The 142,065-nt window shown below is 44.9% G+C and overlaps 4 protein-coding genes across 12 annotated transcripts; 2 read left to right on the top strand and 2 right to left on the bottom strand.

The window, feature by feature from the left end:
* Positions 1–23,512: 23,512 nt before the first annotated feature.
* On the top strand, positions 23,513–43,584 carry LOC127000373 (nascent polypeptide-associated complex subunit alpha, muscle-specific form-like). The gene is made up of 3 exons (XM_050864039.1): positions 23,513–27,203; positions 40,061–40,174; positions 41,158–43,584. The coding sequence occupies exons 1-3, from the start codon at positions 24,241–24,243 to the stop codon at positions 41,219–41,221; spliced, it is 3,141 nt and encodes a 1,046-aa protein (XP_050719996.1). The 5' UTR covers positions 23,513–24,240; the 3' UTR covers positions 41,222–43,584.
* Positions 43,585–43,808: 224 nt separating this feature from the next.
* On the bottom strand, positions 43,809–53,371 carry LOC127000374 (protein Star-like). The gene is made up of 6 exons (XM_050864040.1): positions 53,214–53,371; positions 50,707–50,852; positions 49,429–49,643; positions 48,805–49,010; positions 48,110–48,272; positions 43,809–44,229 (listed from the first exon to the last, which is right to left on the bottom strand). Exons 2-6 carry the CDS (start codon positions 50,834–50,836, stop codon positions 44,038–44,040), a joined length of 906 nt encoding a protein of 301 aa, XP_050719997.1. The 5' UTR covers positions 50,837–50,852; positions 53,214–53,371; the 3' UTR covers positions 43,809–44,037.
* Positions 53,372–63,162: 9,791 nt separating this feature from the next.
* LOC127000371 (segment polarity protein dishevelled homolog DVL-3-like) lies at positions 63,163–82,392 on the top strand. 8 transcript variants are annotated; one of them, XM_050864032.1, is made up of 16 exons: positions 63,163–63,425; positions 66,477–66,546; positions 67,368–67,450; positions 68,621–68,694; positions 69,678–69,743; positions 72,244–72,387; positions 73,155–73,395; positions 74,066–74,194; positions 74,834–74,970; positions 75,339–75,422; positions 75,511–75,546; positions 75,718–75,852; positions 76,285–76,452; positions 77,058–77,282; positions 77,425–78,186; positions 79,266–82,392. In XM_050864032.1, the coding sequence occupies exons 1-15, from the start codon at positions 63,265–63,267 to the stop codon at positions 78,168–78,170; spliced, it is 2,499 nt and encodes an 832-aa protein (XP_050719989.1). In that variant the 5' UTR covers positions 63,163–63,264; the 3' UTR covers positions 78,171–78,186; positions 79,266–82,392. The 8 variants fall into 8 exon arrangements, with proteins under 8 accessions (XP_050719989.1, XP_050719994.1, XP_050719991.1 ...); XM_050864034.1 differs by lacking the exon at positions 69,678–69,743 and adding an exon at positions 70,546–70,563 and having other exon boundaries at positions 63,164–63,425; positions 77,043–77,282; XM_050864031.1 differs by having other exon boundaries at positions 63,164–63,425; positions 77,043–77,282.
* A 432-nt stretch (positions 82,393–82,824) lies between these two features.
* Positions 82,825–126,765, bottom strand: LOC127000370 (uncharacterized). 2 transcript variants are annotated; one of them, XM_050864029.1, is made up of 9 exons: positions 125,961–126,765; positions 122,870–123,045; positions 121,058–121,163; positions 114,831–115,096; positions 112,653–113,429; positions 105,186–105,323; positions 104,869–105,073; positions 87,205–87,368; positions 82,825–86,929 (listed from the first exon to the last, which is right to left on the bottom strand). In XM_050864029.1, the coding sequence occupies exons 1-9, from the start codon at positions 126,751–126,753 to the stop codon at positions 84,455–84,457; spliced, it is 5,100 nt and encodes a 1,699-aa protein (XP_050719986.1). In that variant the 5' UTR covers positions 126,754–126,765; the 3' UTR covers positions 82,825–84,454. The 2 variants fall into 2 exon arrangements, with proteins under 2 accessions (XP_050719986.1, XP_050719987.1); XM_050864030.1 differs by having other exon boundaries at positions 104,869–105,070.
* Between the last annotated feature and the right edge of the window lie 15,300 nt (positions 126,766–142,065).

The following is a 142,065-nucleotide window of genomic DNA, read 5'->3' as shown; positions in this document are numbered from 1 at the left end:
GCATCGAAGAACATTTAATTTCAGATCATGGTGTAGAAAGTAAACAATCTCTCTCTCTCTCTCTCTCTCTCTCTCTCTCTCTCTCTCTCTCTCTCTCTCTCTCTCTCTCTCTCTCTCTCTCTCTCTCTCTCTTTACCTGGTTATGTTATGTGTGCACAGGTGTCTCGCTCGTTTTTCTACCTCGTTTCCCCGCCCGGCCTCTCGTTACACTCTACTTAACGTTATTTACAGCAACAAACCAACGCCTACCAAACGATCTAACGAGACGAGGCCAAACACTGAGGGAGGAAGGAAGCAAATGATTACGTCAAGATGAAGAAGAGGAAGAGGAAGAGGAAAATAAGGTGCTGGGGGTGGTGATTGTGGTGATGGTGATGGTGATGATGGTGGTGGTTGTGGGTGAGCATTTTATTTCCAAGCTCCAGGTGAGGAGTTTGAAGTCACCAACCCGCACGGTATGAAAATTGGGCTTTGGAGGTCACCAGTCACGCGCTTAAAGTCATTCCTCGGTTATTCCTGTTATTCCGCAGTCACTCGGTCAATAAGCCATTCAGTAAGTCATCTACAAAGTTAATCATTTCTTCGTCATTTCTTGGTCATGCTATAGAGTATAGACATTCCTCGGTTTTTCTTCAGTCATTCCTGCCTGTTATTTCTGTTACTTGGTCAGTCAGGCAGTCCGTCAGTCAGTCACAAAATCAGTCACTCATTCATTCAGTCAGTCAGTCAGTGTTACTTGTTTAGTCAGTCAGTCAGTAAATTAGTAGGTAGTCACACGGTCAGTCAACCAATAACTCAGTCAACCAGTCAGTCATACCTGTTATTTCTCAGTCAGTCAGTCAGTCAGTTACTCTGTCAGTCAGTCAGTCGTTCAGTTGGTCAGTCAGTAAGTTAGTTTATTACTCAACTAGTCAGTCAATTAGTCTTTCAGATAGTCACTATGTCAATCAGCTACTCTGTCAGTCACATGGTCAGTCAGCAAATAAGTCAGTCAATCAGTCACTCGGTCAGTAAAAAAGTTGGTCAATCAGTCAGCCATTCTTTCAGTTAATCAGTTGGTTAATCAGCCAGTCACTCGGTCAGTCAGTCACTCAGTTAGTCAGTCAACCTGTCAACCAGTCAACCAGTCAGTAAGTCAACCAGTCACTCGGTCAGTCAGTCAACCAGTCAACCAGTCACTCGGTTAGTCAGTCAACCAGTCGGCCAGTCACTCAGTCAGTAAGTCAACCAGTCAGCCAGTCACTCGGTCAGTCAGTCAGTCAGTCAACCAGTCACTCACTCACTCGGTCAGTCAGTCAACCAGTTAACCAGTCAGTCAGTCGGCCAGTCACTCCCTCACTCGGTCAGTCAGTCAGTCGTAATTTTCTCTCTTTTTATGGCTGTGTTTTGAGTCTCGCATTAGAAAGTCAGAAATGTAGCGTATTATCGTCGAGAGAGAGAGAGAGAGAGAGAGAGAGAGAGAGAGAGAGAGAGAGAGAGAGAGAGAGAGAGAGAGAGAGAGAGAGAGTAAACTACGGTAACTGAGTCGTATCCAATCATAACGCAATTACTCCAGATTTCCTTGACGCTCATTCTTCTACAGACAATCAATAACCGTTTTCTTTCTTATAATAGTGTTGTTTTCTTTAATGTCTCTCCGTGTTGTTTGGTATTATTTTCTCTCCTTTCTCTTATGCTTCACTGCCTTTTTAGCACCTTATGTTAATGCTGTCCAACTCCCTTATGCAGGAGTTAACCGGTACCTTCATTCTTTCATCCCTCTCCCTGGTAAACTCAATGGTAGCCTCCCTTGTTTCCATTTTTTTTAAGTCGTCCTTCCTATGACTTAAACGTTTTCAAGAGGGATGGATCAGACACATCTCCAAGCGAGCTTCCTTATGATTTTGAAGTTCTTTTGTCGCCTTTGTTTTTCTCGTGGGAGCATTGTGCTGAGGTGTTTATCTTCTCTATTTTGTTTTCCTCCCTAATGTGTATATGTATATGTAGCACAAATCAGGTGCCTATCTCACCCCATCTCCAGTGAATAGAGGAGAGAGAACATTTTGTTCATGGTCTTATGTATCGTTGAATTGTAACGTGTAGTCAATAAACCCATGTATCTGTCTCTGTCTATCGGTCAATCTATCTATCTGCCTCTGTCTATCTATCAATCCAAGGGTGGTGAGAGTCTGTATGTGCGTTTGTTTGTATGTATGGCAACAACACCCCTTTCTCCTCACATCCCCCCCCCCAGCTTCTCACCCCCCCTCCCAATCCCCACTGCTTCCCATCTCCCCCTCATTCCCTTTGTTATTACACCTCCCTGCTCTTCCTCCCCCCCCCCCCCACCCCACGAACACTTTCTGATACACACCTGCAAATCAATCACCACAGGTACTTTCCCACCCTCCTGCCTCCCTCTTCCTTTCTCTTCATCGTCATCAGCCTCTCCCTTCTATCCCCTCCTCCTCCTCCTCCTCCTCCAAGTATACCTTCTCGTTTTCCTCTTCGAGTGCTCCTCTTCCGTGTTTCTACTCCTCTTCTTTACCTCTTCCTCTTCTTTGTCTCCACTTCCTCTTTCATCTTCTTTATCATCTTCACTTGCCGTCCCGTCCTCCTCCCGTACCTCCTCCTCCTCCTCCTCCTTCTCCTCTTCAGTTCTTACACGTCCATATTCAGCCAAGTGTGTGTGTGTGTGTGTGTGTGTGCGCGCGGAGACACTCACTCGGAGGCAGTTTCTCCTCGGCTTTCATTCCTCCGTGCAGCGTTTATACAGTCACAGGTTTAGTTTTCTCTTTTCTCACTCCTCGAGGCGCTGTACTTGATACTAACGACCCTACAGGCGGCTCCCTCCCGTCCCCCTCCACGCCTCCTCCTCCAGCCAACCACACAATGCCTACCTGATTCCCTGCGTCTTGTTTGTTTGGGTTTTGGTTCACTTGCGGACAGTTAATCGACCTCATTAAGTCATCTATAGACGTCCTGGTTTCCTATTTGATGTTAGTGTAGAACTTCATGCGTACACAGTCATTTGTTCGAACTTTTGAAAGATCTATAGACGACCTGATCACCTGTTTGTTGTTAGCATTGAAATTCATGGCTGTTCAATCATCTTTTCGATCTCATTTACGTAGTTTCTATAGTCAGTCTAATTATATGTGACTGTTGGTGTTGATCCTGATACTCTTGCAGTCATCTAGTCGTCCTCTTTGAGTCATATACAGACGACCCGCTGACTTATTCATTGTTAGTGTTGAGTTTCATGCGTGTAGTAATCTAGTCCATCTCGTTTAGTCTATTTTCAGTTAAATCATAATGTGACGGTGTTTGTTCATCATGGCATTATTAAAGTCATCTATTCAACCTCATTTAATCATCTCGTCCCTTTCTAATTGTACCTGGAAGTGAGTGTTGCATCTTCTCTTTTACATTCTTCTGTTCGACCCCAATCAGACATCCATAGCCAGGGTAATTATGTTCAAATGTCTTGTGTTGGTGTTTGTTTTCATATGTGTAGTTTTTTGCTCCAGTGAGTTAAATGAATACAGTGTGTTTACCTGTGTGAAAATTAGTAAAGCAGGTGTGTGTTAATTAAGTATCCCAGTATGTCGGCTGTAAAAGTCATTGTAATCAGTCTTAATTACATTGTATTTTCCGTCATATTCCACATGCTTTTTTTTATGTTATGTCCTTGTTTTATTCCTAGATAGTTATACTTTAGACTGTAATACCCACGCCACCACCACCACCACTAACACCACCACCACCCTCACCACCAACACCTATACATCACCACTAAGTGACACCACCACCACCTCAAACCAACACCACCACCAACAACAACTACAATAACAACAACCACAATCACTTCAATCACTCACGTTGGCAATCATTAGTCAGTCAGTGATCCTAAACGTGTCACCTTCACCTTCAGCAGTCACCTTCACCGTAACCAACCACCTTCATTCTCCTTAACAGTCACCTTGCGTCACTTTCGTCCGTCACCTTCAGTCACCTTAAACGATCACCTTCAGTCACTCTCAGCAACCACCGTGCTTTCGACCCTCACGTTCACCTCACCCTCGGCTCACCTTGATCATGACCGTGAGCCGCCCAGGTGAACGGCGCCTCACCCTCTTTTTCTCCTCCACACCTTGACACCGGCAATGAAAGCCGCCGATAATGACACGGCTTCATTTTCTCCACACTTTCTGCATCACCTACCGCATTCATGTTAATTGTAGTAGTAGAAGTAGTAGTAGTAGTAGTAGTAGTAGTGGTAGTAGAAGTAGTAGTAGTAGTAGTAGTAGTAGAAGTAGTAGTAGCAGTAGTGGTAGTAGTAGTAGTGGTAGTAGTAGTAATAGTAGAAGTAATACGCTGATAGTGACGGTGACCCATTCTGATAGTGACCCCGAAGCCCCGTTACAATGATCGAATTTCTTTTTTTCAATAAGTAATGCCCCCCCCCCCCCCTTTACCTACCCAACCCTCATCCCTGCTCTGAAAGAAAACTCGTCTGAAGTGATAAAAAATCCAATGAAATAAAACATCGTGCGTGGTGAAGTGCAATCGTGCTATGACTTCGCAGTGACAATATACCGTGCCGGAAATGATCGTGACAAGACACATCCAAAAATAATAGTTTAATAATAGTCGACAGCAATGAGAAAAAATAATGATATCACCAAACACACTTCCTCCCTCACCATCATCACCACCACTATCACCACCACCACAACCACACTACCATTATAACACCACTACCACATTACCTCCCTCTATACCCCTTGTTTTATTCCTACAGTTATACTTAAGACTGTAATACCCCACACCACCACCACCACCACTAACACCACCACCACCCTCACCACCAACACCCATACGTCACCCCTAAACGACACCACCACCACCTCAAACCAACACCACCAGCAACACCACCAACAACAACAACCACAACCGCCCCCCAATACTCAGCCCCCCTCCCTCCCTACCCCCCCTCCCCCTCCCCTCCTCCGCAGCTCCCCCTTATTAATCCGGCCGTCGCTTTCACCGGCTTTCTCAAAGGAGGTGGAAAGTTGCTGTTTACAGGCCCCCAGGCACGTGTGGAGGAGACGTGAGGGAGATGAAGCCCCGGGGTGGAGGAAAGGAGGACGAGGAGGAGGAGGATAAGGGGCAGGAGGAGATAAAGAAGGATGAATAGTTAGAAGAGAAACAGGTAAAGAGTTGTGGGATGATGTCAGTAAAGAGAAAGTGGATCATTGTAGGAAGTGGAGACGAGGAATGAAAAGAGAAAGAATAGAGGAAGAGAGAATAGGAGAAGGAGGAAATAGATAAGAGTTAGTTGAAGACGCCAATGGAAAGAGAAGATGAAGAAGAACGTAAAGATGAGGGATGATATCAAAGTAGAAAGGAAAGGAGAAGAAGGAAAAGACGAGGAAGAAGAAGGAAGGATGGAGAAGAAGGAGAAGGAGAAGGAAAAATAAATAAAAGAGAATCAAATAAGAGTTAGTGGAAGATGCAAGTAAAGAGAGTGGATAAAGTAGGAAGTGGAGACGAGAAATAAAAATAAAAACAGGGAGAGAAGGAAAAGAAGAAGAAGGAAGAATAGATAAAAGAGAAATAGGTAAGAGGAAGTGAAAGACATCAGTAAAGAGGAAATTGCTAACGTAGAAAGTAAAGAAGAATAAGAGAAAAGAGAACAGGAAGAAGAGGATGAGAGGGAGAAGATAGAAGAGAAAGTGGAGGAGAGGGTAAAATACGAGACAAAGGAGGAGGAGGAAGAAGAGAGGGCGATTGGAATAAATGAAGGAGACTGGTTTAGAGAGAGTGGATAGGGGTAGAAAGTGGAGAGGAGGAGGAGAAGGAGGAGGGGCGGAACAGGTAGAAAAGAAGATCAGAGTAGATGGAGGATGCTGATGAAGAGAGAGTACCTAAGGGAAGATAATGGAGAAGAGGGAACAATAAAAAAAGAAGAGAAGGAGGAGGAGGCGGAGGAAGAACAGGAGGAGCGGTAGAAAAAGGAGGATTAGGAGGAGGAGGAGAGGAGGAGAAGGAGAAGGAGAACAAAGACAAAAGGAGACAAAGGAAGAGAAACAGAGAGGGAAAGGGAAGGAAAATATTGAAGAAGAAAACATGAAAGAGAAAGCAGAAAAAAAAATCACGAAGGAAAGAAAAATCGTACGAGAGATTGAATAAGTGAAAAAAAGTGAGTATTAAGTGAATGAGGGAAGGGAGGGAAAGGTAAAGGGATGGAAGGGGATGGAAGGGGATGGGAAGGGGAGGGAGGGGGAGGGAAGGGGATGGAAGGGGGAGGGAAGGGGATGGAAGGGGATGAAAGGGGAGGGAAGGGGAGGTGGAGGGAAGAATGGAGGGGTTGATGGGGAGTGACGAAGGGGCGAAAGAGAAATTGAAGGGGTCAAGACACTGCTGGAGGAAATAGAGAAAGTTGACATCTGGTTTACGGGAGAGGTGAAAGAGGAGGAGGAGGAGGAGGAGGAGGAGGAGGAGGAGGAGGGGGAAGTAATAATGGTGGTGGAGGTGAAGGTTGTAGTACTAGTGAGGAAGGACGAGGTCCAGGAGGAGGAGGAGGAGGAGGAGGAGGAGGAAAAGGAAATGAGACGAGAGGAAAATTTAGTTTGAAAAATAGGACTAATCGAGAGAGAGAGAGAGAGAGAGAGAGAGAGAGAGAGAGAGAGAAAACCCTGATAAGAATAATATAATGCGTTCAATAATAATTAAGATCTCTCTCTCTCTCTCTCTCTCTCTCTCTCTCTGTATATATCTATCTATTTATCTATCCATCTATCTATCTATCTATCTATCTATTATGCCATCTATGTCAGCCAGTCATCCGCGCATCCACTCAGTAAGCCACTCAGTCAGCCAGTCAGCTACTCCCTCTGCCCCTCCCCCTCCCCTCCCCCCTCCCCCCCTCCCCCCCTCCCTTAACACACATATACAGGTCAAAGAAACACACAGCAAAGGGAATCATAAGTGGATTGTACCGTGGGGTGTGTGTTATTCTCTCTCTCTCTCTCTCTCTCTCTCTCTCTCTCTCTCTCTCTCTCTCTCTCTCTCTCTCTCTCTCTCTCTCTCTCTCTCTCTCTCTCTCTCTCTCTCTCTCTCTCTCTCTCTCTCTCTCTCTCTCTCTCTCTCTCTCTCTCTTCTTCTCCTCCTCTTCCTCTTTCTTCCCTTCCTTTTTTGTTGTTTTCATGTCTTGTCTTTTCTCTTCTCTTCTCTTCTCTTCCCCTCTTCTCTGTTCCCTTTTCTCTTCTAGGTCACTCTTCCTCTCCTCTCCCGTGTTCATTTACTCCTCTGTCTTTTCCTTTCCTCCTCCTCCTCTTCTCTCCTCTTCCTCCTCCTCCTACTTGCTTTTCTCCACCAACAACCTTTTCTCTTTCTGTTTATCCATTCTCTAATTTGTGTTTCTTTTCCCTGTTTTGTCTTTACACTTTCTTTCTCTTCCTTGTCTTCGCCTTTCTTTAATTTCAACGTTTTCTTCTGTGTCTTTTTCCTCTTTACATAGATTCTCTCTCTTCTTTGTCTTCTCTATTCTCTAATTTCTATGTATTTTTGCGTCTGAGTTACATTTCCCGTGAGTACGAAAGTGGAAAAAGATGAGGAAAGGTTTGAAGGTGGAGTAAAGGTGAGGAGGAGGAGTAGAGGTGGAGGGAAGTATGTGGAGTGAATGTGTGTGGAGGAGGAGGTAAAGAGGTGAGGGAGGTGGAATGACTGTGATAAAAGAGAAAGAAGAGAGGAAGTGGAGAGAAAAACCGAAGGAAAGGAAAGAAAGGAGAGGAAGTGGAAGTGAACTGGGAGGTGGAGGAGGTAGAGGAAAGTATGTGGAGTGAATGTATGAGGTGAGGGAGGTGGAATGACTGTGATAAGAGAGAGAAGAGAGGAAGTGGAGAGGAAAAAAAAACGACGGTGGAGGTGAATTGGGTGGTTAGGAAGAGGAAAAAAACAGTAGACAAAAAGAACGAAGGAAAGGAGAAGAGGAAAATAAAATGGTGGAGAGGGAATGAAAAGTAATAAAGGAGATGAGAAAGACAGTGAAGGAAAAGAAAGAAGAAAAGAAAAGAAAAGAAAGAAGGCAGGGGGGGGGGGGTTAGAATGAGACATAGTAAAAGGAAGAAGAGAAAGAAGTGGAGAAAGACAACGAAAGAGAGGAAAAGGAGGAAAGAGGAGGTAAAGGAGGAAATGGAAGGGGAACGAGAGAGAGAGAGAGAGAGAGAGAGAGAGAGAGAGAGAGAGAGAGAGAGAGAGAGAGAGAGAGAGAGAGAGAGAGAGAGAGAGAGAGAGAGAGAGAGAGAGAGAGAGAGAGAGAGAGAGAGAGAGAGAGAGAGAGAGAGAGAGAGAGAGAATGTGTGAGGAGAAAGACTAAGGAATGAAGGCGATGAAGATGAAGAACGCTCTGGTAAGGTCAGGGAAATTAAGAGAAGGAGAGAGGGAAAGAGAGAGAGAGACCAAGAGAAGGAGACGGAAGGAGACAAACAAAGCGGGGAAAGAAAAAAGTGCAGGAAATAACGCACATTCGGGGCTCACCTATACGCCGGGAATTCATAACTAGTAACTGTACCGTACTATACCTCGCGCCATTGTCTCGTCTGCTTGGCTAACGGGGAGCGAAGGGAGGGATCGTGTTACAAGGGGCAGGAATAAATAAGGAGAGTAACGGGACAGCTAAGAGTAACAGGCACCATAAATAGATCACCTTGTTACAGATATAAGAACATAAGAACATAAGAACGTAAGGAGTCTGCAAAAGGCCGGCATAGATAGATAGATAGATAGATAGATAGATGGATAGATCGAGAGAGAGAGAGAGAGAGAGAGAGAGAGAACAATGATAATAATAGCTTTTGTTCATTAATTTAAGATATCTACAGGAAAAGCTAAAAGAATATTGCATATGGAACGCCTTATCTTATACATCGTGAAAGCTAAAAGGAATATAGTGTTACAAAGTGTTAGTTACAGGAAAAGCTAAACGATAAATAACATGAACACTTTAGCTTGGACATCGTGAAGGCTAAGAGGCATATAATGTTACAGAGAGCGAGTTACAGGAAAAGCTAAAATATGTATTGCATGAACACGTGAAAGCTAAGAGGTATAAAATGTTACAGAGAGCGAGTTACAGGAAAAGCTAAACGATATATAACATGAACACTTTAGCTTGGACATCGTGAAGGCTAAGAGGCATATAATGTTACTATTGCATGAACACGTGAAAGCTAAGAGGTATAAAATGTTACAGAGAGCGAGTTACAGGAAAAGCTAAAATATGTATTGCATGAACACGTGAAAGCTAAGAGGTATAAAAATATATAATGTTACGTAGAGGAAATTACAGGAAAAGATAAAAGATAAATTCCGTAAACACCTTAGCTTGGGTATCGTCAAAGCTCTATGAGGCATATAATGTTACAAAATGCATTAACAAATTAGCTTTTAAGGCGGGAAAGATTAAAACGTGATAAATTAGCTTGGGTGACGAAAAGACTAAGAAATATAAAAAGCGTGAAAGAAAATAAGAACAGTTTGGCTTGGGAGGCAGAGGAGCTAAAACATTTCTGGTGGAACAGTTTAGCTTTGATAATGGAAAAGCCAAAAGCGTGATAAATTAGCTTCGATGACAAAAAGGTCGAGTTATATATAGCGTGATAGAAAGAACGAACAGATTAGCTTGAAAGACAAGGGAACTAAAATATTTGCAGTGTGACAGTTTTGCCTCGGTGGTGGAAAAGCTAAGGGCGTGATAGATTAGCTTGGGTGACGAGGAGGCTAAAACAAAAATATCGTGACAGAATAGATGGATAGATTAGCTTGGAAGGTAGAAGAAAAGATTGATTTTGTAGCGTGACAGTTTGGCTTCGGTGATGGAAAAGTTAATAGCGTAACAGGTTAGCTTGGCGAGTGTTCTGCAGGCACAGCGTCAGGAGCGGCGTTCCCTCAGCGTTGGCCTGGATCCTGGGCGTCAGGGCACGAAGGGGAGGGCAGGGAAGGCAGGGAGAGCAGGAAGGGCGGAGAGAGAGCGCCAAAACCCGTTTATTATAATGGGCGCTACACGCAAGGGGCGGAGGAGAAGGCGAAGGAGGAGGAGGAGTCTTTGGAGATAGAGGAGGGGCATAGAGCACGGTCGTGAGGTGAAGAAGACTTGCTCCGCGGCCTCGTCACCCCCAACGAAGGGCAAAAACAAGGAAAGTGCCCCGCGTGGCGTTCCAAAGGGTGTTTTTCTCTCTTTATTGCTCCTTGTGTTTCGGAGAAGCGTCCCCACAAAAATCAATGGTATTCTCGCCTGCTTTTAAGTACTAAGTTCAGCACAGTTTTGGTTTAACCGAAGTTTTACTTGAGCTGATTCTAGGTTTAGCCCGGGTTTAGTCTCACAGCGCGGGTCATTCCTCTGTGGCAGCGTCAGTAGGTTGCATGGTCCGTAATGCCGTCTTCGCCTCGTGTCAGGAGAGTCGTACACGCCAGCCTCCTGGTGGGCGGGAGGCCTGTGCGGCAGCCAAGGTTAAGAAGCACCGGCCTCGCATCTTGCCTGCCCCCGCGTGACCCTCAGCATGTGTTCAGCGGTCCGGTGGTCGGTGGTTCTGCTCACGACTCTCATTTCCGGCCTTGACCCTGTTGACGCACACCTGCGAGACACACAAAGGCGACGCGGCTCCCCAGGCGGCTTTCCCTCCTCGCGGCTGCCCGCCGGGGCCGGGAAGGACTGTTCGTTTTTTTACTTATCGTCCAAACGTGGGGGTAACGACCGAGACTTCTCGTAACCGGCGAGGGCCAGGAGGGTGGCGGCCTCGGCAACACCCGGAGAGGGCGGCGGGCCGCGGGGAGGGCCAGGGAGAGCCGCGGTGAAGGGGGCGCGGCCTGCCGAGGTGTTACTGGGACTCTGTATATAACCAGGCGCGGCACCGCGCTGCGCTCAGTGTGTCGCGTCATCTCACCGTGCTGCGACCCCCAACACCTGCCCACGCCGCCGCCAAGAGAAGCCGCGCCGCACACATACAAATACACACCATGGAGACGAGCGCGTACAAAGAGCTGTCTTACCGCATGCAGGGCTTCCGGGCGGTGACGGTGCTGGTGGCGGTGGTGACGGTCGTCCTGTGCCTGGTGGTGGGCATCGGCTGTTGGGTACTGGTGACCGGCGTCAGGGAAGACGAGAATATCCACGACATCAAGACCAGTGAGAAAATCGAGGTGGAAATTGTGGAGGGCGAGGTGCACGAGCCCCTGCGCCTGAAGGAGGCCAAGGCACCCGCCAACAAGGCCGGCCGCGTCGTCCAGCACATCGCCGAGATCGACTTCCAGCATGGTAGTCACGAAGCCGCCGAGGCCCAGGAGCCCCGCGCCGCCCCCGCCGCCCCCGAGGCCCAGGAGCCCCGCGCCACCCCCGCCGCCCCCGAGGCCCGCCAATACCAGGTGCCACAGATGATCGACGGCGTGATGGGCGTCAGGATCCAGCCGCCGCAGGTGAACGAGGCCCACACCAATTATATGCGTCGCGTGGAGGTCCCCGAGGCCCGCTACATGAGGAACGAGCTGTCGGCCGCCCAGCCCGCCGTGGTGGTGGTGCAGCCACAGTCCCAGGTGGCGCCCAACAGCCTCATCGAACACCTGTACAACTTCACCCAGGACATCGCCTCTGACATCGAGGAAAGGGGTCTTTTTGAAGCACTGGCGAACCGCGCCTCTGAGCAGTACATGCGGAACACCATGCAGTGGCTGGGAGACTACACCACCCACCTGATGAGCAACGAGGACCTCGCCGCCCACGTCCGCTCCCGCCGCTCCATCCTGGTGCCCCTCGCCACCCAGGCCCTCATCTACACCAACTACGCCACCTTTGGCAATTTCATGTTCAAAGAATTGAACGCCATCGCCGAGTACAACCTGCAGGGCCGCAAGCTGTCCGGTGACCCCGCCGCCGAGTTCCTAGACTCCACCTTCTGGTCCTCCGACTCGCACAAGGACACCGACAGGAAAGAGGTGCTGACGGCCGCCACTGACGACTGGGAGCCACAGGTTAACAAGGTGTCCATCGAGTTCATCGGCGAGATCCTGAACACGCTGCTCAACATGATGCGCGAGTACCTGATGAAGGACCACGTGATGGAGTGCCTCTGGTACATGTTCTGCGAGGACCTCAACCACCAGGCCAAGTACGCTGACATCTACGGCTTCCTGGCGCGCGTCAACAGGTGAGTCCCGGGGCCACGCCCTCCTTCCTCACCTTCTCTCTCCATGCCTCTTGTCTCTCACACCCTCAGGAGCGAGTTACTTCAAGATTCTTTGAAGTTTCGCGACCAGTTTTCTACCTCAACACCGCCCCCATTGCCCCCTCAGTGCTCGGAATCCTTTGGGGTCAGGTCGTGGGAGTCGTATCTCATTCCCACACTGTGATTATCACGGGAGGTCGGGCGGGGCCGCCATCAGAACAGGGAATCCCTTTGTTTTGCTCCCCAGTAACTATTACCCATCTTGGCCCTGCAGCCTCGCCTCGCGCCTCCCCTTCACTCGTCTTGATTCCTTTGTGAGGCGGTGGTGGAGGTGGTCTTCATAACAAATGGAAACATTCTGGATCATAAGTTTTAAATACACACACAACACATAAATAACAGGTTAGCTGTTTACGCATTCACGTACCGGGAAACAATTTTATTCATATCTTGAGAATAAAAGTAGCTCCGTCCTTTAACTCTACTCCCATTGCATTTGCAGCTGACCAAACACCCTCTACCCTTTCTATTCCTCCTTCGTCTTTACCCTCTCCTTTCAAACACCGCTGTGCCCTTCCCTCCCCTCCCTTCCTCCTCCACTTGCCTTCTCACGTGCGCAGGGTTACCGAGCTCCTGCCTGTGCCACTGACCCTCCCGCCGCCGCATCCTCACTTTCTAATGAGGAGCGAGTGAGCCGCGCGATGTGGGTCAAGTTGACTCTCGCGGCGGCGTCAGGCACAGGCAGCGAGAGACCCCGATACTGCGAGAGAAAGTCAGCCAGCCGCGTCGCCCGCTGCCTTCCGTCCCCGTTGACACCGTGCCTCGTTTTCTCCTGCCTGACTTATTGTTATTTTAGCTGGTCGCCGCCGCAAGGAAGGGTGGGAGGGTCCTCTTTCTCTTCCTTTGTCCGTTTCGCCTCCGTCCTCACCGCGTCCTCTCCTTCCTGCTATACTTTCTTTGTTTGGTGACTGACTTTCGATCTTTCTTTTCGCTTTATCTTTGTTTTTCTTCCTCTTTGACCTTTTTTTCATATTTATTGCGTCTTCCATCTTCTCTCTCTCTCTCTCTCTCTCTCTCTCTCTCTCTCTCTCTCTCTCTCTCTCTCTCTCTCTCTCTCTCTCTCTCTCTCTCTCTCTCTCTCTCTCTCTCTCTCTCTCTCTCTCTCTCTCTCATGCTTTCTTTTGTTGACATTTCTTTGTCTTCCTTATCTCAGCTTTATCTGTGGCTTCCTCTCTTTCGTCTACCATACCTATTGCTTTTCTATCTTTGCTTTTACACTTTTTTTTCCTCTCATCTTTCACTCAATTTCCTTCGTTTTGTCCATTCTCCAAATTTATCCAGTCGTTCCTACCACTTTTTCGTTTTTTATACCTATCTTTTCTTCCCGTTTTTTTCCAGTTCTGCTTTTTGTCCCATTTTGTACAGTCCAATTTTCTCGTTTTATCTCCTCAACAGTTCATTTTACTCCTATTCATTCATACATTTATTTATTTTTATCTAATTGCAAAGAATGAAGCAACGCAACGAAACATTTATGACAGTCTTCGATAATATGAAACATCCGCGTACGTAAACAACTGTCACACTCGCACGCACTCACAAGAACACGAACAGACATCAACAGAGTATAAAAACCATACTAGCCAATCAAACAAGATCTAACGGAAACACAAACAAATGAGGAATAAGAAATACAAAGAAAATGAGAATGAGTAAGTTAGGTTAGGTTAACGTAATTAGATAACATAAACAAGATCTAGCAAGAGATGAAAAAAAAACAGATGAATTTGATAGAAAGAAAATAATGATGAGTAATAGTAATCTGATATCAATAAACATACCAGAGCATAAACAGAGACGCAGAGACGAGATAGACACACACACAGAAAAAAAAAAAAGTAAAAATAGGAATGCGATAGAAAGAAAATAATAATGAGTAGACAAACAGACATGGAATAAGATAGAAAATTAACGAACATGATTAGGCATAACATAACCCAGAGAGTGTCATTGATGATTAGATGACACAAACAAGACACAACCGAGGGATGAATATTAACACTAGAAAGAGTCGGAGATACTAGAGAAAAAAAAAAGATAAGTAGACGTCATTAACCCCAGAGAGAGTTAATAGTAATCTGATATCAATAAACAGGCTCTCATAAATCCTGGGGTGTCAATGCTCGGCTAAAGAGAGAAAGCAACCCATCCAACAGGTATTTATGGGGCAGCCGTGAAGGGGAATAGAAAGGGGGGCGAGGGGGGGGATGGGGGCCTGCAGGTGACTGAGTAATTGGGGAGGGGGAAGAAGTGAAGGGGGGCATAGCAAGAGGGTTTAGAGAAAGGGGGACTGAGTGGGCAAGGATGTGGGTTACGGGGGCAGCGGAAAAGAAGGATAAGGAATAGAAAGGGGCGAGAGGTGAGGAATGGAATGCCGAGGTGGAGAAAACGCGACAGTGGATGAAAGAGAAGAAAGAGATGGAGCGTTCAAATGAAGTAATGAAGAAAGAAAGAAGGTAAATCAGAAATGGAACAAAGGGAAGAGAAATTAACCGATAAGAAGAGGAATTGATGATCATAAAGAGCGAGGAATGTCTGGCTAGTAAGAAAAAGTAAAGAGTAAGAGCAGAAAAATAAATAGGAAAAGATGAAATGAAAAGAAAAAGGGAATTAGAAGAATGGGAACTCATGTGAAGGGAGGGAAGAGAAAATGGGAGAGAGAATAATCGTAAGACCTGAAGGAAGAATGACCTAAGAATATAAGGAAATGAAGAAAAGGGGAGCTAATCAGACATTGGAATAAATGGGGAGAAGTCGAGAGAAAATGATTGAGTGAATGACCGTTAAGGAAAACTCGAAGAAAGATGGAGATAAGAATAAACGGAAATTAAGAAAAGGAGAGATAGAGATAAGATAGAAGAATGAATGGGGAAAATTAAGTGAGGCGGAACTGTTGCCGACGCTCGCGTGACCAAGACAGGAATGCGAAACGAATGGGTCTCATCAAAACGGGCGGAACGTGACGCGACAAACGGAATCCGAGACGCGACCACCATCACTGCCGACACCGCAGGGTACATAAAAGAAAATCGTCTCGCGCAAGGTACGGTTTTTGAGACTGGGGACGTTAAGCAATTGTTGTTATTATTGTTATTATTATTCTTATTCTTATTATTATTACTATTGCTGATGTAGTAGTAGTAATAGTAGTAGTAGTTGTAGGAGGAGGAGGAGGAGGAGGAGGTGTTGTTGTTTTTGCTCCAAAATTAAAAATAGATAAATAACCATAAGTGGGCCACCTGTAACTTCGGGCATAGCTCTTCCCTCCTCCCTCCCTCCCTCCTTCTCTCCTTCCCTCCCTCCTTCTCTCCTTCCCTCAGGTGCAACGAAAGCATTCTCACGACAATTATCGCTTGCTTTCCAATGCTCCTACCACGAGAGAGAGAGAGAGAGAGAGAGAGAGAGAGAGGGGGGAGGGGAGGGAGGAGAAAGACTGATAGGTTTACGTAGTTACACACACACACACACACGCACAAACAGGCAATGAAGGTCATCCACACAAACACAACAACACAAACTGACCCACTAACCCAGCGCAGGTCAGGTCACACGTATTAAAGAACACAACTCATATGCTAACCTCAAAACGATTCTAACCCACAAACACATACCCACGCCCCTTCATCCTCCTTAATAGCACATAATAGGCCGAGAAGCGGGTGTTTGGGGGCAGGAAGAGCGGGACGGAGTGCTATTACGAGTATTATGGGTGTTATGACATGATTGGTAGCCGGATGTTGTCGACAGGTGAGGCGGGACGAGGAAAGGTAAGGGGTGGGTGGGGTCAGGTCGTCACCCACTTTTCTTTTGTTATATACTTGAGAAAATGCTTGAGTTCTGGGATTTTCTTTCCATAAGGTTCAACTGACTACAATGATAAAAATAAATAGAAATATGAATAATGAAAAGGGAGAAAGGAATGTTGTGACTCGGGTATCTGTTATACATTTCCCGGTTATATTCTAGTTCTTTTGCTGTATTTTGCTTAACTTATTGTAGAATCTGTTGTAATTAGACGTGTTCATTCATATCTATTCGTACTCCTTGCTCATGAAGATTTATTGTCAACCACCTTGGCCGTAATTTCTGGGGGGCAAGGGGGTATGATTTCTATAGCGGCCTCAAAATGCCCCTAAAAGTGCTTATTTATTATTTTTTACAACAAAGGAGAGGCTCAAGCGCAACAAAATAAGTGTAGTAAAAAAAAAGCCCGCTACTCACCGCATCCATATTAGACAAAAGGAAAGAGAAGCCAAAAGAGAGATCAATTTCGGGTAGAGAGGCGTCTTGATACAATCTTCTACATAAATAAAAAAAAACTCCATCTGCGCATGTTCGCTTAGCTCGCCCCCCTTCCCCCTCCCTTTTTATGAACCTCTGATGCTCTCTAGCCCCCCAAAAGATCTGCCAAAATAACGAGCCTGACCACACTTCGTAACCAATATCTCGAGACCTCAGGCAATGTCACTGATTCATATATTTCGTGTTTATTCATCTTGCAGTTAATTATACCATCCTATATATGTTATTAATCCACTTAGAGTAACATGAACAAAATACAAATATCACATGCAGCGCTTCAATGGCTATGCGAACAATAAATATAAAGAAAATAACATCGAGACTCAGGACGCATCGCCGCCGTCACGTGTTTACATTGTTTACATTGTGAGTGTCGGGCGGGAGGAGGAAGGAGGAATACATCTCTTAATATATCGTCCGTTCCGCCTCTCTTTTCCTCTATTTAGAGACACACACATAAAAATAAGGTTAGTGGAATATTTTATTGGGTTAAGAGGAAGACTGCAGGCACGTATTAAGCAGCTGGGAGGGATTTGTTATGCATACAGACCACTATCTAGGTATATTTCACCCGTTCCGCCTCCCCTTTTATATTATACGAACACGGAGATAAAAATAAGGTTAGTAGAATATTATATTGGGTTAATAGGAACACTAGAGGCACGTAGTAAACAACTGGGAAAGATTTGTTATGCATGGTTAGGGCGCGTTGTCATTCCTCTCGCGTCCCTCCTCCAATGCTCTCCGCTTCCCTAATCAAAGACGGAAAGAAGAGGAACAAGGAACAGTTTAGACTAGGTTAGGTTTAGTTTAGTTTCGTCAGGTCAGCAAATAATACTACGTTAAGTATAGTTCAGTTAGGTCAGGTCAGGTTAGCTTACGTTAGATGTACTTTAGTTAGATTTAATTGTTTACGATAAATACGTGATAGGCTATGCGCTGCGCCGTTAATTGGTTATGGCCAGTGGTGGTCGGCGGTCGGTGGGTGTAATGCTGGAATTTTGCCGTTGTGGTTTCTCGTTCACTATGTACTGCCTCCTTCACATCTCTCCTCTCCCGATCTTTAAGTCACAAAGACAGAAAACGAGTAATATCCGTTTATCATCATGTTAGGTAAATAGAAAGACAAATATTGCAGTGCGGGGGTAACAACAACAAGAAGAAAAAAATACTAGCGATATGCGCTTAAAACGGATAGCAGTTTCATTCAAAACACGTCAAAACGTACGAGATATAAATCGCCTCGTCTTTAATTAAACCGGAGGATGCTGTTAACCGAAAGTATGCTGATGAGAAGGACGAGTTTATTAGTATGCGTTCAAGTACTAGAGTCATGCATGAGGTGTTTGGTAAATAGTAAGACAGAATTAATGCAGAAGAAAGATAAGAAGGGCGAGCTTGTTATGCCTTCAGGACTGGTGCTCAGGTTATGTATGAGGCTCCTGTGATTGGCTGAGGTGCTTCCCAGTGCCCCGCCGACCCACCGCCCCACTCATCCTGCAGTCGGGGTCGCCGGGGACGGGGAGTCATTGTGTCATCTGCAACTGGTACTCTGGAAGATGTTGCTCGCTCGGCCTGCTTTCTTTGGCGGATCGTTGTTGCTTGTATGATGGTTGGTGGTCTCGGGGCGTGTGCTGTGGTGGTGGTGGTGGTCTCTCTCTCTCTCTCTCCTCTCTCTCTCTCTCTCTCTCTCTCAGCCTCGTAACCTCTATACGTACACAATTTTCACCTACAAGATATCTTCGTTTCCTTTCACGGTTACCAGAATCTGACTACTACTACTACTACTTCCATTATTATTTATATTATTATTATTATTTTCTAACTGCTTTCTCTTCCCCTTATTCACTTGACGCTTTCTCTCGTTCAGTTTGATCTAATTTTAACTGGTTCGAGGTGGTATAATAGGCTATTCATCCGGCAGAGAGAGAGAGAGAGAGAGAGAGAGGGGGGGGGAGGAGGGGGGGTCGTCAGAGGAGTGCCCCCGCGTCCCAGATCTTCACTTAGCATCGTTAGTACCCATTCACCTCACGGAAGCACCAAAGCAGAACAGACCTCTCGGCAACGGGTGGACTTTGCATATCCGGGTGTGTGCATGCTTGAAGAGACAAAGATGGTATTGTGGTAGAGAAAGAGAGCAAAGATATGTAGAGTAAATGGTTGGTAAGGAGCTAGGTTTGTCGGTAGGTAAGTGAATTAGAGATTGATATATAGATAGATAGATAGACAGATTGGAAGAGGTAAAGAGGGATGGATAGATAGATAGACAGCCAGATTGGTAGCTAGGTAAGAAGATAGCTAAACAGATAGATAAGTAGATACATGTACGTACACTGCTATCTACCTTCCTACCTTCCTTCCTTCCTTCCTTCCTTCTTTCCTTCCTTCTCACTCCCTAACTACCTACTAATCTACCCTCATACCTTTCTACCAACATACATACATACATACATACACTGGTACATACACAAACAGATTAGACAAACACAAGAATAAATACCTAGATAAGTAGACAAATAAAATAGATAGCATAGTAGTCTGATAGATAAACACCCTTAAAATCAACCCCCCAACCCCCCCCGCCGCACCCTCCGAGATACCTCTTCATGTGACCTCCCTATTCTCACACTCGTATGACCTCCCTCCCACGTTTTTATTTTGACCTTCCCCCCTCCCCCTACCCGCGCGTGAGGTTTCTACATGTCGTGACCCGGGAAGAATCAAGTTGAGGCGGAAGAAAAAGTTGTTAAACCACATTATAAAAACGGAACATCTTCACGGTGGGAGAGAGAGAGAGAGAGAGAAACGACTGTAGGGGAAGGAAGAGGAGGAGGAGGAAGAAGAGGAGGAGGAGGAGAAGGAAGAGGAACGATGAGAATACATTTTCGTTACCTTTTTTATCATAACGCGACGAGAATAAGAGAATGAAGAAGAAAAAAAGAATGATTTGTTAGTTTCTGTCGTGTTTTATGAGAGAGAGAGAGAGAGAGAGAGAGAGAGAGAGAGAGAGAGAGAGACCTGTATAAGTCAATCTCATCAGACAAACAAGTCTTATTTACGACATTACACACCACACAACACGCGCCACATAAGGCAATCAGCGGCGTACCCCGAGGCGCGGCACTGGAGCCTTCGTGAAAGTGGGTTACAGGCGAGCACTGCATTGTATCTTGATCAGCCTAACCTCATTTTTTTCACCTCGTGTGGCCGGCAGATCAGAGCTTGTTCCCGTACCTGTTTGGCGTCTATTAATAGTAACGAAAGCAAAGGATTATGTGAAATTTGCCATGGCGCCTCTGTATGGTTTTAAAAGGAATCTTAACCATGCAAAGAGACTTGTAACAGATGGTCAAAGTAAGGAGTTGAGTAGCGGGCTTTTTTTTTTTTTTTTTTGAGTAGCGGGCTTTTTTTCATTATTGTTTCCTTTTTTTTTTTTGCCCTTGAACTGTTTACTGTAAAAAAAAAAAAAAACAGCGGCAATCCAGGATATTAAAAGACAGGGCAGACAGAGAATGGGAATGTTAAGATATTAGGCAATCAAGGGCACAGAGTATCGGTTGGTGTGTTATCAGATTGCTTATAACCTTCCCCGGAACACACTAACATCAGGAAGAGAGGTGCGGATAACATCGTGAAAGGTCTTCATCCTCCAGTGAACTATAATGGCTAATGATGATAATGAGGCTGGAAGAAGTGATGTGTGAGTAATAGATTCGTTAGATGTTTGGAAGTAGATGTATTGATTGATTGTGTAAAACCGTGCATTACATCTGAATACATGAAATGGGAACGATATAACAACTCTACGGGAGGGTAAAGATACTAACAGTTTTTTTTGTGTGTGTTTAAAGATTATTGAATTGAGTGACTGCTGAAAACTTGTCTTGGCATATCAGTAAACATAAGGTATTTTGGGGGTAACTAGTAAAGTATTTCGGTCATGTGAAATGTCTCGATATATTAATATTGGTAAGGTGCGAGGGAGACAGCTGTGAGTGACGAGGAAAATCTGATTGCGGAAGTTTAATAATTTCACAAAAGGATGACAAAATAGATTTACGTATGAAAAGCTCGGTGGATTTCACGAGTAAAGACATTCTAAAATACTTCCCCTGGCAGTTAAATAAAAGAGTATGTTTGCTACATTAATATTTTTGGGGATTTAGAGGCTGTCCGTTGTTTCTCTTATTAGTGTTTAAATGTCATGCTTTTGACTTTTTGCATCACGTTAATAATGATTCATAATGTTCCTAAGTTAATGTGTCGTCTGAAGTTGTGAGAATTAAAGTCTGGGGAGAGAGAAATTTGATGTAGGCTACTAATACACAGTCGGGTTACTTGGGGCGGCCGATATTGTTGAGTGTACCATGATACTCTTCAGTTTTCTCTCCGTTCTGTACGTTCTCTCTTCAACACCGCGGCCCCCGCCCCCCAGCGATCCCCCCCCCCTCTCTCTCTCTCTCTCTCTCTCTCTCTCTCTCTCTCTCTCTCTCTCTCTCTTTCATTATCTATTTATCTACCTATTAATTTACAACTCATCACTATTTATCTATCTCTGTCCATGTCATTTTCTCTTTCTTTTTCTTTCTCTTCATTTTTTTTTCTTCTACATCATCTTTATTTTCTTCTATTTCTTTTTCTACTTGTTCTTCATATCTATTCCTGCATGTCATCTTCTAAATCTCTCTCTCTCTCTCTCTCTCTCTCTCTCTCTCTCTCTCTCTCTCGAACGCCTCTTGAACCTTGGCCCTCCCGTTATACACACCTGCGGGTCACGGACTGTATGACGCGTGCCTGGCATTCATTACCTTGACCTATTTCTTGCGCCCAGGCTCTGAGGGTACGCCGGGGAGGCACTTGCTACCAGGGCACTGTGTATGTCCATTGACCCCGAGGTGTGTGTGTGTGTGTGTGTGTGTGTGTGTGTGTGTGTGTGTGTGTGTGTGTGTGTGTGTGTGTGTTATTCAGCGCCCTACTCTTGTTTTTGTCGCTGCTGCTGTTGATGTTGATGTTGTTTTTTTATTTTTATCGGTACGTTGTTGCTGTTGTTCCTGTGTGTTTTTTGTGTTAGTTGATGATTTCCTGTTGTCTTTTTACTGTTGGTGCTGTTGTTTCTGCTGATGCTGCTGTTGTTGTTACTGTCGTTGTTGCTGTTTGTGTAGGAGATAAGTAGACAATATTAACCCCAGAGACTATTAGTGAAGATCTGATGACAATGAACATAACAGAGGGTAAACATACATGACATTTAGATGAGTTAAAGACAGGAGGATTAAGTGAAAGAAGATTATCCGCTGCTTATAAATCCTACAGTGTCATTGCTTGGCTAAGAGAGAAAGCAGCCCTTTATTAGTGTGTTAGGCGGTGCTATCTTGCTGTTGCTATTCGTGTGACAGACAACAGAGGAGAAAGAGCTGATCGATTTCTGTTAAAGACGATGTATGTAAAAAATATATAGGTTGATATGGTGTTCCTTTTCTTTCACTTGTTTTCTTTTTTTTATTTCTTTTTTCAGTCTTTGTTTTTACTTCGACAGTCCTTTTTACTTTTTACCTGTGGCTCCTTTTTTTGTGATACTCTCTTTTATGACCGTTCTTACTCACTTTTTCTTTTCCTTTTTTATCATTCAGGAGGTTTTGTATATTATTTGTGTATACCTGTACGTCCGTGATGACCTGGATTTTTTTTTTTTTTATATAGCGAACACACACACACACACACACACACACACACACACACACACACACACACAAAGAGAGAGAGAGAGAGAGAGAGAGAGAGAGAGAGAGAAAAATGAACCGCACCAGTGGCAAAACCAGCGGAGGGAAATGAGAAGGGTGAAGAAAAGACTTCACCGGAAAATTAAATAATAGAAAAAACACCATTGAGAAGTAGACCGAAGCTTATGATTTGGTAAAAGTAAAAAAAAAAAAAAGAAAAGAATGCAACGGGAAGGCAAACTTGATCATGGCGTCCAAACAGTTATTGAATCCTGTGGTTCCCGCTTCAAGGAGGATCAAGACCGTGTTTTCCCAGTGTCAGAATTTCGATCAGTGAATCCCGTTTAGCGAAGTTCCCAAGGTCTCTCTCTCTCTCTCTCTCTCTCTCTCTCTCTCTCTCTCTCTCTCTCTCTCTCTCTCTCTCTCTCTCTCTCTCTCGCTGGTGCCGCTGCTAAATAAACACGTCTTATAGTCTGTCTCACGCACAGTTTCTCTGCTCTCCATTTTCTTTCTCTCCCATTCTCTCTCTCTCTCTCTCTCTCTCTCTCTCTCTCTCTCTCTCTCTCTCTCTCTCTCTCTCTCTCTCTCTCTCTCATTCCTGGCTTTCTTCTCCCACGGGCGGATCATTATCAACTAAAACAGGAAAAACAACAACAACAAAACAATTACCTGGTTATCTCTATGTATGGTTTTGTGTATCTGATCTCGAGGGTGCCGCAGGGGAGGTGTTAGGCCGCCGGTGTTTGGGGTTGTCGCTCCTCGCTCTCCCCACCTGCCGCCTCGCTGCGGTGTGGGGGAGGGCGGGCGCTGGCATGGAACACTGATTGCATGTGACCGACTTCCCTGTGAAACCGCTGCGTGATGTTTCCGATTAACACTTTATATTGGTTCTCTATACTGCCTCCTATTCTGTCAGTTTACGATCTCGATTTTGTTGTGTTTCGTTTTGTTTTCTTTTCGACGTATTCCCCTTCTCCTCCGCATCTCTTCCGTTATCCTTTCCTATGATCATGTGTCTGGGTTTTTTTTCTGCCTCCCGAAATATCACGGTTTGCAGCTTCGTGCACGGAAGAACATTGCAAATCATTCTTTCGTTCAGTAACCTGTCAATGTCTAGTGGTCGGTCGGTATATCATTTCATCCGCCGTAGCTTCCAGGCACCTTCTTTTTACTTCTCTCCGGCGAAGCAGTGATTTATGGCCGCGCAGTACCTTGTAAAAAATTGTATCGCCGTCTGGTTGCAAGTTCACTCCCGCGCGCCGCTATGTTTCCAGCGGCCGCCGCCAGGAGACGGTCAGCCTTGTCTTGCGCTGCGGTAGGAGTCCTGACTCGTCTTGGCTTCCTCATCTCACCGAGCTCAGTCGTGCGCCAGACATCATGGAGGAAGGATGTCGTACCTTTGTGTTTGCGGAATGACCGACACGACTTGCCGCGTGAACAAAACTACAAGAAAACTTTTTGTCAAGGACGTTTTACTAGACTGAAGGACCGGACGTGTACACTCCTTAGATGTAGTGGACGAGGCTACGTGGGTGTTGACGGGCATTACTATAACGACTGTGATATACTTTAAAAGTCATTAGTTACTCTAGATTCATCTTTAAGCTTGACAATACTACATGAGTGACATTCACGGTGCAATACCCAATCGCTGTGACAAGTTGAGCTTACTGCCGACTAACTGACGAAACGCTGACGAAGGCAAGCTGTCTTATTCCTGACGACACGCCTGACGGTGACACGAGACACGCACGTGGTAGCGCGTTAATCATCTGTAGTAACTTGGCAGGTGCCCCTGATACCCCAAGGAGAGGAGGGACGCCGGGCCGTCTCACAGGTATCATCAGCAGCGTTCCGTCCAGCGGTGTCTCGAGGCCATGCAGGCGTGACGCGGGGTGCGTGCCTGAGGGCGAGGTGCTGTAAGATTAAGCATAAGTGAAGCGAGGGACGCAGCCATGATTGAAAAGACTGAAAAAAGTGACTCTGACTCGAGCAGCAGCAGTGGCAGCGGCAGCCACAGCCGCAGCCGCAGCCGCGGTGGCATGAGGGTGAACGTGATGTACCGTGGCAAGCTGTACCGCGTGCGGGGCGTCAAGGTGCTCGTGTCCGTCGTTACCGCCGTCATCCTCCTCCTTGTTGCCATCGTCAGCCTCGGCGTCTGGATGTTGGTCAGTGCCTACGCCGAGGAAAAGACCACGGCCTCCCTTGGCGACGCCAACGCCACGGCGCCATCGCCCGGCACAACCGCCGCCCACCACGAGTCCTCCACTCCCTTCACGATAGATTTCAATGCCCCGAGTGCCACCCTGGACGAGGCCTCCTTCCCGACGCTGGTCGTCAACACCCACGCCAGCGAGCGCACGCCCGCTGGCACACAGCTGCCCAGCAGTGAGACGCCGCCCGTCAGCGAGAGTCTTCCTAACGACGCCGTCGAAGTGAGTGAGGCCGTCGGCCACTTTCAGGGTTTGACGCCGCAGAAAAATATCACATCAACGTCCTCCCGCTCTCCTGGGCCTGACCCAATCTTGGGTATCTTCAACGGCGTGCCGGACTTGGCCGAGGAGGGCACGTCGTCTGTCGAGGCTCCGGTACCCCCGGTGGAGGACAGCTTCATCGAGTTCTCAGAGAACAGACCCGTCATCGCCCTCCCGCCGCCCCCAGACAGCGTCGACCCCGGCGGCGTCCCGGCGGCCTATGAGGTGAACACCTACCCGTGGGTGGAGCAAGGTCAGCCTGACGCCCCCCCGCGCTACCCTCTGCAGGGAGGCCTACCGGACAACATCCCAAGGGACATTGACCCCGTGCTGCTGGACATGGGGCTGCCCTTCCCCTACCCGCCATCCTTGGCCACCAGGGCACCCCTCCCTTACGCCACCTCGCCCCTCCCCAGGCGTCCCAGCCGCCCCCGTTACCGCGTGCCGGCGGCCACGCGTCGAGGACAACAGGTTTCTGAGCCCCACGAGGAGCACCACAACCCCGAGGCCCCGCCCCGCGGCGAGGAGCGCCAGGGTCACGAGGCAAACCGCCCTGCGTATACGGCAGCGCCCCGCTCCCCTGACGTGCCCTCCAGCCCCAGCAGGACACAGCCAGACACCTTCCCGCGGCCAGGCGGCCATAACTACCCTGACCTCGAAAAGTTTATCCACAGCGAAGGGAGTCACGTGCCCGCCGGCTTCACGCTGCCACCGGGAATGACTCTCCCTCCCGGATTGTCGATGCCAGTAGACGTTGCCTCAGCCGGAGATTTGATTGACCTAAGGGAGGCTGCTGAGGAACAGCTGAGATTCAGGGCCACGGGTCCTGGCAGCCTGAGGGAGGCTGCCGAGGAACACCTGAAGGTCATACCCATGGGTCCCAGCAGCTACCTGGAGGACATGATGTACTACTACAACAAACACGAAAGAAAGAGACCGCCTACACCTGCCCCTGCCCCCCCGCCGCCCACGAGAAGCAACACTCGCTACAGCCAGAGGAAGGGCCTGACGGCGGAGGAGACTGCTCAGGAATACTTGGGGCCTCCGGTTGTCGGCTACGGCGACAGTCCTTACAGGAAGCATCTCGGAGGCCGCCGCCCCACTGACCCCGCCTTCCAGTACTTCTGGGACATGTATGGCCACGACGGGTCACCCCCCGCCGAGCACGAAGACCGCGGCCCCGTGCCCGAGGAGACTGGCCGCGTGCCGGGGCGGGGCGCGCCGCCTCCAGGAAGCCGATCTCCTATGGGTGAGTATCGGCCACCGCCTCATGAACAACGCCAGCCACATACACCCGAGACTCGTTTTGGCCCTTCTCCTCCTGGGGCTCCCGCCCCTCAGCACCCCCAGCCCATGGTGCGGGGCGGACAGCCGCACCCCGTCAGGCCAGACGCCCAGAGACCCCCTGTCTCGCAGCCCGCTGAGCACCGCCCAACCCAACACCCCACCAAGCACCAGCACCATATTCATCGCCGCCCCATCCAGCACCACGTTCAGCACCACTCCCAGCACCCTCTCCAACACTCTCCTGACCGTCGGCTGTGGGTGGGTCCCGGTCCCCGCCAGTCAGAAGTGCCCAGCTCTAGTTTGTCGGGGGGCCCCAGCCCACGCCCGGGGCCCTCACCGCCGCCCAACCATCGGCCCTTCCTGGGTCCACTGTACGACATGTACGAGTATTCCAAGAAGTTGGCGACCACGCTGCTCAGCTTCCCGTCTGGCGGCGGCCGCCACAACAGCTCGAGGGAGGAGTATATGATGAACGAGAAGGAGATACTCGAAGACTACAACCGCGTCTTCCAAAACCCTAACACCACCAGCGCCGACGTGCTGCCCGACATGTTTGACGACAGGCCAAGCAGGAACGAGCGGGTCATGCTGCTCGACTCCAGCAAGCTGAACTCCCTCAGCCCCTTCGAGATGTCCCTCGTCACCTGGACCTTCCTCGACTTCTGGGAATTCCTCATCGAGCAGGTGGGCACGCTCTCGGAGGGGGACCTGGAGCTGCTGGAGCAAAAGCTAGATCGTCTGCGGGTCAAGAAGGACAGAGTCATGACCAGAAGCTTCATGACCGCTACCGTCAATCACCAAGTGGCTCAGGAGTCAGGCAGAAGCCTCAAAGACTCGGCTAGAACCATCGCCTTGGCGGAGGAGCTGCTCAAGTCAGTGGAGAAGGAGGAGGAGGAAAAGGAGGAAAAGAGGGAGAAGGAGGAGGAAAAATCAGTGGAGGGAGAGGAGACGGGACGCATGTGGGACCCGCTTGGGGTGTTCGAGTCCAACCAGAAGGTCAAGTTCATGGAGTTTGCCATCAAAGTGTTGTTCAGGTTCGGGCGTGTGTACCTGAAGAAGGCCTACGCGCTGGACTGCATGATGCTGCTCTTCTGCAAGGACCTCAACGCGGACTCCAAGAGGGCGGGGATGGACGGCACGGCGGCCAAGATAAAGAGGTGAACCAATGAACCTGTACAGCTCCTCCCTCCCTCACACACACACACACACACACACACACACACACACACACACACACACACACACACACACACACACACACGCAGACACACGACGCACAAACATAAACACTCGCCACACAGTACACCACACACACACGACCACGCTTCCCAAACACCAGGCGATGCTTGCAAATAGCTTTATCACGCACCATCGAGGTCACGTCTGCGCCTCGTATTGTCGCCCTCACGCGCCGCCCATCCCGAGGCAGCTGCTGAGGGCGGGGTGACCACTGACGTTGACTGAGCGCTACCCGGCGTGTCGCGAGTCGGTTCTGAGAGAGTTTACTTCGTGATGCTGCAGTGAAGGAGACGTTAGCTAAGAGAAGGAAAAAGAGGAGTGAGGGGTTAAGGCGGTAGGAGAGATATGGTGTTTGTTTAGCTTTACAATCTCTTTATTTATATCACTGTTTCATTCTCTTTCTCCTCATTTCTCCCTCGTTTCACACACAGTCGCTCATGAGGGAGTAAGAAAGAATGTGCTGTTGAAACTTTACTATCTCTCTCTCTTCATGTCAATATCTCTCTCTCATTCATTACACCTCTTGTTCCTCCTCTCATCCTCTGTCCTCTGCAAGTTCTCCCTCATCGCACACAGTCACCCATCACACTTAGTCACCGCCTCTTCACACGCAGCCACCCGTGTCATCACTCCAGCGTGCGTCGTTGCCTCAGTACTTATCCGTCATCGTTTTTACATTACTGTCGGCTTAGGTTGTAATGCTATTGTGCTTGAACCTTGTGTGTATGTACCTGAATGAGTGTTTGTGTATACCTGTTTGAGTGTGTGTGGGTGGGTGGGTGCGTGGGGGGGAAGGGATGGTAAGGTGTTTTTTTTTTTTTTTTTGTTTTTGTTTCAATAAGACCAGTGACCGCGAGAAATGATACACAAAAAAGTTTCCTCCGAAGTACTTCTCCCATAAAAATAATTGAAACCCCAACAGTCTCAATTGAACGTCACGTGTGTTGTGCAGGTTATAAGTATGATATCATATGTGTGTGCAAGTTTATTTTGTAGTGTGTGTATGTGTATGTGGGTGAGCACTTGTGGGTTACATTAGGCTTATAATGAGTGGGTATCGAAGTGAGTGGGTGGATGGGTACAATAAACGTAGGTGTCAGCCGTGGGTATCTTCGGTGTGTGGGTATGTGGTGGGTGGGGTATGAGGTTGAGTGGGTGGGTGGGTACTGTAGGCGTGGGTGTATGGGTATGTGGGTGGGTACTGGTTGGTTACTGTAGGTTCACAAAGGGTGGGTATGAGATTGAGTGGTTGGGTGGGTACTATAGGCGGGGCATCGACCATTCCTTGAGGTGGTGGGTTAAGGGGAGTCTACCTAAGCGGCAAGTCATCACCCGGGGGACACGTTCGCACCTGCCCCTCCCTTACCTGTTTGGCCTTACACCTGACCGTTAGCCCAGCACACAACATCCTCCTCCTCCTCCTCATCATCATCTTTTTTTTTTTTTTTTACCACAAAGGAGACGGCTCAAGGGCAACAAAAAGAGTGTAGAAAAAGAAAACGCTTCTCACCGCTCCTTTTCTTTGTCCCTTCCATTTTCTATATTTTTTTTCGCTAATTCATATGCTGCCTATCAACTTTATAAACATCTTTCGTTAATTAATACCCCCTCTGTGCCTTATCTTTTGGTTGGTGATTTAGGTTATTTCTTTCAGTGTTTAGCGTTTATTTCGTCTCTTCGCATCGTTGTTTTTCTTCTCTTTCGTCATTCGCTACAAGCCTTTGATCTCATTGTCAGAATCTTCACTTTTAATTTAAGACAGATTTTTTTTTTACAAACGAGACAACTCAAGGGCAAAAAAAAGGAAACAATAATAAAAAAAAGCCCGCTACTCGCTGCTCCTAAAAAAGAATCAAAAGAGGTGGCCGAAAGAGAGGTCAATTTCGTTTTGTCTCTTCCTACTTATCATCGTTTATCATTAGAGCTATTTCGGTTATTTCTTTTATTCCTTATTTCTTTTACTCACCGCTATATCTTCCTTCTACCTGAACTAAACGCTACCGCCTCATCAGTGTTCATTTTCTGTTACCTGCATTGTTCTTTGTATGGTTTTCCTTTTCCTTTTATCACGTCGTATCATAAATCTGACTCTCTTTCCTTTTCCTCGTCCCTTTATTTGTGTTCTTCGTGTTTTTCCTTTTTCTTGTCGCGTCATAAATCGTCCTCGTCCCTTTACTTGTGTTCTTCGTATTTTTATTTTTTTCGTATTATCTTCTTTCTCCCTACCGTTGACTCCCTCCCCCCTTCCTCGTCTCTCTACTTGTGTTCTTTGTGGTTCTTTTTTCCGTTTTCCGTTTTGTCACGTCTCACCATACCTTCGACTTCCTTCTTCTTTGCCCCTTTACTAATGTTCTTTGTACTTTTTATTTTTTTCGTATCATTTTCTTTCTCCCTACCGTTGACTCCCTCCTCCCTTCCTCGTCTCTCTACTTGTGTTCTTTGTGGTTCTTTTTTCCGTTTTCCGTTTTGTCACGTCTCACCATACCTTCGACTTCCTTCTTCTTTGCCCCTTTACTAATGTTCTTTGTACTTTTTCCATTTTCCGTTCATCACGTCGCACCATCATAACGTTGACTTCCTCCTCCCTTCCTGGTCCTCTGCCATGCCATCACGCACCCTCCGTCTCATCGTTGTGACCATCGCCCTCCAAGACAAATGCCTCCATCGTCTTTTGCTAATCATCGTCGGCCATTACACGGCAACTCCAGTCATACTTTTTTCATTTATTTTAATCTTTTTTTCTCTCTGAAACTGTCTTCGTATACCGTTAACGTTAATAGTCAGAATCACTTCCCTCTGATTTTTTTTTTTTTTTATACGTATGTAGGTACGAGATTATTTTTTTTTTCTCTCTCTCAACTTACTCTGCCTTTTCCTTCTCTTCTTTTCCTTATACCTTTTGAATCTTTCCTTCCTTCTCTATTTCAATCTCTGCATTCCTCCCCTCCCTCTTCCTTCCCTCCCTTGCCTTCCCTATCCTTCTCATCTCTTCTCTTTCCTTCCCTTCCATTTCTTTCCCATCCCTTCCTTTCCTTTCCTTCCTTTCCCTCCCCTTTCCTTCTCTTCCCTTCATTTCGTCCCTTCCCTTCTATTCCATTCAATTATATTCCATTCCGTTCCCCTCCCTTCACTTCCCTTCCTTTCCCTTCTTTTCCCCTCCCTTCATGTCCCGTCCCTTCCACTCCATTCCCATCACTTCCTTTCCTTTTCTTCCCTTCCCTTTCCTTTCCTTCTTTTCTCTTCTCTTCCCTCCCTTCCATTCCCTTCTATTCCATTCCATTCTATTGAATCTATTCCATTCAATTCCCCTCCCTTTCCTTCCCTGCCTTTCCCTTCCCTTTCCTTCTCTTCCCTTCCCTTCCCTTCCCTTCCCTTCCCCATTTTACCTCCTTCTTCCCTTCCCTCACCGCCCACCTCCCCCTACCGATCCTTATCAGCCCTACCTCCCCATGCTTCCCCCTCTCCTTCGCTGTACGCCCTCCTCCCATCCTCCCCTCTCACCCCTGCCTCCCTCCCCCTCACCTCCCCTGGCCGCCCGCCGTCGCCCTACATACTCAGGCTAGCGAAGGGCCTGAAGGAGTAAGCAGCGGTTTACCGACGAAGCGGAACAGTTACCCGTTACTGTCTGTGGCGGCGGAGGCGGCGAGGGAGGTGGGGGCGGCCGGAGTGGTGGTGGTGGTGGGGTGGTGATGGTGGTGAACGTATGGTGGTGGTGGTGGTGGTGGTAGTAATGGGGAAAGTATGTAATGGTCGTGGTGGTGGTGGTGGTGGTGGTGAAAAGGTATTACAAACATTCGATATTTGTACAATGACTTAAGAAGATGCAATCAACACGGAGGTTTATTGTTAGAAAGGACTCTCTCTCTCTCTCTCTCTCTCTCTCTCTCTCTCTCTCTCTCTCTCTCTCTCTCTCTCTCTCTCTCTCTCTCTCTCTCTCTCTCTCTCTCTCTCTCTCTCTCTCTCTCTCTCTCTCTCTCTCTCTCTCTCTCTCTCTCTCTCTCTCTCTCTTCTCTCTCTCTCTCTCTCTCTCTCTCTCTATTTTTCCTTTTCCTCTCGTCTCTCTGCTTTCTCTCCCTTACTCCTCTTTCTCTACAATCCTTCCCTCCGCCTTTACCTTCCATTTCACCCTCTCGTCTCTATAATCTCTTCTTTCCCTTCGCCTATCTTATCTTCCATCCTTCTCGTCTCTATCTTACATGCTACTACGTCTCTCTCACTCCCTCTCCCTATACTTCCTTCCCTCAGCCTCTCCTTCCTCTCCTTTCGTCTTTATCATTACCCTCTCCTCTCCCGTTCATCTCTCCATCATCTCCCCTCCCTCCTTCTCGCCTCTCTCATCTCCTTCCTTTTCGTCTTTCATTTCCTCCCCCCTTTTTTCTCTCTCCTCTCCCTCCCGTCACCAGTCCGTCACTTTCTCATGGTGGCGAAGCGGTAGATTGAGTCGCTGGGAACCCTTTGATGGCCTCACGTTCCTCCAAATGGCTCGGGAAAGGTGGTATCAGTTGCAATCATGACTGGGGAGATAGCAGGGTTTTTTGTACCTTATTCCTCTTCTTCTTCTTCTTCTTCTTCTTCTTCTTCTTCTTCTGTTTTCATCATCCTGGGATTTAAATTGTCTGTATTCTACTTTCTACTCTGATATTTCTCTCAAGTCTAAAAAGTAGTATCAAATCATTTACATCTATATAGAAACACTTAATACACACACTTCTACCTATTCCCTCACAAAATCTTAGCATTGCACGAGAGATAACATGAACGAGAAGCTTTTAAGAACCACAAAGTAAACCATGTAAGAGATATCAATACATTCAAGTCCTATCAAGTGAAGGGAAGGAGGATTTATAAGAGCAATGAGGCAGATCAGTCCTACCTTAAAATACGAACCTTTAGTCAGAATGGCGCTAAGTTCTGTAGACATAGCGGTTTGGAGGCAGATGGCATACGCGAGCGTGTTATTATCTTTTTTTACGTTTGTTTACCCTTCCTACCTTCTGTCTGTCATGCTGTGGGTTCATGCTGATTATATTTCGGCCTCTTCTTTTTGCTGTGTTTTTGCTATGTGTGTGTTTTTCCCCTCTGCGCCTCCTGCCGTTGTGTAGTGGAGTGTCGTGCGCGGCCAAGATGTTCAGTTAGAGTGGCGTTCGTCTTTCCTGCTGCCTTCCTTTGCTGTTTGATTTAGTTGTTGTTGTTTTTCTTTCGTCTTGATTATATGCCATTCTCTGTCTCCTTGATTCTTTGTTCCCGCTGTTCGCCTTTCCTGCCTTCTCTCACGTTGTGGTTTCATGTTTTGTTTCATCTTTTCTCGCTTTATTTTTCTCTTTCTTGTTTGCTGTATGTCTTTCTCTGTCTCCTTCCTTCTTTTCGTCATGTACTCGTGTTATTCTCTGTCTCCTTGATTCTTTGTTCCCGCTGTTCGCCTTTCCTGCCTTCTCTCACGTTGTGGTTTCATGTTTTGTTTCATCTTTTCTCGCTTTATTTTTCTCTTTCTTGTTTGCTGTAGGTCTTTCTCTGTCTCCTTCCTTCTTTTCGTCATGTACTCGTGTTTTTTTTTTCTTTATCCTCTCTCATCTTCATCTATTCATCTTTTTTTCTTAATTAACTCACTAAAGTTCTCTGCCTCCTTCCTCCGATGATGTCTTGGTGTTGGTTCATTATATTTGCTTGCATTATTTTATTTACCTTCATGCTCCCTTAATTTTCCCAAGGCATTCTTTCCTCTGTTTACCTTGTTTTTCCGCGTTTATCTCCGCGAAATTCTCCCGCGTTGAGACACCTGCATTTATATTCCTTTCATACCTTCCTATTTTGCTACGTGCCTTTTTTTTTTATTCTTCCTATTTATTTTCCCATCAAACTCTCTTCATCCTCTCGTGCTGGTAAACTGACACCTGCATCTACATTCCTTTCATACCTTCCTGTTTTGCTACGTGACTTTTGTTGTTTTTTCCTATTTATTTTCCCACCAAACTCTCTTCATCCTCTCGTTCTGGTAAACTGATCTCTTTATTTGCATTTCTTTGACTTCCTTCTTGCCTTTTATCACACGTACTCAATATTATCTATCTAGTCTCGTGTTCATCTATTTCTTTCTCCTTTTGGTTCCATGACTCGTTATTTTCATCTGTATTTGCTTAGTTTATTCCTTCCTTTTTGTTTTCATAAGGATTTTTTCTCTGTGGTTTACGTCCTAATCAAACAGTTCTTTCTTTTCTTCCTTTCGTCTTCCTGAGTCTATTTTCAGCGGCCCTTTTATCACACTGACTCTCTTTCTCTCCAGACTCATTCAATTATATGTATTTCTTGTTTCCTCGGCATTATCAGACTGACTATTCTTAACTCTTTCATACTCCTTTTCATTTCCAGCGAGTCTTGTTCTCTCTGTCTTGTTTCCTATTCAGCCATTCCTTTCTTCCGGTTCAGCTTTCTACTCAACTGTTTCCTCCACTTCCGCTGCGTCGCACACTTGTAAAGATCGCTCAAGGTCGTCAGTGAGGTTCCATTACACAGCCGAGGGGGAGAGAGGCAGGCAGGAAGGGAGGGAGGGAGGGAGGCAGCACGCGCCCTCAGCTCTCCCTCCTTCGGCAGGTGGCTAGCGGGTGTGGCGGCGGAGGTGGCGGGGGTGGAGGGAGGAAGTGGGAGGCGGTCTAGAGGATTATTACCTCCACTCGTCTGGCCAATACTAGATCGACCTGTAGGCAACGTAAAGCTACCTGTGGGAAATATCAGGTAGCACTGTGCCTATATCTATTAATAAACACGTAAAATTGGCAGGCAGTTAAAAAAATACCCGTTAGATGATAGTTAGGTAATAGAATAGATTAAGTGTTTTGAAGCTGGTAAAAGTAAAATGAATACAGATAGATAGATAAAGATAAAAAAAAGGAAAAAGGAGAGAAAAAGAAATAGCAAGAGAGTAAAGAAAATATGAAGGGCCAAAACATATTGATTGAGAGAGCTTAACAAAACAAAATGTGGTTATATCAGAAGAATAGCAATCATCGTAGACGAAAATTAAGGTATAAAAGAAAATTACAAGACAGAGCGTTGTCCAAACTAATGGAAACTGAAGTCTGGACATAACAGAAAACGAGGTGGTGCTGAAATAAGACGAAATGTTGCAGGGCTAACCACAGAAATTATCACGGAAAATATAATGTTCAGAAAATAGCTTGATATCACAAAATAGTAAGAAGAAAAGAAAGAAAACGCGGAGAGCACAACAATATGAATTCACTGCATCAGTCTTTTCGTACTTTGCAAATGACAACGAAAAGAATAACAAAATACCATGAACACAGTAAACGGAATGATCACTAAATACGGCAAAGCATGAAATCACAAAATAATAAAAAATGAAACGTATTTACAAAGTGAGAGAAGAAGTATAACAAAGAACTCGCTGCATCCAAGAACCCTTCCATACACTGCAAAACATAACGAGAAAAAAAAAAAAACATATCGAATCATTCACTTGCAATTCCCAGACGAAGCAAGAAGCGCCAATAAGTAAATCAAATGTTACTGCAAACTATGAAGCGTTGCAGCGTATCATTAGAAGCATTGCAGGGAGGAAGAGAAGGGAAAGAATGAGGAAACAGGAATGATAAACAAGGAGGAAAGTAGGAAGGAAAACAGGAAATAATTGACCCCTCTGCCTTACAGTTAGGAGAGTGTTACGGTGTGAATTATAAAACAACATTAGAGACAGGAACAGCAAGCAAACCGGGAGGGAAGGAAGGAAGTAGAAGTAACATATGCAGGGAGGAAGGGAGGAAGTAAACAAATTTGCAACCTTTGCCGTGCAGTTACAAAAGGATTATGGAGTGAATCATAACCATTACAAACACCATTACCAGAAGGACCAGACGGCAGAGGGACGAAGAGGAGAGGAGTAAAAACAACATATACTAGAGTGAGGAAAGGGAGAAAGAAGGAAGGAAGCAGGTTAGCCTCCTTTATCTTACTGTTATATGACCTGAAAGAGAAAAAACATGCAAAGGAAGGATGTGGAAAGGAAAGAAGTAAGAAAATCATATACTAGAAGAAAGAAAGGAGGAAAATTGGCCCACTTTACTTGACAGTTAGAAAAGGACTAGAAAAAAATGGGAAGCGAGGAGGGAGAGAGGAAGGAAAGGTGTAAGAACAACATATATAATTCTAGAAGGAAGGAAGGAAGGAAGGAAGGAAAAGAATTAGCCCCAATTACCTTACTGTTATATTACTAAAAGGAGGAAAATGCAAAGGAGGGAGGGAGAAAGGAAGATATAGCTACTAGAAGGGAAGAAGAAAGAGAGGAAGGAAGGAATGAAGGAAAAGAATTAGCCTCATATCCCTTACTGTTCTATTACTAAAGGGAGAAAAATGCAAGAGAGGGAGGGAGAAAGGAACACATAGCTACTAGAAGGGAAGAAGGAAGAGAGGTAGGAAGGAAGGAAGGAAAGGAAATAGCCCCAATTACCTTACTGTTATATTACTAAAGGGAGAAAAATGCAAGGGAGGGCGGGAGAAAGGAACACATAGCTACTTGAAGGGAAGAAGGAAGAGAGGAAGGAAGGAATGAAGGAAAAGAATTAGCCTCATATCCCTTACTGTTCTATTACTAAAGGGAGAAAAATGCAAAGGAGGGAGGGAGAAAGGAACACATAGCTACTTGAAGGGAAGAAGGAAGAGAGGAAGGAAGGAAGGAAGTAGGGAAGGAAGGAAAAGAAACAGCCTCATTTACCTTACTGATAATCCCTATCCCGTAAGTCCTTCCGTCACCTGCTACCGCCGCCGCCACCACCTGTCCGCTTACCTGTCTGCCCCTTCACTTAAGGATCCAAAGCCAGACTCTTGGGTTTCCACTTCCGTTACCGTGGAATGAGGAAGAATTTAAAGCACGCGCACATGTGTTTTTTTTTTTATTCTTTTTGGTTACTTTTTTATGTGTGTGTGTGACTGTGTGTGTTGTTAAGTATTGTCAAAGGGAATGAGAGAACAAGGAAAAATGATAAAAGGAGGAGGAAGAGGAAGAGAAAGAGGAGGAGGAGGAATAGTGGGAGGGGCAAACGGAGGAAAGACAGTCATGAGAAGTAGAGGAAATAAACGAGTAGAAGGAAGAGGAAGGAAATGACAAAAAGGAGGAGGAGGAGGAGGAGAAGGAAATGGCTATGCAAAAGGAGATAAAATAGAAACAGAAGAGGAGGTGGAGGAGAAGGTGAAATCAGAAGAAAAAGGCAAAAGAAACAAAAGAAAAAGGAGGTATAGAGGAAATGGCAAAGCAAAACAGAATAACATAGAACCAGTAGGAAGAGGAGGAGGAAAAAGCAGTTGAAGAAAAGAAAGCAGAAGGAGACGGAGGAAGGAGGAGGAGGAGGAGGAGGAAAAAGAAGTAGAAGAAAAGAAAGCAGAAGGAGATGGAGGAAGGAGGAGGAGGAGGAGGAAAAAGAAGTAAAAGAAAAGAAAGCAGAAGGAGATGGAGGAAGGAGGAGGAGGAGGAGGAGCAGATGATGATACAGAGCAGACAATTCCGCGTTATTTGGCAAGCATTGGGGCGTGTAATGAGCTCCCCGTCTCCGCTTCGTCCCGGCCGAGGCATTACCCCGAGCCTCCGCCGCGTGGGGAGGGATTAGCTTCCGACATTCCTCCATTCATTCATTCCTCCAGCCAAGGCCGTGTGTGTGTGTGTGTGTGTGTGTGTGTAAAATTTGACTTGTTAACGAGTGTGCAGTAAACATATATATTCTTTTACCTTTAACCCAACATAATCATTACTAGAAAAGGTTTAATACGTAAATAATGATAAATAAACAAATAAATAAATAGAAAATCAAATACCTAACGTACAAACGCACTAACTAAGCTGACTAACCAACCAAGTAACTAACCGAAGAAAGAAAGAAAGAAGGAAAGAAAAGAAAGAGATAAACAAAGAATAGTAACAGTACAAAGTCCCCCAAAGCATCAAGAGGCCATTCACTTGAACACAAAAATAAGACCTCACCTGTAATTAGTTTCTTATGTAGCGAATCAACTTCAAGTGCAACAGGTAAAGTGACCCACCTTGTAGGCATCGCTTCAGGAGGGATACCGTTGCTCTTCCTCCTCCTCCTCCTCCTCCTCCTCCTCCTTCTCCGCCCCCTCCTCCTCCTCTTCCCTCGGGTGAAGGTTACGGTCAACGGTTTTCTTACCTACGGGGAAGGGTAAGAGAAGGGTAACCTAGTGTGTGAGGGAGGGAGGGAGGAAGGAAGGAAAGGAGGGAGGGAGGAAAGGAAGGAGGGAGCGAGTGATATTAGGGAAGACAAGTGGAAAGAAGGTATATGTATGGACGGAAGAAGAAAATGTGAATGGAATATATTAGGAAGGAATGGGAGGAGAGAAGAGACGAGAAGGGAGATGAAGAAGGAAGATAAGGAAGAAAGGAATGTGGAGAGAAGAGAAGAGAAGGGAGAGTATAAAGAGGGAGATAAGAAAGGAAGGAAGGAATATGAAGGAAAGAGAAGAGAAGGGGAATTGAGAAGATCTGAGAAAAGGGAGATACGGAAGAAATGAGAGAGAAAGAGAACAATATGAGACACAGAGAACGATTGAGAGGAGGAAAACATTGAAAAGAAGAGATAAGAGAATAGAATAGAAAGATTTAAAGACGGAGAGAGAAAAAAGAAAAGAGAGCATTGTAGAGGACATAATACCAACAACAAGGTACCGTACGGAAATCCAGACGCAAGCAACAAAAACAAAGGAAGAACAGTTCGTAGCCCAAGATCGTCCCTGCTCACCTAGTCCACCAGCTGCCTCCCTTGTTAGCCTGTCTCTTCTTCCGTCTGGTTTTTGTTCCATATCCTCCCTTCCTTTCTTGTTTTCTCCTTTCTGTTCTCCATCTGTCTCTCTCTTCCTCTTCCTTTTACAGTTACCGTCCTCCACTTTTTGTTTCTCATCTTTCTTACTCGTTTCCATGTTTGTCTCTTCCTCATTCATTCCCTTTCTCTTTCTCTCTCTTCTCATATCATCCCATTCTTTCTTCCTCTTTCTGATATCCTTCGTTTCCTCCCTCTTCTCTTCTTCATTTATCCCTTCTTCTCTTTCTAAATCTTGCTCTTCTTAACCTATCATTCTCCTTTTGTCCTGTTTTCTTCTTCCCTATATTTATTCTTACTTCCTATGTTCTCTTATTCATTCTTCTTAGTTCATTGTGTTCTTCCTTCCTTCCTTCCTTCTTTCATTCCTCCTGCATTTTTCTTACCTTATTCTCCTTTCGTCTCTCACCCCTTTCCTTTGTTACTCCATTTATACCTTAACTCCCTCCTTCCCTCCTCCTCCCTTCTTCTCCTTCCTCTTCCCTCCCTCCCTCCCTCCCTCACCTCCCCGCGGTCATAACTGTAACAATCGTCTTCTACTTGTCCCAGGGCTCCGACACACACACACACACACACACACACACACACACACACACACACACACACACACACACACACACACACACACACACACACACACACACAAAACACACGCACACGTAACCGATACATTTAATTGATTGGAACGTTTAATGAGCTTGAACGTTCACACACACACACACACACACACGCCTATTACGGTACCGCCCTCATTATGGTCATACTAATTATCTTGTTTGTTTCCTCGTTAGCGTTTACTGATCATTAAACTACCACCACCACCACCACCGCAACCACAACCTTTTCTCCTCCCCCTTCCTCTCTTCCACCTTTCTTATATACTCCTTCCTCTCCCTCAATCTCCTCCCTTTACTCTTCTTTCTTCCTTCCATTCCTCCTTTCTTTCCTCCTTTCTTTCCTCTTCCTCCCCCCCCCCCCCATTTTTCGCATATCCCTCCTCTTTCTTCCTATTCCTTCTTCCATCACTTTTTACTCTTATCTTCCTATCTTCCTCCCATTTCTTTCCTTCTCTCCTTCCCATATCCACCATTCCGTCCACTACCATTTCCTCTTCCTGTCACTCCTTCCCTTCTCTCTCTTTCTCTCTTTTCCATACTCACCGTATCATCCATTCTCTTCTTCCTTCTTCCTCCGACTCCTTTTTTCTCTTATCTCTCTCCAATATTCACCATTCCATCTGCTCTCATCTTTTTTCCCTCCTCCTTCCTCTCCTTCCTTTCTCTTCTCTCCTTCCTTCTCCTTCCCTCACTAACCGTTCCGTTTACTCTCATCTTCCTTCCCTCTTCCTTTCCTTCTCTTCTCCCCTTCTCACAGTCACCCTTCCGTCCTTTCCTCGCCTCCCATTAGCGGCGAGAGTCACTTAACTGTTAATTTTGGGGCGAGTAAAACTGAGTGAGACAGATGCGCGAGCACACCTGAGCCGGAAACAGGTATGAAGGGGATACGCCTTGGCCGGGCCCTTACTTCGTGCTAGTGTTTTTTTTTATATTTTTATCAAGGACCACGTACTGCCTAAACCTGTACCTATTAGTAGTTGTATTAGAGGTTGTAATGAGAGGTGTGGGTGAGGGAGTGCATAGGGGGGGGGGGGGGAGGTTGAGGGAAAGGGTGATGGCTGATGGTGATTGTGATAGGGTTTTGTTTTATTGTTGTGGTTGTATTCTTTATTATATATATTTTTTTAAGTTCCTCTGCAATTTTCGTTTTCATCTTCTTCTGGATTTTATTCTCTTTATTTTAATGGCTACGTATATTCGAGTTATTCATATGTTATCTACTTGTTATTTACTTGTTATTTACTAGTTATTTAGTCCTGACATTTACTTTAGTGTTTACGTTACTATTGGCAATACTGACTCCTCCCTTCTTCCTTGCAGCGTGGGCCTGAAGGTGCTGACGGAGAAGGACGCCCGCCAGATGGACACCATGGGAGAGATCTGGCGCGCCCTCACAAACTGGCAGACCCTTCAGTGCGAGATCATGTTCCCCAGGTGAGTGTTGGGGGGGAGGGGGACGCTGGGGTAGGGGGAGGGTGAAGGGGGAGTCAGGGGAAGGGAGAGGGTGAAGGGGGAGGCAAGGGTAGTGGGAGGAAGAAGTGGGAGGCTGGGGTAGAAGGGAGGATGGAGGGGGAGGCTGGGGTACTAGTGGGGTAGGGGGAGGCAGGGGAAGGGAGAGGATGAAGGGGGAGGCTGGGATAGGGGGGAGGGGGAAGAGGGACACAGGGGTAGGGTGTGAGTGTTCTTCTACCTCGCTGTTTGTTTTAATGGTGTAAGTTAGTAGGTTCTTGTAGATAAGTTAATTTAATGCTATTCTTGAGTTCTTAATGCAGCTTCCTTGTGTTATTGTGTTCTGAAGGTCTTAGCTCCTAATGATTTTTTTTTTTTTTTTATGTTCCTAAGACCTCAATGCATGCAGACTCCTCATGTTCATAGTCCTTTAAAGTCAGAATTCCTAATGTTCGTATGTTCACCTTTATGTAGAATTCTCATGTTCATTGGTCTTCAAGGTCTTAATTCCTAATATTATGTTTTTTAGATCTCAGTGCACACATACTCCTTTTGTTCATATATCCTAAGGTTTTTATTGCTAATGTTCATATGTTCTTTAAAAATCTCAAAACAGCCTCCTTGTAACCATATATTCCCTAGGTCTAACTTCTAATGCTCATATGCCCTTAAAATCTCATGTTCATAGGTCCTTTATAAGTCTTGACTCCTAATGCTCATATGCTCTTAGATCTCAATGTATACTCCTTTGGTTCATAGGTCCTAAGATTTCCATTTCGTTACTTTTGTCAACGGTGGATTCAGAACAGACCAAATAATGGGAAAAACAAACCCCACTTAAAATCAGAATTCCTTGTCCAAAAATGAGCAACCCTACTCCCTATGTTCTGTTGGTCCCTATGTTCTTGATATGGTTGTGGTTATCAGGTGTCTGTGTCTTCCTATCCTAACACCTCTCCTCCCCGCAGGTGTGACGGCCCCAGGGCTCTGGAGATTGTCAACGACGTGGCTGTGGGCGCCCGCCGCAAGTAGACCCCCTCAAGGTTACTTCGCCCTGTGTTGTAGTACCTTTGTATCCTCCTTCGCCCCCCCTCCCCCTCCCCCCTCCCCCCTCCTCCTCCACAACATCGCTAGGAGAAACTCAGCAGGAAGCCCCGTCAGAAAGCCCCTCCCTCCTCCTCCTCCTGAACATGTGCACTCTTCCTCCTTTTCCTCCTGCGAGCACACATACTCCTTCCTCCTACTCCTTCTTCTCTGCACCGTCAGGAGGAACATTGCTAAAAAAAACACAAGAACCCCTCCCTCTCCTCCCTCCCTCCCTCCCGAAGACTTGACCAGACGGAGAGGCTGAAGAAGGAAAAAAATATCAGAAGCTACACACCAAGGCAGATTACGCTATTCCCCGACCCTCCCGCCCTCTTGATCGCATTCCCTACGATAGACTAAAAAAAAAAATAGTTTTATATAGTTTGTTTTCACTTAACTTCGCATGACTCAAAGGGGCGATGTAAGCCTGAAAACCACGTACTAGGCAATACTCTTCTTCTTATCGTTGCCGTTACGTGAATATCGAGAGTTTAGTAAGTGTCTGTATGTTCTTATTAGTATTCTCTTGTTGTTTATACGATTCATGGCGGGTTAGGCGGCTGTAGTAATCCTCTAATTCATTAACACTTATCTCCCTACTACGGAATCCTCTTACGTGAACTGCTACTCTTGAGATGAGGTATAGTTAGGTCACTCCCTCATTAGTATGTATATTCGTAAGTCTTTCTTTAGTCGGAGCAGCGGCGGGGAGCACTTCTTTGGCGGCACCCACACGCTAACACTCACCCAAGGAACTGAGTAAATAATAACACTAACAAGATTAATAACGGTAATAATGTGCATCGCTTCGGGATTCACCTTTATTTACACTCAAACTCATATTCCCCAAGTAAACAAAAGCATAACGGTCACAAGACTTCAACAAACGCCTCTATCACCATTCGTCTCTGGCTTTGTGATCCCGTTGCAAAGCCTTCACTAACGCTTCAGTCACTCACAAGACGAGCTCTGAACCCATGCAGCGAGAAACCCAAAGAGGTAATCAAGGCGGGTCACTGCTCACTACCACTACTGCCTCTGTTCTTGCTTCTTCTGCTGCTGCTGCTACCTAGAACCAGTGACAAGTTTAACACATATATTAAACATTGTCCTGAGGAAGCAGTTAGCGGCATATTCTTAGCCTCAATGGAGCGTCGTTCTCGGTATTGATATCACGGGGAGGCGATGTTAGTAATCTCATTGTTAAAGTTGAGTTATATGCGTGATAACCGTGACTCCTGTTCTCCAAGTTGCTCCGTTTATACTCTACGGAGCGGCGTTTCCAGTTTTCATATCCTGGAGACGACAAACGTGTTATCAGCTAACTCAATCCTACAGTCGGTGAGCTAAACGTGACTAATCTGAGTCAGCGTTTAATTCTTGAGGTGAATCGAACTTCAGCAAGTCAGGAAGTCAGACAAGAACATCGTGAGTCAGTCAAGCATGTTAAGAGTCAAACGTTATTATCATGAGGCAAGAAAAGGAGATGAAGAGTCCAAAGGTATTTTCGTATTCTCTCCCCAAGTCGTAAAAAGAAGCGTTGTGATCGTGATTCATGTCCCGTTTTAACACCCCTGCGTCTTCAGTCTTGGGCACCGTTGCCAGATTATCGTACTCAGAGCATAGTATTTACCGGTTTCTGACGCCTAACTATTGCCAAGAAACATCAGGAATTAACTATTTGAACGATAATTATAAGTGAATCTCCTTATTGGGGTCCACGAGACAGTTTTTGGGTCAGAAGTCGGTAAATATAAGAGGCTGAGTAAGATAATCTGGCCACGTTGGTCTTGGGCCGAATCTATCTTGGTGTGAGTCAGTCTTTGGTGAGTCAGTCTTGGTGTGGGTCTAGCTTCGTGTGGGCCGCCTTCAGTAGTGTCCCTCGCCGCCTCCTGCTGCCGGTGCGCCTCGACGGTCATCCCGCCACAAAACCTTTACTCAACTCTGTACAAATGGCCGAATGTGAGACTTAGACGGCGCTGGAGACTTCGAGGCCAGCCAGGGGCGAGGACCAGACCTTTGAGACCACTCCTGTGACCACTGTAGAAATGTGAACACCTCCCTCCACCCCTCCAATCCTTCCTCCCTCCATCCCCCCATCCCCTGCCATCCCCTTCCCCCAGACGCCTCACTGCGGACACGGACGAGTGTGTGTTGTCGCCAGCCAACAGTTTATTTATTTCTCTGGAAAGTATTTATTTGACCGTAGATGAACTGTAGATTGTTGTAGTTGTTGTTGTTGTTGTTATTGTCATAGTTGTCCCTTGTTGTTAACTGTATTGTTGATAATAAAAATGTTTTCTATGGAACTTGGATTGCTCACCTAATGATTTGTGTATGTGGGAGTAGTAGTAGTAGTAGTAGTAGTAATAGTAGTAGTAGTAGTAGTAGTATCAAAGTGCAGTATTCTTGGGCTCTGCTACATTCTCCACTATTGAAGGTAAGATTCATTTAATCCTTACAGAATCTCGCGCCACCTGTGTTACCACGATGTCCTTATCTTAATTGCCGAAGGTATAACTGAAAAAAGACGAATCATAACAATAACTTTAATACTACCAATATTCAATAACTTTTAATCAACTTACTAACGAAAACGAGAAAGAAAAAAAAAAGAAACACGGCCGCGTCCCCTAAAAAGAGAACAGAACAGGCGAAACACAAGAACAATACAGGTAAACAAAAACAAACAAACAAAAAAGAGTGGGCGTGAGAAAGATAACACTCGGTCGGAAACACACACACACACACACACACGCCCGTCACAAGCCGTCAGCGGGGTCGTGCGTCAGGTCCCGCCGCACGAAGATGTAGTCGTCGCCGAGGGTGGAGTGTAGCAGGTAGCCGCGCCCCTCCAGGTACTCCCGCAGGGCCTGGCTCCCCTCAGGTACATGCCGGTGCTCCACACAAACCACGTCCACCTGCACCATCTCCCACGGCACCGTCTGCAGCACCTGGGAGGGGAAGGGAGAGGGATGTCGTAAGAACGTAAGGAGTCTTCAAGAGGCCGGCTAGCCTAAACAAGGTAGCTCCTGTAAACCTAACCCCACCTTCCCTCACTATCCATGAATTTATCCAACCTCTTGAATGTATCTATGGTGTTGGCACTCACAACATGACTGCAAAGCCTGTTCCACCCATCCACGACGCCATTGGTAAGCCAGTTCTTGCCTATATCTTTGTATGTTGGTATGGTGGGTCTTTTATGGGGAGAAGGAGACTCATGCGTTCCAACATACAATACCAAGAAAAGGCGATACAGAAACACCAACAAAAGGACAACAAAGAAAAGAACACCAGAAAAAGGATAATGCAGAGAAGGAATACCAGAAAAAAAGATAAGATAGAAACACGACATCAAGAATAGGGAAAAAAAAATCATTCACCTTTCGGCCCAAACTAACATCATCAAAATTATGGGTGCGTCTCTTCTGAGAGGAAAGAGGCTCGGCCAGACCAACGAACATCAAAAAGGATGACACAGAAAGAAAAATTACATCCTCAAAAAAAGAAAAAGAAAAACAGTATCGAGAAAAGAAAAAGAAAAGAACATCGAGAAAAGAAAAAGAAAACATCGAGAAAATAAAATAAAAATACAACATCGCAGAAAATAAATAAATAATCATCCACCTTTCGGCCCCTAGGGCCTTAGGATGGATGATTGGTGAGTCTCTTCTGGGGAGAAGGAGGCTCATCCAGACCATCAAGAAAGGATAAAGAAAAAAATAAAACATCGAAAAAAGAAAAGAAATATCGAGAAAAAAATGAAACTAATACATTGAGGAAATAAATTTAAAAAATCATCCACCTTTCGGCCCTTAGGGCCGCAGGGTGGATGATGGGTGAGTCTCCTCTTGGGAGACAGAGGCTCAGCCAGACCCAACAACATCAAAAGAAAGAAAAGAAAAGAAAACATCAAAATAAAACAAAAGAAAGGAAAAACAAAACAAAATAAAACAAAATGAAGTAAAATAACAAAATTAAAATATAAATAAATATATAACCATATAACTAACAATCTAAGCATCTCTTTAACTAATTATCTGTTGGACTAACAAAAGGAAAGAGAGCAGAACCCAGACCCACAGACTCGTAGCCAGGGACGCCAACCACTGCAACGCGATAACTTCTATTTATGTGTAACTCTCCACATCTCTCCCTCTTTTCCCTTAACCTTGACTCTCTAACTTATCGTGCAGGAACTAAACGGAAAATAATAATAAAACAAAGAGTAATAAACCACTGGCAGCGGAGGGCGCGGGAAGGGATCGAAGACGGGGCCGCAGAGCATAATCACGGCTCCCCCTCGTTTACCTGCGTCCCCCACCCCCCTCTCCTCCCTCCCTGATCCTACGCGCTAGAGAAAACGAAATAGACGAGGAAAGGAAAGTCATGAATACCAGTAATGAGGGAAGGGGGAAGGGATCGAACCGGGGTCACAAAACATAATTATAATCACGTGTTCCTCGCCATTCAGCCGTTCCCCTTCCCCCTCGAGGGCACCGTGTCTTCGGAAATAACTAAATGATAAGGAAAGTGATGAAAATGCCGGTCTTGTTACCTCCCTCATGGAAAAATAGTCGTGGGATGATGGGAGATATTTTGACCGTATTTTCCGTTCCTCGTATTTCACTCCTGCGCCTTTGAGGAGGAAAGAAAAGGAGATAAAGAAAGAATAAGTCAAGAGGTATTTTCGTATCCTCCCTAAAAAGTGTAAGTCGTAAAAGTGAGTTATTGTGATCATGTATCCTGTCCCTCTCTAACAACCCTGCGCCTTCAGAGCGGAAAAAGGAAGATACAAAATATGAAAACCCTAAATTTAAGTCTGCCATGATACTGTCCCCACCAGGCAGGCCAAAGAAGACATGGAAGCAGTGAGGTGAAGAGGATTTTGCAGCACTGGTCACACTGGAGAGGCTCAGGCCATGGACAGGAATATTTGGAAGCGTACATTGACCGTTTAACCTCGGAAGAATTTATGGGAAAGCCTGACGTTAAACAGATGATGATGAAAAATACCCCAACCAGGCAGGCCGAAGAAGACATGGAGGCAGTGGGTTGAAGAGGATTTTGCAGCACTGGTCACATCGGGGAGGCTGAAGCAATGGACAGAAATACTTGGAAGCGTAACATTGACCGTCTAACCTCAGAGGAAACAATGAGCAAACCTGATGGTGATGATGATGAATATCCCTTCTTGGTATAAACAAAGAAAGTTCACCATAGAAATCCATAGCGAGCGTGTTATCTGTTCCCTTATCTTGACAGCCCAAAAGGAAATGATTAAACCAGAAATTCTTAACTCAGGTCCATAAGTCTTGCTACGCACACTCCTGAAAACTCTTAAATCAGAAAAATCGATTATAGCCCCTTTTCCGTGCCCTGTAATTTAATCCTTCACCTTCAAAGAGGAAGAAAGAAGACTACCCCCGACAACAATATATATGGAACTCCAAACATAGGACCGCCGGTGTCTTGTTCCTCGTCCTCTTGAAAACGTTTAAGACACAGGAAGGCGGATACAGTATGGGAGAGTCTGTTGGAGATGCAGACCCTCATTTTTTTAATGTTTTTTTCAGAGTTGCCAGATTCTCGTCCTCATTTACCGATTTCCGACCCAAACATTGTCTCCTCCACTTCAATAGCTTGATTCATTAATAGTTACCGTCGAAATGGTTAATAACTGGTGTGTTTCCATTTTCTCGCATTAATTGTGGGACCCGAAACTGAAAAATATGATGCTTGGAGTATGTTAATCTAGCAACGCTGTTTTTTTTTGTGTGTTTTTTTTTTTACAGTAAAGGAAACAGCTCAATGGCAAAAAACAAAGGAAAACAAAAAAAGCCCGCTAAGCACTTCTCCTGCAAAAGCAAATGAGTTGAAGGCCAAAATAAAGGTCAGTTTCGGATAAAGGTACACTGATACTTCCCTCTTGAAAGATACATTAGCTACACCATTACCGCTTAACACCCCCAACCCCATATATGACCAGGGAGGGAAAGTTCAGGTGGGTTGGGCTAAAGAACGAGAGGGAGAGAGTAACATAAAAAAAAATAACTGGTTTCTGGTTTCGATCCCTTGCTACGACAATGCTCCCCCTACAGCTTACCGCCCTCTATATCCAGGGAGGGAAAGTTGAGGTGGGTTGTGTTAAGGGCGAGAAGGAGAGAGTAGAGGGGAGAAAAATCTTGACTTTGCTGTCGATCCATAGCTACATCAATGTCCCATCAACCCCCTCTATCACCTTACCTGCATCTCACCTCTATGTCCACGGGAGAGAAAGTTAAGGTGGGTTGTGTTAAGGGCGAAAAGGAGAGAGTAGAGGAGGAAAAAACGACTTTGCTGCCGATCCATACCTAAATCAATGCCCCATCAGCCCCCTCCATCACCCTACCTGCAGCTTACCTCTATGCCCACGGGAGAGAAAGTTAAGGTGGGCTATGTTAAGGGCGAAAAGGAGAGAGTAGAGGAGGGAAAAAAATTGACTTTGCTGTCGATTCCTAGCTACATCAATGCCCCATCAGCCCCCTCCACCACCCTACCTGCAGTTCAGCGCCCTCTATGTCCAGGGGGAGAAAGTTAAGGTGTGCTGAGGACCGAGAAAGAGAAAGTAGAGGAAGAAAAACCTGACTCGCGTTCAGCCCTACTTACGTCACTGTCCGGGTCTGTCCTTCAACTCTCTCCATCCCCTTACTTGTCAGCGCTCTCTATCTCCAGGGGAAGGAAGAGAAGAAGAGGAGGAGAAGGAGGAGAGGAAGAGGTAAAAGAGAGAAGTACGTAGTGTAAGATCTGGTGAACATCGCTAGCTACATCACTGACCCTCAAACATCTTACCTGCAACTCAGCGCCCTCTATGTCCAGGGAGAGGAAGTTGAGGTGCGTTGTGTTGAGGGCGAGGAGGAGGGAGAAGAGGGGGAAGCACTTGACCCTGGTGTAGATCCCTCTCTGGCTGCCCTCCTCCCCCATGCTTGCTATCCTGCCCATGGTGTCACTCTGCCTGTGGGTGGGAAGATGGGAAAATGGGTGGAGTGGGTGGGGGGAAGGGTGGAAACATGGAAACGTAGGGGAGGGGTGGTATGGCCGTCATGTGGAAAATAATGGTTAAAAGTTAATGGTTTCTAAATATTTATCTGGGTAGTGTGTAGTGTACTCCCTCGAGGCTCATTTGTTTTCTTCCTCGCGCTCCTCCCTTTGTGGTAATGGTCCTCTCTCTCTCTCTCTCTCTCTCTCTCTCTCTCTCTCTCTCTCTCTCTCTCTCTCTCTCTCTCAAAAATGGCGTTTTCTCTCATTTTCTCTTTTTTTCCTTTCGTTTTTACTGTTTTGTGAATAACTTTTTAAACGAAGCAAAAATCTACGGAGGAAATATGACCACGTGGTAACTCTTCCCTCTAACTATCTATCTATCCATCTATCTATTTGTCTATATCTATCTATGTAACTAACCATCTATCTATCTATCTATCCATCTATCTATCTGTCTATATCTATCTATCTAACTAACTATCAATCTATCTGTCTGTCTAACTCACCTGAACGTCACTTCTTTCGGGAAGGGGTTAGGGGAGAGACAGGCCTGGATCGCGTGTGCTTTCCTTCCCCTCTTACGCAGCGCCCAGAAGTTCCACGGGTCGGGCTCCACCAGCAACCCGCGCCACCCGAGCTCCCTCTCCAGGTACAGGGTGTTGCTCAGGGCCTCCCCGTCATAAGCCCCAGCCTCCAGGAAGACCCCGCCGCGCTGTTGGAAGAGAGATAGAGGTAGATGAATACAGAGATGAAGAGATAGAGAGTGTAAGGGTGGGTGGGAGGAAGATAAGATTCTGTCCGTTCATGTTTTGTGTTTTTTTTCTTGTCCTGGTTCTTTTAATCTACCCCTCCTCTTCTTCATCTTCCCCCTCCTCCTCCTCCTTCCACTACAGGTTTCAGTCCTTGCCTTTCCGTTCAGTAAATTTTCAAACCTCCTCCTCCTCCTCCTCCTCTTTTCTAAATCCCATTGTTGTTGTTTTTCTCACCAAGATACTCGTAAATGTGCACGTCTCTTCCACTTCCCCCACTCCTCCTGATCCTCCTCCTCTTTCCACAATCCCATAGATCTTACTTTCCCACATATGTACTCCTCTTCCACCTTTCCCACCCCTCCGCCTCCTCCTCCTTACCTTCCCACCCAGTATGCTCGCTACTCGTCTGCTCTGGCCGTTCTGCGAGAAGTCCGAGGCGTTGGGCTGCTGGAGCTGGTAGGGCCCCGGGGCTGGCGGCAGGAGGTGCAGCTGCCTGATGTAGGTGATAAGCTCCGGGTGGTGCTGCGGCGCGCCCTCCATGTCGTGGTCCTCGAGGTCAAGGAGATGGCGCGGCGACGGGTGGCGGTTGAGTGCTGGCGAGAGGGAAGGTGCGGTAATAGGGTGTTTAGACAGGTAATCAGATGTCTAGACAGGTACGATGCGGTAACTAATAGTAGTATTCTTAGACGCGTCCGCCTCTTACATCAACTATTTCCAAGGGCCCAAAAGGAGATTAATCGGGTTCTATTGAGTGTTTCTATTGTTTCGTGGTACAGAAGAAGGGTCAAACTACCACCAGGGTCATAAAACTACCCTTGGAAATGCCCCAAACTCCCACGAAAGCTTTGTCATATGTGTGGGCTTGGGCGACGATATGTTTAATTAAGAACATGGCCCTAAGTGCATAGACTGGGAAAGGTATGGTAATTAGATGCCTAGATGAAAGAAAGTACGGTAATATAGTTTTTAGAAAAGATAATGTGCCTCAATATGGTGTCTAGATAGGGGAATGTACTGTACTATAGAGACGGGTGGGGGTTCGGTGCTGAGAAAAGGGATTGCAGGATAATAGAATGCTGAGTTGATTGGGGAAAAGATAGAAAGTGCTGAGAAGAGGGAAAGGATTATACTGAGTCCTGACCCCTAGCCTTTGTACCCTGTCCTGCCCATTCTGCCTCAACGGTGCTGTCCTGACCTGCACTACCCTCCGATTGCCCTGTACCAGCCTGCCTCACGTCTCCGAATAGAAAGACAAGAATACGCGAAAGAAAATAAGAAAGAAAAAGCTAAAAACACGTGTTCCCTCCGTCTTTTCCGCTGCTAAGGTGATAAATAATGTCCGGAGGTCGAGATGGCCCGTGGGTGGGAGGGCGCGCGAGCCGGGTATGTACTTTTGTTCTCAAGCGAAGGCGCCTAATGTTTGTAGCTTTTGTTCGGCGTGTTATTGTGCTCCACGCTTTGTTTCCTCCTTTTTGTAGCTCCTGAAGGCCCGAGTTGAAGGCTGGCGGAGGTCTTAACATGCACTGCTTACCCCATTGTTCTGCGGGGAAGGCGTACTATGCGTGGAGCTTAGAGGCGCAAAACTTACTGACTGGCGTGTGTGTGTGTGTGTGTGTGTGTGTGTGTGTGTGTGTGTGTGTTGACGGCCGTACTCACCTTTGGCATTGAGGAAGAAGAGGAGGGAGATGAGGGTGAGGACGGTGGCGAGGAGGATGGAGAGGGGGGCGGCGCGGGGCAGACGACCCGGCCTGGCGCACCACCACCACCACTCCGCCCACACGCCCATCCTGTCCCGCGCCCGCCTGCAAGAGGAACAAGTCTTTCAGTACATCCTTAGATTCTACACCCAAGCGATTTACAGCACTTACTATGCTACTTAAACTATTAGTAATGCAACCCTCACTTTCATTCTGTCCCACGCCCGCCTGCAAGAGGAACAAGTCTTTCAGTACATCCTTACATTCTACACCCAAGCGATTTACAGCACTTGCTATACTACTTAAACTATCATTAATGCAACCCTCACTTTCATTCTGTCTCGCGCCCGCCTGCAAGAGGAACAAGTCTTTCAGTACATCCTTACATTCCACACCCAAGCGATTTACAGCACTTACTATACTACTTAAACTATCATTACTACAGCCAACACTTTCATTCTGTCCCACGCCCGTCTGCGAAAGGAACAAGTCTTTCATCGTAACCTTAGACCCTGCATACAAGCGATTTACAGCACTTCCTAAACTATCAAAACTCTTTAAGAACACAATCCGTACTTTCATCCTATCCGACGCCCACCTGCAAGAGGAAAAGTCTCTCATGGGAAAATTTAAACCCTGCATGTTATTGAAAACCATATCCGTACCGTAGTAAGTTATCCAAATCCATGTGGGACATCACGTCTTTAAAATTTCCATATGATAATAATTTTCTTACAACAAAGGAAGCTGCTAAAGGGCGCCACTATAAAAACTGCCTGCGCCATGACGGGCTTGGGCCCCTGAAGAAAGCCTACCGGCGCTATAGGCGAACATCAATAAAAAAAAATAAAAAAAAAATAATAATAATAATAATAATAATAATAATAATAATAATAATAATAATAATAATAACAGAAAAGCCCGCCAAGCGCCGCCCCTGCAAAAGAAAACAGAGTAGCCAGAAGAGAGGATCGATATCGGGAGGAGAAGTGGTTTTTTTTTTTTTTGTTTTTTGTTTTTACAACAAAGGAGGCAGCTCAAGGGCAACAAAATAAGAAAACAATAATAAAATAAAAAAAAGCCCGCTACTCGCTGCGATGTTTAAGTGTACAATAATGCAATAGAAAGCTGTCCCGCATATCTGCATGGATCGAATATCACAAGAGCTCAGGGTAGAATATTATAGTTCACGGTAGAATCATGCACTGTAGTCATGCGGTGCCTCATGGATATTCACCCGCGCAGGCACACGTCAGCCGCTCAACGCCCGGAGCATCCTAATCTGAAGGACACGCCGACGAGGCACCACAAGGAGCTTTCTGAGTCTGGCGGTTGTGTTGCATTCCTGCCACGGCGTTGCCACCCCAGACAACCCCAATAAATAGACAGATTGATATAGAAATAGATAGATAGGTAGATGGATATATGGGTTCATTGACAGCACATTACAATAATCAACTTTTTTTTTTTACATCAGAGGACACGGCAATAAAAAGAGTACAAAAAAAGCCCGCTACTCGCCGCTCCTATAAAAGATAAAAGTAAAGAGTAGCCAATACATGTTAGTAATTGGTATCTTCATTATTTTCTTTTTTTATCGATAAACTTTAAATAGCCTTCCTTCTTTTGTATTTCCTCCTCTCAAGATGCAACTATAAATGTTAGTTATTATTATATAGTATCTCCATTATTTCATTTTTTTCATTGATCAACTCTTAAACACCCTTCCTTCTTTTTGTATTTCCTCCTCTCTATAACTTAATTATTTTCAGAGAGTAGCATCAAAACACATTTGGAACTTAATCTGATCATGTCTGTTCTTTTTCCTCTGCCGCCTTTTATGTCTGGAACAGGGTGTCGCTTTTTATTTTGCTCTGTCCTTAGACTCTCCGATGTACCATAAAACGAAATATGCATAAAAACAAGAATAAATCAGAGGTAAAGTAGACAGTCTGGCGAAGGTATTAGCGGTTATGGGCCATTCAGGCAACACACGCATTAGAATCCTCTGTTGCTATTGCGGCGTCCGTGATTCCAAGGGTGAGAGACGGAACCCTCGCCCCCAGACAACTTCCTGGGCCCCTCCTCGTCGTGAGCTCCCCCCACGCCCCACCCCGGCGCGGCCCTGTCACCACCGCCTCCTCCGTGACCCCGAGACCCGCCGTGGCTTGGCGAGGCGCCGGAGCTTCTAATCGTTGTTGCATCACCTTCGCCGCCTTCCTCGCCTTTCTTTTCCACCCTCCTTGCCCTCCCCTTCCCCGTCAGCCTCCGTCACATGCACCTCAAGACACTCAACCTCACAAGTACTTGGTAACACTGGCAACTTTGTATCAGGGTATTGTAGGCACCTCTGTCACGCTTACAGCTGTCTTATACTTCAAGGAGGAGTAGGAGAAGGAGAAATTGAGTGTTCGTTCTATATCTATGGATGTTTTTTAGTGTTAGTGCCCTCAGCCAAGTACTCACCGAGACTTTCTCCGTGACGGGCCGGCGTTACATGGCTGGGCTGCGCGGCAATCCACCAATCAGGCTGGAAAACACGTGAGCGTCCCGGCGAACACCTCCCCGCCCGTGTCTTCCAGCGCACTCCAGCTTTCATTTCTTGTTTACCTGTGGCTCACCTGGGGACGGGAAGGATGACCCGCCGAAGCCCATGACGTGCAGGTGAGAGTGATCCGTAACTTAGCGGGACTTTCGACCTTGCTGAGCGGCCAGGTAAAGGTGAGCGGCGACAGGGTGTGTGTGCCTGGAGGCGTGGCGCTCACAGAAAATGATCAGCGGCGGGGCAGACTAAAGTGGTGGAATATTCAGCGTGTTCCCGTGGTTGTGGCGGCGGCCCTCCTCGTTTCCTCCACTTCACACGGCGGGTCAGGCTGAATTATTAATGGTTTCTTTGCCGTGATGACCGCGCGCCCGTGTGAAGTGGGCCAGCACTCCACCTGTGTCAAATTAGTGAGCTGTTTTATATTGAGCCGCCCTTTGTTACGTGGATAGAGCATATTTGCGAAGGAAACTCCACGAAGGCATTAATTATGTGTATTAATTTATTTAAGCATACACTCAGGGGTTGTGGCACTGTGACGGTTAGAACGAACGCTTTGTAGACGGTGCGAAGGGGATGAGCGAAGGTGTAAGAGCCTAATAAAAGTTCTTACCTGCCTATCATCACGTGGGAAAGATAATAATTTTACACCTTGATGATTATTAGCAGCGGGCATCATTCTTTGCTTTTTTTCACACCTTTTTTTGTTGCCCTTGAGCTGTTTCTTTAGCTGTAAAAAAATAAAAAAAATCTAACCTCCCTGACGAAAAGAAGCACCAGCGACTAAGCGTGATCGAATTCAAACAGTTTTCGCTATTATTTATTTATTTGCAGCGGACATCATTCTTTGCCTTTTTTTTACATCGTTTCTTGTTGCCCTTGAGCTGTTTCTTTTGCTGTAAAAAAACAAAAATCTAACCGCCCTGACGAAAAGAAGCACCAGCGACTAAGTGTGAACGAATTCAAACGGTTTTCGCTATTATCGTGTACAGTCTACGGGCATACTTGTGTCGGTGAGGCATACGGCAGGTAATACTGTACACCTAAAAGAATAAAACTAGTAATAACTAATAATGATAAATGATAATAAATAAAAATAATAAAAATAATAAATCTTTCGGCATCTTGTATATTTTCTTTTTGTTTTGTTTTGTGTGTGGGAGAGTAGCGTATTCCCTTATTATTAATTTTATAACATATTATTTGTATCGCCATTAGTGTCCTTTCTTAACAGCAGAAAACTATATAACTCATCATTATCCTTCCGGCATTTGTGGGTTTTTTTTCTTTTTTTTGTGAGTTTTATGCTCCGTGGTTATTATTATTATCAAGTTTATAGGATACGGGAATCATTCTTTCTCATTTGCTAACCTCACAAGCACCATCGAGAAAGCGTGGATGAGTTTCAGCCACCTATTATTGCTCTCTACAGGTATACTCGTGTCGGTGCGGCAGGTAATACTGTACACCTGTATGTTTATAGGATACGGGAATCATTCTTTCTCATTAGCTAACCTCACAAGCACCATCGAGAAAGCCTGGATGAGTTTCAGCCACCTATAATTGCTCTCTACAGGTATACTCGTGTCGGTGCGGGAGGTAATACTGTACACCTGTATGTTTATAGGATACGTGAATCATTCTTTCTCATTAGCTAACCTCACAAGCACCATCGAGAAAGCCTGGATGAGTTTCAGCCACCTATCATTGCTGTCTACAGGTGTACTCGTGTCGGTGCGGCAGGTAATACTGTACACCTGGATCCACACAATTGACTATAGCGGGTTGCGTTCCGAGGTAAAAACCGCATCATTCCCACACCCCTTCCCGTCCCTTCCTTTGGCCGGCCCCATCCTCACCGACGTGGGAAGAGGGGCAGAACCATGAACCACCGCCTCCTCCTCCTCCTTCTGCTGTCCTCCCTCCCTCTCCTCCCCTCACCGGCCACTGATAGAGACGTCCAGTCCTGAAGTGTGCGACCGACAACACCTGAGGAGGGAAGGAATGCCGTGGAGGAAATGCTTTGGAGGAGGAAGAGGAGGAAGAGGAGGAGGAGGAGAGGTTGTGAAAGATGAGATGAAGAAGAACAAGAACAAAAACAATCAGGAGAACACGTGCAGGAAGTAAAAAAGATGAGGAGCAACAAAGGGGAGAGGAGGAAGAGGAAGGGGAGAGGCTGTGAAAGGTAAGGAAGAAGAACAAGATCAAGAACAAGAACGAGAGGGAAAACAAGAGCGAGACGAAAAAAAAGATGGAGGTACACAGAGGGAGGAAAACAAGGGGAAGGCGGAGCATGCAGGAGGAACAGGAAGAAGAGGTGAAGAAGAGGAGCAAGAACAAGAACATGAACGAGAACAAAAGCAAGAAGGAAAAATAGATGAGGAACAAAGGGAAGATGAAGGGGAAGGAGGAGCAGGAAGGAAGAAGAACAGGTAGAGATATGAAGGAGGGGAAAGGAGGAGCAGGAAGAAGGAGAGGAAGAATCAGCAAAGAGAAAAAGAAGAGGAGAAGAAGGAACAGGAGTGAGGAGAATCGAGGAGGAAGGGGATAAAGAAGGGAGGGAGGAGGAGGAGAAAAAGGAGAGAAAAGGATTAGCAGGAGAGGAATGGCAAAGTTGGCAAAAGTGTTCCTCGCGCAGTGCTGGGAAAAAAGGGCACGAATGTCTGAATAAGTGAAGATAAGTGACTTTATTTTAGTTTAGAAAATTACGTAACACTGAAAAGGAAAGTGTGTAAATTAAGAAGAAGGGAGGAACGAGAGGAGGAGGACCTAAGAAGCGATACAAAGCGTTACAGGTCAGAAGAAGAAGAAGAGGGAGGAGAGGGAGGATGATAAGGCCGGGGTATCCTTTAAGCTAATCAAGGGTCCTACAGGTGTGCGCCGTATCCCTGACAGGTGGACGCATTCACCTTATTACGTAATTGAGGAGATAATTAATTGCCCGGTTAAGTCACAGGTCTGGTCATCTAAAATACTAGAATAAAACTAATAACTAATAATGATAAATAATAATATATAAGAATAATAAAACTAATAAATATTTCTGCATCTTGTGATTTTTTTTTTTTTTTTTGTGTGTGTGTGTGGGAGAGTAGCGTATTCCCTTATTATTAATTTTATAACATATTATTTGTATCGCCATTAGTGTCCTTTCTTAATTAACAGAAGAAAACTATAAAATTGATCATTAAACTTTCGGCATTTGTGATTTTTTCTTTTTTTTGTGAGTTTCATGTTCAGTGGTTATTATTATTATCATTATTATTATCTTATTATCATTTCTTTATTATGTATATTTTGGTCTCGCCTTTAGTTTGCATTCTTAACCAACTAAACCTGATTTTTTTCTGAATTTTTAAACTATTTATTGTGGAGGAAGCGTGTTCAGTGTACTTGCTTTATATACTTACTCTGTTTCGCCCTCAGTTTTCCTTCACTGATAACAAATGCGTTGATACATATAATATAATGGTCTGCGTGAGTGATGATTTTTTCTCATAAATTCGCTTAGAGGGGCCTTTAAGAAACATGATCCCCGCAGTTACATGGTTAAAGACGTAGGCAAACTAAAACGGGACATTCTTTTTTCGGCATCTTAAGAACTGTTTTTTGTGTGTGGGATTAGCATAGTTCTCCTCCTTCTTCGCTGTAAAAAAAAAATCTGAATGGGTGTATCTGCAGGCGGCGCGGCGTCCTCGTCTCGCCCGGCTAAATTAATATCATCTAATTAAAAAAGGGAAGGGCAAGAGTAATCCCGGCGGCCTGGTGCTCGCCGGCCGGGATGAACGCGGCGAATTAATTCCGGGAAATAAAAAAAGAAGGTAAAGGGAAGAAAGAGAAATACGCAGTAAGGATTTGTTTTATTTTCGGCGAGGCAGAGAGAGAGAGAGAGAGAGAGAGAGAGAGAGAGAGAGAGAGAGAGAGAGAGAACAAGAAGAACAAGAACAAGAACAAGAAGAACAAGAAGAACAAGAACAAGAACAAGAAGAAAAAGAAGAAGAAATTAAAGATATAACATTTTAAAGTATATACGTAACATAACAATATTTTACTCACAATCAATTACTGTTTAAAGAGAAATATAGAGATAGAATGATATAGATAGATAGATAGATAGATAGGCAGCAGAGAGACAGACAGAGTAAACACATAAGAAAACAAAATCTCCAACCTACAAGTACATGAGTCTCCGTCTATTAATTTTGTCAGGCAGCTTTTGTGTTCCGTGCGTTCCTCTTCTCCTCTCACTCTGTCACCTTCCTTCTGTTCCCCTCATCGCGACCCTTAACATGCATGAACTTATACGAACTGTGAGCCATAATCCCAAACGATCCCAAGTACACATATCCAAGGGTTTCATAGGAGTTGTGAGCCCTTCCATGGGTAGTTTCATGACCCTGGTGGTAGTCTGACAAAGCTTCTGTAACATGAACGTGAAAAAACACTGCTGGGAACCCATTTAGTCTCTTCTTCGGCCTGTAGAAGTAGATGATGTCGGAAGTGTCTATACCTACCTGAGGCTTACCAGAATGCGTCCTTGCCTGCTGGGAGACGCCACAAGCACTAGATCCCCTTATGCATCTCCCCTTATGTGCTTCCCCTTAGCATGCGCCCTTTAGAGCTCATCCTTCTTCTCCTCTTATATACCACACTTTAACCCTCCCCTTCTCTCCTTTCTCCCCTTTAAACTCCCTCACATACAAGCATTAGACCCCTTGGCTTATCCCTCCCCTACTATATACCACTCTTTAACCCTCCCCTTCTCCCCTTTCTCCCCTTTAAACTCCCTCACATACAAGCATTAGACCCCTTGGCTTATCCCTCCCCTCCTATATACCTCTCATTAACCCTCCCCTTCTCCCCTGCAGCCCCTTTAAACTCCCTCACATACAAGCATTAGACCCCTTAAGAAGCTCCCCTTAGCCTCCTCCCCTTAGCTTATCCCTCCCCTCCTATATATCGCTTCTCACCCCTCCCCTACTCCCCTCCAGCCCCTTCAAACTCCCCCCCCCACCACCACAAGCACTACACCCCTTAAGCACCTCCCCTTACCCTCCTCCCCTTACCTCATCCTCCCTCCATCCTCAATCCTTCTTTCCCTCATCCAGCCTCCCTCCTCCTAACCCCCCCCCCCCCCCTTGTCTTCATGAGCACTGTTCCTCCTCCACCCGGGAGCACAGGTAAGCACGTAGTCAGTGTTTACATTTTACTGTTTGTAAATAGAAGCCACCAAGATGGTTTAGGAAGCGCCCTCTTACTTCCGCCAGGCTCTGAAGGGGGGTGGAGGGGGTACAGGTGTTTGCCCAGGTAGGTATTCTTTAATGTACACTTGGAGGAGCTGGAGGTGGAGGAGGAGGAGGAGGAGGAGGAAAAAGAGCAGGATGAACTAAAATAAGGATTGAAGCAAGAACCAGACAAAGAATAGGATATGATGGTATAGGATAGGATACGATGGGATAGGAAAGGATACGATAAGATAGGATAATGTAGCACAGGATAAGACAGGATGGGATAGGATAGGAAGGGAAAGGAGCAAGAAAAAGGAAAAGAGAAGAAGTAGAAGAAGAAGAAGAAGAAGAAGAAGAAGAAGAAGAAGAAGAAGAAGAAGAAGAAGAAGAAGAAGAAGAAGAAGAAAACAGCAAGGTCAAGCAGAAAAGGACAATGAGGAGGAGGAGAAAGAAGAAGAAGAAAAAGAAAGCGGAAGGAGAGAGAGGAGTAGGAGGGATAAGGAAGAGTTAGCAAGGGTTTCAACTTCAACTGATTCCTTCAACTATTCACTATTTCACCTTTAAGTTCTTCCTTGCATTATTCACGACTCCATCAAACCAAAGAAAAATAAAACTATGAAGGCTGCTAATATACTTCTCTCCATGATGATCTTGTGAAAGGCGAAAGGGTACACAGACAAACACACAGACAGACAGACAGACAGACAGACAGACAGCGGCAATAAGCAAAGAGATGACCGAATGAAACACCAGAATTAGAACAGGATAACCTTAATAGACACATCCTCTGAAACACACCTTGATTAAGAGAGAGAGAGAGAGAGAGAGAGAGAGAGAGAGAGAGAGAGAGAGAGAGAGAGAGAGAGAGAGATGATTAAGATAAGGCATATTTATAAAGAAATGATAACTATACCTAATTATATGACCAACGAGAGAGAGAGAGAGAGAGAGAGAGAGAGAGAGAGAGAGAGAGAGAGAGAGAGAGAGAGAGAGAGTTATACGATAGTTTAGATAAGGCGTATTTAAAAGGAAAACAAGAAAAAAATGATTATATGACCAACGAAGCAGCAATCAAAAGAGAGAGAGAGAGAGAGAGAGAGAGAGAGAGAGAGAGAGAGAGAGAGAGAGAGAGAGGCACGGGGATAAGAGAACAAGGCACCTCTTAAACACATCCTCAGTGGCCCTCTGTCCCACGCGGCGTCTGGCATCTGTTGGCCAAGATTACGACACCTCGACCTGCCGGAGTCCTAATGTGAGTGATGGACGAGTGTCACTCTTACTTGAGGCGCGGTGGCCGAGGAAGAGGGAGAGAGAGAGAGAGGGAGAGGGAGGCAGGTTGGTGGGTGACAAAGAAGAGAGGGAGAGGGAGAGGGACAAGTTTGGTGGGTGACAGATGAGGGAGAGAGGATGAGGAGGGTAGGTTGGTGGGTGACAAAGAAGAGAGGCAGTGGGAGAGGGACAAGTTTGGTGGGTGACAGAAGAGGGAGAGAGGATGAGGAGGGTAATGTTGGTGGGTGACAAGATCAGGGAGAGAGGGAGAGGTAGGTACATATTGGTGGATGACAAAGAAGAGAGTTGGTGGATGACAGAAAACGGAGAGAAGAAGAAAGGGACAGGTTGGTGGATGACAGAGAAGAAGGAGAGTAACAAAGGATGGGGAGCAGAGAGTAGACAGTAGAAAAGGAGAGAAGGAGAGTACAAGAAGATGCGGTAGACTAAAGAGTGACAGAAAAGAGAGGGAGAGTAATAGAGATTGAGGGGCAGGTTGGTGGGTGACAAAGCTGATCGAGGGAGAAAGGGAGCGCAAAAGAGGATTATAGACAGATTGGTGGGTAACAGAATAAAGGGAGATTGGGAAAGTAAAAGAAGACGAGTATGTCGATGAAGAGACTGCAGGGAGAGGGACAGGTAGAGAAGGAGAGGGAGGGAAGGAAAGGAGGGTAAGAAACAGAACAGAGAGAGGGAAACAGGTTGAGGAGAGAGAGAGAGAGAGAGAGAGAGAGAGAGAGAGAGAGAGAGAGAGAGAAGGGGAGGTAGCGAGTGAAGGAGGGTGAGACAGAATAGGAAATGGCGACCTTGCATCAGAAGTAAGAAGAAAAACCGAGTCCAAGAGGAAGAAAAGAGAAGAACGGAGAGCTAAGGGAAGACAATCATCATCATCATCACCATCATCACCATCATCAGGAACAGCAAGACCAGGGCATGTCCGGGAGTCTGGCTCAAGAAAAATAAAGTGCCCGGCTCTAACATAAACACCAGAATCTAAAAACACACTCAGAGGACACTAAACTTCCCGTGTGTGTGTGTGTGTGTGTGTGTGTGTGTGTCGCCAGATGGTCATTGGTGCCTTACTGGGACTGACCACACACTCTCTCTCTCTCTCTCTCTCTCTCTCTCTCTCTTACACAGAGGGCACATGTTTCAGTGAATGCCAAACAAACGTGTGTGTGTGTGTGTGTGTGTGTGTGAACAGCCCTTTACTGTTGATTATCATAGTTCACGCTCTGTTTCCCATCCCCTTCCTCACCATGTTTTTTTTTTTTTTTATCCAATGCTTCCTTGATCCATTTTAGGCTGTTATTATATATCTCTTTGTTTGTGTATATGTCACAATTACCAAAACAACATTAAGTGGTTGAAAAAGCTTACACATGCTCCACTTAATCGCTTTTAATAGGAAAGGTAAAGTACAGTAATAACCAGGTATGAAGTGTATAATGAAAGGATTAGGAAGAGTTAAGTACACAAAACAGGACAAAGAAAAAATAAAGAGCGTCAGGGGGTGATTATGAATAGCTTAGTACATCCTGAAGGCGTTGCTGGGTGCTTATGTATCTTATATTTCACATCATTAACAGTGTGTCGCTAATGAACAACACCCAATAAGGCTTTCGTTAGGTTGGTATATCAAATGACAGACTGATTACTCAAGTCTCACATAGGTTGAAAGTCACGTGAAACAACAAGTCTTATTCTCCGTATGTTTCACTTCTCTATCTGTTTATCGCTCCATAACAAACGTCAAAGTTAATCTCCCACACAGGACCATAAACACGCGGAGCAGAACCATGTGCCACTGTTAGTATACAAAAGGAACTGATGTTAAATACTTCGTGAGAAAGAGCGCTTATTAACCTGTATTCAATTTCTCTATCAAATTCTCGCTCCATAACAACCACCAAACAAGGCTGATCTCTCTCCTTGGACCATAAACACGCGGAACAGAACCCATATGGTGCTGTTAGTATACAAAAGGAACTGATGTTAAATACTTCGTGAGAAAGAGCGCTTATTCCCCTGTATTTAATTTCTCTATCAGTTTCTCAATCCATAACAACCACCAAACAAGGCTGATCTCTCTCCTTGGACCATAAACACGCGGAACAGAACCCATATGGTGCTGTTAGTATACAAAAGGAACTGATGTTAAATACTTCGTGAGAAAGAGCGCTTATTCCCCTGTATTCAATTTCTCTATCAGTTTTTCGATCCATAACAACCACCAAACAATGCTAATCTCTCTCTTTGGACCATAAACACGCGGAGCAGAACCCATATGCCGCTGTTAGTATACAAAAGGAACTGATGTTAAATACTTCGTGAGAAAGAGCGCTTATTCCCTTGTATTCAATTTCTCTATCAGTTTCTCGATCCATAACAACCACCAAACAATGCTAATCTCTCTCCTTGGAGCTTAAACACGTGGAACAAGACCCATATGGCACAATTACTATATAGCACGACTTATGTTCTGAAATACCCGTAGAAAAGTTACTATCCACCCTTTATTTCCATTCTCTAATAGTTTCTCGCTCCATAACAACCACCAAATAAGACTAACATCTCTCCCAGGAGCTTAAACACGTAGAACAAGACCCATATGGCACTTCGTACTAAAATGACATGCTCTGAAATATGTCAAAGAGAGCTCGCATTTCCCCTATATTTCCCTTCTCTAACAGTATATCGCTCCATAACAACCACCAAATAAGGCTAATCTCTCTCCCAGGAGCCTAAACACGCGGAACAAGACCCATATGGCACAAGTATGCGGGCCTCCACTTGCTGGATGGAAAAAAAAGAAGCAAAAAAGACATGATTGATATCCTCCTCAAGCGGATCTCTCTTATAGGCGAGGAGCCACCCGACCCTCGCCCCTCCACACCGCGCCATAAGGGTCATATGTCAAGTAGCCTTTATAAGCTTGTTTTCTCGGATTTAGTATTATATTAAGAAATTTTGGGTTCGAATTAAGGTTCTTCGGCCGTCAAGTTACCATATGAGGGCTTTAATAGGGCACAAAGACTCGATAAATATAATTGATTGGAAACCTTTTGTCAGTCCCTGAATTTGCGGAGGGGTCGGTGCGGTCTTTTAAATAAAAAATAAACTGGAGTATGGGACTTTATCTGTACTAATAAAACATAAATATATCCCATACACTTATTTTAATAGCATAATTTTACAAAGAAATTGTTAAAAGGGTAAGTGGGAACAATAACACCCGGTATTTCATGTTCCAGAAATAACACTCTATAGCTTTCTGTAATATGCAAAAGCTGAACATAAGGGTCTGTAAATATTCAAGCAACACTATTATGCAGGAAAAGTGTTAATATGGTGCTCGTCGCCCCGCCCCCCCCCGGCGCGGCATTGTTGGAACGGGGCAGCAAAACACCACAGCAGGCGGCGGCCATATTACGGTCCCCTCGCCGCCCCTCTCCCGCCCGCCCCGCACACGGCCGCCATGGAGGAGACCAAGATCATTTACCACATAGACGACGAGGAGACGCCCTACCTGGTCAAGATACCCAAGGCGCCGGACAAAGTCACGCTGGCGGACTTCAAGAATGTCCTCAACAGACCCAGCTACAAGTTTTTTTTCAAGTCCATGGACGACGATTTCGGGTGAGGCGGGGCGGCACGGGGCCGGGGGCGGGGCGGGGCGGTCACGGGGCAGCGCCTGCACGGGGCGGGGCGGGGCGTGTCTGGCCCTGCGTGGCGCCGTGCCCAGTGTGGACAATACCCAGGGGCGGGGGGCGGGGCCCCCTAGTGAGTGGGGGCAGGGTGCTGGCACAGGGTCGGGGCAGGCAAAGCCCCCTACAGGGTAAGGGGTCAGGCTGCCCTTTGGGGGTGAGGGGGGTGCAGCCCCCTGCAGGGACCAGGGGCAGGTCACTCCGGGGTGTTGAGGGGGGCGGGGCCTGCCACGGGGAGGTCAGGTCAGGTGCAGTCAGGTGGGTGGGGCAAGGGAGCTAATGTGACACATACCTAGTTATAATTTGCTGACTGGCCGTGCTGCGCCCCAGTGTGCTGCCCCCCTGCAGGCACGGCGCAGCACAGGCGTCCACTACCTACAGGTCATACTTCTCAGTATTCAAGACATTGAATATTTATGTCTGAGTAAAATAACAGTTATTTGTAGTTCCTTGTAATTCATAGTGTAATATTTTTAATGAGGGGCATCCAAGTTCTTTGTTGTATTCATATACATTTTGTCATCGTTTGTGTGTGTGTAATTCGCCTCTTGGTCTGCTGCGGGTCTCTCTCAAGACAGCCAGCCGTTCCCCTATGGAAGAGCACTTAGCTCGTGTGTGTGTGTGTGTGTGTGTGTGTGTGTGTGTGTGTGTGTGTGTGTGTGTGTGTTTTACTACAGCCTGACCACAAGCTGGACTCATCACTGCCAGCAAATATCCTCCTTATTAGAGAATGCTCATTATAGTTGATCTCTGGGCACTGCCGTGACCTTCACACACCACACACCCCATTCCCCTTCCTCAAGTAAATACTCATTGTCAATGGAAAATTCTCAGCTTGTGTGTGTGTGTGTGTGTGTGTGTGTGTGTGTGTGTGTGTGTGTGTGTTTCACCACAGCCTGATCATGAGTAGGACCCTCAATCATCAGCAAGTACCCTCCCAATTCGAGCAACTGTAAGGTTCATTAGTTGATCTTTGGGTACTGCCAGGACCTCACACACCACACACCCCATTCCCCTTGTGCAAAGGGGACAGTAACCACTCCTTAGTCAACAGAAATATCCTGGCCTGAGTGGGGCTTGAACCGCAACCTGTCAGGCCATGAAGCCTGGCAGTTCAGCGCTTTACCGATTGAGCTATCAGAGAGTGTGTGTGTGTGTATTTAATATTTACCTATCATTTTCCAGGCCATTCCAGACCTCCACAACTCTTTGTGGAAACCTGTTCTTATTATCTCTTCTACAGGCATCCTTCTTCATCTTGCTTCCATGACCCATTGAGTATCTTGTATCCCATGTTATTAGATCTTCCTCGTAGGCGCTCTCCATCACATTCAGCACCCCATACACCACAATCAAATCTCCTCTCTCCTTCTTCTGTTCCAATGGTGGTAAATTCAATTGCTTAAATCTCTCTTTGTATGTTAAGTTTCTTAGTCCTGGAACCAACTTTGTGTGTGTAATTCACCTCTTGGTCTCCTGCGGGTCTCTCTCGAGACAGCCAGCCGTTCCCCTACGGAAGAGCACAGAGCTCGTAGTACCGATCTTTGGGTAGGACTGAGACCACTCACACACAACACACCGCGACAACGAGGTCACAACTCCTTGCCTGACGTCGCGTACCTACTCACTGCTAGGTGAACAGGGGCTACACATGAAAGAAGATAAACCCAACTTATCTTCACCCGGCCTGGGAATCAAACCCTGGTCCTTCTGGTTGTGAGCCAGACGCTCTACCCCTTAGTTACCGGGCCATGTGTGTGTGTGTGTGTGTATTTACCTAGTTGTATATACCTAGTTGTGACATATGGGAAAAGAGCTACGCTCGCGCTGTCCCGTCTCCATATCCTCTCTTATCCAACTTTTCCTTAAAATCATGAATGTTTCTTGCATAAACCACCTCCTCCTCCAGTCTATTCCATAGCTCAATGCTTCTGTTTGGGAAGCTAAACTTTTTCACATCTCGCCTACACGTGGTCGCCCTCAACTTCTTTCCATGTCCTCTCATTTCTCTCGCTCCACACACACAGGTCCTCTCTGTCCAGATTCTCCACCCCGCTCGCTACCCTGTACACTGCTATCAGGTCTCCTCTTTCTCTTCTTCTCTCCAGGGTTGTGAGCCCCATGTTATTGAGTCTCTCCTCGTAAGTCCGATCCCTATGTTCCGGTACCATCTTAGTTGCCACTCTGTACTATTTCCAGCTTTTTTATGTTCTTCTTTTCGTGAGTAAACCAGACCACTGCTGCATACTCCAACCTTGGCCTTATCATCGTAACTATTATTTTCTTCATCATCTCTTCATCCAAATACGCAAATGCCATCCTTCTGTTCCTCAGCAAATTCATAGTGTGTGTGTGTGTGTGTGTGTGTGTTTTAACCTAGTCATAGTACAGGATTGGAGTCATGCTCATATTGTCCTGCTTTCACATTATAGTTATCCAGATTATCTTGAACTTTATGAATGCTCCTCACTTGTGCCACTCCTTGTTGTAGACAATTCCATCTTTCAATAGCGCTGTATGGGAAGCTGAATGTGTGTGTGGTATGTGTGTGGTATGTGTGTGTGTGTGTGTGCGACTGGATACACCATTCCCATACATCCTCATATGGTATCATTATCATAATAATGACTCGTATAATTAGCTCAGAGAAATGTGCTTCCAATTAAGTCAGATGGCAGGTAACTAATGAGTGTTTGCTTTATAGTGTATTTAATACTTAGTCTATGATGATTTACTCAGCAATTAATATTAAGAGCTGTACAGTGTTCTTCCAAGATGGTGTCTATGCTAAAATGTTGATGTAATTCAGTAATGCATAGTAAGTACAATGATATACCAGTTTAATCTTTATAATCATGATAGGCCTATATGTATTACAACAGTTAGTTATTACAATTGCTTAGCACTGTAGTATTCTTTTTTGTATACCCTTTGTGACTGCAGTGATGCCAATCTAACATGCATTTCTCTTCCCCCACTGCAGGGTTGTCAAGGAGGAAATAATAGACGATGACGCGCCGCTGCCTTGTTTCAACGGTCGGGTTGTGTCCTGGGTGAGTCTTCCACTTCCTACCACCATGAAGTGCTTGTTGTCGTACACTTTCTTCACTATTACCACCTCTACCAACATAACCATTCCTCCATGCACCTGTCACACAACACCTGTTATATCAGTTATGCTTTATATCATTCCACTCATAGAGACCAAAATTATGACCATAATTGTCTTTGAATTGAGTAGTTTGTTACTGGCATATATTTCTTCCTTTTTCTCAACTAGAATTTTTACTGTCTTCTTCCCTTGAGAAAGGAATATATGATGCACAACTAAACATTACCAGAAGATACAATTTAGCCCCAAAATGGTTTTGTTTATACCTGTATTAGGAAGCTTATGTCACCTGTTTGATTCAATTCAACCTGTCATCATAGGAGGAGGAAGGATTGTCACCTGTATTACCAATTACCATGAGGCTTTATCGCTCTGCTTGGGGAAGACATTGCACCATTGTTGAAACTCTCGTTCAGCCAATATCCCAGAACATGTCACCTTAAAGTAATGTTGTATTGTATGTGAGGCATTATGGTGTTTTGTTGGGAAGATGGTGCAGCATTATTTGTGCCCTTGAAGCACGGTATTGCCCCTCTTTGAGATATGTCAGCTAATAGTGGTGTTGCGTTGTGTGTGAGGTATTGCTGTGTTGTGCTAGGAAGATGGTGCAGCTTATTTGTACCCTTGAAACACTGTATTGTCCCTATTCCAGATCATAACACCTTATAGGAGTGTTGCATTGTGTGTGAGACATTATGGTGTGTTGAGAATATGGTGCATCATTATTTGTACCCTCAAATCACTGTATTGCTCCTATTTCAGATTGTGTCAGCAGACAGTAGTGTTGTATCAGACAATGTGTCACAGTGTGCAGAGGTGGAGGGAGGACGGCCGCCCCCTTATCAGTGAGTATCGTATTATCTTTGTTTTTTCTTTTGAGCCTTGATCAAACACACTTTCTGGGCTTTACTTGAGTGAGATCACAGACAGCTGCAGGTGGCTGAGGTATTGGTTAAGTTTCATAATGCATGAGTCACCTAAGTATTATTTTATCTTTGTTTTTTCTCCTGAGCTCGGATCAAGTACATTCTGTCAGGGCTTTACTTGACTGAGGCCACACAGACTGAATGGACTGAAGTGCAAGTAACAGCCTCAGAATACACAGATTACTTCCAGAGCACAATTCATTATTATTATTTATTTTGCCTCTGATATAACACTTTTTGGAGGACACTTGTGGACACCTACTTTCCCTACTTTCCTTACGTTTTGGCTTCCTCCTGTCTCCTTTTATAATGAGTGGCATGTTTCAGTTTACTTTGTTGTTTTTGCCTTGCCTATCTTCTATACTACAATATAACTTGGCTGAGGTCACAGAGACTCAATGGCAAAGGTCTGAAATTTACCATATATCAGTATAAGTAATTCAATGTTCAGCATGAGTGGGTGGGTAGCAAAGTGACCCCTGCAGCATAACAACAACTAGCCCTCCCACTATGATATAAGAAAATAGCAGGATAAGTGTGATTACAGTGTTTGGAGTTGTAAGGAACATATGAGTCATGCAAGAAGCAGGGTAATCAAAGAGATAAGATCACTTCAAATGTCAGGGATTTAGATTACGGAGGTGATCATTCAGTTTGTACGTGTGTGTGAATAAGGGGAAAGATCTTGTAAGTGTGACAAATCTTCCTGTCTGTGAGCAGTATGATAGATTGGCAGTGTTTGAGACATTCATCATGTTTTCTTACCTTGATTATCACTTCTCTCCTTTTTTATCCATGGAAAGACTACAGTATTTGACACTTAATTTGTTGTTTATCTGCCTTGCATAATGGTGGAGTTTAGAGTGCTAGAGAAGCAGTGAGCTAGAATATTCTGCATATTTATTGGAACTTTGATTTGTGTATATGATTGATTGTTAATACCTATATTAAACATAATTATCTTATCCTGTTAATGTTACTTAGACTTCAGTATTTGAAATTTATTTAAATAATTATCAAAGAGTTAGACCTGTAGCTTTATCAGTTTCTTAGCTGCTTGCCTTCTCTACAATGGTTCATATTTTGCAGCCATGGAGAAACCACCAGTCAGCTTGAAGATTCTACTTGTACAGAAACCGAGAGTGTTATCTCCACACGAAGAGGTGAGTGTGTGAGCCCCCTGCAGGGCCTTGTGTGTGTGTTGTGTTGCTCCTCACACTGAGTCCCTCACAGGCAGCAAGGGAATTTCAGTTCCCTCTGATAGCCCAAGTATATATTTGACTAAACAAACACATTACTGAGTGGTCATAGCATGTTGTTTGAATTATGTATTTCCCTTGTATTTAGACAATATCTTGCAGCTGAAAGCAAGAAGCAAGAGTGTTTTCCCTCTTACCACATGTACAAACATACGATACTTTTTGCTGTTATCCGGTCACAGTTACTGTTTGCTAACTTAACTTTCAGGAAAATTTAAAATCTTTAGGAAATAGGTATTTGATTTTACTGTACTAAGTAGCTATTTTTATATTCTTTTTTTATGTGATAAATTTTCAACTTAACTACTGAAAGTTTTGATTGGATACCAGATCTGCAATTGCTAAAATTACTAACATGATACAGACTAGAAGAATAGTTTGTTCTTGGTTTCATTAGTTTTGCCCAGGTGCAGAAGAGCTTTTTTTCCAATATATTTTCCAGTCAAATGTACCTGTTTGATATTCTACATGTAATAAGTTCCAAGAACTTTTATCTGTTGTGTGAAGTTAATTACTATTGATAGTAACTAAGTTATATCAGAGTTAGTAGTGTTGCCCTTGTGTACGACAGTGTAGCGCGGTAGTTGTTATTCACTTGTATAGTAATAGTCAAGGTTCCATTGATGAGAATAGTGGCCTAGAAGTAGAGTTGCTTTGCATGAGGAGTTACTGTTGTGCTTGCCCTGCAGTGATAACTAGTGTGCACATTTTTGCTGTAGCTTAGCCTTTTTATAGTTTGTTTTTGTTGAGTACAATCCCTGTACATAGTGTGGCTTGAATGGAGAGGCAGGAGCTGTGCAGATGAAGGAGATGCAGGTGATTCTGTACCATCACCTGTGCTTTCACTGCCTTAGTTACAGTATGTTTTGTTGATTTTTTATTTTTAGACCGGCACCACAGAAGTTCGCGACATCATAAGTTTGATAAGTACAATGACCGGCACTTTGTGGATCGTAAGTATGTCCTCACTCTGAAGATATTGGTGGCAGAGATTACTTACTTTGGCTGGGCTTTATATATACACACACTTCTCTACAGAGAATATGTAATTCTAGATGACAGGACTGCATCGCATCATTCTAAGACCAAGTCCTGACTCAGCTTCTCCTGGACCTTCCCTGCCAACAAACTTGGAAATATTCCCACTAGTTTAAAAGGGTTAGGTCACTTTTCAGTGGTGCTAGGTTACTATTGTTATGCGATTAAGTATTGCTCTATAGGTTCTGTTATGTGTAGAGCTGTTGAAAGATTAACGACTAAATAACAAAAGTGATAACCTGGAAATTGTAAAAGTCAGAGCAGACAAGGTAACCACATAGTGAGGTGAAATTAGAGCATTTACTGGAGCAGGATGAAGTTGACATAGAGAGAGAGGTGGAGAATGTTGGGAAAGGACTTTATTGTGCAGTAGACTAGTAATGGCTAATGATGAGACTACATAAGCTTGGTTGATATTTTATACAGTCCTATTATCAAGAATTACCAGATATTATGTTACTAAATTGGTATCCTGTATGTGTGCTTGGTCAATGTACGAGTAACATGGGATTGTTACAGTTGCTGCCTGACAGTACTGCCTTTAGCTTTCTCTTCATTGGGTCTTAATGCATCAGCTGCCCTGCTTCCTCGGGAGGTTTCTCTGCCCTGTCATGTTGAATGGTACAAGTGTGATATGTATGAAGTCTTTGTAATCTTTAAGTAGCCTATACATGCCTACGAACAAAATTATAATTTGTGTATTATATCTTTTTTTAGAAATACCAAGGACCATAGGTAATATTGCCTTAACTTTTGTTCCTCTTTGGAGGGAATGTATGTATAAATGTGATCACACACTTCCATGCTGGTTGTCTCTCTCTTTTGGCAAACTTGAGGTTCATTATTGATAATGCAGTGGCTTAACATCTAAACTGGAGAGCTACAATTAAATTTTGAATATAGGCATATATAGATAAAAGAAATTGTGTAATCTTTCATAGAGGCATAGATAACTGAGAAATGCTTTGTTCTCTCCCATTCTGAGAAAACACTGCATGTAAGATCTAGTTGAGGGAAGAAAAAAGGAGGAATGGATTGAATTCAAGTACTAAGGGATGGTTTTATGTAAGTATGGAAGCAGTGAAGGGCAGACAGGTAGCAGGTGCAGTGGAGAGAATTATGAAAGGAGGAAGTATGAGCATGAGGGGTAAAGAAAGGGTATAAGAATATGCATCATGGATCTGGAATGTAGCTCAGAAATCACAAATATGGACATTGGAAATGAGCTATAGAAGGGATGCATGTGTTGTGTCAAGAGGGGACAGAGAAAGGAAGAAAGAGATGCATATGATAATTTTGATATTGGTGTAATAGTAAAAGGAGTGGATATAGGAGTGGTTGAATGGGTGAAATGTGGTACTCATGAGATGGTGTGGGTATGTGATGAGAATGAATGTGTATGACTTTGTGAAGAGAGTGTATGAGGCCAGTGTTGAGGACTCGAGAGGGGATCAGACCACCAATGAAATGGATCAGTAGAGGTGACGAGTGCCGGAGAAAGTTGGCAGGTGAAGGATTGAATGTGGTGAGAGGGAGTTCTTGAAGAGGAAAAACTGGAAGCACTTTTGCCATGGCCAGGGTGTCAGAGATATAGGTAGTTAAATAGATGCACTGTTCTGCCCCACTCAAGGTTACTTCCTCTCCACCTCTTCCTGCCATTGCTTGCTTCTTAACATAAAAGTTCTTTATTACTTGAAAATTCATTATTATTTTGTTGTCTTGCTTCGTTGAAGTAAAAAAAATCTAGATTGTTTCTTTACATGACCAAATGTAGTTTTACACATGCCAATTCTTTCATTGTGTCTTCTTCCTCTTTCTTGGTGATCCTTCAGCTCAGTTTATTTTCCTTGTAATTATTCCCTTCTCCATTGTGCCTTGCTTCTTAAAACTGAACAAGTATAGAAAATGTCAGTTCCTTAGGAAGACAATGTGCGAGATAGATCACACTTAATTATGCTTATTATATCTTTACTGTTAAGTCAGTTGATGTCTTAGTGACTAATGTCTTCATCCAGCATGCTTATTATTCATTTGAAGCCAGTTTGAGGTGTATATAGTCTTTGTCTGTTATTTGTGATTCCTTCATTTATGTTTCTCTGTGATACAATTTACACGTGGGAAAACAAAAGTCAGAAGAAGAATACAACTGTATTTACATCAGATTGTTAATGGGTAATACTGTCTTCATCATTGGGGTTAGTACAAGTGATTAGTTCAGTGAACAGATACATTCGAGAGTTACCGTTACAGTCATGGTGATGGATGTGCTCCTACGTATATTGGGTAGTTAACATTTTTCTATTATATGTCCTATCATAGGGTCTTATAATATCAATGGGGAATCAATACATTTCTTGTTGGGTAGCTTTATTAACTTGAAAACTTTACTAATTTGACACGTCTATCAACTTGCAGCAATGCGGATCAACGGCCATGGGACCCGCGTGCCCCGCCACCATGGCTACGAGTCCTCCTCCATGATCAGCTCAGACCTGGAGTCCACGAGCTTCTTTGATTCTGACGATGACGCCTCCAGTCGCATCACAGCCACCACCACGGGTAAAGAGGCGCGGGGACTTGTTCATAGCGACAGATCTTCACTTGAACGCTGTGTTATAACATGGTTTTTATATTTGCTTAGCCCCTGGTCTGTCATATTTGCCTGATTAAGAAAGAGAAGCAAGAGAGTTTGAAATCATCATGTACTACTACCAAAAAACTCACGTAATTGTAGTAGTAAACTATTTTCTGGAGTGACTGGATTGTATTTTCTCTATAATGTAGAAGTCAGTAGGCAAGAAAGAAAATATGAGGTCACAGAGCACAGTAGTGGTAAGCAGCATTTTCAGAGTGAGTGGATGATGCTTTGTTGGTAATGTACAGGTAAAGAGGCAAGAAGTTATAAGATCATCACAGAATTAGAACTTTCATACGCTGTCCAGAAGACCACCTGTCAACCCGGACTCTAGATTCTAGGATTAAAGATGAGCTCCGGGAGGGCAGCATGAGCCAATGCAAGATGGCGCCACTATAAACACTCAGCTGGGCCGACCATCAGGCCCCACCGGGAAGAAGCCTACCGGCGCAATAGGCAGCGACAAAAAAAAGAAAGAAAAAAAAAAAAAAGTTCCATAACCACAAAACACTAGGAAGCAATGTGTCCAAGAGTGGCTGGAGTGTGTCTGTATTGTTCACGTCAGGAAGGAAAATGGTTTGAGATATGAGTGTATTCTAGTGTGTTATTTTGAATCACAGCTATAATGAATTTGTTTTGTTTTTCAATTGTCATTTCTCCCTCACTGAGCTCCTCCTCCTCTCACCCCCAGGGAGCAGTAGTGTGTCAAGGCTACACGCGCGGCACAGGCGGAAAAAGCAGCGCCGGCACCGTCTGCAGCCTGCCATGTCCCGCACCTCCTCCATCTCCTCCATCACAGACTCTACCATGTCCCTCAACATCATCACCGTCACCCTCAACATGGACACGGTCAACTTCCTGGGCATCTCCATCGTGGGCCAGTCCAGCAAAGGGGGAGACGGCGGAATCTACGTGGGCTCAATAATGAAGGGGTGAGGTGGGGGAGGAGAAATAGAAGAGGGGTTTCATGCAGTAAAGAGTTAGATCAAGGGCAAAAACAAAAAAAAGTAAAAAGCCCACCAAACACTGCTCCTATAATAGTAAACAAAAATAAGTGGCCAGAAGAGAGGTCAATTTTAGATTAATAAGAGGAGGGTATTGGTAAAGAGGTGAAAATCTTCTGACAACCTTGAAATAACATGGTAGCTACTTACGATGACTGCAGTTTACACTCAGTTTTCAAAAGGCTTAATAATTTTTTTGGAGTATTTTTTCATTTTACCAATACAAAATCATGACAATAGAAGTAACATGGAACTTAATGACTATAGGTTATACTATTGCCTTATTTATTAAACACCACATTAGTCCTTAGTAGCAATAATGTGCCTGATTTGCATTGTTGACCCATTTTCAGGGCATGGTTGGTTGATTTTCTTGAATTTTTATGGCTGAGTTTGTACTGTGTCAGCTTTGTAAAATTAACACTTCTAGCTAAGTCTGTCCCAAATACGAAATTAAAAAGCCAGACTAACCACATAACTGTTGATAAATACTAATGCAGCATTAAAAAAAATCTGGTGTTTACATCAGAGGCCCATCATTCTTGAGTGTAGTAAAGCTGCTTATAGACCTGTATCAATTATTTGTGTTCTTTTCCAGAGGTGCTGTGGCTCTGGATGGTCGCATTGAGCCAGGGGACATGATACTCCAGGTCAACGATATTAACTTTGAGAACATGAGTAATGACGAGGCTGTTAGGGTGCTTAGGGAAGTTGTTCAAAAGCCTGGGTGAGTGTTTCTACCCTGTTGTTGTTTTGGTGTTGAGTTGCATGTTTTCTTTTGTTGGTATGAGGCTGTAGCATTTGTGTTTTCTTTTTCCTCTTCTTGTGTTGTCCAGTAATACTTGATTGGTAAAATTTGGGTTCCCTCAACATTTAAACTTTTGTATAGTTTCTAATATTACTTACTGTTGTTATTACTGTGGTGTACTTCGATGTAGCAGAAATTTTAACGGGAATTTACTTCGTTTTGGAATAGGTGTGACATCAAAGGAAGTGGACTGTGGTATAGTTCAATGGGTGAAGCATGGTAGTCCGAATTGGTTTTGGAATCAGCTAGAAGAAGGGCATTGGATTGTAGCATGGTTCAGTGGGTTATTATTTTTTAATTTCCTATTTACTATTATGATTTTTCCTTTCATGACAGTTTTTCCCATTCTTGCACACAGGCCCCATTTTTCTCTTTTATCTACTTGCTAGTTTTACATTTCTGACAAAACCTAAGTGCTTAAAAACTACATCCCATACCTTTGTAATTCCCTATGTACTATCATATCTACTTTTTTTTTTTTTTTCTTTTGGTTGTTATTGAAATTTCCTTTGTCATATTAATTTTCCAAGTTTTGACACGATACCTTTTCAATTACAGGCCTATAAAACTTGTGGTTGCCAAGTGTTGGGATCCAAACCCCAAAGGCTACTTCACCATACCACGAACAGAGCCGGTGCGACCCATCGACCCCGGGGCCTGGGTGGCTCACACACAGGCGTGCCGGGGGCTGCCAGGTGGGTGAGGCCCCTAGGCTGGAGAGAGAGTTTATTATTGAAGGGATTTGCCATGGAGTGTAGTTTAACAGGGGACAAACTTCAAAACCTTTTTTTTTTTTATCTTGCTGGACTTGCCCTCAGTGAATATGTTGTTCATTGTATGGTGGGTGAGCCACATAGGGCTGAGAGTTCTTGTTTTGGGGTAGATTTGCAATGGTCATAGTGCAGAGGGTATTTGTTTCTGGACTTGCTGTGTATAGTGTGTAGTAAATCATTTTCAATCAAGGAAGAGTCTAAATTGAGAGTATAGACTAGATATGTGTTTTCTGAGAGTGAGTGAATGTTAAAGTGTGAATGAAAGGCTGAATTTCGCTTCCCCTCAACAGGCGAGTTCCCTGGCCGCCCACCCTCTGTCAGCACCCTCACCTCCACCAGCTCCTCCATCACCTCCAGCATCCCAGAGTCCGAGAGTAAGCACCACCAACTCTTTCTTGCACTACATTGCATTTGTTGATATATTCAGGCCTTTTATAGATGTATTATTTATTATATCCACAGGGTACCAGGGACTCGGGAAACCTAGCTTCTCTTTTGGTGATTATCTTGTGTTATTTATTATATTAAAGGAAACTTATCATGGGCTAAAAATATATTAAAAAATATCTGCAATAAGCTAATAATGAAAATGATGGAAGTAAGTGATAAAGTTAAGTTCCAGAGGTCTTTTCTGAATATCGTGCTTTATAATTGATTTCCTACCTTCAGGGCCGTATGAAGAAATGAAGCTTACAATCAATACTCCGATGGACACCATAGTGAGAACAATGGCAGCTCCCGACTCTGGCCTGGAGATTAGAGACCGAATGTGGCTCAAAATCACCATACCTAATGCATTCATTGGTGAGTTTGTGCTTTACTTATCAGGGAACACCAAGTAGACTGTAGATGAAATTTTTTTAATGTAATATCATGCCAGGCTTAAATGTAGCTGCTAATATTTAGGGTCGGGGGCAACTGTTGAGAGGATTAGGCTGATTGCGAGGGTCATTGAATTTTTAATTTTTTTAATTATGAAGGGAACAAGGGAAAAAAAACAAGTAATTAAAAGTACTCATAACTAAGTGCTCTCAAAAGAAAATGCTGATGCAAAAAGAGTAGCTAATAAGATTTAGTTCTAGAGGTGTGTTGATATTCACTGATTGAAAGTTTCTCATAGAAGGAAAGCTGTTCTAAGGGTTGACCAGTGAATGAGATGGAAGAGTGAAAAGTGGGTAACTACACCAGTAAGTAGCTCACGTCAATGGCTTGGTGTGTTTTGTCTCTGACCTGCAGGGGCTGACGTGGTGGATTGGCTGCACCAGAGAGTCGATGGCTTCCAGGACCGGCGGGAGGCAAGGAAGTACGCGGCTCAGATGCTCAAGGCGGGCTACATTAGACATACTGTTAATAAGAAGGACTTCTCGGAGCAGTGCTACTATGTGTTTGGTGACCTTTGTGCCAGTAAGTGTGAAGTGTTGTGACAGTTTGATTTCAGTTCTCTTAGTTACTTTATTACCTTTGTAGGGTGTGCTTAATTTGTATGCACCATTCCAGGTAGTACTTATGTCTGGGATGAAACTACTTGGGAATAATTAAGCTGAGGTATGAAAGTAAAATTACGTTTGTTAATCTCTCTTTTGATGAGTTTATTTTCATACCTCTGCTCAGTTTTTCCAAGTCATGTTTATCCTGACATGAGGATTAAATGGAACAGGATGAGCATACAAATTGGCAGATGCACCCCACTTCATGCTGTAATGTTTGCTCTGTTGTTGTTTGCCAATGTGTTTGTGACTAATCTGCAGTGGCTGCTCACAGGATTTAATGGTCTTTACTGTGAACCATTAACAGTGTATATAGAAAGTTCATAGACTCTCAGAATGAAGTGAGATATTGTTGCTATATAATTCTGTGCATCAAGAGAGAGAATGAACGTGTAGCAGTTCACTCAATGCTCATAGATATTAAGCTTTAATAGCACTGTGCATCTGTAGTGAAGGCACAGAACTGGTGGCGGCCATACACTTATATTTTGTCTCCCTCTCTAATAGATATGATACTCACAGGCTTAGCAGGGTTGAAGCTGGGTGAGGACGACACTCTGAGCGAGGCGGACAGGGACACCCTCGCCCCTCTGCCCCCACCCTCAGGCACCTCCCCCTGGGGTGGCCCACACATGCCTTATGCTGGCACTTATGTCCCCCCTGCCACTGGCTTCACACCCATGCCGTTTAATTACACCAATGAATCCTTTGCATTTAATAGAGATGGCAGTACTAACAGTGGCTCAGGTAACAAGTGTTGACTTGTGGTTGTTGATCTGTTATGCTGATGTGATGTGCAAGTAGATGCTGTGTTATGTAGTTTGCAGTGAAAACAGTCAAGATTACTTACCTTGATTAATGTTTAACTCGGCATTTTCTGGCTCTTCAGGTAGCAGCGGAGGGACCCAGAAGAAAGTGGAAAGGAAGTCGGCGTCTCCAGCACAGAGTGGGAGTGATAGCGAGGCCAGCCAGCGCAGCGCCCGCCGGATAGGGAGTGGTGGGACTGGGTCAGGCAGTGGTAGTGTTGGTGGAGGGGGCGGCGGTGGCGGTAGTAGTGGTGTAGGAGGGGGAGGGACAGTTGGCACGGGGGGAGGATCTAGCGGTTCAGAGCGTTCCACAGCCACCACCTTGTCCCAGCCGCCCCAGCAGCCCCACCTGCCTCACCCCTCTCTTCAGCACCCCACAGGTGTGCCCCAAGTGTTTGCCTCACACCCTCAACACCCCCCACACCCTCAACACCCCCCACACCCTCAACACCCCCCACACCCTCCACACACCCCACATCCCCCACACCCTCCACATCCCCCACACACCACACACAATACACATCCCCCTCCCTCCCATCAAAAGGGAATTCCCCCATTATTGCCCCCACATCCAACACATCCCCACCCCCCTCCAGCGGGCATCCCTCCCCAGCCCCACAGTCACCCCCACCCAGCAGGCATCCCTCCTTCCCACAACCACCCTCATCCCCCTCCTCCTGCCGTCCCTCATCCTCAGTCTAGCCAGCCTAACCCTACTGCCCCTCCTGCCCGTCTGGTGGAGCAGATGGCTCCTGACCTAGCTGCCAGCACCAACAGTTTCAGCCTGGCCATGGACAACCCCTGCAACTTTTTTGTTGATTCTGTTTGAAGCTTTAATTGTTTTGGTTAGTATTTTGACTTATTATTTTGTTGTTTTCTTTCTTTTGGCCCAGCTTTGCAAATTTTCTACTCTAGTCAGCTGCTTCACCATGCATTAAAAAGTCTTGGGGTGAAAGAATCATGCAAAACTTTCATCACACTTGGCACAAAGGTGAAGGCCAGTTGTTGATGTTCCGAGCACATGACGCTTGAGTTCACTGCATTGTTGCTTGAAAAGTTTATTGACTCAACTGCATATTTATTCTCTGCCATTCATGCTTGCCTGAGAACAGTGTTATTCAATGAAGCTTCACACACAAATATCAGCAGAGTTGTTTTTTGCAGCTGACCACTCTCCTCTGAGTAATTAATGCACTTGTTTGTTTTGTCTAGTGTTGAATGCATATTACTTAACAATATTTCACAGCTTGAAGGGGAGAGTTTTGTCAAACAAAGAATAATATTAAAAATAAAAATCTGAAATGCTTGGAAACAGGAATTATATATTTTTTATTGTTGTTATTTGATAGTTAATTTGAGTTTTAGTTGTGACTTGAAAACATTGTCTGATTTCTTATGGATATTTCTATAGTTTTGCTTTGGTGTTCTCCTCATACATACTTTATATTCTTAACCATTGTTTCCTAAAATTTTAAGTATTCTGATACACCTAACTCCTACTCTCCTGGTTCCACACACACACAGACCTACAAACTCAATGTGAGATTCTTGGCATGTATTTCCTATTTAAGTTTTCACTGTCCGAGTATAATGTAACAGCACTTGAATGGTGTGTAAGTGATATTGTGGCTCATTTCAGAGGACAAAATTTCTTGCATTGAGTGCCTGTAGAAAATGGGATTGTGTGGATGATGTTAATGACAACAGTCAGTGCTGGATGAGAGGAGCCACATTCACATGAGGCCAGCAAGGTTGCATTTCAGTTAACAATTAAGCCTCTGTACAATTAACATGAGGCAATCACACTTAGGAGGTAATCCTTGAATGTGAATATTAGTAACTGATTCTTAGTTCTAAACTGTTGTGGTTGTCGTCAGTTGTGTCGTGCGTCGATGTCTTGTCTAACAGGTGTGTGTTCTTTCAGAGGAGGACATCCAGGGTTACCAGTTCAGTGACCGCAGCTAGTCACGTGGAAGAGGGCCAGGGACCCAGCGCGAGCTTAAATCTCAGCGAAAAATGTGTCAAATCTCAGTGGAAGCTGCTAAGTGTTATCAACCTAAGTGATGTAACTATCTGCTTCATGTTGCTTCTCAAAGGCCTTGCCCCAAGTTGTGCTTCAGAACCTGACCAAGACCAGTGGCATAAGCACCGTAAGGGAGTTTCCAGGTAGGGACTACAATAACTCAGCCCTGATAATATATATTTTTCTATGAGTGCACCAACAGTAATCAATCCACCGGCAGCTCAATGTGACTTACAGGGTGGATTCTTTCTCCAGTAAAATCCGAAGAAGGCATCTCATACAGTGTTCACAAAACTTGACGTACTTGATCATGTGCATCATGAAAATGATTAATCTATTAAGTGGTATTGATATCCCGAGGCTTAGCCATTGTCAGTGAGTATTCGTAAGTGAAGTGAAAAAAAGTATTATATAGCTACATGGCAAACTGACAAACTCCTAATCGCATGTTGATGGAGGTGTGGAGACAGTGGAACTAACCACCAGATAGCAAGTTTTCCCCAGATATTATAGACCTGAACTTTGTGATAAGGTTCATGCAATTTCTGTTATATCAAAATCAAAGTGAACTGAAAATGTGGAGTATGTATACCTAACAAATTTTGGCATGGCATTTAGTGGTAATGCTGGCAAATATGTGAATGTGCAAAGGTAATCAGTTTCTTCATTGACTCCCCTCTCATGGAAAGGAAAGGAAGTATGTGGGTTAGTGCTCTCTAAGTGCAATTTACTAAAAAAGTATCAAAAGGATGGCTTCATGATGTTCAATTCAAGATTATTATGCAATAATGTAACTGAACCATTAAGTGGTGTCCCAAGGTAACCTAATGACATACATCCAATTATGCAATTTATAAGTGTGAAGATATGGTTAAAGTTATTTTGAAGGTGCATTGTTAGTTCTTTGGTCGTTAGTGTGTTTCCCAAATTTTTATTTTGAAATCAAATTCTGACTGACTCCAGGCTTTAATATTGGGACCCTCAGAGTGAAGAAAGATAAGTTGAATCTTCTGTATTGTTAATTTGGTGGTACAAGTTTGTTTTGTAAATGAGATCTAAAGGCACTCGTGTGTTCACATATTACAGGCAGAGCATTCACTTTCCTGATTTTTGTCATGAAAATCAAGAGACAGTGTGGGCTGTGGGTCCGTGTTTACATGTTACAGTGAAGTGCAGCTACTGTGCTAGTTTTGAACCTGATTTTAATGGCAGACTTTGGTTTTAAAAGAAATTGATATTCTAATTGTAAATCTAAATTGCAAAGGACTGTGAGGGAAGCAAATACATTTGCTAGGGCAAAACTATGTATATTTGAAGATTTTGAAGATAAATATGTCCAGATTGAACAATGGCTGTTGTATGTCAGTGCCAGGCCTTCATTAGAGAAGACCAGGACAGCCACCAGCCACATACAAGAGTGATGGTAATGTATACGAAGGTTGTTGCTCGTCACAACTTGATTATTGCTTTAATTGGTTAAACTGTGGGCTGTAAGGTGGGGCGCGTGTTTTACAATGAAGGTGTAGCTAAGACATCAAAAGCATCGGCTAATTTGGTTGTGGCAAATCATTTCTGATCAAGTGGTGGGCTGGTCCTCTGGTTGATTAATGATGCAACCAGATAGATAGTCAGGTTAATAGGTATTGTTAAATTGTTCTGTACACCAGCTAAGTAATGTCTGAGCAGTGTGCGTGTTTGCTGACCACAGTGCTTTCATCTGTACATAACTACATTTGTATTTTCACAGGATGAGCTACATCACATACCCATGAAAGGTGATAGGGCATAATTTCAGTACATTGCTATCAGCCATTGCAAGTAGTTGACCAGTTCTTGTGATCTCCAACCCTCTAAATTAGATTCACAAAATTTGTCCCAAGTTTGCAGTAATGATAAAGTGAGGAAACTAGAACAGAAAGGTTACCGAGTCCGTTGCTCAGACACACACGGCTCAAAAAGACACTTGCCCTAACTTATGAATTGCTACTCATCACAAGTACTAGTGGCTCATTAGTTCCTAATTATGCAGCATTCAGGCACAGACAGATCTTGATGAGGACAGCCATAGCACAAACTCCTGTTATCTCTTTGTTGCCGTCTACTAGGTACTCTGATTATTAATTATAATATGTACATTTGTTAAGTTATATTGAGCTTGTTTTTAGTAATTAACAAATTCTTGGCAGCTTTTTAATCAGTTAGAGAGAATTATACAGCACAATTTTACTATGTTCCAGGGTGAACTTTGTCATCTAATTGAAGGGCTGGAAGTCACCATATCATACTGTAAATACATGAAATTTGACTGTGTACCATTGTGTCTTCGCTTGCAGCCTGTGATGCAATCAGTCAGACAATAAGTTTTGTCTTAGTGGTAGTTTTCAGTATGTTGTCTCTGCCATTTTATTGTGATTTCTGTCTTGTTCCTTTACATTTTGTAAATGTATTTATGTACATAGAAAAGTATGAAAGAATCTTCTTAACTGCAGAATTGCTTCTGCATATCTGTGACCATAATATATGCTCGATATATATAGATTCTAAAACATATTATTACAGTCTCTCATGAAATGCCCCATTGATGCATGGTTTTATACATAAAGAATGAGTAATTTTAGCTACCACAGTGAAAGGGGTTCAGGTTGAGTGGCAGAGAGAAGGTTGAGGGTTGAGGAGGAGGGGAAGGCTTGGAGGCTCTACAGCTGTTCATTTTTTAACTTTTACATACTCCTGCTTCAGGGATACTCATTAATGAATGCTCTTAAGTATGTGTTGCATAATTCTTGTCACTGGACTACCATGACGACCTGTAGATACAAACAACTTGCTTTGCTGGTACAGGTGTATTATGTATTTTTTTATTGATTGGCGCAAGACTCAACATTAACTGTTCAGTGAGGAGCGACCTAAACAATCTTAATACTTATGTTGTGCTTCGTTGATAACGGTTTGGATTTGTACTCCGTGGGATCCATTCTGGTTCTTATAACTGTAAGTCATAGAGGTCAAAATATATACTTGAACATGTCTTGGGAATTTTTGTCTGCTTGGAGGTTTTGCATCCGTCTTCTGCAGGTTCATCCATGTAAGATTTCTATTTCTTGATATTTTTCATCCACAGTCAAATATTAAAGCCATAGTCAGGTACATCGTGGTACTGCCTTGCTAAAGTGGATGCTGCCTCAGGAGTGCTGCGTTTTCCCCTAGCTGCGTCTGTGCCCTGAATGGAAGCCAGACAGTAGCTTCTTACCTATAAAATCCAGTTACCTGAAAGTTTGTGTTGGTGTGAGGCTGCTGGTGGGGGGACACTAGTTGCAGCATTACCCTTAAAATCATAACTATAACAGATGAAATGACATTCATTTAGCAACTATGTGCTGTCCTATGCAAATCAGATTGATGCAGCAATGAGTCTCCATTGTCAGGAAAATGCACACCTGTAGTAGGCTAATGAAAAGAGTTTAATTACAACAAATTTTATTGATTCTATATTTACAAAAAAGAAAACAACAATCCAACAGCCTTGGCATTTAACCATATAGGGTGCAGCCAGTCTTTACTATGGAATATGGCAACAGTGGAAATTGAAAGTGATATTGTTGGTCTCTGAATTATATTTGAAAATAATAGAAATTATTATCTGTAATTATGAAATAACATTTTTAACACAGCCAAGGTACTTCAGTTAAGCTGCCACAGTCTTTTTAAGTCACAGAGGCATTAGGATCATGATCCATTGCTCACAAAGGCTGAAGATATGCAAAAGAGAGTGCATTGGTCAGCAAATCTTTCATTATACAACAAGAGGTAAAAACCTTGAAACAGGCATCAGCAAAAATAGGTGAACTTCAGTTCCATTGTATATAAGCTATAACAAACAACAACTCAAACTCTCTGTATCATCCAAGAACAACCATTTCTTACAGTTCGATGTGTAACAATCAAGCATTTTCATCTTTTCTATATTTGGTGGGAGAACATTAGTTGCAGCATTACCCTTAAAATCATAACTGTAACAGATGAAATGACATGCATTTACCAACTATGCGCTGTACTATGCAAATCAGATTGATGCAGCAATGAGTCTCCATTGACATCCAACAGTTGCAACAAAAGAGGCATCTACCTAGTAATGAGGAGAGCTGTCTCTACAACATACAGCTTTTTCAACAAAATTGTAGGATACTAAGTATTCAAGCCTGGAAAACACACAGCAGATTTTACCTTCAAAGAAAACTGGCATCAAAGTGTCACGTGCCAATTGTTTTCATGTCAGTTTACAGAAAATGGAGATTGTCCGACTTCCAATCAAGTAATGCAATTTAATGGAGGTGTGCTCTCCAGCCCTGGCTACCCTATGAGGCACCGGGCCCACCTATGCTCCTCTCTGCAGCCAGCATTGCTACCTATCATAAACACTACCCAAATGACATGTAAATGCACAAGGGTATAACATCTCTACATTAAGACTAAAACATCACGTGTCTAAAAATAAATAACAGCTATCTATAGGGTTTACTATGCCTATCACAATGACATTGCATGAGAATGAAGCAACTCTGGGTGATGTGACTTTGTTGGACTTTGATCCCCAAGCCTGACAGGGCAACAACTACCCACTAAGACGTGGAGCCTCCTACACCTGGTAAAGATGCATAAGCTTCTATGTGGGTGGGAGAGACCTTGCAAGGCCCAAGATATCAATGCAGTGCAGCCCAAGTGAGGCCATGTGCCTTTTTGGGCTCATTGACCTTAGCACCAAAAGCACAGTTCTTGAGGAATTCAAGGACACTATCCTACAGCAACCTGCTCTGACTCACTACTCATACTGCATCCAACATACACACATACTGACTGAATTATTTTTATATCAGCCAAACTTTAAAAATAACAGGTGAGCATGTGGCCGCTGAGGCCACCGTTCACAGCAGTGTAAGCGTTGTACCCTTGGTGTCTGGGCAGTCCCCCACCCAGAAGTCTCCCTGTAAGGCACGAGCGGGCGGGGGCAGAGGGAGATGCCCCCTTTGCCTGCCTTCCACGCCACAGGGTTAACAAAGAGGAGCAAAACCCATTTTACATGGGTGGCATGCTCACATGACAGCACAGCACACTGTCTTGCAGGGTACTGGACCTTCTCCAACAGACAAATTCTTCAGAGGGTGTGGCTGGAGAGGCGGCCTGCCTGTGAGGTGGTGGGCAGGCGACACTGCTGGGGTGGAGGCCAGTGATGACCCAACACCGCTGCTGCTGACGATGCTACGTCCCTCCGTCTCGTCGCTGCTGTCCTCTGATTGCACTCCGCTGTCACTCACTTCACTGCGTGAGATTGCATCGTAGTGCTTCAAATACAAATCTGGATTGCCATACTTTTGCTTGGCGGCTGCCAGGGAGTCTTTGTCTCCAGCTATGTGGGTCATGTTGTTTATTACCTTCTCTGCCTTAAGGATCTCTGTCGCCAGGGACAAAGGAGATGTTTCTGTGTACTGCTGAGTCACATCATACTTGTGGGGCACAGAATCTATTTCTTCTGACCCACATTCACTAATAGTCTCACTGTCAATGAGACCAAGAGGTGTGGCTCCACAAGAGCCCCTCCCTACCAGAGGGGGTGTTGCAGTGGGTGTAATCTCATCCACATCTATACCTAACTGGTAATACTTGGCATATGCAGAAGGGTCATACATCTCTGGGTTTTCTGCATATTTTTCTGCTTCTTCATCAAAGCTTTGGTTGGCAGAGGCAAGGCAGCTTGATGCCTCTGAGTACAAGTGACCTACACTAAGGTTGCTGATGGTGCTAGAGCCATCATAGTCATCAAAAGTATCAGGAGTAGTTCCGCGGAACTTGTTCATCAACGCAACCCTTTTGCTGCAGCCATCCACCCCCATGACTGGGAATTCACTGGATGGTGCAACGAAAGGGTTGCCTTTCACGTTTTTTGACTCCAGAACAGTGATGGGTTTTGTGTCGGCAGTGATTTCATCCTCAATGTATTCGTCCTCGGTGTCCATTTCCCCGACAGACTCTTTATCTGCAAGCAAGCGAGACTGAATCTCCTCAGAGAGTGTAAATGCTTTCTCTGGAGTGACTTCCCTGATCCACCTTGTTACAGCTTCTGTTACTTTTAGGTCCTTTATCCTTCCTCTTGTTATATTATCATCTCTTGCATCATAGTTTTCCTTACATAAATTAATTTCCTCAATGTCATTTATCTCACTGTTAAAATTTGTGTGTGTATCAGCATTTTCTTCTAATACGACACCTTCACTCTGGCAAGATACATTTTCAGCGAGAGTGCTTGAAGAATCGAAGCTTTCATTGGAAGGACTTGGAGTTAGTTCATTGTAACTTTCACCATTTATGTCTGGAGGAGATAAAAAGTTTTGATTATCAACAGCTGCGTCTACAACTGAAGTATCGACGAGGGTCTCCTCAGCCTCTTGAGCAAGTGTGTTTATGTCACCTTCCTTGATGGCCGTCTCGGCTGAAAACTCAACTACAACAGCTTCACATTCATTTACACCACTGACTTCACACTCACTGACACCACTGGCTTCAACCTCACTTGTAGCACTGGCCTCACATTCACCTACAATCTCTAGCTCGTAGCTTTTGTCTTCTTCATTCACTTCTGCTGCTGGTGTGTTGCCATTACATTCCTCGATGATGATGTCTTCTTTCTCCTCAGCAACAGAAGTGAGGGTGGCTGGCACCTCTTGTGTTTGATGATCTCTGCTCTCTGTGTCTGCAGTGATGGGTTCTGAAGTGTCTTCACTAGTGTTTTCACTGCATGTGACTTCCTGCCCCTGGTCTAAGCTTTCACTGTGCTCCTCTGCTAGTTCTACTTCTTCACACTGCGTTTGGTCCTCAGATACCGGTGGCTCTGTTTGGCAGGCTTGTGACTCCTTCGCAACAAAGAGGTCAACATCGGCTTGTACGGAAGCACTGCATAGCTCGGTTGTCACAGCGTTGTGTTGGATGGATGGTTCTGGGGTGTCTTCAGCCTTGGGGACAGATGGCACCTCCTCTTTCTCCTCCTCTTCGTGGCACTGTAGTGTTGGGGTGGCAGTGTCCCTGGCAGGGTCAGGGTCGTCCCCCGCCTCAGTCGTGGTCTGTGTGGCTAAGGTGTTATGGCAGGCATCTAGCTCATCAGAAGATGCCTCGGTGGCTGCGGCCTCCTCAGACTCTGACACTCCTGAGTCTGAGGACTCAGTGGAGTCTGTCTTGCCCACTTTGGCGTGTTCCTGAAGTATTTCCTGAATCTGCTGTCGCTCAGTGTCCTGGAGGTCGCTGAAGACAGTCCTGGCAGCGTCTGACTGACTATTGGTCCCTTCGGGCGCCTGAACCTCTGCGGTGGGGGGCTCAGCAGCCACATCAGGCAGGTAAGGGGAGTGCTGCAGGGAGACAAAGCCCTCGTCAGGCAGGCGTTGGTGGTATGCAGGTGTCACATACTGGATGCCATGAATGTGGCACACAGAGGCGGCAGCTTCCAGGGGCACCACATAGCCGCCAGGCGTTGCTACGAAGGGCTCCCCCGTGTACAGCTGTGGGTCCAGGTATGTCGCCTGCAAGATGAGGAGTCAAAGTCAGATTGGCAGGTGACAGCTAACAATGGGCGGCAGAAGCTCCCCATTTCATAAAGAAAGTTGACATTAGATTAGTATCTGGGTGTATTAAGGTACAATGTAATGAAATTTTGCAAGACTGATTTGCTTCCTATTACTCTTTTATCATCATTATTATTGGGATTACTACATTAAAGTGTTCCTCAAATATAGGGAAGGGTGTTCATAGTATCACACAGAAAAGGCCACATGTGACCATTGAGCATCGGTCTTACAGCAGGCGGGGCGTCCGCGGGGCGGCGCCGCTGGTATTTTTTCTTTTTCTTCTTGCTGTAGTTGTGGTGCTGCTGTGGCGGCGGCGACGGCTGCGGATGCTGCTGGGGGGGCACTACAACTTGTTGCTGCTGGTTGGCCACGACCACCGGGTAGCCATACAACACTGAAAGAAACGTGACCTTGATAACATCTACCCGTAGTGCAGCACTTGACAACCCTGCTTACAAAATTAGGGTAACACAACGGCAGCACGTAAGTATGCAGTCTAGATGCAGCCTAACACAACTGCGCACTGGGCGTGTAAGGACAGCCAGGCCTGGCAGGAAAAGGCGTTACGTCAGCAGGAAATGGTGCTGCATCTCGGACGTATCGTAACAAGCAATCCATTAAGTTATTAACCTGTCGTTCTCCTTGATCCCAGCACCAACTTCCCTTTACTACCCACCGTAACCCACGGCGTCACGCGTCCCCTGCTTAGACCCCGTGACACTACCCTGCCCGCCCCCCTCAGCCCCACCCTGCCCCGCCCCTCCCTCAGACAATGTGGTGACTCATTTATTTTATTGCATGTATATTTACGACATTCTCAAGACCTGTCCAAGGCGTTCATTCATGTGTGGAAGGCGTCCCCACGTAACGCAGAGTATTGGGCTGGCAGGGGTAAGTTGGTCACAGCGTTAAAATAGCTGTTGCCATGAAGGTCGCGGCAAGTGCTGCCCTCGACGGCCACGCCGGAGGCTGCTGATGGCCCCTGGTTGTCGGGGCGTGGCGAGGGGCAGTCCCAGGGGCCGTGGGACCGTGGGTGTGCGGACGCTTGCAACACACGCGCCTGTCACACCCGTAAATCACGTGTCAATGTCAATCAGCTGAAAAAGTAACCTTGAACAAAGGAAAGGCGCCTTGCCACACTGCCACGGTGCCTGAATTATCGATTGCGGTGGAGATACTATCAAGACGCAAGTCCTGGCGGCAACGATGGACCATACATGAACATGTCAGCAGCGGCCAGCTTCACGAGCAACTCTGAGCGACGGCAAGGGGCCGTGCCACGCCGCTACGGTTATCGACTGTCGAGATTACAATTTTTGAGGCGTAAATCCTGGGAGGCAAAGTTGGGAGCCGCCTTCATCACGCATGCCCGCGGCCCCTCCCTCACGCCTCCGCCTCACGCCGCCTCAACTCAGGGACGCTGTGGGACACTCGGGATTCATTACTGAAAGTGAATTATTGTTTCTGAGCGTAATGAACGTTAAGGGGCACAGCAACGCATACCAGTCATGGCTGTGTCGTCGTGGGCAGGCCTACTCTTGCCTTTCTTTCCTCCTCTCCCAACCTCGTTCCTTCCCTCCCGTAACACGAGTAAATATAGAAACATGTAACGCTCATCTACCTTGCCTTAGGAGGCCCCACCCAAACTCTCTCTTTCAAATATAACCTTACGTATACATATTTTTCACATTACTCCCTACGACTATATTTTACCCATAATACCGAGTTTCGTTTTCGCCTTCACTACATTTTTTTTATTCTGCAGACACTCCCTCAAGTAGAAACAACCATAGAAAAGAAACCTATTAATAATAACCCTGGATAACTTGTCACTCTTCCAGACAGGGGTTTCGAACACGGGTTGAACGAGACCATGAACCAGCTGAGGTGACTGTAGGCTATACGTGTAGAGTTAAACTGGCATCCCAATATTAGCTACCGTGGTCTAAACCTCAATGAATTACTAGAGAAAAACAAGCATCAGTTTTATCGTCTACCAGAAAAAAAAATGCTATGAAGTTAAAAGTTTAGTAGAAGTTTCGATACGGCTGATTCGAACGCTGTCGGTAGCCGCTTCACAAACTCGAATCAACAAATAACATACATTCAGCTTAAAGATACATTTAACGTTGAGAAAAGGTGCAAAGCTGTTATATTGCATCACAATCAATAAAGACCATAACTAACATTAAGGTTCTACAACATGAACCACTTGAGTACCCCTCTTAACCTCATCCATTAGCCGCACAAGTGTAACTGAAGTGAATCTTGAATCCCCAAAGCGATGAAGCACGAGATACAAACTTCTTCCTTCCGCTCAGCCACTGGTCAGTCGGTCACTCCGTAGCCGTGTAGAGTAGCGTTGACCACCTCCGTGTCTTAATTTCACCTGATTGTGCCATACCTGTGCTGAAGTGAATCTTGTAGCGTCAAAACTCAAAGACAAGTGACTCGGCGACTGTCAACCGTTTGTTTCCGCTGTCAAAAGCACCTCGTTATTCGTGTAATGCAATGTAAATATCTCGTTAAGCCTCACCTGATAGTGTTATACCTATACTAAAGCTAACTTTGAAACGCAATGCCAGAGGGACATGACTCACCGTCTATGTTTCCTCTCAGTCAAAAGTTACTCGTTATCCGTGTAATGTAACGTAAATCTCTCACTAAGCCTCACCTGATCGTGTTATACTAAAGCGAATTTTGAAACCCAGTGCCACAGAGGGACAGGACTATCACCCTCTGTTTTCTCTCAGTCAAAAGTTACTCGTTATCCGTGTAATGCAAAGTTGTCGCTTTTGTATCTTACTAAACCTCACCTGATCGTGTTATTCCTGCACTAAAGCGAATCTTGAAGCGCAATATCACTGAGATACATGACTATCAATCTCCGTTTCCTGTCATAAGTTACTCGTTGCATAGTGTTAGCCGCGAAGGAACTCACGAAGGCTTACCACCTCACAGGATGCCTCGGGGCGAGAAGAGATTAAATTGTGAAGTGTCCGTCCTTGAAGCGTGCGAACTGTGACGTGTCCAGGAGGATCTGAGTCTGGTGAGTGTTGTGTTTGTGTTGAATCTATGTACCTGTCGATGTTTTCCTCCTTTTTACATACTTCCTCCTCGTTCTCCTTCGCCTCCTATTACTACTCCTCGTCCTTGTTCTCGTCTTCCAACTACTGCTGCTACTTCTATTACTACTTAACTTCCTCATTGTCTTCCTTGCCTTATCAGAGTACGTAGGATATTCGTTCCCTGTTACTGTGTCTTGCCTAACACGCGGTACAGTTGGGGGTCGTGTCTTTAGGTCCTGACTCACGCTTTCTTGTGCCCCCTCGCCCGTCATCGCTGTGATTGTGCCGCGCGACGCATCCATCAAGAAGTAAGCTCCTGAGTGATGTTTTCATGCGGTGATTTACGCGTTCGTTCGTCTCTGGGCAGCGCTCGAATCAGGCTTCCGAGAGAGAGTTATTATTACTGCTATTGTTATCTGTACCTTTTAACTTTTTACGTTTCTTTTTGGTTCCTTTATTTATGTATTTATCTCTTTGCTTACTTATATATTTCTTTTTATTCGGTATTGTATGTATATATTTTGAACTAATTTTCTGAAGTATTTTTTATTTCTATTGTCATATTTATACTTCGCTTTCCTTCTTCACTTCTTGCGACAATAAATTTCGTCTCCATTATTTTCCTTCCATTCTCAGATCGTTTTCTATATAATCCTACCATCTTCTCTTCGGTTTTCCTCTCCTTCCATGAACCTTGAGCGCAAACTCCATTATTTTCCTCCCACGCAGTTATCATCCATGCTCGTTGGGACCATATCGTAGCACACCACATGATAACCTTCCTTTATTTCGTGATGAGAGTAAATAGTGAGCCTCAAAAAGCGGCTTAGGTGTATAATCAGTGACCCGAGGCTGGTACAGTAACTCCTGCCTTGGTTGGGTGAATGATGCATGGTATTAAGCGGACATAATGGCTCCAGGCGTCGTCGGCATTATCTCCCTTGCCTTGTGATCATCGCGCGCCCCCGAGACAGAAAGGAGCTACGCAGGTGAACGCGTTGCGCATCCCGCACAGGTGTTTTACAGGCCTATATTCTCAAACATTTTTGGGCTTACACCCCCCCATTTGATAAGGATCTCGTAGCGGTTGTTGTGGGTATTTCCATGGGTAGCTTTATGAGCCGAGTGGTAGTTTGACAAGGCCTCTACACCAAGAATGTGAAAAACACTCTAGACCTTGACTTGTCGGTTTTGTGGTCTTTGGAAACATCTGTTGTGAGAACCGAAAGTACCTAAGAACGCGAGCCCAGGTGTTTCGGTGTGTAAAGAAAACGGAACACTTCGTCATGTGCTCGCCTGCCCAGACAATCACAGCAATTTGAGGAGAAAAGCGGATTTGATTGGAAAAATGAACAAAGAAAAGAAATATTAATGGTTAACTGAGTCTTTCTACGCAAATAGCACGCATTTTTCTTTGCACTGAGTCAGATAAGTGATTTTAATTGGTTATATCAGCCCGGAAAATAATTCGATTGGCTAACTGCACAATAAGTATATTTAGATGTTAACTGAAGACAGGAGAGTAACCAGCATCCAGCATTACAAGGTGTGGAAAAAAAGCCACAAGCATTAAGGAAAAAATAGTTGAAATCGGTTAACTGGACAAGGGTAGGAGTGGAGCGTAACAAGCAGTTGCCATCCAATAGGCCACTTTACGAGATGTGCTTAACTACAACTACAACAAATATTAAGAAAATATAATCTAATTGGTCAACTGGGCAAGGAGAGGTAGTGAGTGCAGAGTAACCAGCGTCCAATACAACGAATACAGAACATACAACAGAACTAACGACGAGTAAGGGCGAGCAGGAGAGGGAAAAATAGCTACACGTATTAGGTTCCCGCCGCTCATTCACTCGCTCGCTAACCCTTACGGCCTCGGCTATATTGGAACACCGATTCTTTGGGGCAAAAAGTATACAGTAAACATCAACCCGGCGGGAGAGTGAGGCGGTTCAGCTGGTGGGGTGACTCGGGGGAGGTGACGCAAGGGGCGGGAGGGTAAGTTACGGAGGCGTTGTGGAGGGCGGAATGTATGGAGGCGGGTGGGCAGGCGGACAGGGACGCTCTTGCTGGTGGAGATAAGGACAGGTATGGAGACGATAGGATGGATAAGGCAGGATAAGGGAGGGTTTAGGTGGGAAGAAGGGAGAGGGTGAATGGTGAGGGAAGGGAAGGGGTGCGTAGGTTAGGGTTAGGGCAAGAGAGAGGGTGGTAGGGGAAGCTGAAGCGGTGGGGAAGTTTTAGAAAGCGAAGTAGTGACAACGACCTCTAGAGTGCGGGTTGCCCTCTTTGTTGCCACGCCGGGCGACAGAGGGCGTGAGTGTTGTCTTGAGGGAGTGTTGCCTTGAGCTCCTCCTCGTGAATGGGAGGAACCTTTATTCATTTTCGTGTATATTTTGTGTGATTCATCTCTCCCTGCGCGTATGAGTGCATGGCAGTGACCTTTACTAACTTTTTTGTATACCTTTTTTTTCTCGTGTTTGATTGTATGAGTAAACTTTATTAGAGTATATTTTGTTAATGTTTCAACTTTTTTTTGATGTATGAGTAACTTTTTGTCCATGGAGAAGAATGTGTATGCATGTGTATGTATGTATGTATGGGTCATATGAGTGAAAAATAGGTTAATCTGTATTCACCTTCGTATGTAACTTTCTCTTAATCGAATATCGGTATGTGCAAGATCAAAGTAAGTTATTTTGATCTTGGGTAAGTGTATGTTTGATAAAGCATAAAAACAAGCGTCTATATGCAAGGCTGGACGTGACAATACATTTCAACATATCTATCTATCTCTTTTTCTATATTTGATATAATAAAGGAATGAACGACTGTGTATGTACGTATGCATGTATGTGATTGAAGTACTACGATGTGTTGAGTTCGATAGGAGAGTCTACTTTAGCCTCGCATCAGCCTGGCTCTATACAGTTCACGTTTCTGCCGGTTCATGGGACTCCCTCACCATAAATGTGTGTGTGTGGGGGGGGGGGGGACAGGGGGATGGAGAGACAAGGGGAGTAGCGGCGGTGGGAAAGAGGGAGAGGGAGGAAGGGAATGAAAGGAACGGTAATGTGCCACTGACGACGAAGTGTATTTGCTTGCTTTAAAACTGGTGAATTTATGCCGCTAGAGCTTTAGGTGGCGAGGGTATTTTTGATTCGGTTGACACTTTGTTACGGGCAATTGGCTTTCACGATCACATTTATACCGCAAAGAGAGAGAGAGAGAGAGAGAGAGAGAGAGAGAGAGAGAGAGAGAGAGACTGAAATATATATGTAAGAGCATTTTCTCCAACCGAACTTTACTCATTCCTTTGAACTCACAATACTATTTATTCACAATCATTGCATTAGCGAAAAAAAAAAAAAAATTAGGCAAGGTAAATATATAACCATTTTTTCTTTTTACAGTAAAGGAAACACTTCAAACACCCACAAAAAAGGGGGAGAAGGGACGCCCGCTCATCACTGGCCCCAAACTAACTAACTAACTAACTAAACCGTGTGCCTGACCATATAACTAGCGAAATGTACAAGAAACTCTACCGAACTTAAATTTACACGTTCGACAATATTTCAACATTCGTATAACACACTAATCAACTATTGTGACTGACTAATCAACTAACCATAATGAATAAGTACCTAACCACCGAGTAACACAATATACTTTTGACATTATTTTCACACGCGTACAACACTCATCCTTTTAAGCTCATTAGGGATACGATACTCCCGCACACCTTTTTCCTGTTGCTACACCTCTGCTCTCACTAATTATACCTGTGGGAAAACCAACGGCAAAATTCTCCCCAAATATATTTATTAAGCTCGACAATTTTATGCATCTGGGTACACACACACACACACACACACACACACACACACACACACACACACACACACACACACACACACACACTAGCCCGCAATTATTCATATTCAGCTTCTCTGATTCATTTTATCATTTATCTTAACCATCTAAAAAATACATTCGAAATAGGTGTTTATAAATTTATCTTCAATCGGTACTTTCAATTGTACACATATGCACCGTACTCATGTTATTATTACAAGAAGTGAAACAGGTAATGAGGGAGGAGTGCGGAAACTATAATCTACCTGTTCAGCAACTCCCAAACACCTGAGATGCCGATTAAGAGCAAATGAAAGTGAAATCTATGAGAGAGAAGGATAAAGAGGACGAGAATATATAGCAGATTATATAAGTGGAGGGAAAACGATTCATCAATGAGTGTATAAGCATAAATAAACACGACATAAAACAAATTGCTTGCCGCCCCGCCAAGTGTTCTGAAGGTTTTCGCAACAAGCCGAGCACTAATTAATATTGCCAGGTGTGCACAAGTCGTATTTCCTGCTTAGCCTTCACATGCACACACCTCCCGAACACTTGAGCAGCGTTGCCAGATTATCGTATCCACCATTGTATTTTTACCGTTTTTAGACACTTAACTCTAGCAAAAAGACACTAATAATTAAACCTTTCAACGGTAACTATAAATAAATATAGTTATTGGAGTGGAGGAGACAGTTTTTGGGTCGGAAATCGGAAAACATAAGAGACAAGTACGACAATTAGGTAAAGCAGCACCTGAGTCGCCCGCCGCGGTGACGAGTTATTTCCTCCGGCTCGCGTTGCATGCGGAGCGGTGCGTCGGGAACTGGATTTATGGGCGCACTATGTTAATGTTCAAACGACCTGTGGTGACTTTACATTTATTTCTAGCTTGTGTTGTAGCGTCAGAGAGGAGATTTAGAGTAATATAAATGTCTTGTTTCAATAATATTTCCCCCTTTTTTCCCTCTTAGTGTTATCAGTGGATCCCTTACGTCATGAGTATTAGACGTTCTCATGAAAGATTTTTTACGCTCGTGTTCTTTAACAAACCGAATGATATAATAAGCACTCGTCTGACTTATAAGCAAGGTCCCAGCTCCCCCTTCTCGTAAAGAACTGCATTACACAAAGATCATTAATTATTTCTACGTTTGTGTTCTCAGTGGAGCAAAACGAGACAACAAGCACTCGTTTATCATACAGGCAACTCTCCCCTCCTTTTTCCATCTCCATAAGGAAACTGCATAACACATTTTTTTTTATTTTCTTATTCCTGCGTTCGTTTTCTCCGGATCAAACAAAAAAATCATGGCAAGTACTCGTTTATCTTCTAGACAGTCCCCCGCCTTCCGCCTCTTCTAAAGCAAACTGCATTATACAAACATTACTTATTTCTACATTCGTTTTCTCTCTGGATCAAAACGAGATACAACATGCACTCATTTATCATCTAAGGAAGTCCCCCCCCCTGCTCCCCCTCTCGTCAAGAAAACTACATTACCCTCCACAAATCCAGCATCTTATGAGTGAAACATTTACCGGGGGTCTTCGCTTCCATGGCCGCGGGAAGATAACAGCCTCGTATAATAACATGAGGCTCGGTGCGCATGACGGACGAAGCGGCGGGCGACAGGGGGATATGAATGCGCCTCCGGGTAAATATACGAGTCCGCCCTTGTCATCTTTCCAACCACGAAAAATGGGAACACGGGAGAGCAGCGTTGCCAAATTGTCGCACTATAAACATTACATTTATCATTTTTAGGCTCCAAGATTGTCGTAACCACACAAATAACGATAGAAAATTAAAGTTATCGTTAAAGCGGTTAAATATAGATTGTTTTTCGTTCTTTTTGCTAGAGTTATCGGTCAGAAACTACGACAATGAAATGCGATAAGTACGATAATTTGGCAACGCTGCGGGAGAGATTTAGGTGCGGAGAGAGAGAGACGGGGGAGGGGAGGGGCTATAAAGATAAATAGGCCTTCGAAAAAAAAAGTGACAGCTGATGGTAAGCAATTAAAAAAAACGGGTGAGGGATGACCTGCTTCCCCTCCCCGGCCGCAGAGGGGAAGCAGGTGGACGCAAGGGACTGAGGAGAGACAACGAAGGGGCATTGAGAGCTGGGAGGGGACAGAGAGGTGAGAGGGGACGAAAAGAGTGGATTGGGGTTGAAACGAAACTAGAGAAGGAAGACCAGGGACTAAAAGGAGCGGTTGGGGGCTGATATAAACTACAGAGGAGGAACAGATGCTAAATAGGGACTGGTTAGGTAATTTAGAGGGCTGAGAAGGGACTGAAAGGGTGGTTAGAAGATAATTAATGATTCAAAGGGCGGTTAGGGGCTAATGAGAAACTACTGAGGCGGAACAGATGCTAAAGAGGGACTGGTTAGGTAATTTAGAGGTCTGAGAAGGGACTGAATGGGTGGTTAAAAGGTAAAAAAGGGACTCAAAGGGCGATTAAGAGCTGAAAGAGATACTGAAGGGGAAGTAGAGGGGCTAGAAAAAGACTGAATGGGTGGTTAAAAGGTAAAAAAGGGACTCAAAGGGCGATTAAGGGTTGAAAGAGATACTGAAGGGGAAGTAGAGGGGGTAGAAAGGGAATGAAAGGAGTAATGAGGGTTAATCAATATAGAATTAAGTAAAGAATATCGTAAATAGATAATAATAAATGAGTAATAAGGGGCTAAGAGGGACTGAAATGGGCTTAGAGAGGACATGATGACGATAAGGGGCTGAAATGCGCTGAGGGGGCTTAAAATTGATTGTAGGGGACTGAAAACGGATGAACAGAGAGGAAGCTTCGTATGGGCTGAAAAGGGACTAGATTGGAGTTCTGAAAAGGGCAGCGAAGAGGTGGAAAACAGTCTAAAAAGGGTTGGAAGTAACTGAAAGGGATCCGAGTGCATTAGAGAGGCGCCGACGCAGCCCCACGCTATCAGTTATTGGATCTCTCTCTCTCTCTCTCTCTGAACCCTTATATCACCCTATCTCTCCATCATTTCATTTACATCCATTTTCCATTTTTCATTTTTTCTTTATTTTATTTCGTATTCATTCCCTCGCCTTTTGCCACCTCTGACGCATTTTTTTTGTGACGTCAGACTTTTCAGCGTCGAGAGGATATGTTTTTCCGACGCTTTATTGTTCTATTCACGTGTTCACTCCGCGGGATGAGTTTTTTTTATGTTTGAAGGGGGGAGGGGGGCTTGCCTACATATCCCATCCACTGGTATATAGTAGCGTGTAGTGTGTAGGAACGTTCCATTAGCTTATTCCTCTCTTACAGCCTTTATTCTAATCATCTATATTACACGTATGTGGGTTTGGGTATTTCAACGCAGGATCTGGCCGCAGGAACATCATCCTTACCTACACATCACTCTAAGGTCTTCTATCTTCGTGATTTATAATGCTCACACGTGGTTTATGAGAGACTGGAAAACGTGCGTGGTGGCAAGTGTCTTTCTGGCTTCGTTCCACCTCTGATGCGAGACAAAGTAGAATGATTTTCTTGTATTCTGTCTGGTTAATCATTTTTAGTACTCAGTGTGATCTATGGCTCGGGGTTTAACAAAGACTAGAAACCATTGGGGGTGACAAGTGTCGTTTTGGCCTCTTCCTATCTCTGCCTCGTCCCACCTGCAAGAAAGGTTAATGATTTTCTTGTATTCTGTCTGGTTAATCATTTTTAGTACTCATGTGATCTATGGCTCGGCCCCGGGTTAAACACAGACTAGAAACCATATGGGGTGACAAGTGTCGTTTTGGCCTCTTCCTATCTCTGCCTCGTCCCACCTGCAAGAGAGGTTAATGATTTTCTTGTATGCTGTCTGGTTAATCAATTTTAGTACGCGTGTGATTATGGGTCGGGTTAAACAAAGACTAGAAACCATGTGTGGGTGACAGGAGTCGTTTTGGCCACCCTCCACTTCTGATGGGAGACAAAAGTAATTGATTTGCTTGTATTCTATCTGCTTAATCCTTTTTAGTGCTCATGTGTGATCTATGGCGAGACACTCCTGGGAAGCAAGTGTTGTGGCAGATCTCCACCTCTGATAGGAGTCTAATATAAATTATTTGTACACTCCCTTGTTTGTTTACTCGCTTGTCGTACCCAACATGCGGTCCACGACGAGGAAAACAAAAACTGGCCACTGGTGAGACGCTGTGGGCGGCAGGAAGTGTTTTGGCAGATGTCCACCTTTGGTACGGGGAAAAATTAACTTATTTCTTTTCATTGTGTTTATTTACGCATGTGTAGTACTCAAAATGTGGTCTACGGACACGGGAGAGACACTGTGCAGGGTGGCATGGGTCTGTTTGGCCGATCTCCACATCGATATGAGTAAAAGTGAACGTCGCGAGGGAGTCGTAAAGCAGCGATCACTGGCAGGCTCCCACTCGCGACCCTCCCTTGCCGCCACACTCACCGCCGCTCCTAATGCTCGCCAGGTTATCTAGAAACTCCAAAATTTAAGACTAGTAAACGTAAACGGTCCACTGACACTCTGGCTTCTCATCCTTAGCGTTGCAATATCCTTTGCTCTTAATGTTCGCCAGATTATCTTAAACGACTCTTCTCCTCCTCCCAAACAAATAATCTAGGAACTTTAACATAAATTACTAACATAAACAGGCATCTCTTACCCCTTGGTTTCTACATTTGCCGCTGTTATTAGTGGCCGCCAAGGTATCTTCAACGGAGATAAGGAGACAAATAACATAAAAACTAACATTCGAGTCTAGTGAACCAATGCCCACGAAAACACGCCCTCTTGCCCATGCGTTTTCTAATCCGCCTTTCGTTCGCATTGCCCACGAAGTCATCTTTTTAAACGGCTGACAACGAGACAAATACTCGGGAACACTAATATTAGATCAGCCAGCGTCACCACAAAGCGTCCATCACTGTTTGGCCGAGATGTGGACCGTCGCAGAAGGGCTGGTGGCGGGGACCTTAGTTGGTATTCTCAGACTCTTCCACCTCTCACACCGACTACTTCCAACGGCCGAAAAGGAGAAAAATCGGGTTCTAATGAGTGTTTGTTTTCGGTTCATGGTACAGAGGAAAGGTCAAACTACTGTAAGGGTCATAAAGCTGCCCATGGAAATCCTTCTAATGAGTGTTTGTTTTCGGTTCATGGTACAGAGGAAAGGTCAAACTACTGTAAGGGTCATAAAGCTGCCCATGGAAATCCTTCTAATGAGTGTTTGTTTTCGGTTCATGGTACAGAGGAAATATCAAACTAATGTAAGGGTCATAAAGCTGCCCATAGAAATCCTTCTAATGAGTGTTTGTTTTCGGTTCATGGTACAGAGGAAAGGTCAAACTACTGTAAGGGTCATAAAGCTGCCCATAGAAATCCTTCTAATGAGTGTTTGTTTTCGGTTCATGGTACAGCGGAAAGGTCAAACTACTGTAAGGGTCATAAAGCTGCCCATAGAAATCCTTCTAATGAGTGTTTGTTTTCGGTTCATAGTACAGCGGAAAGGTCAAACTACTGTGAGGGTCATAAAGCTACCCATGTAAATCCTCTAAACTTCCACGAAAGCCTTGTCAAATATGTGTGCTTAACCGTCGAAATGTTAAAAAATATGACCCCTTTATTTTCACCGAGTAAACACGAACACAACAAACACGGCCACACGCAGAGGAGGTTACGCCTGTCAGAGTAGAGGGAGAGAAGAGAGGGGAGAAAGAATGATTGAGGGAGGAGAAAGAATGATAAAGAGGGAAGAAGGAAACGAGAGGAAGGAAGGATGAAAGAGACTCGGGGAAGAATGAGAGAGCAGAGGAAGAAGGATAGTAGAGAGAGGAGAAAGAATGAGACAGAGAGAGGAATTATGCTAGAGAAGGGAGAAAGAATAATGAAGGGAAAAAGAAAAGGAAGAAGCGATGATGGTGATGAGAGAAAGGCTGAGAGAAAGAGGGAGCAAGCGAGATAAACAGAGGAAAGGGGGGGAGACAGGGAGACAGGGATGATAGCTGGTTCTAGGAAAAGGTGAGGAAAGAAGGAAAATAATGAGACGCCAGGAAGAGAGGAGGAAAAGATCGTAGAGAGAGAGAGAGAGAGAGAGAGAGAGAGAGAGAGAGAGAGAGAGAGAGAGAGAGAGAGAGAGAGAGAGAGAGAGAGAGAGAGAGAGAGAGAGCAATGGAGGAAGGGAGAAACAGTGTAGGAAAAAGAAGGGGAGGGGAATAAGTTGGGGAGGAAATAGGAAGAAGGAAAAGGAGAAAAGAGGAAGACAAAGTGAAAGAAGAGAACTCGGAGAAGAGGAAGAATAGAATGAGAAAAAAAGAGGAGGGAATGGGAGACGAGAAATGGGTAGCAGGAAAAATATAAGAAAACGGAGAAAGGGGAATGAGGAAAAGAAGGAATAGAGTAAGAAAAGAAAAAGGAGGAGCATATTAAGGGATGGTAGAGGGGGAGGAGGGAAGAGGAGTAATATGTATCTTGAACGCGAATGAAAGGAAATACGGAGGGAGAGATACGACATGTTGAAAATTTATACAAGTTCGCTTCGTACAAACAGGAATGCAAGCAGACCATTACTACCCCCTCCTCCTCCTCCTCCTCCTCCTCCTCCTCCTCCTCCTCTTCTTCCTCCTTCTCCCCTCTTGCATTCCCTTCCTCTCCCCTCTTGCATTCCTTTCCCTCTCCTCTCCTTCTCTACTCACATCTGCTTTCTCTTCTTCCCTTTCTTCCTCCTCCTCCTCCTCCTCTTCTTCTTCATGTGGGTCGCCATTCCGCCTCTCCGCTCACCCACACAGCGCCAAAAGCACACACACACACACACACATATATGCCCCGCTTTGTTCCTTTATATATAAAAAAAAACATAAATGGACCAAAAACAGAAGATATTACAGGGCTTACACGCTTAGAGAGAGAGAGAGAGAGAGAGAGAGAGAGAGAGAGAGAGAGAGAGAGATATCATGTCCTTTCTTCATCGTTATTACAAAGTCTTTCCTCCGTTTACAGAAGATAAAACAGTCCCGGAAGCCTAAAGTAAACAGAGAGAGAGAGAGAGAGAGAGAGAGAGAGAGAGAGAGAGAGAGAGAGAGAGAGAGAGAGAGAGAGAGTGTACACAAACGAGGCCTCCTATAAAAGTGATTTCAGTGTCATTCTTTTTTTTTTTCATTCTAGTTAAAATAAGTTATACACGTAAAGTTTTATTTTCCCTTCCAATTCTTTCTACACGGCATGACAAGGTAATTAAATCATCTACTGTTTATCTTAAAATTCTCTCTCTCTCTCTCTCTCTCTCTTTCCAAATGACTATTGATGGTTGCAAAATGTTCCTTCGTGTTAATTAAAGTATTTCTCGATCTCCTCCTCCTCCTAATCTTTTGTCACCTTCTACTTCAGTCTTTTTGTGACACGTCTGGTATAAACAGGTTTGCTTCCCCCCTTCCCCCTTCCTTCTCCCCTCCCCCTCCCTCTTCCCCCTTCCTTTTCCCCTCCCCCCTCCCTCTTCCCCCTTCTTTCTGCCCCTCCTCCACACACACACAACGTACCCTCGCCTAATAGATATCCTTTTATAATTATTAAGGGCGCGCGTTGGTTTGTCAGCATCGCTCCATAAACATGACGAGTCTATTTGCATGTGGCTCTCTTTTGTAGCTCAATTTGTGTCCCGATCGTAAATAATTATGATGCGGGTTTTCAAATAGATCCCGGGAGCTTGAGGGACTAGGGTTTGTGATTTATGTGGCCTGGATTAAGGATACGGGTGGGTGGAAAATGCTACATACGTTCACTATATAGCTCGAAATACTACCAGTGGACCGGGGGAACGACTCGTGGAATCCCGCTCTCACACCCACACGTCGCTCGGCTCAGAAGGCTCAGACTAGATGATGAACCGAGACTTGTTAGAAGCCGTGTAGTACAAAAAGAAAATGGTGCATGAAATCATATACGCAAATATCGATAAACTCTTAAAAATGCATCGATAGTTTTTGAGGTGGTAAACAAACATGACGGTTCTGGAAATTCTAGACTCAAATATCAATAAATTATAAATACACTGAAAGTTTTTGAAGGCATTAAACAAACAAATGGTGCATGAAATCATTGACTCAAATATCGATAAACTCTTCAGAATACATCGATAATTTTTTAAGGCAGTGTACAAAAAAAAAAACGATACATGAAATCATAAACTCAAATATCGATAAGTTCTTCAAAATAAATCGATAGTTTTTTGAGGTAGTAAGCAAACATATTGGTGCAGGAAATCATGGCCTTAAATAGCAATGAACACTTAAAAGAAAATGAAAAATCGTGCGAACGTAAGGGAACAGTGATGGTTAAGCCCATTGACTCAAGTGTTCTCGATTAAGTGCATGACAGGAATTAGTTATATCTGTGCAAAGGATCTCAATAAAGTCTTAAGAAGGGATCATAGAAGCGTGAGGGACTAGCGATGTTTTAGCGCCATGATGTGTTTTGCTTTACGTAGATGGGATTGGATGATATTATGTCTGAGTGCAGGAAACTATCGACTCAGCAATAAACACTAAAAAGGGGATCAAAGGAACGCAAGGAAGCAGGTGATATGATTTCGGTGTTTCGGAGTCTCAATAAAGTCTTAAGAAGGAATCATAGAGACGTGAGGGAGTAGTGATGCTTTAGCGCCATGATGTGTTTTGTCTTACGTAGATGGCATTGGATTATATTATGTCTGAGTGCTGGAAACTATCGACTCGGCAATAAACACTAAGAAGGGAATGAAAGGGACAAAGGGATAATGATTTTGGTATTTCGGATTAAGCAGATCATAAGGGAGTTCACTCATTACAGTATACTATGGACTCAAATCACAATAAACTCTTAAAAAGGGATCATAGAGACTTAAGGGAGTGGATTATGTTTGAACTGAATGATCTGAATTACGCGTATGAGAAGGGAAGAAGGTAATGCGCGTGAAAGCATAATAGTGCGAGGAATAATGGATCTGAACGCCTATAAACTCTTCCAAAGGGTCATTTCAGGGGTGGGGGATTCGGTGATTTATCTTTGGTTACGATTTATGCTCCGGGTCAAGTATAATAAAGTATGACTGATATAATTCCTTTGTCTCCCCTTCCATAACTTCTCATCCTCTGTCTTCCCTGCATCGAGATCTATGTTTCCCTTCCCTTCCCTTATCTTCTGTCTCTCCATCTGTTCTCTCCTTTCCTCCATTTTCCCTTCATCCATTTTTGTATTTCCCTTTCCTTACCCTACATTCTGTCTCTCCTCTAGTCCCCTGTCTTCCTCCATCCTCCCTTATCCACTTCTGTATTTCCCTTCCCTTCCCTTATCTTCTGTCTCTCCTTCAGTTCCCTCCTTTCCTCCCCTTACCCTACATTGTCTCTCCTCTAATTCCCTACCTTCCTCTATCTTCCCTTCTTCCACTTTTGTATTTTCCTTCCATTCCCTTATCTTGTCTCTCTTTCATTTCCCTCCTTTCCTCCATCTTCCCTCCTTCCACTTCTATATTTCCCTCCCCTTACTCTATTTCTATCTCTCTCCCATTCTTTTGTTCCTCTGTGTCTCTTTTCTGCGTCCAGTTCTTCTATTTCTCTTACCTTATCGTATCTTCCTGTCTCTCCTTCCTTTCCTTGTCTTTCTCCGTCTCTTCTGCAACCATTTCTATATTTCCCTTCCCTTCCCACTCTTCCTTTATCTCTTTTCTCTTACCTTGTCTTCTTCCCACTCTCTTCCCAGCGATCAGTCTTATACTCTCTTCCCCTTCCCCTTTCCTCTGTCTCACCTCCCATTCCCTGTCCTCGTCTCCACTCGTCCCATCCCTGTCTCTTCCCAGCAGTCTTATATTCTCCTCCCATTCTCCTTTCTTCACTCTCACCTCCCTTTCCCTGTCTTCCTCTAAGTCTATTCCCTGCAATCAGTTCAATATTTCCCTCCCTTTCTCATATCTTCCATAATCTCCCCTCCTCCCATCCCCTGTCTTCTTCCCTGTCTCTTCTCCCTTCCCCCTCCCTCTGCCTCCCCCCCCTTCACGCGGCGTTGCGGGAAATTGGTAATAACGTATTTTTACGGCCCCGCCATAACATCGCTGCTCGTCGTCTGGGCGCCGCGTCACTCCCTTTAGTTGTTTGTAATTGCATTTGCGTCGCGAGTCCCCTGAGCCGCATCTCATTAGCGTGCGTGTATATAACTTTTTTCCTTAGTAGGGCATGTATAATTTTAATTTTGAGTTTCTTCTTAATTTTTGTTTTTTTCCTTTTGTCGTTTTGTATACGAATTATTGTCCGAGTTGTATGCTTGTCCCTGTTTCATGTATTTTCTCATTAGTGTGCGTGTGTGTGTGTGTGTGTGTGTGTGTGTGTGTGTGTGTGTGTGTGTGTGTGTGAATAGTTTTTTTTTTCCTAGCATTATGTATTTGTTTTATTTTATTATTATTACTTGATTTTTGTGGCTGTCTTATGCATCTTTTTCCATTAGTGTCAAGATATTTTTTTTTCTAAGTATTGAGTTATTTCTTTAGGATCATCGTGTTTGATTTACATTTTTTTCACTTTCATCCGTATATCTTCCATTTCACCCGTTTCCTTTCAAATTTCTACCTTTATTCCCCAACTTACCTTACTTTCCACTCCTTCCTTCCCTTATCCATACCTTTCTTTCCCTCCACTCCTTTCCCTTCGTCTCCAAACCTTCCTTGCTCCCCACTCCTCTCCTCCCTTCCCATATCTTCCTTATTCTCTTCTTCCTTCCTTCCTTCCCAATACCTTCTTTGCTACACACCTGTCACTCTTTCCCCCCCAAAAAAATACCCTCCTTGCTCCTGTCCTATCTCTTCCTTCCCATACCTTACCTTCTAAACACCTGTCATTCTCTCCCTCCCCATACCTTACCTGCTAAACACCTGTCATTCTCTCTCTCCCTATACCTTCCTGACTGCCCACCTGTCCCTCTCTCCCTCCCTCCCTGCCCCGTGACTCACCTGAGGGGTCGTAGTACGGCGTGAGGATCGGCACCATCACGTAGCCCTGCGATATCTTCGGCGTCGCATCGGGGGCGCCGCCGTCGACACCCTCCTTCGTCTGCGCCTCCGTCTGCGCGTCTCTGTTCTCCTCGGCGCTGCTCTCTTGTTCTCCCGCGCTGCTGACCCCCGCTGACTCCTGCTGGCTCCCCTGGGTATTGGTCTGCTGGGGAAGGAAAGACAGAGCGCGTTATTATCATCATTACAAGTGTCTTGGTGTTCTCTTCTAATCTTTTAAGGGAAACAAAAGTAGTCTCGAAAACCATGTAATTCCTCACCTCCTCGCTCTGTGGATGTTTGGCAGGGTCAGAGGAGGCGGCAGGGGTGACGTGGGCGGCCGTGGGCGTGTCGTGGGGGTCCGTGAGTTCTCCTGAGGGCGTGGTGGGCGTGGAGGACGACTCACTCATGCTGGCATACTGCAGGAGACAAGGGGAGGGGTGATTAGAGGGGTGGTGAGGCGGAGGAAGGGGGGTGGGGGGGGATGGCGTAAAACATGGAAGAAAGGGAAGGGAGGAAAAGGTAAGAGAGATGGGAAGGAAGATTGTGAGGAAGGGAAGGATGGCAAGGGAGGGAAATGAATAAGAGAGGGAAGGGAAGAGGAGGAAAGAGTAGGGAGAGGACAAAAGACAAGGAAGGGAAGAGAAAGTCAAACAAGGAAAGGAAAGGAAGGGAGAAGGGTTGTATTTGGTGGTGGTAAAGCTGTAGGTTGGGTGTTGTGATTGGAGGAGGAGGAGGAGGAGGAGGAAGAGGAGAAGAGGGAGAAGGAAAATTAAACAAGTAAAAAAGTTAAAGATGTAGGCGGAGACAGAAAGATAACGTGAACAAGGAGACAAGGAAAAAGAAAACGAAGAAATGGAAGAAAGCAGAAACCGTATCCAATCCTCTTCCAATCGCACTGAACACCAACACAACAACAAACTCAACACCATGTAATCAAACCAATCAGGCGAGAGAGGAGCGTGATCCAATCTTTCTTATCACTCTCGGCAACAGACTCGGAGTTCATTAACATCAACTCGATCTGCTTAACCCTGACCGACCCTCTCACGGAAGAAACGGGGAGGAAAGGAAGAAGAAGGGAAGAAGAAGAGGAGGTAAGGAAGAAAGGAAGGAAGGACAAGGATGACAGAGGAGAGGAAGTAGAGGGCGGGAAAATGAATAGAAGGTAACAGGAGGAGAAAAGGATGAAGGGCTGGAGAAAGAAAGGAAGAAAGAACAGGGATGGTAATGGAGAGGAAGAGGAAGTAGAGAGCGGAAATTGAATGGAAGAGAAAGGGAGGAAAAGGTAATGGGAGGAGTTGGGAAGAGGATAGGTGGGGGAGGAGGAGGAGGAGGTAGGGGAGGTGAAGGAAAGGAAGGCTGAGATAAGGGAAGAAGGAAGGAGGAGGAGGAGGAGGAGGTGAGAGAAAGGAAGGGTAGGGTAAGGCAGGAAGTTGAGAAGAGGAGGTGAAGGGGAAGGAAAGGGAAGGTAAGGAAAGGGAAGGGAAGGGAAGGGAAGGGGAAGGGGAAGGGAAGGGAAAGGATGGGAAGGAGAAGGGGAGGTAAGGGAAAGAAAAGGGTATGGTGAGGCAGGAAGTTGAGAAGAGGAGGGGAAAGGGAAGGGAAGGGGAAGGAAAGGGGAGGCAAGGGAAAGAATGGGTATGGTGAGGCAGGGAGTTTCGCACATTTCGACACTCGCCTTTAAGTTTTGTACTCCGGTCAAGTTGCCAAGCGGAGAGGAATGCCGCGAGAAGGAAGGGAAGGAAGGAAAGTGAAAAAGAGAAGGGAAGGAAGGATGACGAGGAAGGGAAGGAAGGCAGGTGTAAAAGAGAAGGGAAGGAAGAGTATGAGGGAGGAAGGAGGACGAGGAAGGGAAGGAAGGCAGGTGAAAAAGAGAAGAGAAGGAAGAGTGTAAGGAAGGAAGGATGACGAGGAAGGGAAGGAAGGAAGGTGAAAAAGAGAAGAGAAGGAAGGATGACGAGGAAGGGAAGGAAGGAAGGTGTAAAAGAGAAGGGAAGGAAGAGTTTGAGGGTGGAAGGATGACAAGGGAGCGAAAAGAAGAAGAGAGGGAAGGGAAAAGAACTGAGGAGAGGGAAGGGAAGGAAGGAAGGAAGGAAGGTGTAAAAGAGAAGAGAAGGAAGAGTATGAGGGTGGAAGGATGACAAGGGAGCGAAAGGAAGAAGAGAGGGAAGGGAAGAGAACTGAGGAGAGGGAAGGAAAGGAGAACAAACAGGGAAGAAAGGAGGAAAAGATGAGAAATATGGAATGGAAGTGTGAGGACAGGAAGGATGACATAGAAACGGAAGGAAGAAGTGAGGGGATGGAGGAGAAGGGTGGGAAGAGGAGATAAATCAGGGAAGGGATAAAGGGAGGAAAGGGTAAGAGAGAAGAGGGACGGAGGGAAGGAAGGGGAAGGAAGGGAAGGGTGTGAGGAGGGGAGGAAGGGATAGGAGGAAGCATAATCAAAAGAGGAAGAGTGAAAACCGTCGATTTGTACTTTTCCTTTTCCTTTTTCTTTTATTATTATTATTATTATTATTATTATTATTATTATTATTATTATTATTATTATTATTATTATTATTATTATTATTATTATTATTATTATTATTATTATTTTCATCACCATCATTCTCATACTTTTATTGCTTTACATATAACGTTATTATCATCTTTTTCTTTTCTGTTCATTTCATCCTCATATTTTTCTTCTTTCCATTACTGTTTCTCATTACAATATGCGTTTTTTTCCCTCCATTTCCATTATACATTCTTTACTTACATACTTCTTCCACCACTACTACTACTACTACTACTACTACTAATGCTACTACAACCAACATTACTACGGCTTCTCTTTCCCCCTCCTCCTCTTCCTGCTCCTCTTCCTTCTCCTTCTCCTACTCCTACTCCTCTTGCGCCGCCTCCTCCTCCTCTTCACGTGCAATGAGTCGTGTGTAAGGCGTTTCAGACACACTTTCGGTGCGCACAAACTCGGTCACGGGGTAAGGTTTCACGCCCAGGCGAGCCGAGAGATGAGGGCGGTGGGCGGAAGAAGAGCGGAGGAGAGGGTGGAGGGAGGAGAGGGTGGAGGGAGGAGAGGAGAGGGAGGGAAGGAAGAGTGTGTAAACTAGGTGGTGGAGAGGGGAGAGTGGAGGCTTAATAGTGGAGGGTGGAGGAAGGAGGAGGAGGAGAGGAAAGAAGCGTGAGAAGAGAGGCTGTAGAAAGAATGGAGGAAAGGAAGAGAAGTGGAGGAAAGATGCAGACTGAAGAGGTAATGGAGGGAAGGATAAAAGAGAGTAGATAGTAAACGGTGGAAGAGGAGGGATAGTGGATAGTGAAGAGAGGGAAAAACAAACAAAGAGTAGGAAGTAGAAGGTGGAGGAGAAGATAATGAAGGTGGATGGATGAAACAAAGAAGGCTGGAAGGTGGATAATGAGGCTGGAGGCTGGAAGGAAGATGGAGATAAGATGATGGAGATGAGGGGATGAAAATAAACTGGGGAGGGAACAGAGTGGTACGGGAAGGGAAGAAAGTGGAAGAAAGGAGCGAGGAAAAGGAAGTGAAGAGGACCAGGAAGAAGAAGAGAGGAAGGAGGGTGTGAGGAAGACGGTGCAAGGAGAAACGAAGATAGGGGATGAACCAGGAGGGAGGAGAGAGGAAGGAGGATGTACGAAAGAGGAACCAAGTAGAAAAAAATAGAAGGGAGTGGAGGACAAAGTTAGGTTACGCTGGAATAGAGGGAGCGAAGAAAGGGAGTTAGAGAAGGGTATCGGGAAGGGAAGATAAGCAAGAGGATGGACCAGGAAGGGGGAAGAGTTGCAGGAGGGTGTGAGGAAGAGGGTGTTAGGGGGGCAGGAGGAGCAAGAATGGAGGGCAAGGGTGGGTTAAGTTGGGTTCGCTGAGTAGGGTGACGAGGGGAAAACTGGAATCAGCTTTAAGCCAACTCGGTTCCGTTAAAGCGACGCACATCCGGGTCGATTCCGGCGTGTGTGTGTGTGTGTGTGTGTGTGTGTGTGTGTGTGTGTGTGTGTGTGTGTGTGTGTGTGTTTGTGTTTTAGCTTTTTGCAACATCTTTTTTCCTATTTGATTCTTCACTATCTTCATCTATCTATCTATCCGTCTATCTATCTCTCTCTCTCTCACGTACATGCTCCCTACCCCTACCTCCCTCTCTCCTCTCGCTCTCTCTTCGACCCTACCTGCCTCATCTACAACGCACGCATGCCTGACAGGTGAGCGGCCCGCCAGGTAGCGTGTACAGGTGCCAGCCAGTGCCTCGCCTCCTCGCACCTGCGGCCGAGCTACAGAAGACTCGCATGCCTCTCTCTTTTTCTTTTTTTTTGTTGTTGCCACTTTGTCCCGACTGTCATTTATTTTGGTTGAGTTTGGCTTCTTTTCCGTCTATTATTCACTGATGTTACGACTGGTTCTGGTTCTACTACTTCTACTGCTACTACTACTACTACTACTACTACTACTACTACTACTACTTCTTCGGCTTCTGCTCTCTCCTGCTCTCCCTCCTCCTCCTCCTCCTGATAGCTAGCCTTTGTACTTTATAGATACTCTTATCAGTGACTAGGGGTGTTTACCAGCCTCAAACACACACACACACACACACACACACACACACACACACACACACACACACACACACACACACACACACACACACACACACACACACACACACACACGCACACACACACTCCCGCCCACACCCTCACCCGCACTTAAGTTAATAAATTAAGGAAGACACTTAACTGATTACCTCTCTCTCTCTCTGCCAAGACTGACATGCCAATACAAACAGTGAGGAGCCACAAACGTCCCTTCATATTTTAGAGAGAGAGAGAGAGAGAGAGAGAGAGAGAGAGAGAGAGAGAGAGAGAGAGAGAGAGAGAGAGAGAGAGAGAGAGAGAGAGAGAGAGAGAGAGAGAGAATAAGCGTTACAGTTATGAAGGTAAACAAACAAGGAAAGGAAGAAAATACACAGCAATAAAATGAAAAGGAAATTAGCAACCGAATGAAAGTAAAATCAGTCGACTCAAAAATAAAATGAGACAATCAGTAAAAATCAGGAGACACATTCTTAGCATTTCACGGACGATTCTGCACGCCTTTAACATGTCAGATATGATGAAGAGTGGTCGTGGCGGGGCACTGATCGACTATATTGGGGTCGTGCTAGTGGAAGTCGTGATATTTTAGGCTTCAACATAAGGGAGTCGTGTTTTGAGCATGTCATTAATCAAAGGAGTCATTTGAGGCTTAATTAAGTCTAAGGATCGTTTTTGCTTCATTTAATTAGGGAGAAAGTGGTTGTTTTAAGCGTCTGTCGGTAAAAAAAAAAAAAAAAAAAAAAAGGGTCGTATTAGAGTATTTTTTATTTCAGGGAGTCGTTCTAGTGACTGCTTAAAGGGGTCGTTTATCTGGTGTTTCTTAATTAAAGGTTCTGTATAGAGGGGTGGGGTGGGGGTGGAGAGGGGGTCGTATAATTATGTCATTAATGGCGGTCATCTTTATCGGTCGTTATGAAGAGGGTCGTCTGAATGGGTCGTTTAGAGGGGGTCGTGTGTGATCCTTCCATTGTGGGGGTCGAATGAGGAGGGTCGTTGAAAGGTCTGTCACAAGGGGTCGTGTGGAAAAAAAAGGGAATAGTGGTCTTAAGGGGGGGGTCGTTGAAAGGGGTCACTGAAGGGGCCATGTGAGATTATATTCAAGGGGGTCGTCTTGGTATGGTTAAAAAGGGGAGGAGGTTGTGTATGAAGGGGTATCAGGGTCGTATGGAGTTTTCCTGTTTGGAGGTCGTCTCTGAGGGTCGTAAGTCGTATCGCCAAGGAGCGGGAGGCAAGCCAAGCAAGGATGTTCGACGCTGCCAAGTCCTGCTTCCCGGTTGACTCAGAGGAGGAAGCGTCTGTGTGTCTGTCTGTTAATCCCCCGCACGTGTAGTCTGTTGGCTCGGTCTCTCTCTCTCTCTCTCTCTCTCTCTCTCTCTCGCCTACGCGTGACAGATTCGCTAAAAAAAGTTTCCGTCTCTCTCTCTCTCTCTCTGTGAAACGTGACTTGAATGTTTCCTTTTAATGGTCTGTTTTTTTCTTCCTTTACTTCGCTTTTTCTTTCCTTTTTTTTTCTTCAGTGAATTCCAAAGTTCGGTCGCGTGATAGAGGGCAAGAAATCGATGGTTCTTTCTCGACTTCCTTCCGGTCCTCCTCCTCCTCCTCCTCCTCCTCTTCTTCCTCTTCCTCCTCTTCCTCCTCCCATTCTCTAGTCTTATTTTACATTTAAGTTTTCCTGCTCTTTCTTACTTTTCTTCTCTTTCTCTTTTTCTTCACTCTGTCTGCCCCTCCTTCTCCTTATTGTTCCTTTCTTTCGTTTTCTTCTTTTCCTCTTCCTCCTCTTATTCTTTTGCTCACCATTTGCTTTCTATCTTTAGTCGTCTATCGATTAAATGAAGCCTTTAAAGTTTAATTACTCTCTCTCTCTCTCTCTCTCTCTCTCTCTCTCTCTCTCTCTCTCTCCCACTTTCTTTTGATCTCTCCTCTTCCTCTTTCTTTAAACCTCTCTAAGGGAAAGAGATGGGAAGAAGGAAGGAAGGATGGAAGACGGGAACAGAAGAGGGAGAAAGGTGAAAAGAAGGAGAGAAGGAGAGCAAGAGGAAAAGGAAGGAAGGGGGAAAAGATAAAAGAAGAGGAATAAGGCAAGAAAAGAAGGGTAAGAGAGGAGGAAACAAGAGGAGAGGAAAAAGACACGGTAGAAGGAAGGAAGGAAGGAAGAAGGAAAAGAAAAAGATGAAGCAAAAAAAAGGAGTATATAAAGGAAAATGAAAACAAAATGAAATGAGGAGAAAAGGAAAGGAAGGGAAGGAGGGAAGTAGAAAAAGTTAGGAAAGAATAAAAGGAAAAAAAGGGATAAAGAGAGGGAGAAAGGATGGGAGGAAAATAAACTGCAAAGAAAATAATTGAAAGAAAGGAAGGAAAAAAATATGAAAGGAGAGGAAGCGAGGAAGGAAAGAAAGAACATGAACGAAAAACAGATAAGAAAACGAGGTGATGATTAAAAAGGATATTTGGAAGAAAAGATGGAAAAAAAAACAAGTAAAAAGAAGTGAAATAGTGAAGGAGAGGAAAAATCACAGGAAACAAAAGAAGAATGAGGAAGAAGGGAAAGAGAGAGAGAATTGGAGAAGGAAAAGTGTGGGAGAAAACAAAGACGCAATGAAAACAGACGAAGGAAGTAATAAGAGGAAAGAGGAAACAGAATGAAATGGAAAATGAAACGGTGGAATTGCCCTCAGTTCAATTTTCTTGGCGAATAAAATTGTGATGAAAAGAATATAATAAAGAGAGAGAGAGAGAGAGAGAGAGAGAAAATGAAAAAAGAGAAAATGATAGATTCTTGATTGACTGGCTTTCTCTCTCTCTCACACACACACACACACACACACACACACACCATCATTCCTTTTTCGTGGAGCTAAAATAACCGCTCCTTTATTTCTACATAAAAAGCTAATTACCACAATAATTACACCCACTACCTCACCATCATTAATTACTCCGATAGTTAATCAGTTAATTTATTATAAACAGATTCTATAAAACGCCATACCTTCCCCCTCAGACGGCCCCTCAACTAATAATTAATGGCAATATTCGTTCTATCACTCTATAAGGGCTTTAATAACATGGCCGGAATTAATATTTACATGATGGAATTTTAATTAAACCTTCACGCTAAAAGGTAAAATGTTCTCCCTTACCTGTGAGTCGCTGGAGTCGGAGCCTTCCTCAGATTCCTTGGTCAACATATCCTCCTCCTCCTCTTCATCTTCCTCCTCTTCCTCCTCCTCCTCATCTTCCTCTTTCCTTGCTTCTTCTTGAGCTCTCCCTGATGGTATAGGCCCCTCCTGCTCCTCCTCCGTCCTTTGGGAATTCTCCTTTTCACCCTCTGCGCTCTCCTCCTTTTCTTCCTTTTTGATTATCTCCGTCGCTTCTTCGGCTTCTTCTACCACTCCAGGACTCGCTCTCGCGCTCTCTCCCGTCGCTGTCTTTTCGTCACAAGAGGAAGACTGGGCGTTTGTTTCAGCTGAGGTAGACTGTTGCTGTCTGTCTTGTGTTGCATTGGCGGCGGTGACTTCTTTCTCTTCCTCCACCTCCATCTCCTCCTCCTCCTCCTCCTTCTCTTCTTCAAGCTCCTGCTCTTCTTTTTCCTTCTCCTTCTCCTCTATCCTATCTTCTGTCTCCGTTTGATCCTCCAGTTTGTCTTCTTTATCATCTAATGTCTTTACTTGCTCATCTGCTCCTCCTCCCTCACTCTCCTTCACCTCCTGCTCCTCCTCCTCCTGCTCCTTCGTCGCCGTGGCCTCATCACCGGGTACCGTCGCGTGACCCTCCGTCGCGTGGGGGGTCGTCGCGTCAGTTGGTACCGTCGGGTGTGGTTCTCCGTCGCCGTGGTGGTGGTGCGGCAGGGAGTTGAGCGCGACGGTGAAGGCGCTGGGTTCGATCTGTATTGGCACCCCGTTCGAATCCACCTTCACCTGGGAGACGAAGAGAACATAAGAACATAAGAACATAGGAGTCTGCAAGAGGCCGGCAGTCATGTGAGGTGTGAGTTTTTTTAGGGGGGGAAGGAAAGGAAAAGGGGTAAAAGAGGTCAATAATAAGGTTTGGCTGAGGAGGAAAGGGAAAAACGGTCAATAGTGTGAGTTAGGTCAGGTCTAAAGGGAGACCGTGAGAGCATAGATAGATGAGGTGAGTTTTTTTTTTTTTTTTTTTTTTTTTTTTTTTACAGCTAAGGAGACACTTCAAGGGCGTAAAGAAAAACATAAAAAAAGCCCGCTACTTACTGCTCCTGAATAGAGGTCAAAGGAGTGGTCAAAAAGAGAGGTCAATTTCGGGAGGTCTTAAAAGAGAACAATATACCATAGATAATAATGTGGGAACGAGACAAACGTGAGAGGTGTTTGCTGAGGGCGATTTCCATATCTATCTATCTATATTCAATCTTGTATGGCTCTTGGTCTATAATTTTTCTTCATAGAGTAAAATGAAATATAAAAACACCAGCTCCTTGCGCCTATTAATCATGGCTCCCCACACGAAGGTCCAGGAAGCCTCGCAACTCATCGATCTAGAGTCTTTTCGGGCTGTTTTAAGGGTTTATGATGCTGTTTTAAAGTGTTATTTTAGGTTTTAAGTGTAGAAAGTCCATCTAGTTCCCGCCGTTTCGCCCCCAACGCCTCCCTCCCATCTAGTTCTACACCTAAAACCCTTAAAACAGGATAAAACACCAACTCATAGAAATAGATGGGAGGGGGGCGTGGGGGGGCGAAATGGCGGGAACTAAATGGATTTTCTACACTTAAAACCTTAAAAAACAGCAGCAAAAACCCTTAAAACAGCCCGAAAATTAATAAAACAAAAAAATGTAATACCTTTATGACCTATTCATAGTCAACTTCCGGGATCTTAAGTAGAGGTGCACACGAACACTGACCTCGGGATTCTCGGAAGCTTTTCAAGTATTGATTTAGGCAGGAAATCATTAAAATAACTACCTTTTTTTAAACTCATCTCAACAACCGCTAGTAGTAAAACAAACACCTAACTCACTTTAACTTACGAGTGTTCTGAAAAGCCTTACTGATATCGACTTCAGCTTGAAATGATGAAAAAAATGACAGACTATTTTGCAAAGCTCTTTCCACATAACTAACGACCCCCATAACTTAAGATGGAACTAAAAATCCTTCTTAAAATTGATCTAGACTTGGAATATAAATAAATAGCAGAGCAACTATCCTACAAGCCATTCCCACTCCCTCTAGTAGCAATGCAAATAACTAACACTCCCATAACTTATTCTCCCCACACGAAGGCCCCGGAACGCCTCGCCGCCCATCGATCAAGGTCTGGACGGGGCGAGGGGCGTCACGCACCTGAACCTGGACGGGGCAGCCGGCGGCATCATGCTGGACGGGCAGAATGTGTACTGGATCGATAGGGAGAGACTTGGGGTCGATGACGTGCGTGAAGGCTGGGTCGAGAGGGGTGAGCGCCGTCTCTCCTGGGATGAAGGAGGGGTCGATGAAGGGAGTCCAGTGCACGGGGATGGTGTACATAGGGCCCCCGGGGTAGGCCTGCTGCATCACCACGCCCGCGAGAGGAGGCCCCCCGCTCTCGTTGACGAAGAGCTCCGTTGGGTCTGTTGGGGCGAGGCGGAGAGGCGGTGGTTAGAGATGGACGGGAACGGGGGAAGAGAGATCAGTCATGTGAGGTTTGAGGTTTTTGGGGAAAGGAAAGGAAAGGGAAAGGGGGAAAAAAGGGTCAATAGTTAAGTTTGTGGGGGAGAAAAGGGAAAAAGAACCGGGGGGGGGAAGAGGTCAGTAATGAGGTTTGGGTGAGGAGGAAAGGGGAAGAGGGTCAGTATTGTGAGGTTTGGGGGAGGAAAAGGAAAGGAAAGGGATAGGGGGGGAAGATGAGTCAATAGTGTGATGTTGAGGGAGGAAAGGAAAAGGGAAAGGGAAAGGGGAAGGGGGAAAGGGGTCTGTAATGAAGTTTGAGGAGGAGGAGAGGGAAAGGGGAAGTGGGGAAAGGATCAATAGACGGTGGTTTGGGGGGAGAAGCTTTTATTTTTTATTTTTATTTTTTATTTTTTTTGTGTGTGTGTGTTACTATGAGCGAAATGAACCCTAAACAAAGACACGTGTCGTTATGCGTGTGTGTGTGTGTGTGTGTGTGTGTGTGTGTGTGTGTGTGTGTGTGTGTGTGTGTGTGTGTGTGTGTGTGTGTGTGTGTGTGTTACTATGAGCGAAATGAACCCTAAACAAAGACACGTGTCGTTATGTGTGTGTGTGTGTGTGTGTGTGTGTTACTATGAGCGAAATGAACCCTAAACAAAGACACGTGTCGTTATGTGTGTGTGTGTGTGTGTGTGTGTGTGTGTGCGCGCGTGATCGACTACCTGGGTGTGTCGTAATGTCTCGTGGGTGGACGGCGTGGCGGTGACGGAAGTACAGGCGCGTGTGTTATTATTTATAGCCGCGCTGGGTACGAATTCCATGCGACCTTTATCGGAGCGGTGTGTCGTGTGGCATTTCGGGCGATCACTGGGAGATGAAGGGATCGAGGGGGATGGAGGGTGGTGAGGCTTCCTAGGTTAGTGAAAGAGGTTGAAAGAGGCTTCCTAGGTTACTGAAAGAGGTTGAAAGAGGCTTGCTAGGTTACTGAAAGAGGTTGAAAGAGGCTTGCTAGGTTAGTGAAAGAGGTTGAAAGAGGCTTGCTAGGTTAGTGAAAGAGGTTGAAAGAGGCTTGCTAGGTTAGTGAAAGAGGTTGAAAGAGGCTTGCTAGGTTAGTGAAAGAGGTTGAAAGAGGCTTGCAAGGTTACTGAAAGAGGTTGAAAGAGGCTTGCAAGGTTACTGAAAGAGGTTGAAAGAGGCTTGCTAGGTTAGTGAAAGAGGTTGAAAGGGGCTTGCTAGGTTACCGAAAGAGAGTGCGGGAGGGAGGGAGAGAGAGAGGTGGCGAAATACACGTAAACTCTATTGCCTTTCCCTCTTTCCCCCCCTTTTTCGACCCTTCATCTACCCCTCTTTCTCTGCAGGGTTGGGTTTATTTGGTTACTGAAAGAGAGTGCGGGAGAGAGAGAGAGAGAGGTGGGGAAATACACGTAAACTCTATCAGGGTTGGCTTTACAAGGTTAATGAAGAGAGTGCGGGGGGGGAGGGGGGGGGGGGAGAGGCGAGGAGAAAGAGAGAGAAGTGGCGGTAGAAATGCGAAATCTATAACCTTTCCTCTTTTCCCTCCCTCCCTCTCTCCCTCTTCCCATCTCATGCTCACTTCTTACACATCACACCAACACGTAAAGAGAGCGAGATAAGACGGGGGGGGGGAGGCGAGGAGAGGATCAAGGGAAGGAGGGAAGGGTGGGCAAATTGCATCCATAAACCAAAGAAAATGGGTTGTTGCTGATTATCTTCGCACCTCCTTGTCATGTAACTGCCGAAAACACCCACCGAGGATTGAGGAAGTGTGTGTGTGTGTGTGTGTGTGTGTGTGTGTGTGTGTGTGTGTGTGTGTGTGTGTGTGTGTGTGTAGGCAGCTAAAACTAAGAGACGAGGCAAAGACCAGGATAGCAGGGAGGAAGGAGGGCGAGAAAGATGAGAAAATAGGAGAGGGAAACTTTGTAAGAAAATATAAAAGAAAATAGAGGAAAGTATAGAGGGGAACGGAGGCTTCAAGAACGAAGAGATGAGGCAGGCACCAGGGTAGAAGGAAGGAAGGAAGGAAGAAGACGAAGTTAAAAAATGCGAAAGGGAAAGTCTGTAAGTAAGAAAAGGAAAAATAAGAGATGAGACAAAGATCAAAGTAGAAGGAAGGAAGGAAGGAAGGCGAGGAAGTTAAAAAAAAAATATAAGAGGGAAGCTTTGTAAGTAAAAAAAAAAGGGAAAAGAAAAAAAAACAGAAGGCAAAAAAACGGAATAGAAGGAAGGAAGGAAGACGAGGAAATAAAAGAAATACGAAAGTAAGTAAGAAAAGTAAGAAAAGGGAAAAGAAAATAAGAGAAAAGTCTGACACGTACTACAAGGTAAAGAATACAAAAAACGAGAAACGCCTGCAGTAGCTAGGAGATTAAATAGGAATGCTTGATACTCTGCTCTCTGTGTGGTTTACGGGTGGGGTGAGGGTAGCTAGGAGATTAAGTAGGCATGCTTGGTAGTCTGCTGTATGTGTGGTGTGCGTGTGGGGTGAGGGGTGTGGGGGGCAGGGGGAGACGCGCGTGTGCTTCGTGTGTGTGCTTGAAGGTAGCAAGAAATCGTCATCAGACTCGACAAGCACCGAAATAGCGTGAAAAATGGGGACGTTGAGGTCGTGGATAAAAAAAACAAGGTGACGGGAGTGAAAGGAAAGACGCTGTACATAAGGAAACACACGGCAAGGGCAGCGAGTAGCGGGCTTTTTTTATTACTGTTTTCTTGTTTTGTGCCCTTGAGCCGTCTCCTTTGTTGTAAAAAAAAAAAAAAAAATGTTGGCGATGACACTTTAATACACAAGACGAAAGAAATAGGGAAGAGTATCAAGCATTCCTACTTAAGGGGGGGCGACTAAGGGGGGTCCTCCTGGTCATATGGTACGTTCACTAGCTTTGAAATCTTAGTATGTTATTTGTTTCTGTAAAAAAATTAAGCCACACTCCACACTAGTCTCGCCAGGCCATGGGTCGTATTGTAAGACATTTTCGTTCCTCACATCAACTATTTTTAAAAGGTCAAAGAGGGGATCAATCGGGTTCTAGTGAGTGTTTTTTTAGGTTCTTAAGTTAATTTGGGAAGTGAAGACTGTAGCGAGGACTGTTACGGGAAGAAACGTCACTATTCGTAACGGAACACGAATCAGGAGAAACAACAACAACACTCACTCTAGACACGTATGGACCCAGGACGAGGAGGGAATGTCATTTTAGGAACACGCAACTCAAAAAAACAGAAGTGAGAGGCAAGGCGAAGATCATAATCGTTAATATGAGGAAGTAAAGAATGGAAACAGAGCCACGTGCGCGAAGACTCAACCTTTATACGAGAGTAGACGTAAAGGACACAAAAACAGTTCACAAGGACATTTAACCCAGCAAGAGGGAAATGTTGAGACCGAGAATGTTTGAACACGAAGATAGGAGCAATAACACGCGCGCAAGATGACTAGAGAGATAGAAGAGAGGTTTATCCGGACAATTAAAACATAAATATGGGGAAAGGCGTTTGAGCAAGGAGGTTTATATAAAGGAGCGAGAAGGAATGTGACAGAGGAGAGGAGAAGAAAGCAGTGAGGTTGATGAAGACATTTAACTTGGAAGCAGAAGAGGGTGAGCCAAAACACTGTAGAAGAACTACTCTTATATACAGGAGTCAAAGGCGAACAAGCTTGGTTAGAAGGGAGGTGAATATAAACAAAAGGAATTAGACACCTCCTGAAAATGCCGTGAAGGGGTGCAAGAGACAGAAGCAAGGCGTGATTTCTTTTCCTTTCTTTAATTCAGGAAGGAAAAATACGATAATCAACCCAAGTAAATGCATAAAACGACAGAAAATACATGTACAAGACAGGAAGAATACGTGTTTTATCTTTAATAATTCAGAAGGGGAAACACAATGAATAACGCATCTAAATACATAAAAAAAACGTCTTCCATATATAAGAATAGAAGAAGAATGAAGAAAAAGAAGAAAGGTAGTGAGAGAGAAAAGCCAGAGAACACATGAACCTTCTTTCCTACTCTTATCCGGAGAGAGAGAGAGAGAGAGAGAGAGAGAGAGAGAGAGAGAGAGAGAGAGAGAGAGAGAGAGAGAGAGAGAGAGAGAGAGAGAGAGAGAGAGAGGGAGAGAGGGAGAGAGAGAAAAGAGGAACCGGGAGAAAAAGGAACCAACCAATCGCTATGCTCCTCACGGTATCAAGTTCTGAGTGACTTCGGCCGCCCCCCAAAGGACCATCGATCACAAGGCAGACTCCCCTTAGTGACTCAAGTGTATTTATCCATTTCATACGCCGCCGCCCGCCCTCCAGCGCCGGGACCCGAGGGAGGCGTGGAAAGGCGGAGGAACGGCAGGAAAGAGAGAGCTGGATGGAGGAAGAAAGTGGAGGAGCAGGGAGAGAGGGAGGGAAAGAGAGATATATAGACAGACAGAGAAACGTGAAGGAAAGAGATAGATGGGGGAAGAGAGTGAAGATGGGAGACAGGAAGAAGGGGGAAGAGAGATGGACAGACAGAGAAACGGACAGAAAGGCGGAGAAACTGCAAGAAGGAAAAAAATGGATGGAAAAAGAGAGGGAAGGAGGTAGAAGATAGGGAGGAGAAAAGGGAGACAAACAGAGAAAGATAAATAAGATAGGCAGACACGCAGTAAAGAAAAAAAACATCGAAAAGAGGGAAAAAGATAGTGGAGGAGATAGGAAACATGAGAAGGAAGAGGCAGACGGAGAAACAGATGGAAATAATGACAGACAGTAAACAAAGCATAGAAAGGAAAGAGCTGCGCGTGACCTCGGTGCTCAACTCCGTCGCATTAGCCCGAAGGAAAAATAGATGGATGGAAAGAGAGTGAAGGAAGGATAAGTGGGAGAGAAAGAGAGGAAACAGAGAGACAGACAGACAGTAAAAAAACATCGATAGCACACACAGACAAATTCTTACACACAAGCACACAGCTGCTCCCTAATTCCTTCGTCTCTCCAAGTCCTTCCTTCATTCCTTTCTTCCTTTTTTCCAAACTCCTTCAGGTGAGCGGCGGCGGCGGCGGTAGACAGGTGTAACTTGCTTTTTACCTGGCTGGCGACGAACACCTGAGACGCGGCTCCATCCCTTGAGCAAATATGTCTTCACTTTTGTTTGTCCTGCCAGGTGCGAACACTCTCTCTCTCTCTCTCTCTCTCTCTCTCTCTCTCTCTCTCTCTCCTTTCCGCTTGGAGAACTTTCATTGGTTGCCCTTAAAATAAAAAAGGATCAAGTCGAGTACCAAGAGTGAGTTTAAAGAGGAAGAGGAAGAAGAGGAGGAGGAGAGGAGGAGGAAGAGGTAGAGAATAGTTAACAGGTGTCCGTGGAATGGCGACAAAAAAGTGAAAGGTCCAAAATACAATAAAAAGTAAAAAAAAAAGACAAGAAAAAGGACAATCCATAAATTCTCTCCTATTAGTTCTTTTTTTCCGTCCCGTCGTTGGCCTGTTTACGTAATATCGCGGGCCATAAATTTTGTCATCGATAATGTGAATGTTGCTGTTTATGGCTGTTTTTATCCGATTTCTTCCTCCCATTTATTTACCGATGAATGTCTTCCCTAAGAATATGTAGCTCTTTTTATTTTATTTTGTCCGTTTCTGTTATCGTTAATCGTCAATGACATAACTCTTACTTCCTTAGGTGTGTGTGTGTGTGTGTGTGTGTAAGAGCGTCAGTGTGTTAAGTGTTGGCTATGGGTGTGGGTAGAGGCGTGTCCGGGCAATTCTGTTCCGTACTTACTCTTAAACATGTTGTCCTAAATCGTGTGTGTGTGGCTGTGTGTGTGTGTGTGGGTGGGGGGGTGGACTTTGGTGTGGGTGTGGGGGGGTGGGTGGATGGGTGGGACTTTGGTGTGGGTGTGGGTGTGTAAGCGTGTCAGGCATCCCGTCCCGTCCTTACCTTCGAACATGTGGTCCTGGACGCCCTGCTCCTGGGGGTCGTCGCCCGCCACGGAGGGGGAATTGTCCTCCAGGGAGCCGGACACAGACTCCTGGTCCCCGGAGGCCTGGAGGGGGAACGGGAGAGTCTCGTTTAGAACCTGTTGTTGACCTGTATTAATTTGTCCTGCATTCAGACTATTGTTAATGATTATATAAGCTATTCCACTCTGTACTCTCGTCTTTTTAGTATGATCTTGGTGATTTAATAGACTATTTGATTCAGTTTTCTGATTCTTTTAAGTTTTAGTTAATATATTTTTCCATCCTGTTGTGTTTCCTTTAACCTATATTGTTGATTTTATATAATATTTGATCCCGTTTTCTCTCTCCTTTAGTATCTTGTTAATTTTATAGACTATTCAAACCTGTATTCTATCTTCTTCTGCATAAGTTGTTGATTTTATATAGCATTCCATCCTGCCTTTTTTTTACTTTAATCTACTATATCCAACCTGTCTCCTGGCTCCCGTGGGATATGTTGTTAGTCTTGTTTTCTACTCTATCCTCCTTTTTGTCTATCTTCCCCGCCTTATCGGTCATTAGAGGGATTTGAATATCTGTCATTAACATCTTTCTGGTTTTCTTTCCACAACCTTTTACGCTAACACGGAGCTCTTCTTAAAAACGTAACACGCGGCGCTACTTCGTCATTCTCAGTCCTATCGGTTACCAGAGGGACTTCAACAGCTACCCTTAACATCTTATTGGTTATTCACTGCAAAACCTTTATCCTATCAGTGAATAAACCATACGAAACGTCACCCGCAACCGTACTTCGTCTCTTATCCTTATCAGTCACCGGTGGGGCTTAAAAATCCACCCTTACGCCCTTATCTCCCTCTGTACGGCGTAGACTCGTCAGTTTCCCTCGACCCTTATCTGTTATGGCGGCTTATCGGGCAGCACATGTCTTTTTATCGTCCATTATTTTGTCTGGCAGCTCCTGGAGGCGGCCCTGGGTGCTCTACGGTCATTGCGGGCACGTGGTTTTCATTCTCTTCGGCTTCACAACTGTTATCGGTCATTGTACGATCTTGACTCCTCTATGACTTTTATTTGTCAGTATTTTGGTCCTTTTCGACTGTTTGGACGTACGGTTTTTATTATCTCGAATTCTTTTAACGGTTATCGGCCACTGAACTTCTACCCCTCATTGTCCAGCTCATGGTGTTTGTAAATTTACCTCTCGACTGTTTATCTTTTTTTTATCATGAGGATTTTGCTTTCCTGACCGCTAGAATCCACCACTTCTGAATCCAAATTACAGCATCAATATCCATGAAAAAGAATCACAAATTTTCTGATAAATCTCGCCTGTAATCTAACTTTAAACCTGCATAGTCGAATTCAGACAACAATGGCAGGATCAGAATTTTTTTTTTATATTCCCCATCCTTTAAACTATGGAATCCACAAACCATGAGTCCCAGTCTTGCAGTCATTTCAACGGCACTCAGTAACAGTATTAAGTCCTGTAACAGTAGAATTTAACGCGGAAAATCAGAATCGGAGGAAGACGATCCAAATTAACCGTCAAATCATCTTAAACTCTATTAACCCACTAGCTGCGAGTCTTCCAGTCCTTCCAACCATTTTAACGGCACTCATTAAGCGTTTTAAATCTTGGAGACGCAAAATTCAACCCAGAAAATTAAAATCAGAAAATAGGCAATCCTAAATAACCATCAAACTATCTTTCTACCAGCTACGAGTCATTTCAATCCTTCTAGTCATATGAACTTAGCGTGGCACTCCTTCGGCACTCCCTTACCTGGTCCCCGGCGCCCCCAGGAATCCCATCGGTGGCCCCGGTGGTGCTGGAAGAGCCGCTGGCGGAGGTGGTGGAGCCCGCGATGGAGGACTGGTCGAGGGAGTCCTGGCGGCGGTCGAGCGAACTCTTTTTGAATATCACCTCCTGCCGCGGGGTCTGGATCTTGGTGTACTCTTCTGCCGGGAGAGGAGAGACGGGGGGGAGGGTGAGAGCGGGTGTTGGGTGGGGAGCGGCGTTACTAATTATCGTACTCAAAACATTACACTTATCACTTTCAGACTTAAAAACGGCCGTAACCACACAAATAACGATCTACAAGTAAAGTTATTGTTAAACCCGCTAGTTATTGGTGTTTTTGCAATAGTTGTGGGTCTGGAACCGGAAAGTGCAGTGTGCGTAGTTTGATAATCTGGTAACATTTGTGAGGAGGAAATGTGAAACGGGATAGAGAAGGAGACAAGGAGGGAGATTGAACAGGAGGGAGAGACGGAGAGGGAGTGAAAGGTTGAGGGGGTGAGGGGAAAGTTGAGGGAGAGAATGACGCGGGGAAAGGGTCGGTAGAGAGAGAGAGAGAGGGAGGAAGAGAGGAAAGACAGGACAAAGGGTATAAAAACAGGAAAAGGTGCAGCGAAGAAGTGTGGGGGTTGAGAGCGCGTGAGAGGACGGGGACTGAAGGAAAAGGTGAGAGAGAATGAGGCAGGAATGGAGGTTGAAAAGGAATGAGAGGAACGAAAAATGAGAGAAAATGGGACCGGGAAAAGAGACAGGAAGGAGAGAAAGAGGAAGGGAGAAAGAAAAACACAGAAATAAGGATAGACAAGTAGGAAGGAATAGAGGTTGAAAAGGAATGAGAGGGACGAAAAATGAGAGAAAATGGGACCTGGAAAGGAGACAGGAAGGAGAGGAAGAGGGAGGGAGAAAGGAGACAGGAAGGAGAGAGAGGGAGGGAGAAAACCCCCCCCACAGAAATAAGGATAGACAAGTAGGAAGGAATAGAGGTTGAAAAGGAATGAGAGGGACGAAAAATGAGAGAAAATGGGACCGGGAAAGGAGACAGGAAGGAGAGAAAGAGGGAGGGAGAAAGATAACACAGAAGTAAGGATAGACAAGTAGGAAGGAAAACACAACGCGGATAAGAGCAACAAAATAAGGAAAAGAGGAAATCAAGAGGCGGAAAGAGGCGAGACAGGGATAACCAAAGCTGCAAAAGGAGAAATAAGAGTAGAAGCAACAATAGAGACGAAGGATATGAGGCGGAAAGGACTAGGAGGAACGCCGACGAGGAGGAGTAAGAGGAATAAGAGGAGAAAGAGCAGTAAAAGGAGAAAGGGAAGGATTTGTACGAGTAAGGAAAAGAGTAGGAGGAGGAGCAAGCAAGGAGGGGTGTGTGGGAAGGGTATAAAAAGGGGCGGCAAGAGAGGAGACAAGAAAGGAGTCGTGAGAGAGGTCAGGCGGGTATCAAAAGGAAAGCAAAGGTACAGAGAAGGGGCAGGAGCGGTGTGGCAGGGCGAGAAGGGGAGGTAGAAGCGTGAAGGGACAGGGATGAGCGAGAGATGGGGCAGGCAGGGATGGGAAACGAGAGGTAGGAGGGCGGGGGAAGATGGGAAAATAAGAGAAAAGCAGAGGTAGAATGGAGAAAAGGAATGGAAAATGGCAGTATAGAAATAAAAGGATGAAAGACTTGGGTAGGAGTATAAGGGAGGGTTGGAATAGCACCAGGCAGGGATGGGAAACGAAAGATAGGAGGGCGGGGGAAGATGGGAAAATAAGAGAAAAGCAGAGGTAGAATGGAGAAAAGGAATGGAAAATTGTAGTATAGAAATAAAAGGATGAAAGACTTGGGTAGGAGAATGGGGGAGATTGAAATAGGCGAGAGGAAGAGAAAGGGAGAGTGGGGAGAGGGAAAGAATGGAGGAAGGGAGAGAATGGAGAAGGAAAGAGTGATGAACAATTTAGGTAAAGAGGGGTGAAAAGATCGGTTTACTGTCATAGTTTCAAAGGGAGGGAGGGACAAGGGGGGGGGGGGGGGAATGCGTGGAGAGCTAAGCACATGAGCAGCTGTTAGGAAGAGCACAAAAAATCCTAAAGGGGGACAAGAAAGACAAGAGGTAGTGACAGGCGAAGTGTTTACCAGAAAAAGAACATGATATTAACCTGGTAAAAAAATGAAAAAAAAATATCATGGTATTCTTAACTGGGACTCACGTGGTTCAGGTGACGAGCGTGTTTTTTGTGTCTGAAGCATTTCCCTCGTGACATGTGATGAGTATTTTTTTTTTTTAAGGGTGACCAAAGTATTTTTATTTCACCACCTAGAGATGAAAGTGATGATGACAAGTGCAACGTCATCGGGTTGATAAGAAATGGGGACAGGCGGAGGGGGGATAGGGTGAGCTAGAGAAAGGAAGGAAGAAAGGAAGGAGGGAAGGCAGGAACGAGAGGGAAGAAGAAAAGGAGAAAGGAAGGAAAGATGAAAGAGATTGAAAGAACGAAAATTGGAGGGAAGGAATAAGCAAAGACAAAAAGAAAGAAAGGTGGAAGAAAGAAAAGAGAATATACATGATAAGATGAATGACCGAAGATAAGATAAAAGAAGGGAGGTAGGGAGGCATATGGTAACAGAAGATAAGAAAAGAGAAGAAAAGAAAGGCAAAAGAAGAAAATGCGAAAAAAGTGGAAGAAAAAAAAATAAGGAAAAGAAAAGTAGGATTTATGGCTATACAGGTGAAGCATTATACAGGTGAAGCATTATACAGGTGAAACAAAGTAAAATTAAGAAAAAGAGAAGAAAACAATAGCAAGAGAAGAAACGAGAGGAAAAAGTGGAAGAAAAATAAATGTAGGAAATAAGAAAAAGGAATTATAGCTATACAGGTGAAGCATTATACAGGTGAAACATTATACAGGTGAAACAAAACAAAATTAAGAAAAAGAGAAGAAAACTAAAGCAAGAGAAGAAATGAGAGAAAAAAATGGAAGACAAATAAATGTAGGAAATAAGAAAAAAGAACCATGGCTATACAGGTGAAGCATAATACAGGTGAACCATAACACAGGCATAAGAAACATCAAACAGCATGACTTGACTCACCATTGTTGATCATAACGGTGTGGACAGGCTGTGACGGCTTGTCCTCCCCCTCCCCCCCATTCTGCTGCTGTTGCTGGTCATCCCCTGCCACGCTCTCCTCCCACTCCTCCTCCTCCTCCTCCTGGTCGAAGTACTCCTCGACGCCTGTGTTTCGCCTTCCATCGGGGAACTGGTGACCCGGAAACCCTTTAGGGAAGAAGCCAGGTCGTCCGTACGGTCTGAAGGGGCGGCGTCCCCTCTCCCCGTAGCCAAACTTGTAGCCCCCTCGCTCGCTGCCGTAGGGGGGTCGTGAGCAGTACTTGTTGTCGTACTGGTAGGTTCTGTCGTAGAAGGTAGGCTTGTAGGGGCCGCGGTTCTCGAGGTTTCTTATGTTCTCGAAGCCGCCGCGTCGCTCAAACCGCTTGTCAAAGTTGTTCCTGTAGTAGTAGCCGCCGCCGGGGTGATGGGCGCCGCGCCGGGGGAAGTGGTGGGGCGGGGGGAACTGGTGGGCGTGGTGGGGGTGGTGGGGGTGCCGCGGGTAGGGGCGGGGGTAGGGGCAGCCGGAGTCCTGAGTGGGCGAGAGACTGCCGCCCTCACCTTCCTCCTCCTCACACTCCTCGCCCTCTTGGTCTCCGCTGGTTGGCTGAATCTCGTCTGAGGGAGGCACAGAAGGAGGGCGTGTTAGTGACGTAAAGAAGAGGAAGAGGAAGAGATAACAACAACAACAATAATAGTGATAATGATAACAATAACAATAATTAGGATAAGAAAAATAAGAACAACAAGTAAGATAAACGAAAAAAGAGAACATCATCAACAAAGAAACATCAACAAACAACAGTCGCAGTAATTCAGTGATTGTTTCTGTGACAAGTGACCTCATCAAATTGACCTTCCCGTGACCTTGCGAGCAGGATATTGATGCGCTGCACACACACACACACACACACACACACACACACACACACACACACACACACACACACACACACACACACACACACACACACACACACACAATACAGGTGCGTCCGATGTCCTAAAAGGGAAAACCAGGTGCGGAGAGAGAGAGAGAGAGAGAGAGAGAGAGAGAGAGAGAGAGAGAGAGAGAGAGAGAGAGAGAGAGAGAGAGAGATACACGAGTGAGATACACGAGTGAGATAACAAGACAACAAACACAACAGGCGTAATAAAACCAGACAGACAACGCGCACAAAGTTTCCTTTCATTACATAACTTCGCCACTCTCAAAGGCTGCTGGTGATAACACATTTTTTTCCCCTGACATTTATTCTCCCCCCGACGCGTCATCCCTCAAATACCGTTCATGCCATACTGAGAAATAACCGTATCTTTTTTTTCTTTCTCTTTCCAGGAGGAGTTACGAAGGTGAGTCTGCTGTTGTCGGGAAGCAAAGAGAGAGAGAGAGAGAGAGAGAGAGAGAGAGAGAATATTCATTCGTTGCTTCCTCGCCATTGGGTTTAAGAGACACAGTTTTAGTCTGTATCACGACGAGAGGTTAGTATTTTAGGCGTGTTGAGGAGAAATAGGAGGAAGAGGAGGAGGAGGAGGAAGGAAAAAAGAGTAGGGATAAAGGAAGAAAGAAACGAAGGGAAAGATTCAGATTCAGAGAGATTCCGATTCCCTGTCTGTTTATGTATCGTTTTTTTGTTTCTTTCACATAATATCTGAAATACGTACATAAATTAAAATATAGTTGTGTGCAGCGAAATTCAAAGCCTGTTTATTATTTTTCCTACATTATTAGTTGAATTTGTAAGTCCAATCTCTTTCCTTAATATCCTTACTCCTTTTTGTATTCATTTAGTTATGTATGTTATGTATTTGTTATTTTCCTTTTCATCACTTTTCATAGTTCACGTGTCTATTTCGGCCATTAATTGCATATATTTTTTCCTCCTCATCTCTTTACTTTTGTTTGTATGCCTTTACAGAATGAATGTATATAATCATTATGCATTCTTTCATTTTTTGGGTGTACTCCTACATAAATATTGCTATAACTTGTTTTATTTAAAGTCATTTTGTTGCGTATAACAAGTCATGGGAGCAAGAGAATGAGTCGCAGAATATGAGAATGAATGAATGAAGGGAGGAAGAGATTTAGCGAGTGAGTGAGTGAGTGAGTGTGCTAGTGAGTGAGCGCGTGTGTGAGGGGGGAGGGAGAGAGCAAGCGCCTGACTGAGTGAGTGAGTGAGAAGGCAGATGAGTTAGCAAGTCTGAAACAGCATTGAATAAGCTAAAATTCCGCAAGTCAGCATTAATTGAGATGATCCTTTTATGTAACAGAGTGTTTTTTCGTTTCTCCGTATAAGGCAAGAGGGTATTGTGCTCTCCTTTCAGTGGGAATGTCTCTTAATTTCGCTCAGATTCTCCTCGCCCTGAACGAATTATTTTGACGGCGTAGTGAAGAAATAAGATTAATTTAGTGTGTCCATTTGTCCGGCTGTTCTGTCTGTGTGTCTGTTTGTTTGTTTGTCTGTGAGTTTGGTTGGAGTCTGCCTTATGTTTTAACTGTTTTTATTTCTTTTCTTATTTGTCTGCCTGTCTTTCTGTCCTTGTTCTTCTTTCTGTATGTCTTGTGTTCATGTCTGTCTGTCTGTCTCTCCCATGAAAAGCTGAGGTGGTGGTGGTGGTGGTGGTGATGGAGGTGTTGGTGGAGGTGGTGGAGGGGGTGGTGGTGGTGGTGGTGATGGAGGTGTTGGTGGAGGTGGTGGAGGGGGTGGTGGTGGTGGTGGTGGTACGCAAGTCATGTAAACGAGCCTGCTCTTCCCTCCATACTAATGATGTAATGAAAGTAGTGTTATTCCTACGCTCTCTCTCTCTCTCTCTCTCAGCTCGTCCATTATGCCAACCCATGACCACTAAGATCATTGTTCTTTATCTCTCTCTTCGTTCACCTCTCCTATCACCTCCTCCCTTCCCCTTCAACCCTTTTCCATACAGCCCCCCCTTCCCCCACTATCCCCCCTGCCCCCATGGTTCTTTTTACTTTCCTGCCAGTTTTGGCTGGAGGGATGGGGGGGTGGGGAGGAGCCTTCGCCTTTGCTGTCCTTCATCTTCCACCTTTGATTAGATAGTTAGTGTAACTTGTCACAAACAGCCTCGTAAGGACCAGCAGGTCTGCTGTTGTTTGTTCTTTCTTTGTGTTCCTTTGTGCCCTCCCCCCCACCCCCACCCCCACCATCATCACCGGCTCACGTCCAGAATAAAATGACTCGGCGCCCAAACAGTGCTACGCCGCCTAGGGTTGTCGCCTGATATGGTGATACATCCTTAAAAACTATTCTCTTAAGGGCGACTCGATTCCCCCGTCGCTGGTTCGGTCGGGGGAAGAAAGTGCGACGCCGGGTGTGCCAGAAGGGGTTTCGATCCTGTTGGTGGCATCGAGGAACCGGTCGTAATGAAGGTGTGTGTGTGAATATGTGTGTGTCCTTCCTCAGCTATACGTAAGGGGGTGTTTAGGGATTCTGGGCCCACCGTGCTGGACTTCGTGCCCCGGATAGAGATTCAGACTCCGCTCCTCTCGCGTAGGATCCGATGCTCATCCTTAAATTTGTCAGTGGTGACCTCCTTTACCTCGGACTAAACCCCGCCCCCTCTGACCCCTGTTTCAAAAGCGTATATGTTGCCTTCCCACTTTGCATTGCGCCGAGACGCTTACCCTGCAACTCGCGTCTACATTTATTCAACTTCCTTTCTAAAATTAATCAGTGATGCCTTAGACTGAACGCACGCCCTCTCTGACCCCTGTTTAAAAAGCATCTGTGTAACCTTCATAAATTGCACTGTACGCAAAAGTTTACCTAGCAACACACATGACTTCCGGACTCCATTTCTTTCCTTAAATTTGTCAGGAATACTAAGTTCTTTTTAACCTTAAACTGAAAGCCGCCCTCTTTGTGACCCCCTATTTCTTTAGCTTATTATCATTATGTTGCATCTGAATGTTTCTCCTACAACACACATGACTTTGCTTACTCCATCTCTTTCCTCAAATTTGCTAGGTATATTCAGTCTTTTTCAACCTTATACTGAACGCCGGACACCTCCCGACCCCCTTATTTCAAAAGCGTACGTACTTCCATTCCATTGCATCTGGTACTCTCTCCTTTGCTTTGCTTATTACATCTTTACCTCTGGCGGAGTTGAGTTCTTTTGGTTCACGCAAGAAACAAACCTTTGATATCCGTCTCGAGAGCGTCTCCCGTTCCCCTTCATATGGCACCAAAATGTAGTTCATCATCCTGCACATACACACACAGCCGCGTCTTTATCCTCACCCTTCCTTAAATTTGTTACAGGTGAGTTAGTATTTGATCTCTTTTACCCTCTGTTATCCCTCTTTCGAAAGGTGAGATCGCATTTATACTTTCCGTTGCACTGTCACACTATTCTTCTACACTCACACATACCTACTATCAAAAAATAGTCCTCACCTCACGTCCTGCTAAATATATATCAGATGTCACCCCTTCGTGCTCTTTTACCCTTCACTGACTCGTGTTTCGAAAGGGTATCCTATTTTCATATCACACTTCATCTTAAAAACGGTTTCTTCCGTGAAGCGCTTCTTTAGTCCCTGCCCTCCTTGCGTCTGGCAGCCGACCTTCGTAGTATTTCACAAGCAAGCATGTCACTGCCGCGGGCCATGCCACGTTCCTTTCCATCACCATAAAGAAGCTCATATTTACTTTCGCAGACGACAGATCGCTTCCCCTGTCACCCAGATGAACGAGAATGGCAGCCACGTGTCGTTCGGTTGTTGGCTCGGGTTGCAGGAATCTCAGACGATGTAGCCCACGTGACAACACGACGCTATATAAGATGCCGTGACTTTTATTGCCCCGCTCAGGTGTGCCGAGGACGGTGGAGGTCTGGCGTCAGGAGCAAACATCTCAATATGAACATGACAAGAAGAATCCACGCGTAAATAATAATAAATAAATAAAAGAAATTTCCACGTCTATAGCTCATGGAGGAATAATCCTTAGTTAATCCTTGGATGACACGCCCCCAAGCAGGTCTAGGTGTGAGAGGGATTTGGGAGACTTAGTGAGCTCTGATCTAAGTCTAAGGGCTCAATGCATCCCAGCTTAAAATCGGGCAAACAGGGTACTGGGTTTTACTTCAAGGAGCGTAAGTAAGAGAAGTGCTGAAGTCATCCTCAAGCTCTATTTAGCGTTTTTGAACCGCATCTCGATTATGCGGTTCAGTTCTGGTCACCTTACTACAGAGTGGATATCAAGATACTAGAATCTGTACTGAGGAGGATGACAAAAATGATTCAAGGGTTGCGAAACCTGCCTTATGAGGACAGACTTAAACAATTAAATCTGTATTCTCTGGAAAGACGAATGGAGCGACGAGACTTGAACGAAGCTTATAAATGGATGAAGGGCTTTAATAAGAGTAATTCTAATAAGGCTTTGATGATAAGAGAGCCGGGTAGGACATGTAAAAATGAGTTGAAGTCGGATAAATTAAGATTCAGCAGACACAGGCAAGATATGGTTCCCCAGTAGAGTGGACGAGTGGAACAGGCTAAGCAGACATGTTGTGTTTGTCAATACGATAGATATATTGAAGAAGAGGTTGGATAAATTCATGAAAAGGAGCTGCTTTGTCTAGGCCTACCAATCTCTTGCAGACTACGTACGTTCTTATGTTCTTATGTTGTTTATTATTATTTATCATTTATGAGACTGACCAAGAACTCAACCAGAAAAATGGAAAATGCCCTGCTCCTGAAGTGAGAGTTGAAGATCCTGAAAAAAAAAGCCATGAAATACTTTAGTTCTATAGAGAATAATAGAGATAACTGAAAACTTGGACGAAAACAGTTTCTTCTTCGCCACGTGTGTCATGCTGGAGGTCTGGCGTGGGTTTTACGGGTGACCTGCTCGAGTAAGTGTTTTTATGTGAGAATCTAAATTTTTTCGTGCATTTTTTCTCGGCAGAGGAGACAGACTTAAGTACCAAAGAATATACTACAAGCAAAAAACGCGCCGCCCTGTTTACAAAGAGACAAAGGAAGACGCCCCAAAACACGTCTTAACAAAGTTCAAAGCACTTCTTGATACTCTACGACACAACCGCTTAAAAGTAATTTGGGACCACGACTTAAATGCCTCGTTCATATCCTTGTCAGCCTCCGAGACAAGGCTTTCGCACGCTTGACGGCTGACCCAACACTGACACTGGTGCAGGAATGTCCCAACATAGCAACACGTGAAGGCTGGCTGACGCGTATAACAGTGATGGGGAAACGAGTCTGAGATGCAACCCGGCGGTCTGCTTGGCTTCTCGCTTGCCTAATCTTAAACGTTCAGACGCTCCTGGAATACTAAGGAGCTTCAGGTTACGAGAATATGTAGATTTTGCATTTGAGCAAGAAAGTAGTGTGCAAGAAGAGGCCACTGAGTTTACGCAGGGATGTTCTTGCAGGCCTAATGATGTTTCCTCACAGTTCACGAAGTTACGCAAGACGGCCTTCAGTGTTTGATTAGTGATGAAATAGGACTCGTAGGTGGATATGAGCATAGCTACCTTTACCTGGCCATGAAAATAGGTGGTATTAATAGCGACAGAATAGCTTGCACGTGCCAGGAATGATACACACACACACACACACACACACACACACACACACACACACACACACACACACGTTGTAATCTTTAGCGAACATCTTACTTGACAACGCATGAGAAATTGAGAGAGAGAGAGAGAGAGAGAGAGAGAGAGAGAGAGAGAGAGAGAGAGAGAGAGAGAGAGAGAGAGAGAGAGAGAGAGAGAGAGAGAGAGAGAGAGAGAGAGAGAGAGAACAGATACTCTTCCCTACCCTTGAGAGAGTAATCATCATAGTCGTCCTCTCTCCTTAACTGATAACTGATAACCCTGAAAGAAGCTCCCTCCATCTCCCCCTTTTCCTCCCCTTCCTCTATCTCTCCCTCCCTCTTTGCGTTAAATAACTCCCTCAGTCCATTCATCCACCCATCCACAGTCTCTCTCTCTCTCTCTCTCTCTCTCTCATAAACCGCCTTATGAAGCAAAAGGGAGGGAGGGAGGAAGGGAGGGAGGAAGGAAGAAACACAACAAATAAGGAATAATGAGACCAGATAGGGGAGGAGGAGGAGGAGGAAGAAGAGGAAGAAGAAGAGGAGGAGGAGAGGAGGAGGAGGAGGAAGTGTAGGCAGAAGAAAAATGCCGCGTTAAATCAAAGAAAGAAAACTAGACATGAGGAAAAGGAAGAAACAAAAGAAGACAAGAATAGAAGGCAGTGGGGCAGGGTGAGGAGGAAGTGGAAGAAGTGGTGGAGGAGAAGGAGGAGGAGGAGGAGGTGAGAGGAGGAGGTATGAGGGGAAGAGGAACAGGTGCCAAAGAGGTTAATGAAGGTTCGCTACTCATCCAAGAATTACCTGCCACTGAAGACACCAAGCTGCTCCTCTTCCCCTTCCCCTTCCCCTTCTCTTCCCCTTCCCTTCCCTTCCTCTTCCCCTTCCCCTCCTCTCCCCCTCTCCCTTCCCTTCCCCTTCCCCTCCTCCTCCCCTTCTTATCCTCTTCTCCTCCCCCTTCTCCCCTTTCCTTTCCTTCCCCTCACTTGCTATTCGGTCAAGGTAGATGGAAGGCCGCGAGAATTGACAACAAGGGGGCCGATGAAGAGGAATGAGAGAGAGAGAGAGAGAGAGAGAGAGAGAGAGAGAGAGAGAGAGAGAGAGAGAGAGAGAGAGAGAGAGAGAGAGAGAGCGGGGTCAGTAACCGCAAGGGCTCCGTCACCTGGGCCTCCTGGTGTGTGCGCCGCGCATAGCAAACAGAGAAGTCATGTGATGGCGTACTGAGGGGCGATACATTACGCCGCCGCCGATAGGAGGAAGAGGAGGAGGGGAGGAGGGGAAGGAGAGGCTGTGGAGGCTGACCAGAAAGAAAAGGAGGAGGAGGAGGAGGAGAGGGGGAAAAGGAGTCATGTGATCGGGTAGTGCGGAGAGAACATTACACCGATTCCCGATTACAGTGGCGCCGAGCTCTTGTGGAGGAGGAGGAAGAGGAGGAGGAGGAGGAGGATAATGGAAAATGAGGGACTAAGGTGAAGAAGAAGAAAAGGGTAAAGAGAAAGAGAAGGAAGATGATGTGGAGGATGAGAGAGAAGAATGAAAGAGGATGTAGAGGAGGAGGAAGAGGAGGAGGAGGAGGAGGAGGATAATAGAAAAAAGGAAAATAACAGAAAATGAGGGACTAAGATGAAGAAGAAGAAAAGGGTAACGAGAAAGAGAAGGAAGATGATGTGGAGGATGAGAGAGAAGAATGAAAGAGGATGTAGAGGAGGAGGAGGAGGAGGAGGAGGAAGAGGAGGAGGAAGATTTGACTCTTCCCATAGTAACGCATTTTCCTCCTAACGAAGCAATACAAGTCTCTTCCTCACAAAGTATCACGATTTTCCTCCTTCCAAAGTAGCATGATTTTCCTCCAACACGATTTACCTCCAACACTATTTTCCTCCAACGCGATTTTCCTTCTCCCAAAGTTGAACTATTTTCCTCCAACGCGACTTTTCTCTTCCAAAAGTAGCACGGTTTTCCTCCCAATACGATTTTCCTCCTCCAAGTAGAGCGATTTTCCTCCTTCCAAATTAGCACGATTTTCCTTCTCCAAAGTTTAACTATTTTCCTCCAATGCGATTTTTCTCTTCCTAAAGTCGCACGATTTTCCTCCAACACGATTTTCCTCTTCCAAGTAGCGCGATTTTCCTCCAACACGATTTTCCTCCTCTAAGTAGCGCGATTTTCCTCCTCCCATGGTATCCTGAGTTTCCTCCAACACAATTTTTCTCTTCCTAAAAATACAGTTTTCTTCTCTAAAGTAAAACGATTTTCCTCCTCAAACTAACACGATTTCCCTCCAAATGCAATACAGTTTTCTCCTCTCAAGTAACACAATTTTCCCCTAACACGATTTTCCTCCTCCCAAAGGAATACTTTTCTTCACTAAACAACCACGATTTTCCTCCAAGAGTAATACAATTTTCCTCCCCCAAAGTAATACGTTTAGCGTCTGAGGTTGAGCGGCCGTCCTGGTAACACTGCTTTAAGAGGCTCTGATTAACCTTGTTCCTTGCCGCCTCATGAGACTTTACCGCCGCTGTGTCTTTCCTTCCAACCCGAGGCATTTTTATTGGAAAGAGAGAAAGAAGTAAAGAAAAAGAAAACAGTTGTAAGCATTTCCTTCCCCTTAACTCCTTGCCCTTCTCATTAACTCCCCTTCCCGTCACTCCTTCCTCTTCCCCTTAACTCCCCTTCGCCTGCCACTCACCTCCCCTTCATTTTTTTCCCTTCGCTTCTTCCCGTTAAATTCCCTCACGCTTTCCCTTGATCCAATTCACCTTGACTTCCTCTTTTTTTTCTTCCATTTCTCAGTTTTCCTCGTCACCTTCCATTCTTCCTTCACCTCCCTCTCTCATACCCTCTCCTCCTCTTCCCTTCTTCCTCCACCTTCTCCTCCTATGAATAAAAATGAGTAGGGGGAGAGAGAGAGAGAGAGAGAGAGAGAGAGAGAGAGAGAGATTTATCACGTCCTATCCTACGCCACGTCTCTCCAATCTTAATCCTCTTTCTGTGTTTTCTTCCGACTTTTCTGCGTTTTCTTCCGATTTCTTCCTCCTACTCAGTCTGGACGAGGCGCGTAAGTCGGACTGACCTCATAAGTGTAGCTCAGCACGACCCCCTTCCCCCTCCCCCTCCCCCTCCTCCTCCTCTTCCTCCTTTGCCTTCGCCTTCGCCTTTGCTGTCCTTCATCTTCCACCTCTGATTAGATAGTTAGTGTAGCTTGTCTCAAACAGCCTCGTAAGGACCATGATGTTTGCTGTTGTTTGTTCTTCCTTTGTGTTGTTTGTGTTCCTCTTCCTCCTCTTCCTCCCACTCCTCCTCCATCTCTTTCTTTCACTGTATTTCCTTTAACTTGTGTCATTATCATTCTTCTTGTTCTTGTTCTTCTTTTTCTTCTTTTCTTTTTTATCGTTCTTCTCTTCTGTTTGTTGTTCCTATCAATCATAATCACTTCTCCTTCTTCTCTAATTCATTTTCCTCCTCACGATTATCATCACTGTGTTCTTCTTCTTCTTCTTCTTCTTCTTCTTCTTCTTCTTCTTCTTCTTCTTCTTCTTCTTCTCCGTCATCTACTTCTTCCACTACCACCACCTCCTCCACCTCCTCCTCCTCCTCCTTCTCCTCCTCCTCCTCCATCATCACTTCCGTACTTTTTTTAAACACACAAGTAAAGGAAAACAAACAAAGGCTTCCTCCTCTTTGTATTTCTCCTCTTGCATTCACCCATTAATCATCATCTCTCTCTCTCTCTCTCTCTCTCTCTCTCTCTCTCTCTCTCTCTCTCTCTCTCTCTCTCTCTCTCTCTCTCTCTCTCTCTCTCTCTCTCTCTCTCTCTCTTCGCAATCATCTGGTTTCTCTCTTCCAATATTCCCTTTCCCAAAATAGTTAGAGTGGCCCGGGGCAGTGGTGGTGATGGTGGTGATGGTGGTGATGGTGGGGAAGAAATGGTGTTTGGGAGAGAGAGAAAGAGGCTGGATAGAAAAGGGGCGTTGTAGTGGTGGTATTGGTGGTGATAGTGGTGGTGGTGGTGGTGGTGGAACGTTGTGGATATGGAGGGGAGGGGAGGAGCGGTTAGGTATGGGGAATAGGAGTGAGGAGTGATGATGTTGGTGATGGTGGTGGTGGGTGATAAATGCGTAGTAGTAACAATGGTGATATAGCTGATAAGGCATGGGAAGGTTAGGTAAGGTAAGGTTAGGTAAGGTAAGGTAAGGTTAGGTTAGGTTAGGTAAGGTTAGGTTTAGGTTAGGTAAGGTAAGGTTAGGTAAGGTTAGGTTTAGGTTAGGTAAGGTATGGTTAGGTAAGGTTAGGTTTAGGTTAGGTTAGGTTAGGTAAGGTTAGGTAAGGTTAGGTTTAGGTTAGGTAAGGTTAGGTTTAGGTTAGGTTAGGTTAGGTTAGGTTAGGTTAGGTAAGGTAAGGTTAGGTAAGGTTAGGTTAGGTTAGGTTAGGTAAGGTAAGGTTAGGTAAGGTTAGGTTAGGTAAGGTTAGGTAAGGTTAGGTTTAGGTTAGGTTAGGTTAAGTTAGGTAAGGTTAGGTTTAGGTTAGGTTAGGTAAGGTTAGGTAAGGTTAGGTGGGTTGGGTTTGGGTTGGTTAGGTTAGGTTGGGTAAGGTTTAGGTTGGGTTTGGGTTGGGTTGGGTAAGGTTAGGTGAGTTGGGTTTAGGTTGGGTTAGGTGGGTTAGTTTAGGTAAGGTTAGGTTTAGGTTAGGTTAGGTTAAGTTAGGTAAGGTTAGGTAAGGTTAGGTTTAGGTTAGGTTTAGGTTAGGTTAGGTAAGGTTAGGTAAGGTTAGGTTTAGGTTAGGTTAGGTTAGGTTAGGTAAGGTTAGGTTTAGGTTAGGTTAGGTTAGGTTAGGTTAGGTTTAGGTTAGGTAAGGTAAGGTTAGGTAAGGTTAGGTTAGGTTAGGTTAGGTTAGGTAAGGTAAGGTTAGGTAAGGTTAGGTTAGGTAAGGTAAGGTTAGGTTAGGTTAGGTTAGGTTAGGTTAGGTAAGGGTAAGTTAGGTAAGGTTAGATTTAGATTAGATTAGGTTAGAGCGGGTAAGATAAGGAAAGTAAGATAATGATGGGTAAGGTGAAGTAAGGTAAGGTAAGGTAAGGTAAGGTAAAGTAAGGTCAAGTTAGGTTAGGTTATATAAAAAAGGTAAGCTGAGGTTAATTAAGAAAATGTTAGGTAAGGTAAGGTGAAATAATGGAAGTTAAGGTAAGTGAAGGGTAGGGAAGGAAAAGTAAGGTAAAGGAAGGTTAGGTAAGGTAAGGTAAGGTAAAGGAAGGTTAGGTTAGGTGAGAATTTATTTAAGATAGTTAAAGTGAGAAAATGTTGTGTAAGGCAAGGTCAGGTAATAAAAGTTAGGGTAAAAACAGAGGGAAGGGAAGGGAAGGAACGGTAAAGGGAGTTAAGGTAGGGTAGGGTAGGGTAAGGTATAGCCAGGTAATGAAAGGTAAACACTCTTATCTGGTTACATTTCTCAGCCTCACAGCCTCCCCTCCTCACGCCGCCCCACACACAGCCCTTCATTACACATTCCCCCCCCACACACACACTCCGCAGTCCCCACCACCAGCCCATCACATCCCCTGTTGCACGCACACTACACTGCCTTTCACACTCCGCCTCTGACACACCCTACATCACAAAACACAGTCACACACCCTATGAACTTGGCTCCTCTACATGCTACATCCCATTTCACATCCCCCCCATTACATAAACACAGCACTCCTTCACTGACACCTCCTACATATTCTCTCTCTATTAGCATGATTTTTCACTGTATAATTTTTCGCATCCTTCCATGAGCAAATACACATCTTCATGCCTGTCACCCTCTCCCCGTCTTACACAGCCTCTGCATACCTTGATAAGCAGTATTTTCACAGCCTAACCACCATTGCTCAACGTTCCAATTGCATTCTACTTCAGTCACGCAATACACTTCTCTTTCAACACTTTCCTTGTCACATATTCCTTACATGTCCCATCAAGCAAACTTTTCAGAACACACATTTCACATCTCTATTGCTGACATACATGGCACATATTTCTAGCATTTCTTACATTTCCTCTCATTTTCTTCCTTCTTTCATTTCTTCCTTAATTTCTCCCTTCTCTTTCTCCTCTTTCTCAGCCTTATTTTCCCTCTCTTCCTCGTCCTTCCCCTCTCCTTCCTTATCTCCGTCTTCCTCCTCCTTTACTGCTTGTTCCTGTTTTTTTCCTTTTCTTCTTCGTTCTTCCTCAATTACCCCAATCTAAGAGGCGTCTCATTAACCCTTTCATTACATAACACCTCTTTTTTAACACGTTCCCCATCACATTTTTATCAGAAGGGAAGAGTGAAGTAATAAAGAGGGTTGTAAGCACCCCCTCAACTTCACTTCTTCCCCTTAACTTCCCTCCGCCTGCCTTTACCCTCCCCTTCTTTTTTTTTTTTTCCCTCCCTTCTTCCCTTTGGATTCCCTAAGATCAATTCCCTAATCCCAGTCATCTTGAATTTTTTTTCCTCCTTCCCACTCCTACTTTTTCTTTTTTTTCTTCCCATCCCCCCCCTCCTCCATCTTCCTCTCTCATCTCGTAATTTCCTCCTCCTTCTCCTCCTCTTTCCTTTTCTTCCCCTTTTCCTCCACCTTATCCCTCTCTCCTTCCTTCCCATCCTTCACATAACAAACACTTTCCTTCTCTTCTTCCTACAACTTCCTCTTTTATCTCCTCATTTTCACCTCCTTCTTTTCCCTTCCCCTCTTCCTCCACATTCACTTCCCCTTCTCTCCCATCTTTCACATCCCTACCAACCCGACTTTTACGCCCAAACCCGTCTCAGCGTCACATCCCCCTCGGCGCCTGTTTATCTAAGCCACGTCTCCCTATTGTCTCCGGCATCGAGGTTCTCTCTTGGACTATGAATTGATATTACCCTTATACGGCAACCCCCCTGGCCCTCCCGTCCCTCCCCTCCTCTCCCTCGTCAGTTATAGGATTCAGAGCATCAGGAGTCCTACGGGAGTCCTGCTGGGGTCCTGTGGTGTCCTGTGATTGGTCAGATGTAGCTGGCATAACGCATTACATAGTCAATACTCGTCCCTCTCCCTGTGTTGCTGTTCTTTAGGATGTATAGTTTTGCCCTCTCTGTTTATACCTCGCTTCGCCTCCTGTCCCTCGCCTCTTAACCTTGAGTCGTGCGCCCATAGAATGCAAAACACGAAATAAACCGCGTATTAGGCTTATAATGGAGGGGAGAGAGGCCTGAAGGGTGCTTGATCTATCGCATTGTCTCCCTTCCTTAACATCATTACCTTACCTGCCCCCCCCCCCCCACACACACACACACACACCTTCCATCCCCGAGCCTCCCTTCCCTGGCTTATCGACGCGTCTTTCTCTTTGTAATGTCGGACACGAGGCTTCGACTTCCCCCACTGCCTTACCAAGTGGCTCTCTCTCTCTCCCATTCTCTCCCTCTCTCTCTTTCTCCTCCCCCTTCTTTCATCCCTTCACCCCACATCCATCTCGCCTTACCAATCACTGTGTACTAACCGCTTCCTGCTTTCTCTCTGTCCCTCTATCTATCTATCTATCTTAAGAACAGCTTTTAATTTCCTTCATAGTGGTTTAATAAAGTTATCCTTCCCGGTCTGAATTAAAGGGGATATTCGCGTTCGCAGGTAAACACAGGTGTCCCGCGGTAAACACAGCACCTGAGAGTACCTGTGGGTGGCCGTAAAGCAGGTGCGACTGACAGGTGTTCGCGGAGTGGGGAACGAGACACAGGTTTGCAATATTAATGATCAGTTTGTCCTCAGGGTTAGATTATATGTTTCCCGTGTTATGTATTTTTAGTTGTTCTGTTTTGTGCGTTATTGTCATCTGTATCAATATTTGTTTGTTTTCTTTCCTTTTTCTTCTTTTCCTTTTGTTTCTTTGTGTCTCTTTATTCTCTTCCTTCTTTCTTTTCATTCTTTGCTCCTCTTCCTCCTCACCTCCCTTCCCTCTTTCTATTGGCTCTCATCCTTTCTCCCATCTTCGTTCTTTCTCATTTCTCGTTTCATTCTTATTCTCTACATCCTTTCTTCTTTCTTCCGTCTTTCGATTCCTCAAACATTCCTTCTTTTCCTTCTTTATTCCTCTCCTTCTTCATTTTTCTTTACCTTTCTCTTTTTCGTACGCTTCCTTCCTTCCTTCCTTCCTCCATTCCTTCCTCTTTCCCTCCATTCAACCTTCCTTTTCAATTTTCTTTTCGTTAACATTCTCCTCTTCAGTACTCATCCTTCCTTCCTTTTTTCCTTCCTTCCTTCCTTCCTTCCTTCCTTCCTTCGCTCCTTCCTTCCTTCCTTTCTTCATGTTTCCCTCCATTCAACCTTCCTTTTCAATTTTCTTTTCGTTAACTTTCTCCGCTTCAACACTCATCCTTCCTTCCTTCCTTCCTTCCTTCCTTTCTTCGCTCCTTTCTTTCTTCCTTCCCTCCCTTTCACCTGCCTGTTCGTGGGTTAATAAGAATTCTCCTCCACACTTCCACTTCCCAAATTACAGGAGCTTGACCAATCTCACCCCCCCTCCATTCCCTACTTCCTTTCCTCCATCAACCAGACTCTCTCCCTTTATTTTCCTACCCTCTCCCTTCCTCCTCTCATCCTCCCCTCAATGGCGTCCGCTTCTTTCTTCATTTTCGTGGTTATTAAATTTTGCGTCTACCTTTTCTTTTCTTCCTTCCATTATTAATCAGTCTCTCTCTTTCTCTCTTTTCGTCTTAATTTCTCCCTCTTACGCATTTTTTACTTTTTTTTTTTACAGTTTTCTCTCTTCTGATCCTTCTTTCTCTTTCTTCCTTTTTTCTTCACTCTTCCTTCTTTCCTTTCTTCCTTTTTTTCTGCCTTCCCCTTCGTCTTCTTCTTTCCGTCCCTACTCCTCTTGTTTCCTCCAGCTTCCAGACTCTCTCTTTCTCGTCTTTCCTCCATTCTCCCTCTTCCGTTTTTCCCTCGTTTCTCCTCACATCAGTTTTTCCTTTTATAATTCTCGCGTCTTCATTTTTCCTCCTCCGCCTCTTTCCTTCGCTATAGAGAACATCTTTTTCCCTCTTTTTCTCCTCCTTTCTTTTGATCTTTTTTCCCTCACCTTTCAGCGCTTCAGTTTTCCTCCTTTTCCTCCCCCCTTCCTTTTATTTTCCTCACTCCTACATATTCATTCCTTTTCCTCCTCTGATGCAACCTCCTCCTCCTCCTCCTCCTCCTTCTTCCGGATCCTTTACCTTCCTCCTTTTTCTTCCTCCTCCCTCCCTTTTCTCTCCATTCCTCACCGTAACTCTCGTTGGCAAAGTGGTTGGCCAGACTCCAGAAAACTTACACACACACACACACACACACACACACACACACACACACACAAACACACACACACTTTATTTTTTTCTTGGAGAGGGTCATCTTTCTATGTGAGTGTGTGTGTGTGTGTGTGTGTGTGTGTGTGTGTGTGTGTGTGTGTGTGTGTGTGTTTGTGTGCTCCTAATTACCACACTGATCA

This window comes from Eriocheir sinensis, chromosome 18 (genome assembly GCF_024679095.1).
Source record: "Eriocheir sinensis breed Jianghai 21 chromosome 18, ASM2467909v1, whole genome shotgun sequence".
NCBI lineage: Eukaryota > Metazoa > Arthropoda > Malacostraca > Decapoda > Varunidae > Eriocheir > Eriocheir sinensis.
The sequence above is the reverse complement of the archived record's forward strand: the minus strand, read 5'-3'. Positions and strand labels throughout refer to the sequence as shown.

What these genes read in the sequence shown, in the direction of transcription:
- LOC127000373 (XM_050864039.1), top strand. Translation starts at nt 24,241, where the DNA reads ATGATTGAAAAGACTGAAAAAAGTGACTCTGACTCGAGCAGCAGCAGT. An exon ending in ACGGCGGCCAAGATAAAGAG is followed by an intron (nt 27,204 to 40,060) that starts GTGAACCAATGA and finishes TCTTCCTTGCAG; the next exon opens with CGTGGGCCTGAAGGTGCTGA. An exon ending in TGCGAGATCATGTTCCCCAG is followed by an intron (nt 40,175 to 41,157) that starts GTGAGTGTTGGG and finishes TCCTCCCCGCAG; the next exon opens with GTGTGACGGCCCCAGGGCTC.
- LOC127000374 (XM_050864040.1), bottom strand. Translation starts at nt 50,836, where the DNA reads ATGGGCGTGTGGGCGGAGTGGTGGTGGTGGTGCGCCAGGCCGGGTCGT. An exon ending in CTTCTTCCTCAATGCCAAAG is followed by an intron (nt 49,644 to 50,706) that starts GTGAGTACGGCC and finishes CCCTCTCGCCAG; the next exon opens with CACTCAACCGCCACCCGTCG. An exon ending in CGAGCATACTGGGTGGGAAG is followed by an intron (nt 49,011 to 49,428) that starts GTAAGGAGGAGG and finishes CTCTTCCAACAG; the next exon opens with CGCGGCGGGGTCTTCCTGGA.
- LOC127000371 (XM_050864031.1), top strand. Translation starts at nt 63,265, where the DNA reads ATGGAGGAGACCAAGATCATTTACCACATAGACGACGAGGAGACGCCC. An exon ending in TCCATGGACGACGATTTCGG is followed by an intron (nt 63,426 to 66,476) that starts GTGAGGCGGGGC and finishes CCCCCACTGCAG; the next exon opens with GGTTGTCAAGGAGGAAATAA. An exon ending in CAGCATCCCAGAGTCCGAGA is followed by an intron (nt 75,423 to 75,510) that starts GTAAGCACCACC and finishes TTATATCCACAG; the next exon opens with GGTACCAGGGACTCGGGAAA.
- LOC127000370 (XM_050864029.1), bottom strand. Translation starts at nt 126,753, where the DNA reads ATGATGTTCTCTTTTTTCGTTTATCTTACTTGTTGTTCTTATTTTTCT. An exon ending in CACCGTTATGATCAACAATG is followed by an intron (nt 123,046 to 125,960) that starts GTGAGTCAAGTC and finishes CTCTCCCGGCAG; the next exon opens with AAGAGTACACCAAGATCCAG. An exon ending in GCTGCCCCGTCCAGGTTCAG is followed by an intron (nt 113,430 to 114,830) that starts GTGCGTGACGCC and finishes TTCGTCTCCCAG; the next exon opens with GTGAAGGTGGATTCGAACGG.